Here is a 125,316-nt window from a genome sequence, read left to right on the forward strand (position 1 = left end):
GGGCGTTATATCGTACTTAACAGACTTCGAAATGTCATTATTTGTCAAATAATGTACCAGTAGGACATTAAAGTAAATAATAAAAACAATAAATATAATGAATACTAAATACTTATTTGTTTGTGAAAAATCTATTTCTTTGTGGCTTTTTTGTAATTAATTATTCTAATGGGGAAATAAGCCACAATTTACTTGAAAAAATAATTTTATTAAGGTTTCTACTTCCACATCGGATGTCGTTGTCAAAATACAAAATGTTCATTATTATTATTTTATTTATTAAATATTATTTATTATTTATTTAAATATTATTTAATATTTATTTTTTTATTATTATTATTTATGCATATTATTACCTGTAAATAATATTTCTTCTGATTGTTAATTGTAAAGGATAGAAAAATTACCTTTTATTTTATTTTCTTTTAGAATCAGCTGAGAGAAGTGGTCTACAAAAAACCAGAAAGGAAACGGAATATGTGGCTACGAAAAGCAAAAGAAAGGTTTACAAAGCAAATGTGACACATTTTTTTATAATATTTAGGAATGTCAGCAAATTACATTAAAAAATGTATGTAAAGATTTTTTGCAATAAAAATGTTTATATTTATCAAGGATGTATTATTTGGTATGGCCATATATCGTCAGTGATGTGACAGTACCTCCTATCTGTTTTTTTCAAGAGATTTGTAAGATAGACTAAAAACTTGTTTCGGCCACCTCCTGTTTTCATATATTTTTTGACTTGTTTTGCAGTAAATTCAACTATCTATTTACTACAAAAAAAGTCAGAATACGTACGAAACCAGAAAGTGACCTTAAAAAATGTTTTTCGTCTCCTGCAAACCTCATGAAAAAACATATAGGAGGTATTGTCACATTACTGACGATATATTTCAGTGAATGTCTAAAAAATATACTGTGAATGTTCAAAGAACGTTCGTAGACATTCATGGAATGTTCTAACAAGACATTCAGTCTAAAAATATACTGTGAATGTCCAAAGAACATTCATGGAATGTTCCAACAAGACATTCAGTCTAAAAAATAGACTGTGAATGTCCAAAGAACATTCGTAGACATTCATGGAATGTTCTAACAGAACATTCTAAGAATATTTAAAATGCTGACACAGCACTTTCCTGGTACTTTCCAGGGACATTCGTGTGCATTTGGGGACATTCCAGGAATGTTTTCAATGTCCTGTGTGTACATTCTAGGAACATTCATGGAATGTTTTGTGTTATTAGGGAGCCTAGGTCAAATTTATAACCTTTAGTACCATCCTTGGATTATAAGCTTTCATTTGACACCTCATTTGTCATTTTACCTGGTCAAAGAATACCTAACTACCTGGTATGGTGGTAGCTATGTATTCTTTGACCTGGTATAATAACGGAGGAGTTATATTCTCGGACCGACGGACAGACAGCCTCGGTCAAATATCTCACCTTTAGTACCATCCTTGGATTATAAGCTTTCATTTGATACCTCATTTGTAATTCTACCTGGTATAATGATGGAGGAGTTATATTCGCGGTCCGACGGACAGACAGCCTACGTCAAATATCTCACCTTTAGTACCATCCTTGGATTATAAGCTTTCATTTGACACCTCCGGACCGACGGATAGACAGACTACGTTAAATATCTCACCTTTAGTAACATCCTTGGATTATAAGCTTTCATTTGACACCTCATTTGTAATTCTACCTGGTATGATGACGGAGGAGATATATTCGCGGTCCGACGGACAGACAGCCTACGTCAAATATCTCACCTTTAGTACCATCCTTGGATTATAAGCTTTCATTTGACACCTCATTTGTCATTCTAGCTGGTATATTGACGGAGTAGTTGTGATTACAGACGGACGTGGATAATTCAAAGTTTTCACATTTTTTTTTAATTGGGTGAAAACAATAAAGTTAAAATTAACAAACATCAAATAAAAATACTGAAACAATAAACAATGCCGCCCTAAAACAATTCAGTCCTGTAAAGCTCCTATAATGTCCAAAACAAAGAAAAATATCGTTATAAAACTAATAAAAATTATATAGATTACAATTTCAAACAAAATTCTGAAACAATAGATAATGCCGTCCTAAAATAATTAAGTCTTGCAAAGAAAATAAAGAACTATCAAGTCGATTTTTAAAACTGTTAATACTAGTTGCCGATATGGTGTCTTCATCTAAGTTATTCCAGATATTAAATATTCTGTATGATAAAAAGAACAAGTGTATACCTATAAATATCTGGACCACGAGATTAAATTTGGAAGAGACAATCAAACAACAGAGTTGAATTGGAAGCTTATGGAAAACAGAGAAGTCTAGATGAGGTACTCCCATGTGCTCGAAAAGGAAAGTCTTTGATCAATGTTTACTCCCAGTTTTAACGTATGGAGCACAAGCATTGACCCTTTATTAGTTCATGGTTTTTGCTCCAAATTTTAAGGAACCGCTTGGATTGATATGAAATTTGGCATACACATAGGTAACATGTCAAATAAGAAAAGTGATATTGTGCCGATGTGTGTTTTTACCCTGGGGGTGAGTTTCACCCTTCTCGGGGGTGAAAAAATATACGTTCAAAATAAGTCTGGAAATGGATTAACTGACCAATTCTAATACCACCTTTGGATATATAGTATTGTAGCGTGATTAGTGTAATTACTTCTAATTACAATAAAACTAGCGGTTCGTAATTTATATACGACTTTATTTTTTATTTATACAAGTTTACTTTACAAACTTTAGCTTAAGACTAACTCTATTTACAAATATGTCCTATTTATATATGCGATACAGATATTCCAGAAATATCTATATATCTCCAGCTATGTCCATGTGACCGCTTGCACGTCATTTCGCTGAATCGGCGTATCTCGAAACATCGATAGTGTTCTGTCTGTCCGGAGACGGGAGCTGGTATACGAGGGTAGGTCAATAATTATTTTGTTACACTGCTCCCCTCTTAAGATCTGAGCGTCCCGATCAGCAACTCTAGATGGCCCAGGATGGCGGAATCTACAGGATTCTCCAGCTCTGCATACACCCCTAGAAAAGAAGTAACAGTCTACTGTCTTTGAAGGGTATGACATCTTCGGGTTCATGCAACACACAGTAATCCGTACGCCAGTTTCTCTGAAGATCACTTCCAGCATGCTTCTCACAATCTTCCAATCCAGATTTTCTACTGCATGGCCAATTTTTGGTAAAGCCAAATCTTTGATGTCATAATTACAGACCATTTTCTTCAAATTAGTTAGAGCACGCCATATGTTCTCGTAGCTTGGCGTGTCCGTATAAGACTTCCTGGTCACTATATACAGCAAAGATCGGGGACCATCTTCCAATCGCAATACTCTTCCAATTTTAGGTTGTTGATTCCTTAACTCGTCCAGGCGGCCGAACTTTCTATTGAATACGGACGAGATTCCTTTAGTCATCTCGAGGTCTTGTGCAACACAGTGGGCTAGAGAGACGTTTTCTGGAACACCAAACAGATCTTGCTGAACTTCTGTGGTCACGCCGAATCTAGCACTCTTTCTTTCTGCGTAATTTGACATAAATTGATTAAAACTTGGCTGTGCGACATCTTTCATCTCCTGTTGGAGGACTCGTGCTTCTTCTGTTTCATTTGAGCCAGCATATGGTGCAAGACGATTTATGTGAATAACTTTTGGTTTACCGTTTGGCAACTTCTTAATTCTATATATTACGTCATTTATTTTCTTCTTAACTTCATATGGACCTTCCCATTGTCTTTGCAGTTTAGGACATAAGCCTCGACGACGTTGCGGATTATAAAGCCAGACAAGATCACCTACTTCGAAGCTTTCATTCTTGCATCGAGAATCATATTGATCTTTCATTCTGTCACTGGCTATCTGGATGTGTTGTCGGGCAAGTTCATGAATGTTGTTCATTCGTAATTTCAGGCGGTCAACGTAGTCTTCGCCTGCAACATATTCCTCGGAAGGTCTGCAGCCAAACTCTAGGTCGCAGGGCAAACGAACTTCACGACCCAACATCAGGCAGGTTGGTGTTTGACCTGTAGTTTCATTCACGGCCGAGCGGTAGGCCATCAGGAATAAATGAATGTGTTGGTCCCAATCTCGCTGATGTTCAGATACAACTTTGGACAAGTGTTTACCCATCGTTCGGTTCATCCTCTCGACCATCCCATCTGATTGAGGATGCAGGGGTGTTGTTCTGGTCTTATTGGCACCAATCAATTTACAAACGTTTTGGAAAAGAGCTGACTCAAAGTTTCGCCCTTGGTCGGAGTGGATCTCCAAGGGAACACCAAATCGGCTAAAGAATTCTTTAACAAGTACCTCTGCAACGGTAGCAGCTTCTTGATTTGGTAATGCATAGGCCTCAGTCCATTTTGTAAAATAATCCATGGCTACCAGGATGTATTTATTTCCAGCATCGGTTTCTGGAAATGGACCTGCAATGTCGATAGCTACTCTTTCCATAGGACTTCCAACATTGTACTGTCTCATGGGTGCTCTCTTTTTACCAACCGGACCATTACCGGATGCGCACGGTTCACATTTTCGGCACCATCTTCTTACATCATCTTTACAGTTCACCCAATAGAACCGTTCTCGAACCTTTTGCAGAGTCTTCGTAATACCAAAGTGTCCACCTGATGTACCGTCATGCAACTGACGCAATACTTCTGACACTTTACTTTTAGGTACAATTAACTGAAGCTTAGATTCTGTACCATCATCGTTCTCAAAGGTTCTGTACAGAAGATCATCTTTTAGTACCAGGCAATTCCATTGGCTCCAGTAGGCCTTGACTTCTGGACTACATGCACTAATGTTCTGCCAACTAGGTCTCTCACCTTGCCGCATCCAATCCAATACTCTTTTTATACATGGATCATCTTCTTGGGCTTCTTGTAACTGTTGTGGCTGCCATTGCTCATTAACGACGGTGGTTCGTCTCACGGGGCAAAATCGTTCCTCTAATTTGGCACAGTGATTACAATTTGCACTGCATGGTCGTCTCGAAAGGGCATCAGCATTTGAATGAACTCTTCCGGCCCTGTGTTCTATCTCATAATCATATTCTTGAAGTCGTTCTAACCATCTTGCCATCTGGCCCTCTGGATTACGGAATTGTATGAGCCATTTTAGAGCAGCGTGATCTGTTCGAAGAAGGAACTTTCTGCCGTACAAGTATTTATGGAAATGTTCGCAAGCCTTCACTACACCCAGCAGTTCTCTTCTGGTAACGCAATAGTTTCTTTCCGGTTTCGACAGGACTTTGCTGAAATAAGCGATGACTTTTTCCTGTCCGTCCTGGATTTGGGAGAGAACAGCTCCTATAGCACTGTTGCTAGCATCGGTATCCAAAACAAATTTTCCTGCCTGTCCCGGGTAGCTTAATATCGGTGCACTGATCAGAGCCATTTGTAGTTGTTCGAAAGCTTTTTGGCACTCTTCACTCCATGTATATCCTTTGCCCTCCTCCGTCAACCTTGTTAGGGGCTTGGAGATATTGGCAAATCCTTTGACAAATCGTCGGTAATATGTACATAGGCCAAGGAAACTTCTAATTTCATGTTTATCTTTTGGTACTGGCCAATCTTTAATTGCTTCAATCTTTTCGGGATCAGCTGTTACACCATTACTCGATACAATATGTCCCAAATACTTAACTTCTCGTCGAAACATGTGACATTTCTTCGGACTTAACTTCAAGTTCGCTGCCCTCAATCGTTGAAAGACTTCTATTAGATTCTTGGCATGTTCATCAAAGGACCTTCCAACCACAATTACATCATCCAAGTAAACCAGGCATGTTTTCCATGTTAGACCTCTTAAAACTGCCTCCATTAATCTTTCAAATGTGGCAGGGGCATTACATAAACCAAACGGCATAGCCGTAAACTGCCAAAGCCCTGATCCTATCGAAAATGCGGTTTTCTCCCGATCGGCTGGCTCCATGTCTACTTGCCAATATCCACTTTTTAAATCGAGTGTGGAAAACCAACGAGAACCGGAGAGAGTATCCAATGTATCGTCTATTCTGGGCAAAGGATAACTATCTTTTTTTGTTACCGCATTGAGCTGGCGGTAGTCGATACAAAAACGCGTTGAACCATCTTTCTTCTTTACCAGAACTACTGGTGATGTCCATGGACTGTTCGATGGTTCAATTACCCCTTGTTTGTCCATATCCTTGATAATCTCTTCGGCTTCATCTCTTTTCGCAAATGGAAGTCGTCTAGGGCGTTGTCTGATTGGCTGAGCGTCTCCGGTATTTATTTTATGCGTTACTATGCTTGTTTTGCCCTTATCCTTTTTATCAATAGCAAAAACATCTTGATACTCTATCAGCATAGACCTTACTTTTTCCGTTCGTTCATAGTCAAGGTCTTGGCATCTTTCAATGATCATCTCGACAAGGTCTTTTGGATACTTTGACTTTGATGATTTCTCATTGGTATTCATAGAGCAAATTGAAGCCACGGGAACACACTGTCCGATCAAAGCTCCTCTACTTAACTTAATAGCAGTTTCCCTTAAATTCATAACTCTTACAGGGATGACATCTCGAACTTTTACCAAAGTTTTCGCCGTTAGGAACTCGACATTTTCTACATCTTCGACCATCCTTAAACTTCCCTCTCGGCAGTGTCCATCAAGCATGGTCATCAGAATTTTCTCACTATTACCGGGTATGGTTACGTCGCATGTAGTTAGTAAGCGGATGACATCTTCTTTGTCGTCGTGAAAGGGCAACTCTTCACCGTTGATCCTGAGAACTCCATTTTGAACATCCAATATTGCCCCCACTTTTCGTAGTACGTCCATCCCCAATATGAACTCGTCGGAGATCTCGGCAATTAATACTTGATGTTCAACTGTGGTCTGGCCAATGGATACTGACATATTAGCCTCGCCATATGTATTAATTAGCTCACCAGTCGCTGTTCTAAGCTTTACTGTTGCAGGTGATAATTTATTATGGTCTCGTACTACATCTGGACGTGCGATAGTTCTCGTTGCACCTGTATCCACCAAAAATGATCTACATCTATTACTGATACGACCTTCGATGTATAAGTTGTGGATTCCACCGGAGGACGTAAGGTTGACAGTTACTATGGGGGCTCTAGTTCTCGAGGTCGGCAGTTGCCCCTTGGTGTCGACCCGCTCTAGTTTTCCGACGGCTGTACGATCTTCTTACAATTACGACGAATGTGGCCTACGTCTCCACAATTCCAACATCTAGGCTCGCGTCTCTTTGGCATCTGATTACTTAATACTCTCCGTATCATTTCCTCCAGACGTTCATCGTTGTGTTCGTCACTTTCTTCAATGGTTCTTACTCTATGGCCTCGTGAAGTTTGACTAGCCGTTTCGTGTTCCAATGCAATAGCAAGTGCTTCATCTAAAACTTTCGGTCTTGCTAGTCGTAAAGCTTTCTGTAGTTCATTATCTTTCAGCCCATTGACGAAGGTATCTACTGCAATTTCTTCTAAAACGCTGTCTGGCACCTCTGGATAAGCCAACCGCACCACACGAGCCACATCTGCTTCAAATTCTTGCAGATTCTCACTTGCTCGTTGACTTCTACTTCGCAGTTGTGCTTTGTATACTTGTTGTAGATGGGCATCTCCATAGCGTTTTTCTAGACGAGTGAACAAGGTCTGGTAACATTTTTCTTGACCCTTAGGAATTGATCTTAATATATCTGCAGCATCACCTCGCAAAGCAGCAGTCAAGGAAACAGCCTTTTCTTGTTCGGTCCAATGGTTGGCGGTCGCAATAGCTTCGAATTGTCTAAGGTATATGGACCAAGAGGACTTCCCATCGAATGGTGGTAATTTAAATCTCATATGATGCGATGTTTCGTCTCTCGGTGTTTCATCCTTCACTACAAGATCTAAAGCTACTGCATTAACTGATGGTTGTACTTTTGTATCAGTTATCATGCTCTCTAGTTGTTTGATCTTCTCTTCTAGCATTTCTTTATTGTCGTCTACACTTTTCTGTATCTTATCGAATGTTCTGGAAACTTCTTCAAATTTCTCATTGTTCTGTTTACAAACTTCTTCTAGTTTTTCGTTGTTTTGCCTACAGACCTCTTTAATTATTTGAGAAGTCTCATCGAATCTTTTAGCAACATTTTCGAATTTCTCGTCGCTTTTTCTACTAACTTCTTCAAGTTTCTCGTCGCTTCTTCTACTAACTTCTTCAAGTTTCTCGTTGTTCTGTCTAGAAGTTTCGTCGATCTTTTGAGAAACACTTTCAAATTTCTCGTTGCTTATCTTAGAAGTATCATCAATCGTTTCAGAAACAGTTTTTAATTTCGATAAGATTACTTGTTCTGCTGACTGGAAGTGGAACGTCTCTGGGTCATCTCCGTTCTTCGTGAGGACATCCTTGAGTCGTGCTTGTAGGACTATCTTGCACCCACTGCTGTCTAATTCGTACTCTTCTAATTGTTCACGGAGCTGTTTTATGGTCAGTTCTTGTAGCAACATCTTTGGTCGGCACACACGTACTTTTCAAAATGTCTAAGTCTTTCCGAATACCGAACAATCAACGCACTTCAATTATTCCCGACGAATAAAGTTCAAAAGTCTTTCCGAATACCGAACAATTAACGCACTCCGATTATTCCCGACGAATAAAGTTCAAAAGTCTTTTTTTTTCACTTTTCATTTATTTACACTCCACACCGTTAACACCAACTGTAGCGTGATTAGTGTAATTACTTCTAATTACAATAAAACTAGCGGTTCGTAATTTATATACGACTTTATTTTTTATTTATACAAGTTTACTTTACAAACTTTAGCTTAAGACTAACTCTATTTACAAATATGTCCTATTTATATATGCGATACAGATATTCCAGAAATATCTATATATCTCCAGCTATGTCCATGTGACCGCTTGCACGTCATTTCGCTGAATCGGCGTATCTCGAAACATCGATAGTGTTCTGTCTGTCCGGAGACGGGAGCTGGTATACGAGGGTAGGTCAATAATTATTTTGTTACAGTATTTTGTCACGAAATCATTTCTTTTCGAGTTATTTGAGAATAAATAAGTTCATTTTTCAACAAAAAAAAAACGTTTTTAGACGGATTTTTTGCAATGACTCAAAAATGCATTACCCGTATGCGCGCCAATGGTGAATATAAAATTCTTAATTGCGTATGTCAAAAGATGCGCAATAATTACTTACCTCTTAAAACCCACCAAATTCCCCCCGTTCATAGAATCTCTTGTGGTAACATTCCACCAATAATTGAATCAGATGTTCACCGAATGTTCCTTGAATGTCCAGGACATTCAAACATTAATAGAACTTTGATAGTACATTCCTGGCATGTTTTGTGTTGTTAGGGTGTATGTCAAAAGATGCGCAATAATTACTTACCTCTTAAAACCCACCAAATTTCCCCCGTATCTCGGAAACGAAGCATTTGCGGACATAAGTTTATAAAGCAAACTGTCATTTCTTTTCATGCAGAATAACCCCTTAAAGTTTGTCGCACACACACCCTGTATCGATGAAAAACATGGTTAGTTGTTAAAGTACCTAACTTTTTTATTATCTAACATAAGCAAATGAATATAAAAACAATAAGAAAATCTAAGTCTATAGTTTAGTTTTAATTTCTATATTTTATAAATACTAGAATATTTCACAGGGTGTGGTAAAAATTGAGAAAAAACACAGTTTGCTTATTTAAAAAATTAGGAAAACTGTTGTTAATACATTGGGAGATCAACCATATATCCAGTTTGAGAGTGCATCTTTTAGCATGTACTGGAGAGCCAAGTTGACTATACCGTCAATTTACAAAATCCTCAAGGAAAGAATTGTCCTGTAGCTGACTGTATACCATCAATCACAAAAAAATAATGAAAAATCCTTTATGAAAGGTATAACATTTATTGAAATTCCTTTACACCTGGGAACATCACAGAACGTCTTCGATATTTAAAATATCGTCAGTGTTTAGAACCTCGAGCTAACAGTTAAAGGAAGTTGATCTTACTATAAGCGCTGGACTCCACTTGCGATTTGTAGTCGCGGCGACTAAAAAATCGCTGTCGCAGAAAATGTGGCGGGTGCCTCCACTTATTGCGATTTTTAAGTCGCAGAATTACATCAATCTTGCAATGGATAACGTCGAAACTGCTTGTGTTATCGCTCTTTTGCTGCGGGAGAGAAGTAAACGGCGAAAGCATCGTTATTTTATTCATCCGATATTAAATAAAAGATTAAAGGACAGTTTTACATGATATTTAAAGATTTATGTGAACATCCTAAAAAATTTTTTGAATACCTCATGTCAAAAAGTAGTTTTGATGAATTATTGGGTATAGTTGGTCCATCAATAACATATTGACACAAAGTGGAGACAATGACAATATGCATACCACCAAAAGGACGTTTGTCAGTAACTTTGAGGTAAGTAAAAAAAAGTAATAGAGACAATGTAATATTTTTAATTACTAGTTAGATATATCAAATAAATCAGTAACTTTAAGGTTAAGTAAAAAAACTATAAAAAAGACAATATTGTTAATTACTGGTTAGACATATCACATACATCACTATCACTTGCAGAAGACGGTGACAGAACGTTACGTCTAACATTATTGTCATACTGTTGCAATGATTCAGTATTCTGGGATTGCCGATATTTTTTATTTCCGGTATAATGAGCTTGAGAAGCTCCATCATGATGATGTTGAAATGATTGAGGAAAAGCTGGTTGCGGTGGTTGAGTTATATAATTTGCAGCATTCTGCATAACGTTTAAAATTTCAATTTTGGCGTAATGCTTTTGGTCATCATTTAATCGTCCCATCATAGGAACCAACATCAAGGGAAAATGTTTATCTTCATTAATTTCTTCATTTTGTTTTGCTTTTAACATTTCCAGTAGTGATGTTTCATATGATGTAACAGGCTTCTTATTACGCGATCGTCCTACAGGCTTGTCCATTTCTTCAACATTGCTAGGGGTCATATTCGCTGTGTTGTTGGATGTACCAGGAGTCGGATGTTGCTCTTCATCATTTTTATTTTGGGAAATGTTGCTACTAGTCTCTCTACCCTTTATAAAGGGAACCAAAAATAGTAAGTCGTCAAAATGGATATATTTCCGTCTTTTTTGGGCCCTTCCCTGATGTTTTACGTTGAGCTGCCATCTCCCTCTGAAAACAGTCTTTTAAATTCTTCCATTTCCTCTGGACCTCTGCCCCTGAAATATCAATAAAAATAATATTAGCTTCTAAATCTGTGCAATACAGAAGTTAATAATGTTTGTTTTAAATAGGTCAATTTCCTAAATTAATTTTCAACTTTATTTGCAGATACCTTGCAACCTGAAACAGTTTCAACACATTACACTTTGAATAGGGCGGTCTTAACCCGGGGGTGCGAGGCACTCGGGCGCCAAGTCCAAGGGGCGCAATCTGAACACTTGCTAGGCTCAAACTTGCACTTTTTGTCCTTAAAAAAACTACAAATAACAAAAACATACAAACAAGGTTAACAAAAAGCTATCAAGGCTTACTACACCTACGATATAGAAATGAAATATAAAACCCATTTAGATTACTCCGACAATAATTTCAATAAGGTGACGCGTACACTATTTTGACCAATATTGAATGTGGAGTGACAATGAATCACCATCTTCTAAAAATTATCAGTGTATCCGACTCGCCGCGATAAATCGCAGCAATTTATTGTGACGATAAGTTGCTGCGATTTATTGATTCTTTTAAAGCTGTTTAGACGCTGCGATAAACTGTTGCGATTGGTTATAAACTGAAACAACTCGATCGTTACAATAAATTAATGCAATCCGATACCAACTCCAATTCAATTACAATTCCGAAAAATCGCTGCGATTTACCGTTTACACACAATGATAAATTGAAGCAACTCGATTGATATCTATAAATTACTGCGATTTATCGCTGTGTCTAAACAGTGGCGCACCGAGAATTTTCCTCTGGGAGGGGTTGGCTTGGACGCCGAATTATTTTTGGTATTGTTTGTGAAAAACAAGTTACATTTTCCTGTAGGCGAGGATATAAAGCGTTATGAAACCTTTTGCGTTCGATTCGAGAGAGCATTAGGAAAATTCTTGAATGCTCGGCATGAGGTACAAATAAAAATTTCATTGTTGTAAACAGAATAGTTATTTATGAAACAGTTCGAGAAGTATGCTTTTTACGAAAGCACGCGATGTTTAGAGCACGAGCGACAGCGCAGCGAGTGCTATACATCGCGTAAGTTCGCAAAAAGTACTTCACGCACAGTTTCATACAATATTTTATCTACGATAAACAAATAAAAAAACTGTAACTCTTCGTCACTGGAATTCATTTATATTCTACAATTTTTAGAACTTTGACATTTAAAAATTCTAAATTCTTTCAAACCACAAAACTGTCAAAACTTTTGTTGTAATTTATTGCTCATTATGTCATCACCATGACAACGTGAAAGTTAAGAATATTTGATTATATGAAAGTGTGCCAAAAAACAGTGCGAAAAAGTAAATCACATTTAAAATACATTGTTACTTCACGCACACTTCACGCACTGCTATCTATAATGACAGTTTTCACAAACTAAAACTTATACATAATATGACATTTAAAATGTATTTTCCAAAATGCTTCTTAAAGTTTCAAAAAATAAAAATTCACAACTCAGAAAATAATCATGGAAATGAGTTATATTTTTATACTCGGGGGTTTTGAGGTCGCTAAACAGGAGTATGGGTTCGGCGAACCTGTAAGAGGTACCTGGTGCCCGGTATCCCAGTAGAACACGTCGTCTCCTGGAGTTTTATGTAAATTCATTATGAAAATCATTGAAACTTATTCTGAGGTTTTTGAGGTCGCACAACCCGAATATTGCTTCAACGATACTGTACGAGGTACCTGGTGCCTGGTATCTATATTATCTCCTGGAGTTTTGCAATAAATATTGCATGGAAGATGCTGTATGAGTATGAGTTGCCTGGTGCCCGGACTCTAATTCGTCTTCAGGAGTTTTATAGAAATTCGTTATAAAATTCAAAGGTGAGTAACAATAACAGTAAGTTATTGTAGTTCAGAGAGAAAATTGTGAAAAAAATAATAATTCGAAATTTTTTTTTCACTATTAATAATAATTTTTTTAGAGATAGAGATGTCAGAACCTCGAGTATATGATTAAAACTCTTAGTTACCTTAAAAACCCCGGAATAACAAGTTGCAACAAATTTTATTACTAATTTTCGTACAATTCCCAGAGACGACGTAGATACAGGGCACCAGGTATCTCGTACAGCATCTTCGTTGCAATATTTTCAACAACGAATTTCTATAAAGCTTCTAGAGATGACGTAGATTCCTGGCGCCAGGTACATCTTACAGCTTCGCCGACCCTATATTCCTGTTTAGGGACCTCAAAATCCTCCGAATATGAAAATTAAACTCATTCTCATGATTATTTCCAAGTTGTGAATTTTTATTGTGTAAACACTTTGAGATGCACTTTGGAAAATGGATTTTCCGCCAACAAGAATGCAATTCTTATTTGTAATTATTCATGCCAAGTTTTCAAGAATTTTCCTGAAGCTCTCCCGAATCGAATGCAAAAGGTTTCATAACGATCCGTCATACTTTAAAAAAGTTAGAGGTTTAGGCGATTTTAGTGCTTTACTACTATTCTTTATATATCTTTGTTATATGCCCTGGGAGGGGTTTTAACCCCCAAAACCCCCCTGGGTGCGCCACTGTGTCTAAACGCTGCCTAAACAAAATTTTAAAGGTATAACTTCTATTAATATATATTGGACATTGCCATTGCAAAATTAAGTGAAAGATTTGAAATGTTGAGGGAACATAATTATAATTTTTCTTTCATGGAAAGTATATTGAGTTGGAGAAACTCCGAAGAACACTTAAAAAACAACACAATGTTTAAATTTACAAAAAAAAAACTAGCGCTTGGAAACAGATCTGATATAGATTATAAATATCTAATTCCATGAGTTAGAATAATAATTGTTACTGTTACCAATATTTTTTTAAAAATATAGACACAACTCCACTCGATATTTTAAGCTATACATATATCTAAAATAATTTACTCTCCGTTTTCCCAAATATTTCTACATGTCTAAGGATAATATTTAACCTTTCCAGTAACAACAGCTGAAGGAGAAAGGTCTTTTTCTAAACTTAAATTGATCAAAAATAATTGGCTTTAATATAATACCTAGGTTCCAATTTAAGGGTGCGACCAACGAAGTGCTAGATAAAGAAATAATGTTCACACATTTTCTATAAATAATATAAAGAATGATCAAATCGTTTTACTACTACTCATTGACCTTAATTCGTATTTCTAAACAAACCCAAAAGTTCAAAGCCATTTATAGTGGAAGGCATCGACCTCTAATTCCGAATATTCAAATCTAATTATACTTTTGGTGAAAGGTGAAAGTAAGTAGTCATGATTATCAAAAGACAGCTAATTAATCTATTAACCATAGGCGTAGTTAAAACTCAAAGGAACGGATCGATATGAGATTTTTTTTATCTTACAATATTTCGTCTAATTTTTAAGAATTAGAACTGATACAATTGAGAAAACTTTGGTTCTCATTGGAGACAATAAGAAAATTAGTGAATACATAGGTACTATTTTATCACATACCCACACCTTTAATCTTCAATCTTTCCCCCAAAACTTCGAGATATTCACAAGCTCATTGAATACTTTATTTATTGACAATTAATACAATAATCTACGTTCCTGTAATACATTCTTTATCGCATCTGGAGACATTTCCCGTTCCCGACATGTTTCTGGAATTATCCTGTTCAAATAATTAACATCTTGAAACGACCCTTGATGGTAAATTATTATCACTTAAATAAGAAAATAAATCCCGATGGGTTAAATAAGGAGATCCAGCAGGCCAAAATCTAAATATCTGTGAATCATAGTTTGCCATCGGATATGTGTTCAATCAGGGCCGTAACTACGATGATAGGGGCCCCGGGGCAAAGATGATCTGGGGGCCCCTTGCCGGGGGCTCTGGGGGTTTACCCCCCAGCGGAAGGCGGGGTCCGGAAAAATGTTTGATATTTAACCCATTGAAAACGCATTTTAATGAATTCTGTGACTGAAGTTTCTTGAACCTACATATTGCTATTTTAGTTGACCAACAAAAAAAAAATTTGAAATCATATTATTTTTATTCACTTTAAAAAATTTAAAAGAAAAACAACAAAATGAACAGATAGTAAAACAAAATGAGATAATATAATGAAACAATAAAAAGAAAATTTCTTAAAACTTCAACACTGAATGGAAAAATATGAAGATATGAAGGTTTATTTAGAGAAAATGCAGGAAGAGGTAAATCAGATTGCTGAGGAGATACAGAAAATTGAAAAGGTGGAAGAAAAATTCAAGAATGCGGTAAAATTCGATATGGAAAAAGTGGAAGAAAAATTGACGGAGATAGGAAAATGTCAAAAAGGAGGATACCTTCGGGAAGTAATTGTATACAGCTCTAATGAGAGCAGAATCCTATTTGACGAGGATATTAGAAAACGATATCCAGTACCAGGGTTGCCAGATTGGGGTATTTTCCCACAATTTTGTGGTAATTTGAAAGCGAATAGGGGAACTTCTCTAAGCAGAAATGGCTGGGAGATTTTTTGGAGGAAAAATTATGGACGATTTTAAGAGGTCATGGGAAATTAAATTTGCGAATGTACACATAAAACTGTATATTATACTCTCATATAATCCAAGAAGATAGGACCTGTGAATTATTTTTAGGGCCCTCTGTTGATAAGTAGTATAATTTTGGTTTATTGTTGTCTATATTTGACTACTAATTTATTAAAATGCGAATTTATTAAAATGCGACAAAAATTTAATTTGGGTGATTTGAGGGAATTTCAGTTTCTAAGTGGGGGTTTTATAAAATCACATCTGCCAACTCTGTCCGGTACCTTCAGCAGTGACACTCTCGAAGGCGAATACCGTCACTGCTGTTAGATTTATTATGCTGTGGTACTGGTAGGGCTGATTCCAATGTGCTCATTCCATCTTACCCTTACCTTTCTTTTCAATATGTAGTACCATGTGGTTCCGTTAAGACAAAGTAGCTGGGGCCGGGGGTCGCTATTCCGGTTGCATTTTAGTTTTTATTTCACCAGAATAACTAATTTCCTCACTAACAATTTATATCTTTACGAAAGGTCTCAGGGGCCCCAGCTTACCCGGCTCCTCTTCCAATGTCATTTTAGGTTTTATTACGACGAAATAACTAATTTCCTAAGTAATAATTAAAATTTTTATGTTAAGGTCTCGGGAGCCCCAGCTCAGCTCAAAGCGCCCCCAGGCCTCAGGGGCCCATTCTAAGGGTTCTGTTCCACTTGCATTTTAGTCGAAAATACTAATTTCTCCAGTGAAAAATTAAAACTTTATGTTCAATTCTAGGGTGCCCCTGTAAGGTCTTTTTAAAATTGTGTCATTTGAAAAAACACGGTCAAAACAGGGGCACCTGTGGGGCCCCCCTTGGCCGGGGGCCCCGGGGCACTGCCCCGGTTGCCCCAATGGTACCCAGATAGCATGTAAACTTGTGGAAAGTTTGATTCTTCTTTGATTTTTCATTGCTGCGTCAAATATGACGAGGCAAGTTTGTGACAAGTTTGCTGCAATATTGTTATGACAAAGATGATTATTCAAGTTTGTAGCGACTTTGCTTCAAGCTTAGCTTTGCACAGCCCGCTTCGATTCGGTTTTCGTTCGGCGCCCCGACTGATGTCCCGCCCACGACAATGAAAGTGTTGCCACCTGGAGGGAAATTTCTGTGTTTGCGAGAATTTTCAACATACAATCGAAAAAGTTATCTCAAAAGGGAATTTTTGCTCCAGTCCAAATTGCACAATATTTAAAAAAATCAAAATATTTGAAAATAATTCAACATATTCTCGCAGATTTTGTAAATAGGAGCGAATTTTTTCATAAAAGTGAGAATTTTTAAGGTAAGTTGAGGGAAAAAGCTTACTTGATGACTGGCAACACGGGAAAAATAATCTGCTACGCGTACGCGGTGATAGTTTGTTGTTGTGGTTATGTTGATATTTTTCTTCAAGTTTTTTACAACTTAATTTTCCGTATAATTCTCCGAGACTATTACCTTAATTATTATTGCTAAGTTGAAGCCTATTTTCTTCATTGTTAATAGACCAAACTGCATGCTTACTGCATTACAGATTAGTACCTACTCATTTTGCTATGGTCAACTCTGGTGGCATTGATCGAGGTAGAGGTAAGTCTTTTTATGTTTTTTTTTGTAGCTTCTAACTGTACTCACATACTGTTTAAAATAAATTATATATTATAAATTAGATATAATAAACAAATTTTAGGTTTTATTGTAAAATTGTTACTTTAACATCTTTTTACCTCTTTTAATAACATAGATTAATTCTGTTCACACAGCAAGAGTTTTTAACAATTTCTATTTGTTTCAGAGCTGATAGACAAAACCAAGCATCGGAATCTGAAGCTAGGGTGTTTAATGTAAGTTCCCATGAATAATTTTATACAATAGATTGTATTTTAGTCGAGTGATTAATAAATAGTTATATAAAATGGTATTATATTTTTTATTCACATTGTTTTATTAAAATTGTGGCTAGTATCTCAAAACAAACCTTATGCAAAGTTTGTATCAAGTTTGAAAAAACAAACTTCATGCAATTGAACAAAAACAAACCTTCAGAAATTTTGGTATATGAAGTTTGTTTCAAGTTTGAAAAAACCAAACTTCATGCAAGTTTGTCACACACCAACTAGCAAGTTTGATTTAACCTTGCTGCAAGTTTGCAAAGTTGCCATGGCAAATCTGCAGCAAGCTTTCATGTTTGATGTATCAAACTTGTTGCAAGTTTGAAACAAGTTTATATTGTTATCTGGGTAGTTACGGCCCTGTGTTCAATATTTGCTCTAAGAAAAAAAGACTGGAGGCTAAGTGTTTCGGCTCCATAAGTGAGTGTACAGGTAACACACACTGGGCAAAGATTTTCTTTTTCAAGCATATGGGTAAGTCCGATTTTAGTACAATGTCCGATTGTATGTACATAGTTTAATTTACCAAACGCTGCCCAAACTAATCCTATACGACACGCGGGAGCTCACATGTCTGGTTATCTCTACCCAGCCGATGAATTTCATGTCCTATAATTACTTATACGATGCAGTCTACTCAATATCCCTTCCATCAACAGCAATACTACGATTTAGCACCAGATTAGTCATTATCTGCGAATCTCCCATGACTGAGCTTATATCCATTTATGTTTAGGTATAAGTATACTGTGCTCTATAGGTATACTATGCTCCAAATACTACCTGTGACAACCAATTAGACAGAGGTCCCAGTATACTGAAGTCAGAAGTCATAAAAGCAATACAACAAGCCAAAAACAATAAAGCACCTGGACCAGATCAAATCCCTGTTGAGCTACTTAAACTTTTAGATGAGGAAAACATTACCTACTTGACTACTTTCTTAAACAAAATTTACAACGAAGGAAAAATACCAGATGATTGGTTGGAGTTACTGTTTATAACATTACCAAAGAAAAGCAGGCCTACCAAATGCAGCGATTTTATACTAATCAGTTTGAGGAGTCACACACTTAAGATACTTTTACGTATTATACAAAACCGAGTATTCCTTCTGTGCGAAACTAGAATGGGTAATAAGCAATTTGGATTTAGAAATGGTCTAGGAACTAGAGAAGCACTATTTTGTATGCGCGTTCTATTACAAAAAAGTTGTGAATTCCGAAAGAACGTTTATGTTTGTTTCATCGACTTCGAGAAGGCATTCGACCGAGTACAACATGATACACTTTTCGATTTCCTGCAGGCAGCAGCACTTGACCACTACGATATAAGACTGCTGAAATACTTATATTACAATCAAGTAGCCTCTTCACAAATTGGAGACAGTTGTACTGAAAAACATCTTCATTGGAAGCATACTTCCAATGAAGATGTTCTTCAAATGCTGAATTCAGAACGTCTGCTCATAAGCATCATAAAGAGGAGAAAAACAGAATACTTCGGCGGCCGAACTTTCATAATTTATGATCATTAATTTTTATTACAATATTGGGATGTTGCAATATTGAAATTTAATGAATCTTTTATTCTTGAACCTTTTTATGACGCTCCATTGCATAATATTAACCACATTTCTTATTATATGCCCTATTACATGACATGAAAGAATACGAAGTAAGACTTCAATCGCTATTATAATATTTAAAATAGCATTTAACACTCCCCTAACGACGCCTATGCACTTTCTTCTAATGCAAAATATATCAGTGTCCAGTGTTGCCACGGCTACAGGTGTTTCTCCTACATGCATGACTGATGAGCTGAGCGGAATAGTTTCCGGTACCGCTACCGCTGCTACCGGTTTTGTTCAACTTGGTTGAGGTGTTGAGTTGAAGTTGAGTTCCAGGCAGACTTAACATAACAGACATATATTTGTTCTTGTTGAGGCGAAAAACATTGCAAAGAAATTCTGACGTGGACGTGTCGGTCGGGTTGTATTTTTGATTTTTGTAGTGTCATTGGTGTGGTGGTAGCTTGATCCTGTTTTGAAACTCCTGAAGGTGCTGGAAATACATAAAATTGGTAAATATAAACAAAACTATTTATTGACCGGCTGCCGGCATGTCATGTTTTATTATAAAATTTGTTACTGTTTTTTCCACAGGAATGTTTGTGTTTAAATTACGAAAATAGATATTTCAAACTATGTGAAAAACATATTTTTGATTCAATTATAACCATACTTATCAGTGTCTAATTTTCTGGAACTGGAACATTGGGAGTGATAATTATATTAATCAATTATTATAAGATGTCATAGTACACAAAATATAGATTTGCAACAAATATTGAAAACATAAAATAGTAACTTCTGTAAATACTGTTTTTTTTTCTAGATATGCTTCTATATTCCTTTTTTTAATTGTGCTGTTTTGTATTTGCATCTGCTAATTATTTATGAATGATATTGTATAATAAGGAATATCATGTTTGCCCTTCACTTGTACTCTCAGTCCACAGTCTGTGTTGTCTGTACAACAATGACTATAATGAGAACACACAAGTTTAAGAATACATTCCATCCAACTACTTACCCAAGAAAACAAACACAATAAGGGGAAGAGGCCCAACCTAAGATAATTCAATGGGTCCGCTGAATAACTTGTAAGCGCTACATCACTCATTTTTAAGAAATCGAAAAAGAAGTTTTAAAATTATAACAATGGCAAACTTAAACATTTTAAGAGTTAGTAATCCATCCATCCATCCAATGGCACTACAGCCCAAATCGAGCCTTGGCCTCCTTCAATAAGCTTCTCCAATCATTTCAATTGACCGCTGTTCTTTTCCATGAACGCGTTCCCAGAAAGTTCCTGGCATCCTCATCGACTTCGTCTTCCCATCTCTTTTTAGGTCTTCCAACAGGTCTTCTTCCCTGCATTCTTGCATTCAGCAATTTTCTGGGGATTCTACTCTCATGCATGCGGACCACGTGCCCTGCCCACCGTAATCTCTGCAGTTTAGTGTGTTGTGCTAGAGTTGGTTCGCTATATTGCTCGTATATTTCTCTATTATACCTAATTCGCCAGTTGTTATTTTCACTTATTGGGCCCAGTATCCTACGTAATACTTTTCTTTCAAACACATCTAATGCATTGGCAGATTTTTGTGTCACCACCCATGTTTCGCAGCCATAACTTACTATGGGCCTGATTATTGTTTTATATACCCGGAGTTTTGTTTTCCGGTGTACGTCTCGCGATTTGAATATGTGGCCCATCGCAGTGGAAGAGTTAGTAATACAGTTTGTAAATACAAATTACAACCTGTATTACTCACCCTTAAAATGTATAAACTCACCATTATCACAATTTTAAAACTTTTTCTTTGACTTCTCAAAAACGAACAATGTTATTCGGCAGACCCATTCAATTGATTCTTCTTCTTCCTTCTTGTATGTAGGCTTTAAAGCCTGTTTCTTCTTTAATATTAGCCTATTGTTTAATCCTAAATTGTTTAAATTATCGCACCATCATTTTCTTGGTCTGCCAATACTTCTTCGTCCATTTGGTGAGTTATCTCGTGCTATTTATATTATCCTCTGCCATTCTACTAATGTGTTCGTTCCACTCCTGTTTCCGCTTTGTCACCCATCCATTTAAGTCTTCTACATTGCATGCTTTTTCTTATGTTTTCGCTTCTCTCCCTATCCAGCAGACTTTTCCCTGATATTCGTCGAAGTATTTTCATCTCTGTTGTTTCTAGTAGTTGTCTTGTTTGGATGTGTCAGGTCTTGTCTCCACTGTATATGTCAATATAGGTCTAATTGCTGCTTCATAGATTCTTACTTTTGTGTCTTGTCTTAGCTGTTTGTTCTTCCAGATTGTGTCATTAAGAGATCCCGCCGCTTTACTTGCTTTGTAGTTTTGTTGTCGGGTTTAAAGAAAACAATTTCTCTTCTGAATTAAAGATAAGGTTTAAAGAAAAAACAAGTACTTTTGTAGTAAAAAGTAATTGGCCATGAACAAGATGTTAAATAGTTTTCTGATCAACTATTTAAATGTGAAAGTTTAGTTAGGCTGTAATAAGTATTTTGTGATATTAGCTTATTTACTTAGTAAAATGTTTTAAAAATGTGGAACTTATCTAGAAAAGTATCTTCTGATAAATTACTTCAGTTCCTAGTAGGTGACCTTAAATATCATATAACACTTTCAAATGCTATGCTATGTAACAGAAAAGTTCCAATGAAATTGAAAGCCAAATCCCAATTTTTTTTTAAATTGTTATAAGACCAGCTATGAAGTGTGGCACTGAATGTTCTTTTGCTCTGGCTAGTATTTACAAAAATGTTGTTTTCAGTGCAGCTGTTGTTCCTGATGCTGATCTCTACCGATTTAAAAACAAAAATAACTAGTAGGTACTTAATTACTTAGTTCAAGGCTGTCAACTTTTTAAATACCACCTACCAACAATACACAACACTATCTAATTCCTCTTTCTCTTAGAAACTGTTGAAAAAACTTTATAGATTTATCACTATGAACACAAAATATATTTTACACAACTATCTGGTTCCTTAAATGAAAAGCTTAAAGAGAAAGAACAACGAATACATGTGGGAGAAATGCTCCACTCTTTCATGTACCTACATGAAAGAGTGGAGTAACAAAAAAGATTAAGTGTGGAATGAATATATCAGGGCAAGATTGGAGGTGGCACCCTTTAATGCTAAAATGAGTGAGCATAGGTTAAGATGGATAGGGCATTTTCAACATCAAAATGATAATCTCCCAATGTGAAGAATAGCATAAGTCAAAAGTTCCTGGAAGTGATAGGAGACGAAGACTAAGAAGACCTTGTGGGAGACATTTAGATAAGAAGTTGTGAAAGCAATTAATGTTGGTATTACAAAGATAATGTATGACAGTATAATTACATTTCTCTAGCATGTAAATATAGACAGGGGATTACATTAAAAACCTTACAGCATTTAAAGTCGGTCAGCTATTCCCAAGAAATTGTACACTTTTGTTTGTGCCCCGCTGAGTTGGACTTGCAGCAAGTATTTAATAAGAGACAATTGTGGTTTATTATAAATATTCAACACAATAAAAAATTAAAAACAACAGAGAGTGTCAATTATATTCTGACAGTGAGTGTAAGTCTTTTTTGAAACCTTCCTCCATGAAACTTGTCTCAGATTCAGATTCAGATTCGTTTATTCATGTCAATAACACAAGTGTTTAACACATGTCAAATAAAATTACATAAAGATTTGGACGCAATACAAATTAAAAAGATGCACAATACGACTAAGAGTATTAATAACATTAAATACTAACATTAAAATCACATTAAATTTGATTACATTAACAATGGACATTGCTTAAAGTCATAAAATCCTAAAATTTAAATGCAAGAAATTCCTCATTACTATAAAAAACATTTTCTAACAAAATATCTTTAATTGTACTCTTAAATTGATTTAATGGAAGACACTTTAAACTATCTGGAAGTTTGTTGAAAAATTTAATAGCCCAGTATCCTGGCCCAGTTTGACACCTCCTCAATTTCCAGTAGGCTGGCACAAGATGGTGTTTATATCGGGTGTCATGTTGGTGTATGTTCTCATGGGTTTCAGAGTGCGCCCCTCCCCTCTTGATAAACATTAGGTTCTCAAGTATATATAGAGATGGAACAGTGAGAATTCTTAGGGACCTATATGCTTGCCTACAATCATCCCTATACCAAAGACCAGCAAGAACTCTAACTGCCTTACGCTGCCAACCAAAGACTGTCAACATTTTTGCATGGTACACTGTTATTAAGACTTTATGTGAAACATTAGATGCCAGATTCCTGAGTACAAGCAGATTTTTTGCTAGCTTTTTACTTAGACTGTTGATATGTTCACCCCATTGAAGCTTGGGATCTAATAATACACCCAGAAATCTGACACTGCTCATACCATCATTTACATTCTGTGTGTCTCTGAGAGAGAAAACAACTCTGTTGGTTTTTGCTGCATTGAGCAGTAATCGGTTTACGCAAAACCATTCATTGGTCACTGACTGTGCAGACATAGAACCCTCAAGCGACTCCCCAAGTGTATCAGTTGTAAAAGACACTGTGGTGTCATCGGCGAAGAGTGTGTACTTTGCATTTGTGTTAATGCTCGTAAGGTCATTAATATAAAATAGAAAGAGAATGGGTCCCAGAACAGAGCCCTGGGGAACCCCAATATTAACAACACTCTTTCCCGATAACACCCCAGAGACCCTCACAACCTTTGTTCTGTTTTCTAAGTAAGATTGAACTAGTTTTACACTGTAAGGACAGAAGTTGTATTTTTTGAGTTTTTGCAAGAGCATTCCATGATCTACACAGTCAAATGCCTTGCTCAAGTCACAAAACAGAACAGTATTAAACTGCAACCTATGAAAGGAGTCTACAATATGTGAGACCAAGTCCAGTATGCCAAGTACTGTGGATTTGTCCTTTCTAAAACCGAACTGAGAGTCTGAGAAATAGTTATTATTTTCAAAAAATGTGGTTATTTGTACTGCCATAGCTTTTTCAACAATTTTAGAGATTATTGGAAGCAGCGAAACAGGTCTATAGTTTTCTGGATTCTTAACGTCCCCTTTTTTATAAATTGGTGTAACAATTGCTTTTTTAAGGACTGATGGAAATTTATTTTCTTTAAAGCATAGATTTATTAGTTTAGTGAGTGGGCTTATAATAATATTTTTAATCATTTTAATAAGGTTAACATTAAATCCATATATATCATGGCTATTTTTATTCTTTAAGCTGTTTATTATATCCCTCGTTTGATTAAAGGTAATTTCAAGAAATGAAAAGGTGTTTGTATGATTGACATAATTAATTTTATTAATAAAGTCAATATTTAATTTTGGAATGTCTTTAACTATATTAGTGGCAATTTGGGAAAAATAATCATTGAACTGGTTTGGCGTGATCTTGTGATCTTCTAATGAAGACCCTGATTTTCCTCGATATTTGTTTATCATGTTCCACATGGTTTTCTGTGGATTTTTTGAATTTAATATTATTTGGTCATTTGACCTCACTTTGGCTTTCTTAATTTCATTTTTATATTGATTTCTGAATTGTTTAAGTATATGATGGTTATTATCATTTTTATGTTGCCTATATATCATTTTAATAAGGTTAACATTAAATCCATATATATCATGGCTATTTTTATTCTTTAAGCTGTTTATTATATCCCTCGTTTGATTAAAGGTAATTTCAAGAAATGAAAAGGTGTTTGTATGATTGACATAATTAATTTTATTAATAAAGTCAATATTTAATTTTGGAATGTCTTTAACTATATTAGTGGCAATTTGGGAAAAATAATCATTGAACTGGTTTGGCGTGATCTTGTGATCTTCTAATGAAGACCCTGATTTTCCTCGATATTTGTTTATCATGTTCCACATGGTTTTCTGTGGATTTTTTGAATTTAATATTATTTGGTCATTTGACCTCACTTTGGCTTTCTTAATTTCATTTTTATATTGATTTCTGAATTGTTTAAGTATATGATGGTTATTATCATTTTTATGTTGCCTATAAAATTCTTCTAAAATTTTTAGATGTTCCCGCATTGCCTGTAGGTCATTTGTAAACCATGTGATTTTTTCAGATTGGTCTGATCTTACTCTATATTTTTTTTGTGAAAAAGATTCTAAAAAACAACTTTCAAGAATATTCATAAAGTGACAGAATTTTAATTCAACATCAGTGTTATCTTCATAGATAAAATCCCAGTTTACTTCCGATACTTTGTTGAAAAATATGTTCTTACCTTTTTCAGTTATAGGCCTAATAAGCATAGTTGTCTCAGTAAAACCTGTAATCTTTTTTTGAATCTCAAATTTGACAATCTGGCCTTTGTGATCTGAAAAACCAGTCTCAAAAACCTCAGCAGAGTACAGGGGCAATCCAGGATCCATGAAAATGTTATCAAGACACTTATTACCCCTTGTCGATTCATTTATAGTCTTGACTAGGTGAAAACCTTCAAGAACGCCTTGAAGTTTACGGGCACTTGCATTGTCAACAAGAAAGTCCACATTGAAGTCCCCAGCAACAAGGACTTGTTTATTTGGGCTTAATGTGCCTAGAACTCCTTCAAGAGAGTCCAAAAAGATGTCAAACGGGCCAGAGGGGCTATGGTATACTGCTAAAACTAACAAGTTAAAATCTTTTAGACATATACAACAATATTCTATACAAAAATCAATTATAAAAGTGTCATTATTAACAACATTAAAACATATAGTATTTTTGACGAAGATCGCAGAAGATCGCAGTCTCCATGAGTATTTCCTACTTTTTGATTTATTAAGACTTTGGCATGGTCAATAATGGTATATTTCAAGCTAAACTAAGCTTGCATGGATTTGTTTAGCTATAGTTTTTAAATGGTTTTAAAGTATGGTGATGGGTTAGTGCTAAATTGGTGACTACAAATCTGGAATATAGGTGTAATAATAAATGTGTTGGTACTAATGAATATGTGCCTTTTGGGCTTAGTTCGTAAATACCATTTTAATTCACTATACAGGGAGTTTGGTAAAGAATGGGCCATAGCTTAACCGTAATTCCTGAGGTTAAAATAGGTCGATATAAGCTAACTTGCCTTAGTACGAAAGTTGATAATAACCGAAATACAGGGTGTCAAAGTTAAACTTTTATTTTATTTATTCTTAGTACATTCAATTTTTTTTATCCCCCACTCTACATACTTTTTGAATCAAAACCATAGTCTCTTAATATTTTTACTTAAAAAAGGTATACTACATTCATCTCGCTAAACTCAACTGTTTTCGAGATAAACGCATTTTAAGTCTGCGATACAACATAATTTTTTACATAACATCATTGGAGTTGCACCCGAATAATAACTTAAAACCATAATAATTGTGCCAGTGCCAGTTCTCATAATTATGTCATTGCATCGCAAATTCCATTAGAAGAAATTTGAGATACATTTTTGGAAATTTTTATGGTTTTAAGTTATTTTTCGGATGTAACTACTTACAATGATATTATGCAAAAAATTATGTTGCCTCGCAGATTTAAAATGCGTTTATCTCGAAAACGGTTAAGTTTAGCGAGATGAATGTAGTATACTTTTTGTAAGTAAAAATATTAAGAGAATAAAAGTTTTGATTCAAAAAGTATGTGAGTGGGTAAAAAAAAATGAAACATATTAAATGAGCGCTGAAAGGCGTATGTGGCGTCCTCTGGGTAATACATCATTTTTCGTGGCGAATTTAGATTTCTCGTCTCAAAAAACCCTCGCTTACCAAATTTCGTGTTATTATACTATGCCTGTTAGGAAATTTTCAAGAATAAATAAAATAAAAGTTTAACTTTGACACCCTGTATTTCGGTTATTATCAGCTTTCGTACTAAGGTAAGTTAGCTTAAATCGAGATATTTTAATCTCAGGAATCTAAGGTTAAGCTATGGTCCATTCTTTACCAAACACAATGTATATGTTTATTAATTAGATTTATATTTACGAATGGTAAACAGACATCTTTATAAACAATACATTATAAACAATAACAATGACTGATTCATCAACATATGAATATACCAGTAGTGATAATAACTATATACACAATAATAATACAATATTTTTTCTATTTAGGTACTGGTATTTATACAAATTAATATCCAAACACTCACGACTGCCCAATGTTGGTGTATGTTTATATTTAGGTATGGTTATTTATTAGCCACTGTTGACAGTCAACAATCAGTTCAACTCAGGTTAGTGCTATCTGAGTTCGAGGGTTTATATTATAAATTATTTATTGCATTTTTGCAATATTCCCTTGTTTAATAACTAAGGGTGAATTCCCTCAATACCTCCCGGTAACTTCTTTTGGTGTATACCTTAATGATTCTCTTTGATATTAACACTAAATACACGAAGATAGTAGTTAAGACCGCTTTGCCCTTTCAATACTTAATATAATTTGAATTATTTGAAGATAACTTTCATGTTTTATTGTTTTTTTTTTCTAAAATCTGACATTTTAATAATTTTTTCAATAGTGTTAGTATTTTTTCCTCGGCTCGTTTTCTCCGTACTTTAATGGTACTTTTTACCAGGAGCTTTTTCATTTTTGCTTCTATATATGACTTCCTCCGGTTCTTCTATTGTTAACTCTTTTGAGATTTCGATACCTACTTCGTCTGCTTCTTCTTTGTCAACCGTTTCATCTTCTTTGTTTCATTTATATTCCATTGTTTTCTATTATAACAAGAGTTCGGATTTATTCGCTCCGTGCATGACTAACGCGACACCTAGCGTAGTAGGCCCGACATTTTTGGCGACGTTTGACGTTAAACATATGACATATTTGACAATATGTCAAATAAACGTCAAAATAAAAAGAGGATATTTGGAAGTTCTTTGAAGAAAATATCAATTTTGGGTTTTTCTTCACTTTTTCGTTATAGTTTTTTATAGTGTTTTAGAGATCCCAATCCTGAGGTTAACTGTCCGCCATCGGAACTACTTTTTTTCGAGGCCTCGACTTTGGCGCCCTCTACAATATTATTGTACGTGCATAAATGAAAAAAGATATACTTTTTGTATTCTCTAAGAGTTAGATATTAATATGTAAAAAGTTTTATGTTCATTTTTAATAAAGGTTCTGAGAAAAAAATCTTGGAAAAATGCTTATTTGTGGTCTTCTAAAGTCCTAGTACCTTAATAAAATACTTGTTAATTGATAATTAAACCTTGTAACCACTTAAAACTTTATCATTAATAGCTATAACTAAATGCCATTACATACATTTTCGCTCATAAAACTTTAAAACCATGTCTTCGATAACTTTAAATTAATTTGTACATTGAAATTTAACGTTAAGAGGTTTGTTAAACTATCTTGTATAAATCTAAGTACCTAAGTATAGTTAAAATTGTTTTTTTTCCAATTTTTAACGGTAACTAAATAAGGTTTTCTCACAAAATTTGTGCTGGGCGACCTGTTTTCCAGGATTCCACTCTAGGACTCTAGGGACAGTCTTTGCAATACTTGAACTATTTTTTCGGAGTGTGTGACCGATCCAACCTTACTTTCTGGATTTTATTTCATTTTCTGTCCTCTTTTGTTCGGTCAGGTGTAGTAGATCTTCGTTTCACATTCGTAAAGTACACTCTGGGCCAAAATTAACCGGCCACCTTAAAAATGGGTCATTTTTGATGTCTTATATCTCCTAAACCTGTTGTCCGATTTAAGTGATTTTTTTAATATGTTATAGCCTTATTCCTTAACAATATCGTTATAAAAATATTGTTGCTAAACAGGTAAATTTTCATTGTATACCGGGTGTACGAATCAAACTGTGTTTTTTTCAAGGTTTGCATCACCCTGTGGAATATTCTAGCATTTGTAGAATACTGAAATTAAAACCTAACTATAGCCTCATGCTTTCTCAACATTTTGTTGTTTGATTGATTCGCCTATGTTGAATATAAAAAAGTTAGGTGCTTTAACAACTAGACATGTTTTTTTATCAATACAGGGCGTTTTTAAAAGAATTTGGCAAAGTTTAAGGGGTAATTCTGCATGAAAAATAATAGACCAGGGCGCATCTGTAAAAATATTAGTACATTGGGACGTTGAGAGGTGACTCAATTTTTTTTGCAGAAATTGCTTGAAAATAACTCAAATAATAATATTTGAGTTATCCTCCCTCTCAAAAAGGTCCGGAACATTGTTTAAATAATTAAGATGTCAAAAAATGAAGGAAAAATTCGATTTTTTTCTTCGTTTTTTGATTATAACTGTAAAAGTATTCATTTCCGAGAAAAGTTGTACTGACATAAAAGTTGTGTAACTAAATTTCCTACAATATAGAATTGGTTAAAAATTTAAAAAATAGTCGCCTTTGTTGCAAAATAGCAATAATTACGAAAAAACCATACAATAACAAGTATTCGCATTTTACGTTTTTCAACCATTTATGCTACACTTAGGACCTTCATATTTCACCCATAAAAACTTTATGATACAGTAAAACAATACTGTAAATTTCATTAAGATCGGTTTAATAGATTTTGCAAAATAAATTTTGCAATCCAGCTTTCGCAAAAAAATTCATTTTTTCAAAATGTTACAGGATTAAAAATAAAGCAGATAGCAAGTTGAAATTTTTTTGCGTATATAAGTGTACTGTACCTTTCATTTGCAATTTACAAAATTAAAATCGATTAACTACCACGGCGTCAGAATTTTTTTTAAATAATAGTACATTGTTTACCGGGTAGGAAAAGCTTAACATTCCTGGACGACTGTGAAGATTGCTAAGTCGAGGCGCAAGCCGAGACTTAGCAACACAGAGTCCAGGAATGTGGCTTTTCCTACGAGGTAAACATACTATTTTTCCGCAAATCGTTTAAAATTCGACAGATATTGATTGATTTAAAAAAAACGCGATAATTTTATTCCCAAATAAATGGTGCTTTGAAATTCCTAATAAAATTACTTGGGTTACTATGGAAACGTATTGAGGTTGAATTGTCAAACTTGACGCTTATAAATTTAATTGCTGGTCTCGAACGTAAAATGATAAGTGATGATGAAATTTCCATTCCTGGGACTCCTCCAGAGCTGGTTGAGGCAGTGAATACTGCTTCATTAGAATTATTGCCAAAGAAATCAAGAGAAAAGTACGAAAATGCATACAGACGTTTTATGGATTATCGCATGAGTAAAAATATGTCTTATCATTTATGTAGAACACTAACAACTGTACGGAAATATCATTTCCTTACAGTAAGGAAATGACATTTCCTTACAGTAAGGAAGTCCTGACTTTTTCTTCAAGAAATTTTGACAGGAATGTCAAAATTTCCTGGCGATTTGCGGAAAACATTAATTATTGGTGCTACGCGCAGGACAGCGGATAGTTTGCTCTGATGGGGCATTCCAATGACCTTTGATAATGATTGATACATTTTAATTTTTATAACATTTCGATATAAATAAATAAATTTGTTTATTGCAAAATAAAAACACATACTCTAACCTTTGAAATAACACTTTTTTTATCAAAAACTTTCTTTGTTCATATATTTTAACTTAGAAAATAAAAGTTTATTATTTTTAAACATATGCAATTGTTTAAACAATATTTCACAAACAATAATAAAATTAGTTTGATTTTTGTGGAAGTAAAATATTAAAATAAAACAAAATATAGAGTAAGAAAATAATATATTAGATAAAGATTGGAAGAAATTTTGGTGGAAATCAACTTGTGTGAATCGAACACCGCCGTCCTGCGCGTAGCACCAAAAATTAATGTTTATTTAAAAAATTTCCTGACGCCGTGGTAATTAATCGATTTTAATTTTGCAAATTGCAAATGAAAGGTACAGTACACTTCTATAAGCAAAAAAATTCAAATTGCTATCTTCTTTATTTTCAGTCCTGCAACATTAAAAAAAATGAATTTTTTTTGCGAAAGCTGGATTGCAAAATTTATTTTGCAAAATCTATTAAACCGATCTTAATGAAATTTACGGTGTTGTTTTACTACATCATAAAGTTTTTCTGGGTAAAATATGAAGGTCCTAAGTGTAGCATTGAAAAACGTAAAATGCAAATACTTGTTTTTGTATGGTTTTTTTCGCAATTATTGCTATTTTGCAACAAGGGTGACTATTTTTTAAATTTTTAACCATCTCTATATTGTAGGAAATTTAATTACGCAACTTTTATGTCAGTACAACTTTTCTCAGAAATAAATAGTTTTAAAGTTATAATCAAAAAACCAATAAAAAAATCGAGTTTTTCTTTCATATTTTGACATTTTGATTATTTAAATAATGTTCCGGACCATTTTGAGTGGGGGATATCTCAAATATTATTATTTGAGTTATTTTCAAGCAATTTCTGCAAAAAAAATTAAGTCACCTCTCAACGTCCATCTCAAAACAGATGCGCCCTGGACTATAATGACAGTTTGCTTTATAAACTTATGTCCGCAAATGCTTCGTTTCCGAGATAGGGGGTGTTGAAATTTTTCTGACAAACTGACGATTTATTTATTGCTTTAAAACCTGTTGAGATATGCAAATGCAATTTGGTGGGTTTTATGACGTAGTTATTGCATAGTTTTTGACATATAATTAAGAATTTAATATTCACTATTGGCGCGCATACGGGTAATATGAGCCATCATATTACCCGTATGCGCGCCAATGGTGAATATTAAATGCTTAATTGTATGCCAAAAACTGTGCAATAACTACGTATTAAAACCCACCAAATTTCATGTGCATGTCTCAACTGGTTTTAAAGTAATAAATAAATCGTCAGTTTGTCAGAAAAATTTCAACACCCCCTATCTCGGAAACGAAGCATTTGCGGACATAAGTTTATAAAGCAAACTGTCATTATTTTTTCATGCAGAATTACCCCTTAAACTTTACCAAATTTTTTTAAAATTGGCATTGATAAAAAACATGTCTAGTTGTTAAAGCACCTAACTTTTTTATTATCCAACATAAGCTAATCAATCAAACAACAAAATGTTGAGAAAGCATGAGGCTATAGTTAGGTTTTAATTTCAGTATTCTATAAATGCTAGATAGTCCAGGAACTGAAGCTTTTCACCTCGCAATTTTTACAGAATGGATCGATTTGCTTGAAAATTTTAGAACAAGTAGTGGATAGTCTAAGGATTAAAATCTATATGATGCCGAAAGGCGCTTTTACCATGGGGGTGGTTTCCACCCCATCCCGGAGGTGGAAATTTTTTATTATATTTTGACCGCAAAAGTTGATAAAAACATTTATTCTAAGCAAAAAATGAATGAATAAGGCCAATGACTAAAAACACCGCTAACTTACATTATGCTTCAAATTGGATTTCTCCTTTTTTTTCAAAAAAATATATTGATTTTTTAACCGTAACTTTTCTATTTTTATCTTAGAAAGTTTGGCAAAAAAGAATTTTGTAGGTTTTTATAAGGTCTATAAGGTCTATAAGCCTATTAATATTAATTCTTTTTAAAATCCTCAGTCGCAAAAAGAGATGACTTTGAAAGGGTTGGTAAAGGTGGTTTTTGCATGTTATTACAAGTTTTAATTATCAATAGCTCACTCAATTTTTGCTGTAGTAAAAATTTTTGCAAACCAGTTTCTTGAGAATTAAATAAGCTACAATTTCATATTTAAACATTTTTTCGTATCTCTGATGCTAATCTTTCTATTCTGAAGAAAAGGCCATTTTTTTCCAAACTACAAAAATTCGTTCTTCGCTTCTAACTCCATTTTTTTAAAAACTAATCATTGTAAGCCGGTCAAACTTCTAGAACCTATTAATAATATAAAAATAAAAAAGACCAAATAAGGTTAATGACTAATTTTAATTAGGGTGGTGATTAGGACGTTGCTTCGGATCACTTTTTCGCTGAAAAAAGTAGGGACTAACATTCTTTTCAATATATATCACTTAATTTTTGAGATAAAGACTTTGTTTTTATTTCTGGAGGTAGATATTTTAAAATGCTTTAAATTAGTTTGAACAAGTTATCCTCGAAAAATGCATAGTTGTCCCGTCTTTTGACTTCGAAACTACAGTATTTAGCATTTGACGAAGAAGAGCTAACATTTAATAATGTATAGCTCGATTACTATTGGTCTTTAAAAAATTAAAAGAAACGGTTTTGTTTATTGTTTCAAAAGGTACATTTTTGTTAAATAAAGTTGTTTTGATAAAACGAAAACTTTTGGAGTTATTAGCAGAAAACTTATTAACAACATTGATTTTTTCCATATAAAACTAACACTTTCGATAGCGAATAAATCGAAAACTATTAATTTTATCAAAAAATATATAGAACGTTTTTTGCTTAGAATGAATGTTTTTACTAACTTTTGCGGTCAAAATATAATAAAAAATTTCCACCCCTGAGATGGGGTGACAACCACCCCCATGGTAAAAGCGCCTTTCAGCATCATATAGATTTTGATCCTTGGACTATCCACTACTTATTCTCAAATTTGTACTTTGACTTTTGTACTTGTACTTTTTACCATTCTGTAAAAATTGCAAGGTTTTGTCGTATTTTAAGCTTCATTACTTGGACTAAGAATATTCCATAGGGTGATGCAAGCTTTAAGAAAAAAACACAGTTTGATTTGTACACTCTGTATACAATGAAAATTTTTTGCTCAATTAGAAATCCAATGAAATCAATTAATTTGTGGTCATCTGATTAAATACAACCAATAAAACCAACATGATCTGAAAACAGATCCTATGGGCTGTTTTCACTCAATCATGTAGCTATGGATACCTACATTTCGTTTCATTTCGATTTTGACATTTCAAATATTCAATATTTCAAAATGTCACGATTTGGTTGTAATACTGATGAGAATATTAATGAAATTATCGAATCAAATATACCAAAGAATACTGTTTACAGTAAAAAATTTGTATGGAAAGCGTTTATGGACTTTTGCAATGATAGAAAATATGACCCGTGTTGAGCTGCCCCCCCCCCCCACTTGCAAAAATTAAAAATCAAATAGCCCTGATTTATGAGCTATTTATGAGCTCTCATATTCCGCAAACTAAAAATTTTGAGCTCGTTCCACTGAGCAGGAATTTAATACCATAGTGGGGGGGGGGGCTGAGTCAGCCCCCCCCACTACTTAAAAATAGGAATATTGAATCGGTTTTTGCGGCAGAATTACGAGCTATTTATGAGCTCTTGAAATTATATTGTTTCGATTTTTGAGCTCATCCCCTTCACCCCCAAACAACCCTTTAATTGATTTAACTTAAGAGAAAGATGCTGAGAAAACTTAAAATATATCGTATTGCGGATATAATTCCTATAGCTTATATACTCTAAGAATAAACTATTAAATCAAGGGCATTTCGATTATTGAGCTACAACCCCTTCGCAAGAAAACCACCCTATCTTCCCGGCTTAAGAAAAAGTTGTACTTAAAATGCGTTAAACTAATTATTTGGCGACTACATATATCATTTAATAATTTATAAGCTTCCAAATTACGCGCATTTAGATCAGTAAATTCCAATTTATTTTGTATAGTGCAGTCACTGAAGGTAAAAATCAACGATTACCTTCAAGTTCGGTTAACCTTCATGGATTTTCACGAAAATTGGTCAGTTGTTAGAGGATACGTCAAGAAACAAAGGTGACATGGTACCACCTTGCGCCTTTACCCTGAGGGTGGATACCTCCCCTTCTCGGGGGTGAAAATTATTTTATAAAAAATAACTGCACAAATCAATAAAAGAACAAATTAAAAGCAAAATTTATTATATAAAGTTAATAAAATAAGTCAATACTTTTTAAGTTATTAAAGATCAAAGATTTTAATTATTTGTGAAAAAAATGCATGTTTTGAAGAGGTTTTTTGTAAATCACTGAAAAACTGTAAGTTTTTACAAAAAAGTTAATAGTAGTTTAATTCGTATAGCTTATATTCTAAGAATAAACTCTTAAATCACGCACCTTTCGATTATATAGCTACAACCCCTTCGCAAGAAAACGACCCCATTTTCCTGGCTTAAGAGAGAGTTGTTCTTAAAATAATTTAAATTGATTATTTGGCGACTACATATCGTTTAATAATTTATTAGCTTGCAAAATATACGCATCTCAATTATTGAATTGCCATTTTCTTTCTATAGTGCAGTCACTGAAGGTAAAAATCAACTATTACCTTCGATTTCGGTAAATTTCCATTTATTTTCACGAATTGACAATAACAACTTGGGGTTTTAGCCTGGGGTATATGTCACCCCTTCTCGGGAGTGAAAATTACTTTATTAAAAATAACCCCACAAATCGAGAGAGGGACAAATTGTAAGCAAAATTTGTTATATAATGTGATTAAAATAAATCAATACTTTTTGAGTTATTAAAGATCAAATATTTTAATTTTTGGAAAGAAAATGCATGCTTTAGAGCGATTTTTCATAAATGACTCAAAAACTGTAAGTTTTTACAAAAAAGGTTTCATCACTAAAATTGAAGCTAATAAAAAATATAATAAATTGCTTACTTGAAAAACCTTTAATGTTAATTTAAAGTAAGTTATTGGTAATTAAATGTATATTTTTTTCCGAGACTGTTCAAATCTAAGGGTTCAAGCTTAAATAACGGGAAAAAGATGCATTTTATAACACTTAGGTACTAAATACTTGTCAAAGTACTTAGAAATACCCATCAAAAATAAGATCCAGAAAAAATTGATAGTATCAAAATCCGCTCACCAATTTTCGTGAAAATTAATGGAAATTTACCGAAATCGAAGGTCATAGTTGATTTTTACCTTCAGTGACTGCACTATAGAAAGAAAATGGCAATTCAATAATTGAGATGCGTATATTTTGCGAGCTCATAAATTATTAAACAATATATAGTCTACAAATAATTAATTTAAATTATTTTAAGTACAACCCTCTCTTAAGCCGGGAATATGGGATGGTTTTCTTGCGAACGGGTTGTAGTTCAATAATCGAAAGGCGCGTGATTTTAGAGTTTATTCTTAGAATATAAGCTATACGAATTAAACTACTATTAACTTTTTTGTAAAAACTTACAGTTTTTCAGTGATTTACAAAAAACCTCTTCAAAACATGCATTTTTTTCACAAATAATTAAAATCTTTGATCTTTAATAACTTAAAAAGTATTGACTTATTTTATTAACTTTATATAATAAATTTTGTTTTTAATTTGTTCTTTTATTGATTTGTGCAGTTATTTTTTATAAAATAATTTTCACCCCCGAGAAGGGGCGGTATCCACCCTCAGGGTAAAGGCGCAAGGTGGTACCATGTCACCTTTGTTTCTTGACGTATCCTCTAACCACTGACCAATTTTCGTGAAAATCGATGAAGGTTCACCGAAATTGAAGGTAATCGTTGATTTTTACCTTCAGTGACTGCACTATACAAAATAAATTGCAATTTACTGATCTAAATGCGCGTAATTTGGAAGCTTATAAATTATTAAATGATATGTAGTCGCCAAATAATTAGTTTAACGCATTTTAAGTACAACTTTCTCTTAAGCCGGGAAGATAGGGTGGTTTTCTTGCCAAGGGGTTGTAGCTCAATAATCGAAATGCCCTTGATTTAATAGTTTATTCTTAGAGTATATAAGCTATAGGAATTATATCCGCAATACGATATATTTTAAGTTTTCTCAGCATCTTTCTCTTAAGTTAAATCAATTAAAGGGTTGTTTGGGGGTGAAGGGGATGAGCTCAAAAATCGAAACTATATAATTTCAAGAGCTCATAAATAGCTCGTAATTCTGCCGCAAAAACCGATTCAATATTCCTATTTTTAAGTAGTGGGGGGGGGCTGACTCAGCCCCCCCCACTAGGGTATTAAATTCCTGCTCAGTGGAACGAGCTCAAAATTTTTAGTTTGCGGAATATGAGAGCTCATAAATAGCTCATAAATCAGGGCTATTTGTTTTTTAATTTTTGCAAGTGGGGGGGGGGCAGCTCAACACGGGTGAAAATATGAATTAGATGGAAATCGGACGGTGGAAGAATTGGCGTCGATTTTAAAGGATTGGGCTGTGAACATGAGAAGAAAAGATGGTACAGAGTTTAAAGAAGCTACTGTCAAAACCATGTGGAACCTAACAAGTAAGCTTTTACAAGAAAAGTATTATAAGGAAATGAAAGTTATTATTGACCCATTCAAAAGCGTTGTATTTCAACAAGCGCGAGCTGCCCGCGATTCTATACGACGAAAACTACAATTGGATCCCTGTAAAAGGAAACAAAGTTCAGAGCCATTGAGTGCAGTAGAAATAACAAAAATGATAAATTTGTGGAACGAAGACACCCCTGAAGGGCTACAACGGAAATTCTATCACATAACCGCCGTAGAATTAGCTTGGCGAGGTGGGGAAGCTGCTGCTTGTTTGATTGACTTTTTTCGTATTGAAACAAATAACGATGGTTCTGTAACAAATCGAGTACAATATAACCCTGTATTCAGCAAGACTTGCCAAGGTGGTTCAAGAAGGTGTACTGACAGCAAATTTTTAATAGAAAACAACGACAGTAACGTATGTCCTGTCAGATTATTTAAAAAATTGTTATCAAAAAGGGGCCCAAATATTAAAACGGATAGATTATTCCTAAGAACAAATCGTTACTGGAAAACGGAAAATGATCATTGGTATGATAATATACCCATTGGAAAAAATATGATTCAAAATTGGACAAAAACGTCTGCCGAAGCGATTGGCTTGAAAACCAAGGAAAAAAAATTACTAATCACTCCAATAGATCGACCGCGGTCAGTTGGTTGGCCAAAAGTGGTGTTCAAGAGCAAGAGCTTATAAAAATTACGGGGCATAACAATCCCAACTCAATAAAACCGTACTTGAACATTGACGAAGAACATCATAATAAAATTATTAACAGGATGCGTAGTGGAAATACATCTTCATCAGTTATAGAAACTAACATGTCTGGATCTTCATTAAATTTTTCTAATTGTTCCTTTGTTAATTGCACATTTAAATAAATTGTTTCTGCTCTGTATTTTTTTTTTCATAACCAGCAAAAAATTTTCTATCCGAATAACCCTCGAACATTGATAAATGCTCAAAAAATTTTTAACAACTTTCTCAAGCTTGTTGCTTACAGGCAACAGACCTCCGCCTACGGCGTCGGTCTGTTTCCAAGCAACAAGCTTTCGAAATCTGTTATAAAATTTTTTCGAACAATTATCAATGTCCTTGGGTTATTACTACCAGTGGCGGCTTTTCTTTATGTGCTGCTGAGCTGCAGAACTACCAAACAACCATAGCAAATCTTAATTATTAAAGAATAATTAATATAGTTTTATTTCAAATCTGCCATATTATCATATTAAACATCAACTGTTAATAATAATTCACCAACAACGATGATTAATATTATTTTTTTTACGTATTTACTCCTCTAGTGAAACCGTATAATTTTTTTACGTATTTGGTGCTCCAGTGAAGCAATCTTTTTACGTATTTGCTGCTCCAGTGAAGCCGCGTCGATAACAACCGAAACACTGGCAGCGGTAAAATGCATTTATTAGGCAAACGGCGATCTTAGCCGATGTGCTTCGGCAATCGGCTGATTAACGGCCTCGGAAATGTGTTTGCGAGCTGCAATTCACGACAGTTATTCGTGACCGTTGCATCTGTGCCGTGTTTAGAAATTCTTAGGTTACAATTTTGTTTAATTTGTTTTGTTCGAGCGTGTTTAAAACAATGGAGTTTCAATTTAAATTAGGTGTAAATAAATTTCAAAAACTTCACTATCAACAACAGTTGATTATAAAAGAACGTGGCCGTCCTATGCCTGATCTTAATATTGAAGTGTCCGGTAAAAGCCGTGGAAAAACATATACGCGTAAATTTAATAAAGACATGTATCTACGAAATCAGTGGATTTGTGGATGTTCCGAAAAAAATGCTTTTTTCTGTTTTCCGTGTGCATTATTCGGCGCAGATAAAGAGGAAAAATTGTGGCGCGAGACAGGAGTGCGGGATCTAGTGCATTTAAGTGAAAAAATAAAGAAGCATGAAAACACGCAAACTCATATGAACAATGAAATGCGATTTGCATTATTTGGGAAACTTAATATACAGGCCCAACTTGACTCTGCTTATTGGATAAATATACAAAAACACAATGAAGAGGTGACGAAAAACAGGTATGTTTTGTCAAAAATAATTGACTGTATAAAATTCTGTGGGGCTTTTGAGCTCGCCTTACGAGGACACGATGAATCTGAAACATCAGATAACCCTGGAATTTTTCGTGGTTTAGTGAATTTTTCTGCTGAACTTGATAAAACACTTAGTGAACACCTTACAAATGCGACAATTTTCAAAGGTACCTCAAAAACAATACAAAATGATATTTTGGATTGCATGCTAGAAGTATACGCTGAGGAGATTTTAAACGAAATCAATGAAGCCCCATTTTTAGCAGTGATAGCTGATGCGACAACGGATGTTTCTATGAAATTTCAAATGGTCATTGTTTTTCGTTATGTAAAAAACGGTGCTCCAGTTGAAAGGTTTTGGACTTTTTTGCTTCCAGAAAAACATGATGCTGAAACCTTAGCTAACACAATTTTGAATGTTTTAGACCCAATATTAAAGAATAACAAAAATAAGCTCATTGCACAAAGTTATGACGGAGCAGCTGTTATGAGTGGGATACATGGCGGAGTGCAAACAATAATTAAGAGAAAATATGAAACTGCTCATTTTGTGCACTGTTACGCCCATCAATTGAATCTAATAATGTCAAGAGCATGTTCTATTAATTCCCAAGTACGCGTATTTTTTGGAGATTTACATGATATACCTGGATTTTTTAGTCATTCACCTCAAAGAATAGCTGTCTTAAATCAAATAGTTGGAAAAAATATTCCTCGTTCAATCCCTACACGCTGGAATTTCAATATTCGTACAGTAAATGTCGTTTACGAATATAGAGACTTTATTATTGAGTGTATGGAGCAACTAGAAGAAGAGTCAAATGCTATTACTTCCAAGGAAGCAAGAGGACTTAGACGTATTCTGGAAGATCAAAATTTTACTTTCTGGCTGACTGTTTTTCATTATATTATGCCACATGTTGACGTTTTGTACAATAATCTTAAAAAAAAGAACATGGACCCAACCGAAGCACAGAAAGCTATACATGTTTTTGAGCAAAGTATTAACAATGTCCGAAATAAAATAGACCCTATCATACATCAAGCTTCAAATTTAAATGCGGCGCCTAGTGTCCAAAAAAGGAAACGCCCAAATAACAGCCAACAGGATCACCGTATTGCCTGTCTAGAAGTTTGTGATGTTATTATAAACAATGCAAAAGAACGGTTTGCATATACAAATCATCTAGTTGCCGCAACACTTTTATCTTCAGAACATTTCGAAAAATATAATAATAAGTTTCCTGAAAATGAATTGGATTTAACTTGTACAGCTTATAACTTCTTTGATAAAAACCGTTTGCGAACAGAACTGTCAGTTTTGTATTCCAATATCGAGTGTAGAACATTAAAAGGTGCAGTGCCTTTACTAAAATTTATAATTTCTAATAATTTAGAGGACACATTAACAGAAACCAAAAAGTTGATACAAATTCTGGTGACTACGCCAATGACCACAGCAGAAGCTGAACGTAGTTTTTCAACTTTAAAACGGATCAAAACATTTTTAAGAAATTCAATGCGCGAAGACAGATTAACAGCCCTTTCCACACTCTCGATAGAAAAAAAGTTCATCGCTTCAATACCGAACTTTAACGATAAAGTAATCGAAAAGTTTGCGACAAAAAAGGGCCGGCGTATTAATTTCCAATTTAGAAAAATGCAATAAATGTAAGTTAATCAGATTTTTATAGCATGTCGTTATTAGTTACTATTAATTAGTATTAAAGCTAATTTTATTGTTTTTGTTTTCGTATGTTATTCTATTTCTATTATTTTATATTGGCCGTGGTTCATGCAGCACACCCTATAGCAGATGTCACGAGCCGCCACTGATTACTACTGAAAATTTACCTGTTTAGCAACAATATTTTTATAACGATATTGTTAAGGAATAAGGTTATAACATATTTAAAAAATCACTTAAATCGGACAACAGGTTTAGGAGATATAAGACATCAAAAATTACCCATTTTTAAGGTGGCCGGTTAATTTTGGTCCAGAGTGTAGTACATACATGACATTTGACTTAAATATTCGGATCTTTCTCCTTGTAGTGTACTCGCCAGACCTCCAAACAGGGTTGAGCATGCTGAATGCTTGTTGAGCTTTTCGTATTCTTATACGAATATCGTCTTCTGTACCTCCGGTTTGTATTATGACACTTCCAAGTAAAGTTTCCCACATTTTCAATGCGCATATTGTCAGTAGTAAATAGCGTGTTGTTCCTTTCATTTATTCTCATGGACTTGGTTTTACTAATATTAATTTACTAATGAGGGACGGTTTATAAGATGGTTTATTTACCGGCATCAGGATTAGTTATGAGCGAGACTGGTCTTGGTCTTGCGGTCTTGGTCTTGCAGCAAGACCAAGACCGCCTTTTGGTTTGCAAGACCAAGACCAAGACCAGGTATTCAAGACCAAGACCGAACCTTGCAAGACTACGCAAGACCAAGACCAACCTGCAAGACTCTTGCACTTTTTTGCGAATTTGGTTTTTTATTGTTTAACTTTATTTTTTAGTTCAATAATATATACTGACATTGTAATAAACCTTAAACAATATCGAATTTTTAAAATACATAATATTTTGGTTATATTTTTAAGTCGTTTTGATTAAGTCAAACGGTTTGCCTTTTCTCAACCTTCAAAGTGCCCAGAAGGCAAGTTTTCGAACGGCGACAGTTCAAGGACAATTGAAATTACTTGTAAGACAAAAAAATGTAATTATAGATAGGGTAATTTTGATATATACTTTAATCGGTATTAAAGCAGATTAAGGGGAATTGGTTGTAACATTCCTCTTCTAACTTTTCTAGCGTTATCTTATAATTTTACAACAGTAAGTACAGGGTATTTAACGTAAGCAGGCCACTCAAATAACAAAAAAATCAATCGAATGTCAAAAAAAAGGGGAGCACAATCGAACATAAAAAAATGCTCCGTATTAGACTGTCGTATAAGAACACATTTTATGAAAATAATACTGATGACGTCGTTTCTGTAGTACCCAAAAATGACATTTAAAAAACCGTATATGTAGAAACAGAAATAAAATTATTCCTATGACAGTTCAACAGTTTCCAGTATAATACATTTTCCGCCATATTTGTTTCTAATTGGAACCTAAAAGCTAAAAATAATGAAATTTTTTTTGAGTGATACTGGATTCTTCGGAAAATGATTTTCTTTAATTTTTCTATTTTCAGTTATTCTCTATTATGAACAGTTTCACACCCTGTACATACAGCCACCCTGTATATGCAGAATGTTTACTAAGTATATGTCCAAACTTTATAGGTTACACGTTCATATGAACTGAAAATAATTTTTTTTAATGAGAAATCAGTGTTCACGTTCGATACATCATTTTAATAGGAATTTACATCTGGTCAAAATTGAAGGTTTTTTAAATTTTTTCTCCACATAAAAAACACAGTTTTGCTTTTGCCTTGTATGCAAGTATGTATGTATAATCAAATAAAGCGTGTATTTCCTCCAAATAAAATAAAATGTAACTAATAACTTTTTCTTTTTTCTTCTTTTTTTTCTTTTATATCATATGCTATTGAATGTATAAAAAGCAGGTTGTGTCTCAATTCAATTTAAAATTGAAATTTGAAAATAAACCTTTATATTTGAAATATACTTTTTAATGAAATAATTAGGTGAATGTATAATGTTAAAATTGGTATGCGTTTGAAACTACATTCTACATTCTTTTAAAATTTTAAAGCAAAAAATATAGTTTCATTCTTCACATCTTTATTTATTTCAATGTACATTTTATTCGAAATTGTTTGGTTCAAATTATTACTACCAAAAGAATGTGTGTGTACTTTGTACGCACGTAAGAAGTTATACTTCTATTATATGATTTAAACGAAATTAATATACTTTTTATTTATATTTTATTTAAATATTAAACTAATTTATACTTACTACTTCTCAAACATTTTTATTAAAACAGTGCCAAAAATTAAAATAATAAAAGAATAAAACACACACAAACACAATATAAATGCCACAAATGATTTCTGAACATTAATTGTCGGAAATTTTTTTAACTAAATACGTATTTTCTGAAAATAAAATTATATAATAAATATACTTACAATCATAAAATGTATAAAAAGAAAATAAAAAAATAAAAGTTTTTATTGGGATTCGAACCAGCTATCAGCGCGGTTGGTATATTGGGGTTCATTCGCCTTAAACACTTCGCCACGGAGGCAATGTGTCATTGGGTCTATTGAATAAAAAGAAGTATTTGCTTTTACTTACAAGTATTTAAGTCTTTACTTAATACTAATTGAATAAAGTCATTTCTTTAATGCTTTATTCAAATACTATTAAGTAAATACTTAAATGCGAGGAAGTAAAAGCAAAGACTTTTTTTATTCAATAGACCCATTATGTGCGAAGATCGACTAACTAAACGGATTAAGCTTTTGACATTTTTGAATTAAATTAAATTATTTTGATTTTGAATTGAAATGATTTAGAATTGAAAAAATACAACAAAACATAGAGTAAGAAAACAATATATTAGGTGAACATTGATAGAAATTTTGATGGTAATCAAATTATGTAAATAAAAGTATTACATACTATGTATTTTGGTAGGTTTAAATAGGTAGGTACGTATGATACATTTACAATTATTACGTACCTGTTGCTTTTAAAAACTATTTAAATGTCACTACAATTATAAACTTTTTTGTTTTTGTCCTCACAACAATAAAACTAATATATTAGGTATACATTTGTTTACCTTCATATTAAACAATTATTTATTATTGACAGATCATTTCAACACCCAATCAGAGCCTGTATAACGACTAATACCATACTGTCGGTGTGCGCATGCGCGCAGATTAATATAAATTCACCCTCAATCTCAATCGCGCCTAAAGAAGTATAACTTCAAAAAAGCAAGAACAGCAAGACTCGTGCAGCAAGACCAAGAACAAGACCGGCTAGTGCAAGACCAAGACTGCCTTTTAGCTGCAAGACCAAGACCAAGCTTGCAAGAACAAGACCAAGACTAGCCTGGTCTTGGTCTTGTTCTTGTTTTGCTCATCACTAAATCAGGATCGAACTCCTCACATATAGATACTATTTTATCATTAAAAATATCTGTTCCTCAATCTTTAAAATACCATATTATAGAAAGATACTGCTTCATGAACCAAAATATAGTTAATTTTACAAGTTTACCACCCTGTAACTCAGAAACGAGCATTGTATTATTTTTGGCTTCGGAACACACAATAGGGAACTTGCACATTTTTTTATTACACAATATTGTTCTGCTTTGTGTAAAAATAAGATTTCCACAGCAAATATTAGAACGAAAACATGCATTGTTTCGGAATAATTCAAACAAGCTTAGGTATATTTTCCTAAAACTTTTTTTGTTAGTTTATATACATGTTAAAATAAAAAGTTCTACTCGCAGGTGTGGCCGCTAATTGTTTATTAATTGTTTAAACAATAACAATTGTTTTGTATAAATAATTTTAAAAATATCGTTGAATTCATCATTTTACTTTGATCAAATATGTTTCTATTTTGTTTTTGGTTATGCTGAATCCGAATATGGCATTACAATTTGAAAATTCTTATACAGAAGCTCTTATACAGTATGTTTGCGTAGCTAGGAACCACATGGAAAACTTTTTTATTATCAATTTTACGAAAAAAAGTTATTCTTCATAAAATATTCTGGATAGTCAAAAATCTAAAACTCAACCACCAGATATCAAATTTTATCAATTTTATACGAGCGATGTCAAAAATATGAATTTTTTAAAGAGTAAAGTATACCTTTTTATTCCAGAATATCAAGAAATGCTATTATGAAAAGTTGTTTGAAATTAAAAACTATGTCTTAATATACAATTATATTATTCTAACCGAAAAAAAAAATTCAATTTTTTTCTCAAATTACGGATACTCATCATCATTTTATTACAAATTGTAACTGTTTTATTATTAATTTTACGCAAAAAAGTTATTCTCCATAAAATGCTCTACCTGGTCTACAATCTATGATACAACCATCAGATGTCAAACTTTTTCAGTTTTATACGAGGTCAATAAAAAATATGAATTTTTCTTAAGAGTCAAGTGCCTTTATTATTCACAATATTTTAATTAGAAGGATGTAGTTGAACACTGAAACATATTTTTTAATTCCAACCAACTTTCCTTTATAACAATTTTCGATATTGTGAAATATAAAGGTACTTTACTCTCGAGTGAAATTCATATTTTTTGACATACCTACCTCGTATAAAATTAATAAAATTTTATATTTGATGACTGCATCTTATATTATATACGATGCAAAGTATTTTATAAAGAATAACTTTTTTTCGTAAGACTGATAATAAAAAAGTTATCAATATGTTCCCAGTTACGCAGACGGTAATTTTCGGTTTTTGTATTACATTTTTGTTATCTTTCTTAATTTTCTCCAAAAGAAATAGTTTATTTCATTTCTAAAGTAAAATAATTTAGTGCATTTTAAAGACTATATCCTGAGCTTTAAAAAAACACTTAAAAACTGTAATAGATCTGTTGAAAATTGAGTAATACCGTCTTAAAGTGGTGTTAATTCTGTGAAACTATGAAGTTTTCAAAAATTGCATTTTTTGAGACGTCGTCGTATCATTTGAATTAAATTTTGGAGATTTTTTTTGAATAAAGCATCGTTTAGTTAGATGATTAAAAGGTAAGTTGTGCAAAATTGAGAGTTTTATAAGAAAAATTGTATTAGTTACACATTTTTAAATCATTTTTAAACAAAATTCATGTAAGTCTCACTTTCAGCCCACACCGTACTTATGCCCATACATTTTGTTTTTTTATTATAACTCTAAGATAGCCTAATTATTCTGCTTTCATGTTCAATTTGTAAAATTTTATTTGATCGATTAGTTAAAGAATTACCCGTTGTCCTAGGTGAGCGACGGAAAACGACGCGACGCGATGCGATGCGATGCGACCAGTAATTCACGCGACGTGTGGCTTATGTAGCGTCGCATCGCGTCGCTTTCCATCACTCAAACCAGCACAAAGGTGACGATGTCAATTCATTCCTAATCTTAAGTATGGGGAAGTATACGGCAGTTTTGCTGGGAAATTCATATTAAATACTTAGCTTTAAAAAATTTTATAAACGAAGAAGAAAGACAACAAATATCATATATTTAGAGCGAAATAAATTTGGAGAGTTTCATCATTTATATTCGAAATTAATAAATAATCCACGTCGGTTTAAAATATATTGTGGCTTATTACCGTGCACTTTCGATTATATTATTGCAGTTGTTAAACCCAGTACATATTCAACTGTCAATAAGTAATTTTCAAAAACCAATTTCTATTGAGAAGACGCTGTTACTGGCTTTAAAAAGTAAGTTAATGAAAAAACACTGGTACTATACATATTAGTTTTTATTTATTTAATAAACTATTGAGTAGCATAATTTGAATTGAAAAAAGCAACTTGCACTTGACACTGCAAGCTTGACACTGACACTGCGTCGTGTCTCGTCGCGAACAATCGCGAACAAAACAAATTCGCACTTCGTCGCGTCTTGTCGTAGACTGATTAACCTGAAAACCTAGGCCACACACAAATACAACCATTACTTGATATTTTCGCGTCGCGTCGCGTCGCGTCGCGTCGTGTCGCGTTGTCGCGTTTGTCGCTCACCTAGGACAACGGGTAACATTAAAATAACTTAACCATGCGCTTCGCCGTACGCTAGTTTACAGTGCGCCAATGTTTGTGAGAAGGGTGACTTTAGCGTTATAAATAAAAAATTATAGAAGCTACAGATTTAATTTTAGAAAAATCTTTGTAAAGTTTTTTTTGTAAAATTTTCTGAATTTTTCAAAGGCCGTCAGTTTTTTTCAAAAATTTAAATTTTCGGAGTTATTTAAAAAAACATCTAATTTCGTAGTTCATTTGTTTAATAAAAAAATGAAGCACCCACTTCTCGAGTAGAACTTTTTGATATGTTGTTTATTAAACATTTCTTAATGAAATTACAAAAAGTTCTATCTTGTTTGATTTTTTCCGAACTAAAAATCTATATGCACTCCCCTAATTTAAAAATTTATAAAACTGAGATACACCATAAAATAATTATTTTACAAGTAAACGTAATGAGTAAAAGAATATCGAACGTAATGAATTACAAATTATAATGATATAACGTCACGACCAATGAGAGCGCCTTTTTTGCAATGCTGGCTGTTATAATTTGAATTTTCTCTCGATTTTAATCGTCTTTATACATTTATAAAATTTTTCTATATTTTCAAAAACCGAAACAAAAATAAAAACTAGATACGGGTCAAATTATTATAATGTAAAAAATATGTAGGTATATTAGGTCTGGATCCCGCGTATGAAAAAAAAGTTGATTAATAGCAAACTGAAAATTTGTTAATAGCTTAACGGTGTCTAGTCGGACAAACTTTGATATATGGGAACACTGGAACAGGGGAAGTTTTAATTGTGGAACAGGTTAAACATTTGGAACGGTCAGACCTCGAAAACGGCACATGTATTTTGTCGGACAGAACAGACTTAAACTCTCCGAACAGAGATTAAACTCTCATGCAAAAATCAGACTGCTATTTATCACCAAATGGGCGTTTTAATGAGTGGAACATATAGAATATGTCAAATGACAGGAATTATGACAGGTGATAAATAGCAGTCTGATTTTTGTATGAGAGTTTAATCTCTGTTCGGAGAGTTTAAGTCTATTCTGTCGGACAAAATAAATGTGCCGTTTTCGTGGTCTGGCCGTTCCAAATGTTTAACCTGTTCCACAATTAAAACTGTCCCTGTTCCAGTGTTCCCATATATCAAAGTTTATCCGACTAGACACCCTTAAGCTATTAACAAATTTTCAGCTTGCTATTAATCAACTTTTTTTTCATACGCGGGATCCAGACCTATATTATTTTTGCCAATCTAATGAACCACTAGCAAGGGTGTTGACAGTGTCAATATTTATTGTTTTGGTGCAATATTAACGTGCAAATATTTAGAATGGTATTCATTGAAGCAGAGAAGAACAAGTTGAGGAAATTGAGTTTGTAGATAATTTAGCAACTTTAAAATATGGTGATGAGTCGGCTGAAATAATGGCAGATTTGGCACTTTATCGGTCTAAAGAGGGATTTTTTGGAAAACCATACGTAGTGTTGGAAAATTCTCGAGAATGAAAAATCGGAGAATATTCTCGAGAATATTCTCGATATGGAGAATTTTCTGAGAATGAACCCCATGACGCACTTAAGAATATTGTTGAAGATGAAAAATAGGGTTTTAAAAATCATGATATTATATACAAAATTATGAGACGAAACAACAGTGTTCTTTGTATATAAAAAAATACAAAAACAACAGAAAACACAAAATTTCTTTGATAAAAAAATGAAATTTTCTTCTTAACAGCGAATAATCGATGTGGTATGATAAAAGATGAGACCTCAGATTCAGAATCTATTTCTATCATTAGCTCATCCTAGTCATCTACAATCTGCATTTCAATGTACTGATGAGTTGTGGGATTTTGTTTTTCACGAGTGGCCAGCTCAGTCATGGATTGGTCTACGTCTAACAATTTTAAATTGTAAGCAATAAAAGTTACCTTACGAGCCCGTTCAGCAGTGAGTCGGTTTCTTTTAGAGGAGTGGATAAAAAAACCCTAAGTATGTACTGAAACTTCTTTCAGTCGCTGCACTGGATGCATGCTTAATAATATATCAACTACTATTTTAGTTAATTTTGTTCCGAAACATGTACCTCTTCACCATATGATTAAGTCTAGTTTTTCAATTGATTTTACAACGTATGGTTTTCCAAAAAATCCCTCCCTAGACCGATAAAGTGCCAAATCTGCCATTATTTCAGCCGACTCACCACCATATTTTAAAGTTGCTAAATTATCTACAAACTGAGTTTCCTCAGCTTGTGCTTCTCTGCTTAAATGAACACAATTCTAAATATTTACACGTTAACATTGCACCAAATGCTTTATTTAATTACTATTAAGTAAATACTTAAATACGAGGAAGTAAAAGCAAATACTTCTTTTTATTCAATAGACCCAATAAATATTGACACTGTCAACACCCTTGCTAGTGGTTCATGGGATTGGCAGAAACAATATACCTACATATTTTTTAAATTATAATAATTTGATCCGTATCTAGTTTTTATTTTTGTTTCGGTTTTTGAAAATATAGAAAAATTTTGCCGAGAATATTCTAGTTCTCGAGAATATTCTCTTGAGAATATGTATTCTCTTCTAACATCACTAACCATACGTTGTAAAATCAATTGAAAAACTAGACTTAATCATATGGTGAAGAGGTACATGTTTCGGAACAAAATTAACTAAAACAGTAGTTGATATATTATTAAGCATGCTTTCATCCAGTTCAGCGACTGAAAGAAGTTTCAGTACTTATGGTTTTTTCTATCCGCTCCTCTAAAAGAAACCGGCTCACTGCTGAACGGCAACTTTTATTGCTCACAATTTAAAATTGTTAGACGTAGACCAATCCATGACTGAGCTGGCCACTCGTGAAAAACAGAATCATACAACTCATCAGTACATTGAAATGCAGATTGTAGATGACTAGGATGAGCTAATGATAGAAATAGATTCTGAATCTGAAGTCTCATCTTTTATCATACCACATCGATTATTTGCTGTTAAGAACAAAATTTCATTTTTTTATCAAAGAAATTTTGTGTTTTCTGTTGTTTTTGTATTTTTTATATACAAAGAACACTGTTGTTTCGTCTCATAATTTTGTATATAATATCATGATTTTTAAAACCCTATTTTTCATCTTCAACAATATTCTTAAGTGCGTCATGGGGTTCATTCTCAGAAAATTCTCCATATCGAGAATATTCTCGAGAATATTCTCCGATTTTTCATTCTCGAGAATTTTCCAACACTATTAGGGGCCAAACGAAACACAAAACCACGTTTATTTTCTTTGAAATAATATATTTTAAATTATGTTCTGTTGCTATTTATAGCATTTTTTTCGAATTTAAAATTTTATGCAAGCTCCCTATTACAATGGGAAAATTTTTTTACGACTTATCCTGTACATAAATCAACAAGTTGTTTATTGTGATAATGATATTTATTTTTAACAACAGCTGTTTATCTAATAATATATAAATATGAATACTTAATTGGGTTTCTCATTGATGTGAAGGTTATTTTAACTCATTTCTTGGCAAAGACATTTGGAATTAGACTTACGTATAAAGGAGTTATTTTATAGAGCAATTTTATATAAAAAATTTATGTGCTACAAATATTTTTCTTTAATTTCATTCATTTATTTATAGTAAAAGGATGGCCGAAGGAAGATTAGATTTTTTGATATTTGGGGCCACTGGTTTTACTGGTTTACACTGTATTCCCTATGTATACAAATTCGCTAAAGAAAATGGAAGAAATATGGCATGGGGTGTTGCTGGACGTTCAGAGGAAAGACTCAAGGAAGCTCTCGAAAAAATGGGAAAGAAAGTTGGTAAGTTTACTATTTTGTTATGTATAGAAATGTTTTGCATATAATACATTGTTTTTCTAATGTCGCTTTAACCCGGATTGAAACTTGACTTTCTCTAATTTCCGTAGTATGTATTATTATATTTTTTATTTTACTTTTTATATAGGGTGTTTAGGTTTGGTAAAGAATGTGCCATAGCGTAACCTTAGATTCCTGAAGTTAAAATAGGTCGATTTAAGCTAACCTACCTTAGTACGAAAGTTTATAATAACCGAAATAGTCAAAGGTAAACTTATTATTTTATTTATTTTTGAATATTTCCTGACAGACATGGGATAACAACAATGAAATTTGGCAAATGTTGCTTTTTTGTGACGAGAAACCTAAATACCCCACCAAAAATTATTATTACCCAGAGGGCGTCACATACGTGTTTCAGCGCTCATTTAATACGTTCAATTTTTTTATCCCCCACTCTACATAATTTTGTGACCAAAACTTTTATTCCCCTATTATTTTTACTTGAAAAAGTACCACATTCATCTCACTAAACTCAACCGTTTACGAGATAAACGCATTTTAAATCTTACGATGTAAAATTCAATTTTTTGCATTTTATTATATGTAGTTACTAAAAACCATTTGACATATCCTTGTCATATTCGGCAGCAAGGGTAAGTACTGTACACCCTACTAAATTATGTAACACAAACGTTTCTGGTTACTACCAGTGGCGTACGATGGGGGAAAGTGAACGGTTGACCCTTCCCAAATCCTACGCCACTGGCGGAATTGCTATTGTAGTGCAGTCTTTCTCTACTTTACGCTCTATGTAAACAATACAGTCTTCAGTCGTAACGATAAAGTTATTCGTTTTCGAGATATTTGAAGTTAAAAACGAAGGGTCGTAATACATTAATCAAAATAACTGTGCCGTTTCATTTTTAACTTCAGATATCTCGAAAACTAATGACTTTATCGTTACGAATGAAGAGTACATTATTTACATACAATGTATTAAAGAATCTAAAAATTATGCTAAAATAGCAGTTCCGTCAGTGGCGTAGAATTTGGGAAGGGTCAACCATTCACTTTTCCCTGTCGTACGCCTCTGGTAGTAGCCAGAAACGATTATTATCTAACATAATTTAGTAGGGTCTACAGCACCTACACTTTCTGCCAAATTATGACACGGATATGTCAAATAGTTTTAAAGTATTATATTTTTTTAAATAATTTATTTTTTATTTAAAACTTTAAGAACTATTATTTGTACCCGGTACTTTAAAAATATTTGACATATTATCCTTATCATACTTGGCAGAAAGTGGCGTATACCCTACTAAATTATGTAAAATAGTCGTTTCTGGCTACTACCAGAGGCCGACAGGGGAAAGTGAATGTTTGACCCTTCCCAAATTCTACGCCACTGACGGAACTGCTATTTTAGTATAATTTTCAGATTCTTCAATACCTTGTATGTAAATAATGTACTCTTCTTTCGTAACGATAAAGTCATTAGTTTTCGAGATATCTGAAGTTAAAAATGAAACGGCACAGTTATTTTGATTAATGTATTACGCCCCTTCGTTTGTAACTTCAAATATCTCGAAAACTAATGACATTATCGTTACGAATGAAGACTATATTGTTTACATAGAGGGTATTAGAGAATCGAAAAATTCCACTAAAATAGCAATTCCGCCAGTGGCGGTTTGGGAAGGGTCAACCATTCACTTTCCCCCGTCGTACGCCACTGGTAGTAGCCAGAAACGTTTGTGTAACATAATGGTAGGGGAGCAAAGTATGCTAAATTTGCAGTCACTCGAGCGTTATGGGGACTTATTGGGTTGTGATTATTAGGTCCTAAAACCAAGAAAAGTTAAGTAAAATTTTCCCTTTTAGTGGGGACTTTCCATTTTTTATTTTAATTTTCCATTTCCAACAATCGTTTTTTCCGATTATAGCGCCATCTATCCATAATTCGAAAAAATGTCTCGAATAAAATTGCTTATTTTTACGTAAAGAATCCAAATCTGCAATAAAAATTTGGGGGTCCATTTAAGATTTTAAAGTAACCCCCCACCCCACCTCCGTGGAGGGTCGTGTTTGGTACCATTCGATAGATTTTTCAAAAACATTTTGAAAGTGTATTTTGCAGTTTTTCGATCTGATGTTCATTTTGCGAAATATCGCGGGGTTTGTATTTAAAATTTAAAATTTACCCCCACCTCTCTCCGTGGGGGTCATGTTTAGTACCATTCGATAGATTTTTAAAAAATATTGAAGACGTATTTTTTAGTTTTTCGATCTGACGTCCAATTCGCGAAATATTCGCTTTTTCTTTGTGAAACTTTTTGACTTACCCATTTCCTTACTCAAGATTTTTGAAATCAAATCGTCAGATTTTTGAAATATACACTCTTTTGCATGTACTTAACTTACCTTATCTTAATCTGAAAATTTCGAGTATTTTTAAGGATATATTTTTTTTCGAGCCCCCCTTAACGAACTTCCCTGTGTTAAGAGCCAATTTGTAGTAGAGGTACATCTGCAGAGTACCAGGTTTCACCCCATATGATAATCTGATGCGCTCGAGTAACTGCAAAAATCCCCGCTTGGGCTCCCCTACCATAATTTAGTAGGGTGTACAGTACCTACACTTGCTGCCAAATATGACAAGGATATGTCAAATGGTTTTTAGTAACTACAATAAAAAAATTAAATTTTGCATCGTAGATTTAAAATGCGTTTATCTCGAAAACGGTTGAGTTTAGTGAGATGAATGTAATGTACCTTTTTTGAGTAAAAATAATAGAGGAATACAAGTTTTGATCTCAAAATTATGTAGAGTTTGGGATAAAAAAAATTGAACATATTAAACGAGCGCTGAAAGACGTATGTGGCGAATTCTGGGTAATATATAATTTTTGGTGGGGAATTTAGGTTTCTCGTCCCAAAAAACTCCCATTTACCAAATCTCGCGTTGTTATCCCATGTCAGTCATGAAATAATCAAAAATAAATAAAATAAAAGTTTAACTTTGACACCCTGTATTTTGGTTATTATCAACTTTCTACTAAGGCAGGTATGTTAGCTTAAATCGACCTATTTTAATCTCAGGAATCTAAGGATAAGCTATGGCCCATTCTTTACCAAACACCCTGTATATATTTTTTATTTTGTATCGACTTTGGTGCCACTATAGTATGCGATCTACCGTCGCGTTTCTGCTATAGCTTGCAGTCTACCTAGGGATGCGGTGTATAACCTGTATTACAACACATCAAAATGGTCTAGGGCCTAGGGAACAAGAAATGAAAGTTTACTTTCAACAAGCAATACTTTCCTGTTAAAATAAAATTTGTTTATTGTTGGTTGGACAATCTTATCACAATTTACTATATCGGTTGGTGTTTTTGTTGATCTTAATAAAAGGTAAATATTTTGAAGTTTATCTACTCAACTTAAAAATTTAGTACATACACAATAGTACAATTTTTGCTACAAATGTAGTTCGAATTTGTTATTATTGTGGTTTTAACTAAGTTAATATCTAAAGAAATCATCTTGATCGCGAAATACAGCTACAAGCTATTGGTATGATACAGGGTGGTATGAATACTCGCGACGTGGCAGAAGCTGTGCATGCTACCAAAAGTACTGTAGGGCGGTTATGGCAGCGTTTTCAAGAGGCTGGTGTTGTAAGGGAAAGACACATTGATCCAACAAGAACAACACAACCGGTACATGACAGGTTTGTGCTCCTTTAGGAATTAAGGAACCCCAATGTTACTGCTAGCCAGCTAAAAAGTGAGCTTCAAAACATTCATGGCGTTAATGTTTCTGCTCAAATTGTAAGGAATATGTTGCATGAGGCCATGAGGGTAATCTTCACGCTAGACGTCCCATTAGAGTTCCATTATTATCTCGTGGGAATCGCACAAAGAAATTAGAATGGGCCGAGCAACATCAAAGGGCCTAGCCGGGTAAGATGATGAAAACTGCCCCCAACTCGATTCGAATTCCATATAGGTCACCGTTTAGCATATATAGTGAAACTCACTTTCTGAAATTTTTAGCCCCCTAAGTGGTCATGTGACCCACCTAGACCTTAAGTAGGGTTTTTTTAATTTTTGGCGGGAAATTTAGATTTTAGAACGATTTTAAAATTTTAAATGAGTATAAATAATAACTAAGACATTCGTTTTCACGAAAAAAAATATATAACGTGTATTTTTGCATAATGTTTCACCCTGAATTTTTTCAAATTTTTAAAATTGGTGAAACGCACCTTTAAAAATAAAAAACCGCATTTTTTCGTTTTTTTTTTTCGTTTTTTGATATAATTTTATACATATTTTTCAAAAAAGGTAACACCTTTACTAGAATAGGTAAAACACTGAAAAATAATTGGGGTTTGCTTAATAAAAATTTTTTGTAACGCCATCCATTTTCAAGATACAGGGCGTTGAAAAGAACAAAATTTTACAGATTTTTTACGATTTTACCGAAACTACTGGCAACATTGTAATAAAACTTGGCTGGTTTTAAGAGGTAGTTATTGTACATGTTTTGACATACAATTAAGGATTTGATATTCATCATTGGCGCGCATAGGGGTAATGGTCTGAACGTTTCAAAGAAAAAAAGATAGTACGCCACTGACATATTTAATCATTTTTGAATTCCTCGTTCAATTTGCGATAAAAATCTTCTTATTTTTTCATACGACGCGCCGTTTTGCTGCAAAAAATAAAATATCTTAACGCTTCCAAAGTATTCGAATTAGTTTTTATAATGGATGTACGAGTTTATGTAGATGTAGAAACTACTAGAAGTTCGAATACTTTGTAAAGGTTAAGATGTTTTATTTTTTGAATAAAAATGGCGCGTCGTATGAAAAAATAGGAAGATAGATTTTTTATCATAAATTGAACGAGGAATTCAAAAACGATTGTTAATTTGAAATATGTCTGTGGCGTACTATCTTTTTTCTTTAAAAAGTTCAGACCATTACCCCTATGCGCGCCAATGATAAATATAAAGTTCTTAGTTGTATGTATGTCAAAATATGCACAACAACTACCTCTTAAAACTCGCCAAATTTTATTACAATGTTACCAGTAGTTTCGACATAATAGTAAGAAATGTGTAAAATTTTGTTTTCTTCAACGCCCTGTATCTTGACAACGTCCTTTACCTTTTTTGAAAAATATGTATAAAATTGTATCAAAAAACAAAAAAAAAACGAAAAATGCGGTTTTCAATTTTAAAAATTTGAAAAAATTCAGGGTGAAACATTATGCAAAAATACACGTTATATATTTTTTTCGTGAAAACGAATGTCTTAGTTATTTTTTTATACTCATTTAAAATTTTAAAATCGTTCTAAAATTTAAATTTCCCGACAAAAATAAAAAAAAAAATTCGGACAAAACTTTTTAAAGCTTACAACTTTTTTATTTAAAGTTTTTCGCTAGTTCTTGATGCGGCTGAGATAAAAAAATAAAAACATAAAAATCCTACTTAATCTCTAGGTGGGTCACATGACCACTTAGGGGGCTAAAAATTTCAGAAAGTGAGTTTCACTATATATGCTAAACGGTGACCTATATGGAATTCGAATCGAGTTGGGGGCAGTTTTCATCATCTTACCCGGCTAGGCCCTTTGGCAAGAACGAGAATAGGCAAACATTATTTTCAGCGATGAATCCAGGTTTGGTTTACAACCCTATTCGCGAAGATCGAGGGTGTGGCGAACACCTGGCAATGCATCTCGATGTAAACCGTTCAAGAAGTTGACAGATTGATATCAAAGAGAAACTTTGATCGTTTGGGCTGGAGTTTCAGTAAGTTTTCGAACTGATCTCGTTCATATTGAAGGATTTTTAACAGCAAATGAATATCGAGATCATATTCTTGAACCTATATGCTGCACAATTCGAAGAAAATTTTATGCTGCTGCACGACAATGCACGTCCACATGTTGGATTGTCCACATTGTCCGCAAGAATCGTCAGAAATTTTTTAGAGCAGAACAATATTCAGTTATTGCCCTGGCCTATTCAATCTCCTGACTTGAATCCCATCGAGCAAGTTTGGGATATGCTAACTGAATGTGGGGAATACCTTTAAAATTGGTGTTTATTCGAGATTTTTAAAATACACATAGTATTAATGTGTAATGTTTAATGCCTTTACTGCAGTATCTATTAACTTTTCTTCATTTTGTTATAAAAATTAAAAAGGAAAGGTGCAGTTTTTCTCATTTTAACGAAGTAAAACGACGTTGAAAACTGTATTGATATCTGTATTCGTTTTGAAAATATAAAAATGGCTATTTGGTACTACTTTCCTTTTCATCCCTATTTAATAACAATAAATCGAATCTTTTCTGGTTATGTTAAGCATAGCCAGATGCATCTGGATATGTTAAGTTATGCAGGAAGACATGTGAATTTATACTTGGCAGATGATATAGGATGTGAGATACAACAATATAAATTCCTTTTTAGCTCGTCATTGTATTATACACTCCTCCTGTATATCAACAGTTGACTTGAATAATTCTAATTGCTCTATATTTTTAATTCGAAATACTTTCGAAAGGAATGTGCTGTATGCAATCGTTCATTATTACTTATTATGAATTTTCTTTGCTTATTTTGTCTTGTTTGTTGTGATCTTATGTCTTTACCAAAACCATGCAGGCATATGATTTTAAAGAACTCAAACGCTTCAGTCGAACAAAAGTGTTTGTATTCTTTGATTTACCCGTTTACTAAGAAGTAATAGGCGAATTCGTATTAAAAGTCAAGATGCTGATTGAAGGAAGAATTAGTTCGATGCCTGTACGCAGAAGGAGGATACAAAGGGTATACAGCTCATGCTAGCTTTTTTTGGCAAGATACTGTAACAGTAATTAGTTATCTTGCCAATCAGCCACCTTCCGTTATTGACTAAGATGCTAAAATGCACTCAATCTTCTTGTTGTTCTGAAGCTATTTCCTCCAATCTTCCTATTTATGATTAACTATTTATATGGGAAATAAGCCACAATTAAATTGAAAAAAATAATTTTATTAACGTTTCGACGCCCAAATCGGGTGTCCGTGTCTGGGGAACCAGACTCATGAACTGAATAGAAGAATCGTTCTTGGGTGGGCAGCATTTGGAAAACTGAGAGAAACTTTTAAAAGTGAGTTGCCCACATGCCTAAAGAGAAAGGTATTTGATTAGTGCGTCCTCCCAGTCTTGACGTACGGATCAGAAACACTTACCTTAACTAAAGCCTCGGCTACCAAACTAAGAGTCGCTCAGAGAAGAATGGAGCGGTCAATGTTAGGAATAATAAGACAAAATCAAAAACGATGAAATTAGGAGAAGAACAAAGGTGACTGACGTCATCGAAAGGCTAGCCAGGTTGAAGTGGAGATGGGCAGGACACATTGCCAGAATGACAGATGGGCGATGGACAAAAAGGTTATTGGAATGGAGGTCAAGAGAAGACAAGAGAAACGTCGGTCGACCGCCTACAAGATGGACTGACGACTTAAGAAAGCTAAATAAAATCTGGATGAGAGCGGCGCAGGATAGACGTGGTTGGAAACGAGGGGAGAAGGCCTATGTTCAGCAGTGGACATTTAAGGCTGAATGATGATTGTAAGTTTTTATTATTACCTCAAATGCGATTAAAATAATAACAAAGTTCTTTTACCGAGTTTCCGGTACTTTTCGCAACCTCAAATGGCCACTTGGGTGTTACGTAACGTTTAGGTAGGGGGAGGGGTACAGAAAAACGTTACGATGCGTTACATGGGGGGGAGGGGGGTCAAAAATCTTCAAAAATTGCGTTACGTAATACTTGAACGCTCCCTAAGCAAACCATATTACACAAATGTTAGTATTCGAGAACTAAAGTCAGTAATCAAATCTTGTTGTCAAGAGACCTAAGATTTAAAAAAGCAATTTTGTGTCGATTTAAAGTTATCGAGTTTATTTAACTTATTGGTAGCTGTTGAAATTTGTGTAAGTTTAAAAAAGAGGTCACAATGGGGGTGACATAGTGTAAAAATGTCTTAAATAATCTAGGGGGATGTATCATTAAGAAAGCACAAGCTCAAACTTAGGCCACTAATTCCTAAAGACCTCGCAGGCTGCCCGTATCCCTAAGAGTCCAAAAACCAAAACCGTCATAAGATGATGACAGTAGGAGCTGGGGGGTATGAAATGTCTGTGAGGAAATTAGTGAGAAAGGAACATGAACGGGACCCAGAAAGAAAATTAGACTTTTGATTTGGTTTTACTATAGATGAGTGTTATATGTTGGTAATGATAGATTGAATAGGTAGGGTGAGAATCATCATTATGTAGAAATATGGTGGTGGGTTGTATGTAGATGAAAATTTATATAATATGGATGTCTGTGGATGATATACTTTCACCATGTGAACAAGTCAAACCACAGTGATGTTCCCTTGACGGATTACTTTTACAGGGCTTTGACCCTCATATTTTTGTAAAATTATATCTTGGTGGTTAGCATGTAAACTTCACGTGAGTATAACCTACAACTTTTCTTAACCGTAGTCAAAATTTCAAAATCTTTGCATTATTTTACCAGGTTATATTCATTTTAGATAAGCACTGATGATGATTGGTAAACCAATCGAAAACTAGTTATGTGATTGTGATGTAGCCCTTTTTAGGGATTTTAAATATATACCTTTTATAAAGGATTTTACTATTTTTTGTATTAAATACATGGTATACAGCCAACTACAGGAAAACTTTTTCCTTGTGGATTTTTAACTAAAAAATGATACCAAATGGGAGAAAAACAACTTAAAATAATCTGCTATGCAGACGATGCAATACTAATCTCTTAAAGAGGAGATGATTGACAACGTATGCTCCACCAATTTAATATAACCGCCCAAAAATTTAACATGTTAATTTCCCCAAAAAAGACAAAATGCATGGTTAACAGCAAATTCAATAAGATGTAATTTAGAGCTGGAGGGTCACATAATAGAATAAGTGATGGAGTTTAAATATTCTAGCATCACACTATCTAGCTACGGAAAGCTCGAAACAAGTTGAAGATCAACTGAATCGAGCAAACAGAGGCGGAGGTTGCCTGAATGATACAATATGGTGAAATAAAAATATCGGAAAAGAAATGAAAGACAGAATTTACAAAACATTAATCGGGTCAATAATGACATACGCGGCAGAAACACGACCTGAAACAGGAGGACAAAAATATTGCTCTAAACAGCAGAGATGAAAACCCTTCAAAAAATCGATGGTAAGACACTATGGGACAGAGCTAGAAGTACATATATACGACTGAGATGCAAGGTGGAGAACATTAATGACTGGGTAAGAAACAGAAGAGTAGAATTTAAGATTAGGAAGACCACGAAAACGAGGGAAGTACAACCATCTACAACTTATTGGAGGCACGTTGAAAAAATGGTTCCATGACACCTCGTAACGCGACAGTTTGTAACCGGACAAATGGTAACGGACAATTCGTAACAGCGACAGTTCGTAACGCCGACACTTCGTAACGCCGACACTTCGTAACGGCGACAGTTCGTAACTATACAAATTCATAACGGACAATTCGTAACGTCCAAATTGAATTCTTCTGTTTATTTTTGTTAACGTGGAAACTAACTGTTATTACAGTTATAAATGAAATTATCTTTATCAATTTAACGAATCAGTATCAGAATAAACATTTTTAAAATTATAATCTTTCCTTTACAAAATGTTTACTTAAAAAGTTGGGAATGTCTAGAGACGGTTGTCGGCTTAAAGATTTCACAAATTACTTCATTATTCCTTTGCCTAGGTAAATGCAAATTTAAGGAACAATGAGAGGGATAAACTTTTAAAAATATTGTTTAAAGGTTGTATGTATGTATGTAAATATATGTTGTGTTTAAAGACTCTTAATATATTCTGAGACACGAAATATAAAATGTGTTAAACATGTTTATGTCGGTACTGATTCATTAAATTAATAAACATAAAACAGTTAGTTTCCACGTTAACAAAAATAAACAGAATAATTCAATTTGGACGTTACGAATTTGTATAGTTACGATTTGTCGCCGTTACTAAGTGTCGCTGTCGCAATTGCCGGTTACGAATTGTCGTGTTACGAGATGTCTGATCACGTGAAAAAATATAATATAGAGTCATGTCTACACAAAAAGAAGAAGAAAATAAAACCCCGTAATGGAAGGAAAGTGGAAAAATGCCAAGATGTAGATCATTAGTTCAAAGAAATTTTCACGGTATAATACTATTCATCTACAATAACACAGTCTAAAATGAAACTTCGAATGAAAAATACAGATTATACTATTAGTTTTTATATGTATTTATTTTAAACGTTTTCTTTAATTGAAGTAAACACAGCCTTACTCACAATCATTTAATTTACTTCGACGACCGGTTTCGATCTCTACAATATACAGATCATCTTCAGGTCGGCGGCGTTACAAGTGATTAAATGATGCCGTTACATATGCAACCCATTCAACGTTTTCTTTAATTTTTAGATGCCGACCTATCAGAAATATCCATTATTGTAGCTGACGTTAAGGATTATGACTCTTTGGTTAAGATGGCTAAAAGGGCAAAGGTAGTAATTAACTGTTGTGGTCCATTCAGATTCTTTGGATATCCTGTCGTAAAAGCTTGCGTAGAGGCTGGTACTCACTATGTGGATGTATGTGGGGAACCACAGTTTATTGAAACTGTTGAGTTGGAGTATAATGAACTTGCTCGTGAGAAAGGTAAGAACTTGTAATTTTTTTCGTAAAATAGATAAAGATTTCTTGAATATTATTTATTTCCATTTTGGTTTATGGTGATATTTTTATAACATCACAACAACATTCGAAAAAGTATTCGACAGAGCCCGAAATGAAAAACTAATAGAATTATTGAAAAACAAGAGATATAGACAGACAATATTTACGAATTATCATCAATCTGTATTCTAATCAAAAGGACAATATAAAGATAGAACAACAAGAGTGCGAGAATATTGATATAAAGAGAGGAGTAAGACAGGGCTGTGTTCTGTCGCCAATACTGTTTAACGTGTACAGTGAAGCCATATTTCAAGAAGCGATAGCAGAACTAGGTGATGGAATTTCTATAAACGGAAGAATAGTAAATAACATAAGATTCTCTGATGACACCGTTATAATGACAGACACCATGGAATCGTTACAAGAATTGGTAAATATAATTAACGATTATTGCATTAGATATGGACTAAAAATAAACAAGAAAAAACTAAATTTATGATTGTCTCAAAAACACAACATGGAAATAAAAGGTTAATGATAGAGCAAACCTAAATAGAAAAGTAGAGACAGACAAATATCTGGGAACCTGGATTGATGACAAAAATAACCAAAGCAAAGAAATTAAAGTCCGAATTGAAACTGCAAGGCAAGCATTTATAAAAATGAAGACAATGCTTACAAACAAAGACCTTCAGTTGTCTCTCAGATTGAGGGCTCTAAGATGCTACATATTTTCTATATTACTATACGGAATGGAAGCTTGGACATTGAAGAGACACCACATAAGAAAAATAGAAGTGTTCGAAATGTGTTACAGAAGAATATTGAAAATTTAGTGGGTTCAAAGGATTACCAATGTTGAACTGCTACGACGTTTAAATAAGGAGTTAGAAATTATAAACAGTATAAAAACAAGAAAACTGGAATATTTGTATCATATAACCGGAGGAGAAAAATATTAGTTGCTGAGAATTATTATGCAACGAAGGATCCAAGGAATTCATTACACGAATAATTGTGGCTGAATTGCTAATAAACATAATATGTACGTAAATTAGACATGTCACAGGAAAACAGTTTCATACGTTGATATTTTTAGTTTTTCAGATTTAGGAATTAGTACTTCCATTATTTTTTACTGCTGTCTATTATAATATTATCTACAGTCGGAAAAATGAAAGAATACCCATGAATGAACATATAAAACACGCTGTATTTTTCTGTCACCGTGTCACAAAGAAAATTTTCCAGCGCAAGTACATGTAATAATAAATATTACATGTACTTGCGCTGTCCAATTTTTTGTATGACACGGTGACAGGAAAATACAGCGTGTTTTATATGTTCGTTCATGGGTATTCTTTCATTTTTCCTACTGTATTCGTGCTAGATTTTCATAAAGACGAAAGGAACTTAAGAATCGTCGGCCAGACTGCAAGACATCGTATTTTGTACATCATTTTATTTTTTGTATTCAAGTATATGATACAAAGTTTTTTATATGCTTAAGGAAAAAACGTTACATTAGGTAAATTTCTGCTTTTACAGATTTTATAACTAAATTTTCAAATATTTTCATAAAATAGGTTCACGTGACTCTCAGAGACCTTTATTCCGGCTTAAATTAAAGTATTTGACATTATATTCAAGATAAAAGTAAAAAACCTTATTAAATTTTTATATGGACTAACAGAAAATGTTGCAGTATGCATAATTTTCATCGAAAATAAACTTACATTTTAGCCTTGAATATAATTGCGGTGTTTTGCGTCAATTTCACCTTGCTAACGTTAAAATTACAGTATTTCTGATTAACTTTCAATAAGAATGTATTACCAATTATTAACGAATATGAAATAGTTATTTATGAAACAGTTCGTGAAGTATGCTTCACGCACAGTTCATACAATATTCTATCTACGATAAACAAATAAAAAAACTGTAACTCTTCGTCACTGGAATTCATTTCTATTCTACAATTCTTAGAACTTTGACATTTAAAAATTCTAACTTCTTTCAAACCACAAAACTGTCAAAAACTTTTGTTGTACTTTATTGCTCACATGTCATAACCATGACAACGCGAAAGTTAAGTATACTTGATTATATGAAAGTGTGCCAAAAAAACAGTGCGAAAAAGTAAATCCTATTTAAAATACATTGTTTCTTCACGCACACTTTAAATCCTTCACGCACTGCTATCTATAACGCCAGTTTTCACAAACTAAAAACGTATACATAATATGAGATAGAGTAGATAAAATATGTTTTTATTGCACAAAGTTCTGAAATTGCTAAAAAGTGACATATTATATAATTTCATCAAAAAGAGACTACATTAATACGGGGGTAGCCTACGATGAATAGCCTTTTACAATGAACCATTGCAAAAAGTCAGCCACGAAGATCTACACTCCATGACAAAACGACAAGTGTTGAAAAAATACAGAAAAAACGATTAACTCTCCTTATTTAATATGAAATACATGTCACATTCGTATACTTTTAGATACAGAAGAGCCACCGTACTAGACACATAGGAACATTGAGCTATTACAGTCCTGGACCCTTCACTTGTTGCAATGTTTATTTTTATGTCAAGTGACGTTTAGAACGTCAGAAAATGTATAGAAACTGAATATTAACATAGAAAGTTGACAAATAATAGATCAGCTGTATTAAATACAGCTGATTTAATTTTGACGTTTATAGTTGTCATTGTGTTAAAATTGTAAAAACTTTAAAGTATTGTACTATTCTTGGTGTTTGAATAAAATTATTTTAAAACAGAGTAATAATACTATTAACTAATGTATTTTTTGCATAAAAAAACAATATTTATTTTGAATAGTTTCTTGACAGTAACATGACAGGGATGAAAGTCACATCTGAGAACGGACCGGATTAGCCCACAAGCATAGCAATTAGGTATATACCCATGTGTCTAGTACGGTGACTCTTACTGTATATCACTATCTTATACTTTGCTAATTTTGTTGTTTCCAGAACAACATGTAAAAACTTTTGGTTTTAGGTATTTACATCGTAAGTGCATGTGGCTTGGACAGCATCCCCTGCGATCTGGGTTTGTTATACTTGGAAGACAAATTTGATGGCGTTATCAACTCAGCTGTAACTTACATAAGTACCTGGAACGAAGATAAAAATTCGTCCGGTCCTGCTGTCAGTTATGGGACATGGCACAGCCTCGTTTATGGACTTAAACATGCCAAGGAATTGTCGAGTATAAGAAGAAAACTGTACCCTACGAAATTGCCAAATTTTAAACCTAAATTGGAGACTACGTAAGTATAATACACATTATGTATATTTGAGTGTAAAATATTTAGTATGGTTCTTCTCACACCGTTCTTTCAGGGGCCCATTTCTTTTGAGTACATGTAGGAGGTAGCGACAAAAATGTGTATGTGCGTAGGTAGTTATTTCTGAAAGAAATTCGATATATTGTATCATCAAAATACACTGCTCAACAATTGATAAGGATCATAATTATTATTTCAAATATTTTAAAAGTTTGTTGACGTCGTAGTATTTTTTCGTGGGTTATAGTTAGCAAAAATATATATTTTTTGAAATATAAATAATCAAAAGCAAAAATAAAATATTTTAACAAGAAAAACAATTAATTAAAATAAACTAACATACTACATAACTAAATTCTTTTTTTGACCTCCTCCCGAACGAATTAATTTTCTTATTCTATTAGGTATACTCTCAATTAATGCATTCATAAATTTTGATCCAAAGTATGTGCTACTCAGCTTCATTTAACTGTTGAAGCGTATTCACAGGAGTATCTAACACATTTAGTTGTCGTGATCTAGCGGGCTAGACATGTTTTATGCAGTTCATATCTGGTGACCGTGCTGGCCACTCCATTCTGTCAATACCGTGATGCTGTAATCTTTTGTTCACAATTCTTGCACGATGGAGACGGATATTATTACTCTGGGCTAATTAGCAAAATTCATGGAAAAGTTATTTACCAGCAATTTATTGCTGGAATCGAATTATAAGATCCTATATATTAATAATATAGTTATGCAAAGTCCGCAGATAGTGTGCTACTTTTTTTATAAACAAAATGGCGCCGACAAATCGTATTTTTTTCAATTATTTCTCTATAACTCCGAAGATTTTAACTTTACAACAAAAACACTCAAACAAAAATTCACCGCAATTAAATTCTGCATAGAGATAAGTTTTTCACGATTTGCTCCGACGAAAATTTTCCTCGGAAAATGCGGGTTTTCGTAACAAAAACTCTAATTTTCAAATAAAGTTTTAGGTAAGTAATTATTAATCAATAATTAAATAAATTAGTGACATCAAAGCTTTCTTGGTATAGATTGTAATTCCAGAAGCCGGTGAAAATTAAACGAATATTTTAGCAACAATTCAATTGTTAATAAACAATTTACGATCGCAATAATAACCAAAATAATCATGATACATTGATCAAACTTATAAAGATTATAAAGATGAGATGCTTATTTAATATTTTATCGACAAAATATAAATTTTTCTTTTTTTTGCATAATCTTTAAATTTAAAAAAAAATAGTTATAATACGCTGGTCTAATTAGTAAAGTACAAAGATAGATTATTTACCAGCAATTTTATTGCTGGAATCGAATTATAAGATCCTATATATTATTAATATATATATGCAAAGTCCGCATATAGTGTGCTACTTTTTTTATAAAGAAAATGGCGCCGACAAATCGTATTTTTTTCAATTATTGCTCTATAACTCAGACGATTTTAACTTTACACCAAAAACACTCAAATAAAAATTCACCCCAATTTAATTCTACATAGAAGCATGTTTTTTTTCCGATTTGCTCCGACGAAAATTTTCCTCGGAAAATGTGGGTTTTCCCAACAAAATCTCGAATTTTCAAATAAATTTTTTGGGCCAATAATTATTTATTAATAATTATATAGCTTGGTGAAATAAAAGCTTTCTTGGTATAGATTATAAATTCAGAAGCCGGTGAAAATGAAACGAATATTTTAGCAATAATTCAATTGTTAATTAAAAATTTACAGTCGCAATAACAACCAAAATAATCATGAGACATTGATCAAACTTAGAAAGATTATAAAGGTGTGATGCCTATTTAATATTTTGTCGACAAAATATAAATTTTTCATTTTTTTGCATATTATTTAAATGTTTAAAAAAAATTGTTATAAAAAAATTAACATTTCCCAGAAATTGTTTATTATATTCTAATTTTATAAAATACTTAAAATGCGTATTTCATAGGTCTTGAAAATGAATGCTTTAAAAAATTTTTCCAACCATTTGCAAAAAAGTTATGAAACAGCAAAATAAATATACGAAATCTCGGTTGTTTATAATTTGTTTTAATTGTTTCAAAGCTTAAGTCTATGGTACAGTCTAATTACTCACAAAGAATGTCAAAAATTAGTGCAATGGTTATATTTTAATCAAAGATTAAAAATACTTTTTTTTTGTAATTTTTAGCGCAAAAGTAGGCCTGATACAGAGTCGGAGCTAAAATGTTCACTCGAAGCGACTGACACGCAGCATATATTATTTATAAAAGTGTACGTCTCGCGCGGCCGGTCGTCGCTCCGAGTGAAAATTTCAGCTACAGTGCTGTATTATTCTACTTTCGCGCGTGTAAATTACAAAAAAATATATTTATAATCTTTAATTAAAATATAACCATTCATTTTATAATCGATATTTTTTTGTAAATAATTAGCTTGTACATTATACTCACTTCTACGCTTTGAAAGAATTAAAAAAATATATGAACACCGTAGTAATCGTATGTTTACTTTGCTGTTTCATAACTTTTTTGTAAATGGTTGCAAAAAAGTTTTAAAGCATTCATTTTCAAGATATTTGAAATGCGCATTTTAGCTATTTATTAAAATTACAATATAATAAAAACTTTCTGAGAAACGTTAATTTGTTTATAACTATTTTTTTTAACGTTTAAAGATTATGCAAAAAAATAAAAAATTTATATTTTGTCGACAAAATGTTAAAAAGGCATCTTATGTTTATAAGATTTGAAAGTATAAAATATATACAGATGGGTCAAAAACGGAGCTAAACACAGGTTCGGCATTTTTTGTTTCAAACATAAATCATATTGAAAAGTACAGAATCTCAAATTATTGTTCCATTTTTACCGCCGAGTCCTTTGCTATTGAAAAGGCACTAAAATGGTGTGCAACTCAAACATGCACGAATGTGGCAATAATTTCAGACTCAAAATCAGCATTACAAGCTATTAGCGGTCACCCAATAAACCAATTCAGAAATGCCTTAATTTTGAACATTAAAAAATTAATTATGGATCTTAAACAAAATAATGTAACTGTTTCGTTTATTTGGACGAAAGGACATTGCGGAGTCGAAGGTAATGAAATTGCGGATATAGCCGCAAAAAGTAGTCACAGTTGCCACCATATGGACAAAGTATTTAATTTAAAAGATTTGAATAATGCTCTCCAACCTAATATCAGAAGGAAATGGGAAACTGATTACAAAAGAATTGCAAATAAATCTACAAACCCTTATTTCAGAATTCACCCTACACTTCCAAAAGACATTCCTCATTTCACCTTTAATTATAATAGAGCACAAATGTCAGTATTGACTCGTTTAAAATTGAATCATGCTCGCTTTCCATCTCACTTATATAAAATTGGAATACTTAACTCTCCTGTCTGTAGTTGTGACAATGTATCCATTGGTGATCTAAATCATATATTTCTAGAATGTTCTCTGAACTCTCAATCTTCTTCAATTCTGTATCAAGAACTAATTCATCACGAGTGTCCATTGCCACTAAATATTACAGCTCTCCTTTCTTCCCCAGATAAAGCGGTGCTAGATTCCATCATTAATTTTATCAGAAATTCAAAAATAGCGGTATAGTTTAGAAATAGACAATATGAAATCATTTGATGTAATTAAGAATTTACATGTTTTGTGGCAAATAGATTTTGTCTGATGCCAGGATCTCTCACACACACACACACAAGATTTGAAAGTTTGATCAGTGTACCATAATTATTTTGGTTATGATTGCGACCGTAAATTATTAATTAACAATTGAATTGTTGCTAAAATATTCGTTTAATTTGCATCAGCTTCTGGAACTATAATCTAAACCAAGAAGGCTTTTAACTCACCAAATTATTTAAATATTGGTAGATAATTACTTATCTAAAAGTTTATTTGAAAATTAAAGATTTTGTTGGGAAAACCCGCATTTTCCGAGGAAAATTTTCATCGGAGTAGATCGGGAAAAACACATCTCTATGCAGAATTTAATCACGGTGAATTTTTATTTGGGAGTTTTTGTTGTAAAATTAAAATCTTCGGAATTGTAGAGCAATAATTGAAAAAGAACACGATTTTCGTGCTCCATTTTGTTTATAAAAAAAGTAGCACACTATCTGAGGACTTTGCATACCTTTTTTTTTTCTCTCATTCTGGCTTTGGTTTAGAACTAGAACCTTTAGCCACGTAATTGTATAACTTAGCACTAAGTCAGGGGAGTAATGTGTAGTGTGTGTGTGTTGAGTAAGTGTCTTGTTACTTTGCAAAGTCGACGTCATTGTCTTTGCAAAGAGACGCTAATTGTTTCCGAACGTCTGCGGTCCCTCCGGTGAGTACTTTGCATACCTATATTATTAATATATAGGATCTTATAATTCGATTCCAGCAATAAAATTGCTGGTAAATAACTTTTCCCAAAAATGGCCTATTCTCCGATAATCAGCCCAGACTATATCGCCAATAAGAACAAACCTTTCTACGATGGCACCCGCAAATAGTACACTAATTGGTTATATATCTCTAGAACTCTGAGTTGCCATCGTAGCATTTGTCAGAACCAGTAGTCGGTGTGGCCATCAAAACAAATACCACCTCAAACGCAAATAGAGCCTCCCCAAAAAGCAGTTGTAGTCACTCTATAGTGTTCATGATATTACGAAATCTAGACTCATCTGTAAATGAACAGTTTCTCCATTAAAAATGAATAACCATTTTCAATTTCGTTGCAAAACTAAAATACAGCCGCATCATATTCTAGTCCAATCAGAGAGTGCAGCAAGCACCTCTACCGGTTTCGAAGCTTATTAGTGCCTCATCAGGAGGCACATATGCTGCTCTCTCTGATCCAACCAAAACAAACCCCGGCGTGCAATCACGGATTGCAACGAACGAAATGGCATAGATGCCCTAGCGGCAACTGCTAGCAAAATACTAAGTTTTCAATCCAATGGCATATAAAACAACATAATGTTATTCTACATCCCACCAGACTGAAAACAATGGGAACCTTCTCTGGTTACACCTCCGAGGCTTCGACAATTTGCAAGCCATAACGGATGCTGAGACTAAGGAAGATGAGGGAATTTTACAATTTATAATTCACGTCTATCTGCTCAGCGCGGTAAAGTTCCAACGAGAATTTAGTCTTTTTCAGTTTCTCCACTCTTTAATTGTCCAGTTGCCGTGCTCTTCAGCTCATCTTCTTTTTCTTAGGGTGCCTGTCCGTTCCGAACGTTGGCGATCATTCTGGCTATGATGACTTTGTTCATACATGGACTTCAGCCTATAGTCTTCTCAATCCGCGATGTTCCTGGTTAGTACTGGATGAGATGAATGTCTTGCTCTTAAGCCAGTCATATGCAACCTTCTTCTAACGCTTTGATTTGAAATTATTCTTCCAGTAGCGACACGCACTGATCTGTTGATGCGAGAAGCAGTATGCTGGGTTCATTCTAGCAATATTTCGTAAACATCGGTCATCAACAGGATTGGTACTCCGTTGTCGCCCTCCACCATGTACTTATGAGGCTACATCATTTGTGGCATAAATATTTCAAGCTCTTTTCACAACACTTTGTGAAAACCTCAAACGTTGAGCCACTTCACATTGTTGAGCCACTTCAATCTGTTGCATTTGTACAATATCTAAACGTCTTCGAGGCATAGGTTATGACTAAATTAATTAATAAAATTACCCCACTATTTGAAACAACTGAATCCAAACTCTGTTGATACCAGATGAAAATAATTTATAAATATAATAAATTAATTTTATCGGTACTCACCGGAGGGACCGCAGACGTTCGGATACAATTAGCGTCTCTTTGCAAAGTAACAAGACACTTACTCAACACACACACTACACATGGCACTAGGTACCTTACCTAACTACAATAAATCACCGTACCTACCATGCCAATGGCCAGTAGTTGTCGAGGCATTAGCTAGATAAAAAATAATTATTTTATTTCGTTTAAAATTGATTAATATTATTTTAATTGTATTAAATTTTTACAAACTCCAACTATTTCTGGCGTGAAATATTACTTTGATTCTCATCAATTATTGTTGAGCACTGTATATTGTCGTGCGTCAGTTCCTAACCAATCGAATCGCGTCAATTAAAATTGTTGTTTTTTACTTATACCTGTCTTTAACGTTTTTTACTTAATGGAAAAATTAATTTGCAGGTATGTTTTTTTAAACAAGTCATCCAGTGTTTTTTCATTTATCGTCGTACTTCTTGTTTCAATATTTCTGCCAGTAGAAATATGTCTCAATATCCTGCTGTCCATATTATGTCTGGTATTAATCATTTTTTACTTTTTGAATGACTTCCTTTACTATTGGCTTTTGTTTTTTTTTTGTTTTAATTCTTTGTGTTACTATTACTATTATTTATTTTTATTGTTTTATAAGATTTTGAAATATTAAAAAAAAATAGTAAATTCCTTTGTGATAGGTATATTTAAAAATCAATAAAAAGGGTTACATCACAGAACAGAACGTTTTCGGAATACTAAAAATTCCATCATCGGTGTATAATTCCCTAAAATAAGTATAACCTATTTAATTAAGACAATCGTGAATTGAAATTTTGACACGTGAAGGTTGAAAAATTGCAAAATGGATATACTTACAGTAATGTACGGCTGGTTCCAAAAAAAACTGATACAAAAATATCTACCGCTCATGAAGATCGTACGCTTTTGAAGAGATTAGAAGAGAATACTTTTGAAGATGCGAAAACTGCAAGAATTATGTTACAGTTTTCGGGAAGGAAGACAACAACTTGGCGCAGAATTTAAGCATCGCGTCTTAGGTACCGAACTGCAGCAAAAAAACAAGCTTAATATTATTTCTTAATATTATTTCTTAATATGATTTCTTAATATTCTATTTAGACCTTAGGAGGATCGGTACGTATTTTCGGCTGCAATGCTATTCAAATGGGGATTCATTTTTTTCGAATCCTGAGAAAACTAATAAGTATTTTTGAAAAATTTAAACGCAGAATGAAAGATTACGTTATTAACGAGGGCCGAAAGTCCCCTGAGAACTTCTATAATGTTTATTTTAATAAGTTACAGGGGTGAAAAACTAAGAGAAAATTTAGTGTGATTTTTAATTTCAAATATCTCATTCAAAATAAACTTTTTATTTATTCTAAGGGACTTTTGGCCCTCGGTAATAATTTAGTCTTTCATTCTGCGTTTAAATTTTTCAAAAATATGTATTGGTTTTTTCAGGATTCGAAAAAAATGAACACAATGCCGTGGTAATATTTTCCAAATCTATCTTTGTCTTACAACGCACTCAGTACAACCTCAGTTTCCTCAACTTGTTCTTTTCTGCTTAGATCAACACCATTCTAAATATTTGCACGTTAATATAGCACCAAAACAATAAATACTGACGCTGTAAACACTCTAGCTAGTGGTTCATGGGATTGGCAAAAACAATATACATACCTACATATTTTTTAAATTATAATAATTTGATCCGTATCTAGTTTTTATTTTTGTTTCGGTTTTTGAAAATATAGGAAATTTTCGTCGAGAATATTCTCGAGAGAATTTTCTGGCCGAGAATATTCTCTTGAGAATATTCTCTTGAGAATATTCTCTTCTAACATCACTATTTCTGATATTTTTCAGATTTTCCCCTAAGATGCGCCACTTAAAAAAAAACCGAAAAACTGGTTTTTAGAGGTTTTTGTCGATTTACCTATTTTATAGACTTCAGAATACTCTCACCGGCACAAAATTCCACCACTAAAAATGTTTGATTAAGTTTGACAATTTATAACTTTATTATTTGTACTCCGATTTTCAAGATTCTTGCATCAGTTTGTATGTAGGTGCATGCCTTGTATTGATATCGTTTGTCATTATTCGGGTAACAAAAAATTTTTGTTTAGATGGTAATATACGGGGGTGAGTGGAAGTGTTGTATTTTCTCCTAACTTTAAAAAAATCTGGAAAAATTGAAGGGCTGGTTTTGTTTCATACTCCGTTCGTATTATCTCGGAGGTATCCCTAAGTTTTTTGTTTTTTTGACCTATCCGAATAGTTAGATATAACTTAAGGTAAATGAGTCCTTTAGGACATTAAAAAATTGGGCGAAACACCTTTTAACCCCCAAAAATCCATCTTTTTTCAAAACTTGCAAAAACACTAAAAAAAGAAATATGTTTTTTTTTGTTTTAAAGGTATTTTGCACAATGTTTGTGTCCAATGTCCTAAACGACTCAGTTACTTCAAGTTATTTATAAAATGTATATTTATATTTAATATAACCTATAAATTAAACCCTCATTTGATCTATTTTAAAGTCTATAAAATGTAGAAAATCCCACGAAACCCATAAAAACAGTTTTTCGGGATTTTGAAGGTGACGCACCTTAGGAAAAATCTGAAAAAAATGAGATGAAATACACAAAATAAAAAAAAATTAACTTGCAGCAATCTCAAAAAGTTTACGGTTTTTTTTTTGGAAAAAGAAATTGCATTTTTAGGTTATGTACACTCAATCTACGGGTCTATAAAAAATAGACAAGTTTTGTAATGCCTTCTCTTGCTTTAAATTGCACACAAAGAGATGAAATACACAAAATAAAAAAAAAATTAACTTGCAGCCATACCAAAAAGTTTACGTTTTTTTTAAAGAAATTGCATTTTTAGGTTATGTACACTCAATCTACGGGTCTATAAAAAATAGACAAATTTTGTAATGCTCTTGCTTTAAATTGCACACAAAACTCAATACATTTTCTGATATTTTAGAACAAGACCCCACCGTTCAAGTATCGCAAATGGTTGGGCCCTACCATTCCCAGGTGCCGACAAATCAATAATGAAGAGGACTCAACGATATCTGTACGAACACCAGGATAAAAGACCAATACAAGTGGACACGTTCTTTAGGTTATCAAATTTTATACAGACCTTCGTGATGATTATTATGTTTTTCGTTTGGTCATTGTTTGTAAAATTCGACTACGGCAAACAGCTATTATTGGACGTGAGTAATGTATTTGTATTTAGCTTTATCTTATAATTATTTTATTATAAACTTACGTACATAGAAATCGGCCCACTTAAAAATTTGGTCATTTTTGATGTCTCATATTTCCTAAACCTGTTAGCCGATTTAAGTAATTTTTTAAATGTGTTACAGCCTTGTTCTCTAACAATATCGCTGTAATACTATTGTTGCTAAAAAGGTATATTTTCATTGTATACCAGGTGTACGAATCAAACTGTGATTTTTCTCAAAGTTCGCAGCACCCTGTGGAATATTGTAGCATTTATAAAATACTGAAATTAAAACCCAACTATAGCCTCAGGCTCTCTTAACGTTCTGTTTTTTGATTCATTCGTTTATGTTGGATATTAAAAAAGTTAGGTACTTTAACAACTACACATGTTCTTCATCAATACACGGTGTTTCTAAATAAGTGCGACAAACTTTAAGGTACTAGTACACTTTAGAAGACCAAAAATAATAATTTTTTTTCAAAAAAATTTTTTTCAGAACCTTTATTAAAAGTCAACATAAAACTTTTTACATATTATTAATATCTAACTCTTAGAGAGTACAAAAAATATATCTTTTTTCATTTATGCACGTACACTAATATTGTAGAGGGCACAAAAGTCGAGGCCTCGAACAATGATGGCGGACAGTTAATCTCAGGATTGGGATATCTGAAATAAAAAAATCGTATTGCATTTGAAAAAGGAAGGTTTCTTACGTGACAATTTACCACAATTTGACCAAAAAATAAACAATAAATATTTTTTAACCATGAAAAACTAAAGAAAAATGGGCGGTATTTTCACAAAAATTTTTCAAATTTCCGTAAAATTTTTTTTTGTGGAATTTTTCACTAACTGTGGTAAATTGTTACGTTACTAACCTCGCTTTTTCAAATGCAGTACAATTTTTTTATTTCAGAGATCCCAACCCTGAGATTAACTGTCCGCTATCGGAACTACTGTTTTTCGAGGCCTCGACTTTGGCGCCCTCTACAATATTAGTGTATGTGCATAAATGAAAAAAGATATATATTGTGTATTCTCTAAGAGTTAGATATTAATATGTAAAAAGTTTTATGTTCATTTTTAATACAGGTTCTGAGAAAACAAATCTTGAAAAAATGCTTATTTTTGGTCTTCTAAAGTGTACTAGTACCTTAAGGGATAAATCTGCATGAAAAAATAATGACAGTTGGCTTTATAAACGTATGTCCGCAAATGTTTCGTTTCCGTGATACGGGATGTTGAATTTTTTCTTACAAACTGACGATTTATTTTATTGCTTTGAAACTGGTTGAGATATGCCAATGAAATTTGGTCGGTTTTAAGACGTAGTTATTGCACATTTTTAAACATACAATTAAGAATTGAATATTCACTATTAGCGCGCATACGTGTAATATGACCGATCATATTACCCGTATGCACGCTAATGGTGAATATAAAATCCTTCATTTTATATCGAAAAATTCGCAATAACTATCTCTTAAAACCTACCAAATTTCATTTGCATATCTCAACTGATTTTAAAGCAATAAATAAATCGTTATTCTCGGAAACGAAACATTTGCGGACATACGTTTATAAAGCAACTGTCATTATTTTTTCATGCAGAATTGCCCCTTAAAGTTTGTCGCACTTATTTAGAAACACCGTGCATTGATGAAGAACATGTCTAGTTGTTAAAGTACCTAACTTTTTTATTATCCAATATAAACGAATGAATCGAAAAACATATTGTTTAGAAAACCTGAGGCTATAGTTGTTTTTTAATTTCAGTATTTTATAAATGCTAGAATATTCCACAGGGTGATGCGAACTTTGAGAAAATACACAGTTTGATTGGTACACCCGGTATACAATGAAAATTTACTTGCTTAGCAACAATATTATTCCAGTGGTATTTTTAAACAATCAGGCTATAACATGTTCAAAAAATCACTTAAATCGGCCAACAGGTTTAGGAAATGTGAGACATCAAAAATGACCAAATTTTTAAGTGGGCCGATTTCTATGCACGTAAGTTTATATAATTTAACAGTTACGGAAAAGTCAAAAATAAAAATACATATAGATACACTGTTTTTAGGCGTCAAAGCCCTTCTGGTAGGGATCTACGGAGGAGTGTCACCGAGTCGCAAGCCCTTATCCCTTGCAGTACCGCTCCTCCATAGGCCGATCAGACACCAGCTTATTTCAGACTAAGCCGTAGATTCTTTTAGAACTTTAGACTACGACGTTAGACTTTTTATTTTTCTAATCACCGGCGGGGGCTCGAACCTCGATTGGATATCCTCTACACTTATCGATCAAGCGCCCAAAAACAAAAATATCCACAATAAATCTTAAGAATGTGTTCTTCTTCAGCCTGTTCGCATCCACTTCTACACTCCACCCTTCTCTGTTTTGTGCTAGTTGGTGCTAATTTCTTCCCACTTTTGCTTTAATGTCGTCTAGCCATCGTTTTTGTTGTTTGCCTTTACTACGACGGTGTTAGCATGGTCTCCATCAACGTACAATGCTTCTCGTTCATCTTTCGTTGTCTTGTCGTACCACGTATCCTACCCAACTCCATTTCATTTGCGCAAATCTTCCTCCTTCGTTCTGCTATGTACAGCTGGTTCCAAAAAAAACTGATACGACTCTTAAAGCGTATTTTGTAGAAAATTGAGCAGTGTGTTTTGAAGGATAAATACTTATTATTTACATACTCTCACTGTCATTGCCAAATCTTAAAATTTGTCAGATAACTTATTCTGTTCAACCTCAAAAAATGGCTCCACATGCTGGCAAAGAACTAAAATCAAGAATTGTAACGAAATTAGAAGATTGTTGGTCACTATCTGCCGTAGCGAACCATTTTAACGTAAGCATAACAACCGTTTTGAATATTAATAAAAGGTGGAGAGAACAAGAAACTCTCGAAAGAAACAAGGTTTGGGAAGAGCTCTCTGCATAAGACAATTTCATAGTTCCTTTCACGCAGATGGACCGAAGAATACAAGCTGTTATCACTGCTGATGGAGATATTACAAAATATTAATTTTATTGTTACATACCTAAATTTAGTATACTTTTGGTCTTCCAGACCCTCGCTTTCTTTCGAGAGTTTCTTGTTCCCTCCATTTTTTATTAATAGAAAACTGTGGTTCTGCGTTCTGCTTATGTTAAAATGTTTTGCTGCCTCTGATAGTGCCCAGTTATCTTTTAATTTGGTTACAATTCTTGCTTTAATATACATATTGTTGAGTTAAGTCGTTTATTTTATTCCTTAATAATAATAAAAATGACAACAACAACAACCCCATTTTATGTAAAAACTATCATTTATATACTCTTCATAAAATGCAGAAATTCAAAATAATATAAAAATTTAGACCTTAATAATGATTACAATTTATGAATTAACATAATATTAGTGGAGTCACTGAAGGTGGATATGAGCTATTACCTCCGATTTCGTTGAACCTCCATCGATTTGGATGAAAATTGGTGAGTGGTTAGAGGATATCTCAAGGAACAAAGGTGACATGGTGCCAACTTGCGCTTTTATCCTGAGGGTGGATGCCACCCCTTCTCGGGGGTGAAAATTATTTTATTAAAAATAACTCCATAATTCGATAGAGGGACTAACTCTAAGCAAAATTTGTTATATAAAGTTATTGAAATTAATCATAACTTTTTGAGTTATTAAAGATTAAAGATTTTAATTTTTCCTGAGAAAAATGCATGTTTTTAACCGATTTTTTATAAATAATTCAAAACCTATAAGTTTTTACAAAAAGTTATTATTACCAAAATTGAAGATAATAAAAAATGAAAAAAATCCTTACTAGAAAAACTTTTTAGTGTTAACTAAAAGTGAGTTATAGGTAATTGAATGTATATTTCTTTCGGCGACTACCCAAATCTAAGTATTCAAGCTTAAATAACGGGAAAACAATGCATTTTATAACACAAACTTATTAAACATTTGTCAAAGTATTTAAAAATATCTATCAGATGAGCCCACGAACAAGTTGATAGCATTAAAATTTATGCTCCGAAAATTTTTCAAAAGTTATCTTTTAAAAATGTTTCCAAAAAATGTTATTGTTTTTTTTTTTAAATAACTCCGTTAATTTTGAGACATGAGATTCGCCTAAAAACCATTTGAAAGCTAAAACTAAGGGCTTCTAAACCACGTTGAATTTAATTTTTTAAACCCCTTACTTTTTTAAAAATAAAAGGTTAAATTGCCCGGTTACATGGTTCTCTCAGGCAAAATTTAACCTTAAAACGTTTCTATCTCGGTTATTTTATACCCTACAGAAATAGTAAAACAGGTAAAATATTTGATACAGAAAAACTAAAATTTGATTATATATCATTTTTTTCGTATATTGAGTATTTTTTGAGTTATTATTAAAAGAAAATGAAAATGACGATAATCTGAAAAATTCTGATTTTTTTAAATTATATCTTTTTTTTTCAAAAATATGCATTCTAAACCGGTAAAAATTGTTGAAATCATTACTTACGCTATTATAAAGAAACTCGTCTAAGGATTTCTATAAATTTTAATTTTTGTGGAAATGGCGATGTTTTATTTTTCACTTTTTCCAAAAAAAAATCCAAAGGGTTCTCTTATTTTCATCATAACTTGCTTAATTTTGATGCTATTAACGTCTTATGGAGCTCATTTGATAGGTATTCCGAAGTACTTTGTTAAGTGTTTAATAGGTATATTTTATAAAATGCATCGTTTTCCCGTTATTTAAGCTTGAATACTTAGATTTGCGTACTCGTCGAAAAAAATATACCTTCAATTACCCATAACTTACTTTGAATTAACATTAGTGTAGTTCTTTAAATGAGAAATGTATTCAACTTTTTATTATCTTTAATTTTGGTAATAATAACTTTTTTGTAAAAGCTTATAGTTTTTGAGTTATACGTGAAAAACAGCTTTAAAACATGCATTTTTTTACGAAAAAATAAAATCTTTGATCTTTAATAACTCAAAAAGTATTGATTTATATTAATAACTTTATATAACAAATTTTGCTTAGAATTTGTCCCTCTATCGATTTATGGTATTATTTTTAATGAAATAATTTTCACCCCCGAGAAGGGGTGGCATCCACCCCCAGGGCAATTAGTGATGTTGAAAAAGTAACTATTCGTTACAAAGTACTCGGTACTTACGAATACCGAAAGTAACGATTACTATACAGAGAGGCAAATCGTTACTTTGATTACTCTTGATTAATCTGATTAATTCGTTACTTCGTACCAATCGTATCAGAGCGAGTACCTATTACTTACCTACCTACAATCGGTTGATATCGGAATCGGGCCGGTACTTCACGAGTATCTACCATAACAATAAAATGGAGGTCAGAATAGATGGACAACTTACAGAATCTATAGATATAGGCAGCGGAATAAGACAGGGAGACTCATTGAGTTGTATGCTCTTCATTTTAATCATGGATGAATGTTTATGTACTTTTGGATGCATTTTATACTGCAATTATGCATTTCCACCTATTTTTCTGTTGAAAACTTTTTCCTGTTTCACTATTTCCCTAAAAATCATTTATTTTTTCCTAAATGCCTTGGTCTATGTGTATTTTATTGTTATTATCCGAAAATCTAAAATAATATCTGCCCGGGCCAAAAAATTAGTAGAATTTATAAAAAAATTCATTTTTAAATATTAATTAGTCTGGACAATTTTATGTCGGACACCCCTTGTTTTAAATAATTTTTAACATAATAGATTACATATCGTTTAATTTCTATCCATTAAATAGATCGGTGAAGGTCGTTGTTATATCGGATCTTATACGAAATACTGAGAAATGCGATTCTCGATATGATTACCGGTACTCAAATATAAAAGTAACAAAAGTAATCAAAGTAACCAATACTGTAAATGATTACTTTATACAAAAGTAACGATTTGTAACGATTACTCGAAAGTAACTATAATCAACATCACTAAGGGCAATAGCGCAAGTTGGCATCATGTCACCTTTGTTCCTTGAGGTATCCTCTAACTACTCACCAATTTTCATAAAAATCGATGGAGGTTCAACGAAATCGGAGGTGAAAACCTTCATTGACTGCACTATATGTAATCAGTTGTTTGTTTATTTTAACTGACTTTGACAGTCTGTCATAATAAATATAATATAATGCCAGACCAATCAAATACACTGCTCAAAATAATCAAATCTTACTAAGAGTCGTAATATCAGTTTTTTTAGGAACCAGCTGTACCTCATCATTTCGTATAAATAATAATATGTTCTCTCAGAGATCCTAAAAGAGCTCGTAACAAGGCATTCGGTTTCTTCTAGTTATCTCTGCCGTTCAATTCTATTTGCCTAGTTTGCTCGTGTATCTAGTTTTATATTTTATACTCTACGACACTTTCGATCTCGCTTCCATGTAAGTCTATTGTGATGTTTTGATTTTTCATCACTTTTGTTTTATTTAAATTCAATTTTAAACCTCTTTTTGCAGATCCTAGTTTAAGACGCTTTAGAATGTATGAGTAGTTCCTCTGTATTGTTGCTTATGAGTACTATGTCCTCGAAAAATCTTAGATGACTTAAAAATCTGCCATCGATTTTAATTCCGCGTTTTTTCAATTTACCTTTGGAACAAATCTTCTAATACGAGTGTATTAGAAGATTTTCTCCAAATCTTCTGTAACAATTTTGGAGAGATAGTGTCTTCCTGTTTAACTCCTTTTTCAGTTCTTATTTTGCATTTTGTTAGACCTTCTGCTACGTTTATTTGCATGGTTGCATTGTCATATATTGTCATTCATCTTTTATTGTCATTCTTTCAAGTTCATTCCTTTCAGAGTTTTATGGAATCGATTGAATTGTAATCCACAAATGCCAAATGAGAAGGTTCATGGTATTCGTTCGGTGTTTTGTGGTACTATAACCTTTGCAAAATTTCACTTGTTCAACAGGCTGGTAACTATCGAACATTTTATAGTCTGTTGGTAATTATTTTGGTAAGCAGTTTGTATGTATGTACTGCCACAAAGGATTAGTAGTGCCAAATTAAGAATTTCGAGCTTTTTCCAACTGCTATCATAAAAAACTTTTTTTAGTATCCTCACATATTTACGTTCGGAATGTTCAGAAAAGACGTCACACCGTCAGAAGAGACGATCGACTCAAGCTGGTTCAAGATAACTTTCCAAGTCATAGGATGGAAAGAAAAACTAGCCAATAAGGACGATCAGTACGATACTCCTCCAAATAAAATTGTCACTGCGTACATTAAAGGAAAAAATCCAGCATACGGTACTACTTGCGCTTGCGTCGTTGGAGCTGCTCTCATGATACTTACCGAGAAAGATAAATTACCACCCAGGTAAGCATTCGTAACAATATTTGACTAATTTTTTTTTAATATCTCAGTATTGCAAATGTTTTTGGTTTATTGAACGAACAAAACAGTTTCCTTTTGTCTTATTTTCGTTTTCATGCTCTTTATTTTAGTTTCTCCCTACCTGCAAATCCTTGGTTTTGATTTCTATATCTGTGTAAGTTTCTTTGTTACAATTTTTGAAGTTATACTTCTTTACGATCGAGAGTGAAATTTTATAATGCCCGGCGCATGCGCACACAGACAGTATGTAGTTCGTTGCTAATCTTTCAAGATATGTATGTATCAGCGCTGTCAGCGCAAATAAGTCATTAAAAGGATATATTAGTGTTTTTAGTAAATGTATTATTTATTATAATTTTTGTGTCTTTGGCTTTGTCTTCCTCGGGAATAAGATATTTTATAATAATAGTAAGTATATTTAAAGTATTTTTGTATACTTCACTTGGTCCTTTAAATTTGTCAATATGTATGAGAAATCTTGTAACCTGTCAAAGCAAAGGGGATATAGCTCAGTGGTCAAGCGTGTGACCGGAGATCGAGAGGTCCCGGGTCCAAATCCGGGACGATTCATATTCTTTTTTTTTTAATTTTTCGTGTAGTTTTAATAAAAATTTTTAAAAGTGGTAGGTAAGAAAGTTAGTTTCTAATAGAAAAAATATTTAAATAAAATACAAATAACCTGTTAAGTATATTTATTTCTTTGAAATTATATAATAGTATAACTTCTTACGTGCGTACAAAGTACACACACATTCTTTTTTATAATTTTTTTTACATCTTTTATTCTTTTTTTTTCTTCTGTTTCCTTTCCTTTTTTTCTTTGTTGGTGTATCCTTTAGCCCTTTTCCTTTATTTTTCTTATGTTTCCTTCTTTCTTTCTTTATTATTTTCCTTTATCTATTACTTATCTTGACTTTCTGCCTTACTTTTTTCATTTTTTTTTGTCTCTCTCCCTCTTTACGTCCGGTTTTCCCCTTGTCTATAACTCAGTTAACTGCTTCTCCATTTTCATTTTCTCTATAATTTTCTCTTCTCTTCCTTCCTGTGGATAAATAATATATGTATATACATTCGAGGGCGGGTCAATAAGTCTGTGATTTTTGAATTTCCTGCTTCTTATTGAAATGGCAACATTGCTCCTGTGAACAGGTAACTCTGACTTGACTCCGGACTAAATTTGAACAAGCTGCAGCTGAGTCCTTTAGTTTGTGTTTGGCAGCCGTTGATAGCGGACTGCCGCGCGTTTTTTGAGAAGAAACTGGAAAATGTGAATTTCGTGTGCTCCTTAAGAATTAGTTTTTGCGAAAAGAAAAATCATCACTAAAACCAAGGCTAAGCTTGATTATTTCATTCATAGGAGATTCTGACCAATAGAAAGCTACAGAAATAAAAATTACAGTGATAATTTTTGATACTATCCCGTCGTCAAGCATTACGTCAGATGCCCTTCGTTACTACCAAAAATGAACATTATCATGAAAACTGTCAAAGTGTCACTCGGGAAACAAATCGATAATTTTAGAGCTCTCGTGCAATTACTACTGATAATATTATAGGAACTCTGCACCATCCATTTCCATGGTAAAGAAGTGGTTTACTGAATTAAGTATGAAGATGCCGAATGTTCTGGGCGCCCAGTTGAAGTCTCTACATCCGAAACAATTGAAAAAATTCAAAATATGATTCTAGCATTGATTGATAAATATACAAAGTATATTGTATATTTATCAATCAACGGTTTTAGCAGATCGGAGATTGAAAGTAGGAGAGATTGTGGAAGCGATAGTCATCTCACGTGGCTCAGTGGTGACAAGGGATTAAAAATTGGAGAAACGTTGGACTAAGTGTATAGAACCCAAAGGAGACTATGTTGAAAACAAATTTATTATATTACATATTTTAATTTACAATCTGCTTCATTGAAGCTATAAGTAAATAGTTTGAATGTTAAATACATGAGGGAGAAGCTATTTCTACATTTGTGGCAACCCTCCTGTCAATTTTTTTACATTAGATCATAATATATTGTTATATTTCTATTTGATATGAAAATTAAATTTTGATAATTATAAACAGAATTCAATTTAATATAAAATATTTTCAATTTTCTCAACCACGGGCATATAAATTTAAAACAACCTGTATACAACAAATTGTTATATGTAATTTTAAGAAGTGATTAGAATAAGCGTACGAAACTCGGAACAATGTGCTTAGAATAAACAAAGTGAATGACGCGTACCATTATCGTTTCTTCGCGGAAGGTCGATCATTAGCCTATGCTAAATAAAACTCAGTGAAATAGATGATAGTTCATTATCGTTTTTCGCGGAAGGTTTCGATCATTAGCCTATGCTAAATAAGACTCATTTGAAAGAGAGAATAGGTCATTAAAATTTGTAAATAGTTAGAAAGTATTTTAGAATGGGAATTAAATATTTTCTTTTGAAATCCATTAAGCATATTTAGACAGATTAAAAATTGGTTTTGAGGAATATTACGAATGAGAGTTGGTGGTGGAAGATTGATTTGTGAATTTGGAAGGGATATTTAGAAGGTAGGGGAATGAATGACGAAGAGAGTGCAGAATGTTTTGAGCTGTCGAGAAGTGAAGTCGAGTAGTAGACGGTAGTGTTCGAGGAGTGAGAAAGCCGGTGTAGTTCCGTGAGTGTGGAGTATCTATCGTGGAACGAGAAGTAGGCCAGGTCGAGAGTAAAAGAACCTCCTTGAGCCCAGAGTGTCCCGGTAGCTGATAGCAGTTTCGAAAAAGGTAGAACACAGCATCACGACAAAAGCAGGAACGAGAGCTATTCGAGCTAGTTTTTCAAAGGAGAACATCACTGGAAGCCAGGACGAGGTTTGATCGCAGCCAAGGATAGCAGGAAAGGGTCTTGTGTGAGGACATTTTCAGTTCACCAGGAAAAGGTCAGTCTCATTTGTTTGGACATGAATGTATGGGTTTTTCGTATTAAATTCCATATAAAAAATTGAATAACATAATCAATAATATCAGAAAAGCTTCATCAAACTTAAATAGAGTTGTTCCTAATAACTCCTAATAGTTAAATGTTAATAAAAACTTTCAATTGAAAACCAAAAGGAAATAAGATTCCCATTAGTAAATGTTATGTTTAAGAATAATAAGAAATAGCAAATATTAAGCATTGATTGCCTTTTAAATAAAATAAAAAATATTTTGATTATAATTGTAACCCATATGTGTATTTTTTTTTACTCTTTTCTTTTCTATCCCGATTAGGAACCATTAAGAAATATTTAGAAGCCACGGAAGTAAGTAATTAATTTATAATTCGCCCTGAGATTGAAAACATATTGATATGTGATCTGGTTAATTAATTAGATTAGTATTAATACATTGATTAAATTAAGTAACATATAAGAATATTATCTCATATCAATAATCAAGATCACATCAACTGTCGTCCAACGTGGAAAGCATTGAAAAATATTTCTAGTGGCAAATTTGAAGGATAGAAAGAGTAAAGCCGGTATTTGAAAATTTATATGCCTGTGGTAAAAAGTGAGATACTTACATTGGATAACATAAAATTTTAGATCTCTTTAGGTACAAATTTTGCATAACTGATTTAATATTTTAATTTTACGATATTTACATTTGATATATTTATTGACAATTTATAATATTTGGGTGAGAAAAAGTCGTTTTGGGTAACATACTATTAAAATTTCACATTTGGCGGGGATAGTACTTCTTGAAAACAAATGTCTGTGACAAGAAGCCAAAGCAAAGACAACAAAAAACAAAAAGAACATTCAGATCAAGAGGAAAATTCAGACCAAGAAGATATCTTAAACACAACAATCATGGAAACAGGAAAAAAAGAATTGTCAGAATTAGAAAAGATATTACAACTTATGCAACTCCAGTCACAAAAAATGGATGAAGCAAAACGAACAATGGATAAAAATCAGGAAGAAACATCAAAGAAAATGGATGAAACACAACAAAAATTGGATCAAAAAATGGATGAAACATCAAAGAAAATGGATAAAGTGGATAAAAAAATGGATGAAACACAACAAAAAATGGATGAAACACAACAAAAAATGGATGAAACACAACAAAAATTGGATCAAAAAATGGATGAGACACAACAAAAAATGAAACAAGCAATAGAAGAGAACAACAAGAAAATGGAGGAACGCATAGAAAAGTATGAAGTGAAAATTAAAGATCACATGCAACAACAAGAGACAGAGATTAAAGAAATCAAAAGCAAAATAAATGAGATAACGAATTGCCAGAAAAAAGAAATGGAAAGTTTGGAAAACAAGTTGCAAAACGCTATTCAAGCAGACATAGAAGAAGTGGAAAGAAAGATTGCAGAAATCAATACTCAACAAAATGTCGGAGAAAGAAGAGAAATGGTTATACATAGCACAGATGACGTGAAGATAAGGTTTGGCGGGGATGTAAGAAGATTACACCCAGTGCCGTTCATAAATAGCCTGAAAAAGAAAATACAACACATCGGAAATTTCGATACAGCAAAAGAAACTATCAGAAACCATCTCAAATATGAAGCAAGCCTATGGTTCGATAGTAAAGAAGAAGAATTCGGCAATTGGCAACAATTTGAACAAAAATTTTTGAATTATTTCTGGGGAAAGGTCCAACAATTGGAAATTAACAAGGAATTGCAAAATGGGAAATACAATGATAGGATGGGTGTATCAGAAAGTACATATGCTTTGCAAATTTACAATAATGCAAAACATTTACAATATAATTACTCATCGGAACAATTAGTCGAACTGATTGTAAGACATTTCGAGGAAACGCTGGAAGACCATATCACATTGCAAAATTACAAAGACAAAGATAGTTTATGCCAATTCCTACAAATAAGAGAATCACGTCTAAGAGAAAGAAAATCAAGAAGGTCGCGAGAAGATTACAGGCCCCGAGAAACACAAGATTACAGAGATAGAAATCAAAATAGGAGGGACTATACAAGACGAGATTTTAATCCCAGAAGGGAAAACGAAAATAGAGACAACGGAAGAGGAAATTATGAACAAAGAAATAGGCAATGGAATGAGGACAGAAATCGAGAATACCAGAATAGAAACACCACACGCTCAAATCAAGAAAACAGAAATAATGGTAGACAAAATGAACAGGGATATCGAGAAAACCGAAACAGATCCGACAGACCAAGAGAAAATAGAAGAGAAGTAAATAATACCCAGACAGATGAATATGACGGAGAGAGACATTATGACGAAAATATAAACAACGATGAGCAACCGGCGTCTTTTCACGACGGCGCTCACTAAAAACCAAAAATCAAACAGGAATCTTTTGTCACCCCAAGGAGTTTATTAAATTGGCAGGAAACAACGAAAAGAAAAATGGAGTTAATTTAAAATTTGTGGATGGATTTATCAACGAGAAACCAATTAAAATTATGATAGACACTGGATCTGAAATAACATTGGTCAACAGAAAACTAATAGAAGAAGTTAACTTAACAAATTTAATTTATAAAATACCTAGGGTAAATTTAGTGGGCGCAAACAAACGGACATTGGCAACTATAAATGAAGGCATACGAGTAATGGTACGACTGGGCAAGAATATGTATGCACTACAATGTGTAATAATGCCAAACATGTCACATGACATGATAGTAGGAGTGGACGAATTGGCAGAAAAACATGTAGTGATAGATTTTAAAAATAATACGATGAAACTAACAGAAGAAAAAGAAAAAGAACAGGACAAGGAACATGAGAAACAAAATACGGACGAATCAGGTAAAGAACAAACAGTGGAAATGAATTTGGCAGCGAAGCAAGGACAAAGAAGAAAAAGGAGAAAAGGTCAGAAAAAGATAAAAGAAAATGAAACCTGTGGCTCCTCAAAAGAAGAGTTGAGCCCAGAAGAAGAAAATTTGAGAGTATCAGAAACAAAGGAAACCTGGGATTCCTCAAAAGAAGAGACGGGCTCAGGAGAAGAAGAAATAAAGCTAAAAAATGAAAGTGAAAAGAATATGATTGAAACAGTGGTATTTGAAGAGGAGGTATATGCAAACGAGGATGCAGAATGCACGGTAAACATGTGTGAAGAATCTGAGAAAAAAGACAGAAAATTGATATGTGGAGAAGGGAAAGAAAAAGAATTGCGGTTGATGTTAAGAAACTACGAAAATTTGATCAATGAGGAAAACAGAGTGGCTAAAAAGTACGAACATTCATTTGAGGTGAAAAACTTGGGAAATTTTCGATCAAAGACTTACCCGATTCCATACAAGTATCGACAAGAGGTGAAAGAAGAAATAAATAAAATGTTGGAAGATCAAATCATCGAAAGATGTGATTCACCGTATGTTAACCCGATTGTGATAGTAAAGAAAAGCAGTGGAGAATTGAGATTATGTTTAGATGCCAGGAATATCAACCAGCACACTGTATCACAATATGAATCACCTCTAAACATCGAGGCCATTTTTGGAAGAATCACCGGGTCACACATATTTTCGAAAATTGACTTAAAACACAGTTTTTGGTTGATACCGTTAGCTGAAAAGTGTAGAAACTACACCGCTTTTTCTATTGATGGTATTGTCTACCGGTTTAAGGTAGTGCCGTTTGGATTGCAGAGTGCTTGTGCTGCACTCGTCCGAGCTCTACATACCATTTTGAATCGCCACGAAGATTTCATAGTTCATTATATCGATGATTTATTAATTTTTTCACAAGATACTCAGAGTCATCTGAAACACATAGAAATAATTCTGGAAGAATTGGACACAGCGGGATTGAAATTAAACATTGAAAAATGTCAATTTTTTCAAAAAGAAGTCATTTATTTGGGTTTTCAATTGGACACCAAAACAGTAAGATTATCCGAAGACAGAGTCAAGCTCATAGATGAATACCCAAGACCAACGAATTTGAAAACATTGAGAGGTTTTCTTGGCACGATTAATTATTTTAAAAAACTGATTCCCGATTTGAGCCAAAAGGAAATCCCTCTGATAAAGTTGCTTAAAAAAGGAATAAAATGGAATTGGAAAGACGAACAGGAGGAAGCTTTCGAAACATTAAAACGAGAATTCGCAAAAGGAACGAAAATATACCACCCCATTTACAATTTACCTTTTATACTCCGAACTGATGCGTCCATACAAAAATTTGCAGGAGTTCTGTCTCAAATACAAAACGACCAAGAAGTGCCGATATGTTTTATATCGCGAGTGACTAAAACACATGAGAGAAAATATAGTGTTACAGAATTGGAGTTTGCCAGTGTACTATATTGCGTAAACAAATTGAGGTTTTACTTATTGGGAGCAAAATTCACAATCGAAACAGACCATGCAGCTTTAGTACATATCATGAAGAATAGATTAGTAAATAATAGAATACATAGAGGTATTCTATTATTACAGGAGTATGATTTTGAGTTCCGATATATAAAAGGAAAAGACAACATAATAGCCGACGCTCTAACACGGGATGAGGACACGGGAAAAAAGGAAACAATTACTCTACAGGTGGGACTAAATAGATTAATACAAGAAGAAGGGATATATTCGTTAAATGAGATAAGGACAAACCAAGAAGACCTAGAGGAAAGAGAGAAAAGAAGAGCGGAAGTAGAAAATGACATATATTTTAAGAGAATAGACGGAAAGGAACTATATTTAGTGACACAGACATTGGCCGAAAAGATAATAAAGAAATTACATGAGGACAATGGGCATATCGGTAGCAGAAAAGTTTGGCTCGTTTTTAGGGAAAATTACATCAGCCGACAGGATTACCGCATTGCAAAGGAAATTACCCAGAAGTGCGATGTATGTCAAAAATATAAGAGTCGGAATTTCAAAAACGAAAATGTTGCCAAAAATATTGAAGCCCGAAACAAACTAGACATTGTAGCAATAGATATGTTAAGCGATCTAATTATGACCACTAAAAGGAACAAACATATTCTGGTAATGGTGGATGTGTTTTCAAAATACGTAAAATTATATAGTTGCCGCACCACAAAGGGGGAGGAAATATTAAGAAAAATCGACAATTTTATAGCCATAGTAGGAACACCAAAAAAGATCCTACTGGACAATGCAACGTATTTCCGAAATGATCGTTTCAAGGGACAACTTCGAGAACGAGGAATAGAGACAAATTTTGTCAGCATCAGGCATCCACAGAGTAATCCTTCGGAACGATTCATACAGGAAGTGACGAAATTTCTTCGCATTGCAACAGATGGTCAACATCGCCACTGGGACAGGAAAATGGCGGAAATAGAAAGGTATCTAAATACAATTCCGAGCACAGTAACAAAAGAGACCCCAGAATACATCATGAAGGGTGTATTGCCGATAAGGCCATGGGAAGACCAAGAGCCAAAAGAATATCAACAGGTGATTGAAACCGTACAGAGAAGATTACGGCGAAGCAACGAAAAATATATCCAAAGACAGGAACAAAATAGAAAAAGAAGACCAGTGACTTTCCAAAAGGGTGAAAAAGTACTCGTGAGGGCATTACGAGTATCAAATCTTCCTGGGGGCATTTGCGCAAAGTTGATGCCTGTTTTCGAAGGCCCGTACATCGTGAATAATGAAAATGGGATAAATAGTTATGAGTTGAGGCACAGGAACTCGGAAAAGATCCGAGGAATTTATAATATTCACGATGTATACAAATATCACGAATAAAAGACAGAATTACATGAAGTAGATAGTAAGTTAGGATATAAGACGTAGATTAAAGTAAGGAAATATACAGGGAGTTGGTTTTGCCTCGAGAAAATTTATTTAAAAATGCAGATAAATTTTATCGAATACAAGGCGGGGATTTGTTATATTTCTATTTGATATGAAAATTAAATTTTGATAATTATAAACAGAATTCAATTTAATATAAAATATTTTCAATTTTCTCAACCACGGGCATATAAATTTAAAACAACCTGTATACAACAAATTGTTATATGTAATTTTAAGAAGTGATTAGAATAAGCGTACGAAACTCGGAACAATGTGCTTAGAATAAACAAAGTGAATGACGCGTACCATTATCGTTTCTTCGCGGAAGGTCGATCATTAGCCTATGCTAAATAAAACTCAGTGAAATAGATGATAGTTCATTATCGTTTTTCGCGGAAGGTTTCGATCATTAGCCTATGCTAAATAAGACTCATTTGAAAGAGAGAATAGGTCATTAAAATTTGTAAATAGTTAGAAAGTATTTTAGAATGGGAATTAAATATTTTCTTTTGAAATCCATTAAGCATATTTAGAAAGATTAAAAATTGGTTTTGAGGAATATTACGAATGAGAGTTGGTGGTGGAAGATTGATTTGTGAATTTGGAAGGGATATTTAGAAGGTAGGGGAATGAATGACGAAGAGAGTGCAGAATGTTTTGAGCTGTCGAGAAGTGAAGTCGAGTAGTAGACGGTAGTGTTCGAGGAGTGAGAAAGCCGGTGTAGTTCCGTGAGTGTGGAGTATCTATCGTGGAACGAGAAGTAGGCCAGGTCGAGAGTAAAAGAACCTCCTTGAGCCCAGAGTGTCCCGGTAGCTGATAGCAGTTTCGAAAAAGGTAGAACACAGCATCACGACAAAAGCAGGAACGAGAGCTATTCGAGCTAGTTTTTCAAAGGAGAACATCACTGGAAGCCAGGACGAGGTTTGATCGCAGCCAAGGATAGCAGGAAAGGGTCTTGTGTGAGGACATTTTCAGTTCACCAGGAAAAGGTCAGTCTCATTTGTTTGGACATGAATGTATGGGTTTTTCGTATTAAATTCCATATAAAAAATTGAATAAAATAATCAATAATATCAGAAAAGCTTCATCAAACTTAAATAGAGTTGTTCCTAATAACTCCTAATAGTTAAATGTTAATAAAAACTTTCAATTGAAAACCAAAAGGAAATAAGATTCCCATTAGTAAATGTTATGTTTAAGAATAATAAGAAATAGCAAATATTAAGCATTGATTGCCTTTTAAATAAAATAAAAAATATTTTGATTATAATTGTAACCCATATGTGTATTTTTTTTACTCTTTTCTTTTCTATCCCGATTAGGAACCATTAAGAAATATTTAGAAGCCACGGAAGTAAGTAATTAATTTATAATTCGCCCTGAGATTGAAAACATATTGATATGTGATCTGGTTAATTAATTAGATTAGTATTAATACATTGATTAAATTAAGTAACATATAAGAATATTATCTCATATCAATAATCAAGATCACATCAATATTTTATTTATTAAATCTGTTGCTCATAGTTTCTTCAGTCGTCTTGCGAATTCGGGATGAGCGTTTAGTAGTCTTGCTTCATCATTTGGATGACTGCTCAGTCCATCAAGGTAGCTCTTTGTGATCCTTTGAATTTCTTCCTCCACCAAAGGTGTAGCTGAGTCCTTGTGTAGGGTTTTATTGCTTTGAATAGAACATACCAGGGCGCGTTGAATATCATTCTCAATATTTTTGATTGGACTCTTTGTATTATCTTGATACTTGATGGCTTTGAGCAAACCAGAGTTGAACACCATCGGCCCAAATTAGTTTTATCATAGATTTATACAGGAGCAGTTTATTTTCAATATTAAGTTTTGATTTTCGACCAATAAGCCAGCTCATTTGTCGTATTCTGATGTTGATATGGGTTTTCTTGGCTTGAATGTGCGGCTTCCATGTTAATCTTTTGTCAAGGGTTAGTCCCAAATATTTGACTTGTATCCTGACTGGTAATTGTGTATTGTTTAATTGTGTTACTGTTTAAGAATACGTTTGTATAAGAGTTCAGTATGCCAGTCCAGTTGTGGAGTGTCTCTCTCCAAAACCAAACTGGTGTGTGGGTATTTCTACATCTAAGTCTATCAAGTAGTAGTCTTTCGAAGATCTTAGACATTCATGCCTATTCTGTAACTCATTTCGATGATAGAAGTAAAATCGAATAGAAGTGGCCAAGTCGAATAGAAATAGTCCAAATCGGTATTCCATAACTACTTCGGAATCTCTACAATCGTAATAGTGAATAGAAATCACTTCGACAGCATTTACCCTGTCGAGATGAGATTTCGATTATCGGAATTGTGCTTGACGCAAGCGCATTTTGTTTTGTTTTGACGTTTGTATTTTTATACCTACTAAAGATAGTTGATTACTACTTATTTATAGTATTTGTACCTTTTTTTAACTGCTTAATATTTAGTCTGTGGTGTTATTTGTATATAAAATTATATATTTAATTTAGACATGTACAAGTATGAATTGAACCTAACCTTATTTATTTGCTATTTGGCTTGGCATCCGAAAGTGTCCGAAATCTGAATGTTTGCCAGCCGCAGTGTTGCCATAATATTTTCGCTTATTCCTTATACAATTTCAATCAATGGTATAATGTACAAGAATAGCATACGCATACGATAGACTTCGTATGCGTTGACTGATAAATATATTATACCAGTATAATACTTGTATATTTATCAATCAACGCTCATAGTCTGAACAAATTATAGAAAAGAAGCCATTTTTGGAAAAAGTTGTTTAGCAGTTATTTCGGCTGGAATCAAATCTTAAAGATTGCATATTATTAGTTATACATATCGATTTTAAATAATTTATTAATAATAATTAATAACATCAATCTAAATAATTATCTTTAATTTAAAAGCATTTATACGTCTTATCTTCATTTAGCTTTTTTATATCAATTTATCTTCTTTTTTATAACAATTTTAATTAACTTTGATTTAAAACCATTTATCCTCTTTTGAGCTTTGTGTTGTATCCAGTATTTATATTAATATTTTATTATTTTTAAATGTAACTTTATGTAATGTGATAGCATGAAAAAATTGAGGATATGGCAACGGTGTCATATCTCAAAGTTTAGATCCAGCAACAAGCAGTTCACGGAACACTCATTTCGCTTGTCAATGCGGGGTTGCTACCACCTCTTGACCGTGTGGAATAGAGGTTACCGATTTCGATTACGATGTGAGTTACAGAATGCCAATCCAAACACAAAAATGACGCGATAGATATCAAACATTCCGATTTCGGGTAATTACGATTCGACTTGGTCATTTCTATTCGATTTGTTAAAAGTTACAGAATAGGGCTGATTGTCGGCAACAAGCTGATTGGTCGATAGGATGATGTTTTATTTGGAGGTTTATCCGGTTTGTGAATCATTATTATTTGCGCAAACCATGTGATTGGGAAATATGTCAGTCTGAATGCACTATTGTATATTGTAGTTAACTTGACCAATGTTCTTACGAATATGTCTCAGTATTACTCCTGTTATTAGGCCAAATCCAGGTACTTTGTGGTTATTGCATTTTTCTATTTCTAGTTGCACTCCTAATGGACTGAATGGTGTTATTGGGGGCGTTGAATGGGGGTATGTTGAAAAATAAAATAACAACTTTTTATATAAAAACCTGTGTTTCATTCAAAAAGTCAAGGACTTATTGACCCACCTTCGTAGATATACGTGATTCCAGAGCAAATTTTTGCAAAAATTACTTAAACTTTTTTCGTTTTTAGTGGAGGTGTATACACTCCTGGAGTGGCCTTTAGAAAGACCTCATTGATGGAGCTCCTCTTCAAAAATGACGTGTCGTTTGAGATTGTGAGCGAAAAAGTGTTGTAAATCATATGTACTCAATATATTTAATGCATATATTAGCTTGAAATAAATATTTAATGTTAACCATGATCTGTTTTTACGTAATATTTTGTGACCTAGTTTACATATTAACTTATAGTTGCAATCAAGTTATTGCAGTAAACCTTAATATGCAGCTAATTACAAATTTATTTTTGTTTGAGTATTGTGGTTAAGCTTCCGGCACAGGTAGAAAGTAAGAAATGTTAAAGAAAAATTATTGGAAGAAAATCCTTTGTAAAAGGTATAAAAACTTTTATTAAAATCACTTTAAGGGCTACATCACAACAAAACGCTTTTGATTTTCTTACAAAATCATCATCAGTGTAATATTAAACCTAAAAATAAGTATAACCGTTTTAATGAATACAAAGTTGATATTTGTTGATGTTAATCTTTTGTACATTTAATTATTATACCTGCTCTTATGTATGTTTACCTCTTGAAACTTAAAGTCACCACTCAAATACAAATGACTTTGTAATATGATTGAGATTAAGGTTTTCTGCAACAACTTGATGGCGACTGTAGTTCAACTTAAGTTGAGATATAAGTAAAGTCAATTAAATCATGGCATAGGTGGTTCCATGACATCTCGTAACGCGACAGTTCATAACCGGACAGTTGGTAATGGACAATTCATAATAGTGACAGTTCGTAACGGCGACAGTTCGTAACTATACAAATTCGTAACGGACAGTTCGTAACCTCCAAATTGAATTATTCTGTTTATTGTTGTTAACGTGGAAACTAACTGTTACTACAGTTATAAATGAAATTATGTTTATCAATTTAACGAATCAGTATCAGGATAAACATTTTAAGGCATTTCATATTTCTTGTTTCAGAATATAATAAAAGTAGTTAAACCAAGTACCTATTAAAGTATTACAAGCCATCCCTCTATCAACTATAACCGTTGATTGAATGCCCCAAAGCTATTACCAATCACAAGGTTTATTATAATAACAGGTAATTATAATCTTTCCTTTACAAAATGTTTATTTAAAAAGTTTGGAATGTCTAAAGACGGTTGTAAGATTAGAGATTTCAGGAATTAAGTACTTGATTGTTCCTTTGTCTAGGTATATGCAAATTTAAGGAACAATAAGAGTGATAAAATTTTAAAAATAGTGTTAAAAGTTTCTATGTATTTAAATATATTTGTTTGTGTTTAAAGACTTTTAATAGATATTCTGAAACACGAAATATAAAAAGTGTTAAACATGTTTATCCGTACTGATTCGTTAAATTGATAAACATAATTTCAATTATAACTGTAATAACAGTTAGTTTCCAAAATTAACAAAAATAAACATAATAATTCAATTTGGACGTTACGAATTGTCCGTCACGAATTTGTATAGTTACGAACTGTCGTCGTTACCAAGTGTCGCCGTTACGAACTGTCGCTGTTACGAATTGTCCGTTACCAACTGTCCGGTTACGAACTGTCGCGTTACGAGGTGTCTGTCACGGGCATAGGTACATATATTTTTATATAATAAGCATTTAGACATTCTACTAGTTTAATGGGTTTGTTAATGACAGTATAGAGTACTACTAACATAACAGGTCGTGGAAGCTATGCATTTATGAGTTTACTTAATAGTTTTGTTTCCACGATCTCTGCTTTCTTGGCCATACCTTTAAACATTAATATTAATAAACATATTATGTATTTTTTTATATTATACTTGTATACCTTAATTTATTTTAGTGTAAGTGTACTTATAGGTGGCTAGTGACTAGAAAATAATTATTTTTCTCACAATGAATGAATTAACAGTATTTAAATCTTAATTAATATTGAGATTTAAGAAAAATAACACTTTTCTTAACATAAATTGATATTTATAATGTTTAATTTATGTTGTTTTAACTAATTGGTTAGTAGTAATAAAACATGTATTTCTGTGTTTCTATTTTTTTTTGTTCTTCCTGATAAACAGAGAAATAATGTGGAAAATATTGGAAAGCTATAATATACCAAAAAAGATGATAAATGTCATAAAATCTATATATATGGAAGTAGAAGGCCAAGTACAAATAAATAGAGAAAGATCAGGCACTTGGGATAAGGGAATTAAACTAGGAGATGGACTAAGCCCCCTCTTATTTATAATAGACATGGATACTTTTTTCAAAAATACCAAAGATCAAACAAGAAACATTCAATACATAGTAGGATGTAAAAACTTAAATGCAATAAAGATCAACTCTCTTCTATACGCTGACGATATAGTTTTAATCACAGACACAGTAGAGAAAATGCAGAAACTAATAGATATTTGGCAAAAAGAGATACAGAAATTAAAAATGAAAATGAATCTCAACAAAACAAAACTTATGATAATAAATGAAGTTGAGAAAAGCGAAAGGAATACTAATACAGGGTGTCTGCGTAACTTGGAACCATATGGGAAACTTTTTTAATATCAATTTTACGAAAAAAGTTATTCTTCATAAAGTGCTCTGCATAGTCTAAAACCTAAGATGCAATCATCAGGTATCAAATTCTATCAATAATATACGAGGTATGTCCAAAAATATGAATTTTGCTCAAGAGTAAAGTGCCTTTATATTGGACAATATTGAAAATTGTTATTAAGAAAAGTTGTTTATAATTAAAAATCATGTTGTAATATGCATTTACATTCTTCTAATTGAAAAAAAAAATTTTGAAAATTTTCCTCAAATTACGGATACCCAACATAAATTTTATTTAAGATAACTCCGTTATTATCAATTTTGCGAAAAAAGTTATTCTTTATAAAAATGTCTGAATAGTCAAAAAACTAAGACGCAATCATAAGATATCAATTGTTTTCCAATTCTATACGAGGTATGTCAAAAATATGAATTTCGCTAAAAAGTAAAATACCTTTATAGTTTACAATAATTTAAATAGAAGGATGCTATTGCATATTGAAACATAGTTTTTAATTCTGAACAACTTTTTGTAATAACAAATTTCATTATTGTGAAAAATAAAGGTACTTTACTCTTCAGCGAAATTCATATTTTTTGACATACCTCGTATAAAATTGACAAAATTTAATATCTTATAATTTTATTTTGGTTACGAGACTATGCAAAACTTTTTATAAAGAATAACTTTTTTTTCGTAAAATTAATAATAACGGAGCTATCATAAATAAAAATGATGTTGGGTGTCTGTGATTTGAGGAAAATTTTCAAAAAAAAAAATTTTAATTAGGAGAGTGCAAATGCAGATTATACATAATTTTGAATTACAAACAACTTTTCTCAATGACAATTTTCGATATTGTGAAATATAAAGGCACTTTACTCTTGAGAGAAATTCATATTTTTTGACATACCTCGTATACCATTGATAAAATGTTATATCTGATGATTGCTTCTTAGGTTTTAGACTATGCAGAGCATTTTATAAGGAAAAACTTTTTTTCGTAAAATTGATATTAAAAAAGTTTTCCATATGGTTCCAAGTTACGCAGACACACTGTATAATAGCATTGTTTATATAGGGATAGTTGGTCAGCCCAATAGGAAAATTTGTTTGATTCAAATTGAGACAGTCACCACAATTTCTGTCAGGGTCGCAACGTCAAAATGCATAGACATTAAGTTGGATACGATCCTATTCATAACACCCCAACTCGCATACATATTAAGAAAAATAAATGTGTATGGAAGAATATATTTAGAAATTGAATTAATGATGTCATGCTATTATATTATAATGTATAGTAGCATGACATCATTAATTCAATTTCTAAATATACTCTTCTATATATTTATTTTTCTTAATATGCATGCGAGTTGGGGTGTTATGAATAGGATCGTATCCAACTTGGTGTCTATGCATTTTGACGTTGCGACCCTGACAGAAATTGTGGGGACATCTGGTGACTGTCTCAATTTGAATCAAACATATTTACCTATTGGGCTGACCAACTATCTCCCTATATAAACAATGATAATAGTAAGGGAACAAGTAATAGAACACGTATCTGCTTTTGAATATTTGGGAAATATAATAACAGATGATGGGAAAACGGACATGGCAATAACTAAATAAACTGAAGAAGGCAACTAACGTGTATTACTCTTTAAATAATAAAATTTTTGAAAAGTCAGAAATAAACAACAAAACTAAACTCAGAGTATATGATAGTAAATTCGATAATGACATATGGGGCGGAAACATGGATTGTGCAAAAGAAACATGAATCAATGATAAACGCGACCGAGATGAAATACATGAGAAGAATAGCCGGTGTTACGAAGTTTGATAGATTCAGAAATGAAGATAAAAGAAGAGAGCTGGAACAAGAACCGATAATGAGGCAGATCGAAAACAAACAATTAAGCTGGTTTGGACACATACAACGAATGGAGCAAAAAAGACTTACAAAAAAGGTACATGAAGCCAAAATGGGAAAGAAAAAAAAAAGGGAAGGCCGAGGAAGACATGGATGGACCAGATCCAGGATATAGGTGAAAGGAGACACATGAGTATGAGGGATATGAAGAACCTGGCCACCAATAGAAGCGATTGGAAGAAATGGATAAAAGGCGGAACCCGACATCCGACGCCCTGAAGGGCACTAAGGATTATGAGAAAGAAGAAGAAGATTAATATTGAAATTTAAGAAAAATAACACTTTTCTTAATTGTTCTTTAAACCTTGCCTGGCCATGTTCACCTTCTATATTAATAAATTGATATTTATAATGTTTAATTTATGTTCCTTTAACTAATTGGTTAGTAGTAATAAAACATGTATTTCTGTGTTACTATTTTTTTTTGTTCTTCTTTCTTTATTGTGGGCGAATTGCCTGTTTAAACTTTATCCACCTGCTTCAACGTTCAGATTGTTGCCCCACTTTTTTTGAGGTCGGCCTATATTTCTCCGTCCATTAATGATTTATTTCGAGCGATTCTTTTCATTCTTCTTTTCTTCGATTCTGCTAATATGTTTAGTCCGCTCTTTTTTCCTATTTAGCAATCAACTATTAAAATCGTCTACCTCACATGTATTTATTATGTTTTCACTTTTTCCCTTTCCTAGAAGAGTCTTTCCAGCTATGCCACGAAGTAAAGTATATGCCAGAGATATAGTGAAACACTTTAAGACCCTTTTTGTTTATACTTTCCGGTTTAAACAAAAAATACATACCCAACCTAAAGGCCATACCAAACTAACACACAGCTTCCTAATGACATCTGATGTTCGGCCTAACTGTCAAACATGCCAGTGCTACCTAACGGTCAAACACATTCTTACCGAATGTCATAAATTCAGTACAGTAAAGGCCGCGTCCCACCATCAAATAATTTGATCAAACTGGTTTGAGCAAACTGAAAGTGACAGTTAGTGACGTCACATCCTGAGTGCTCATTGTGGATAATGAAACATTTTAATTTTAAATAAAGTACAAACAAGTTAGACAACTCAATACAAAAAATTTGATCAAACTAGACTGATAGTGAGAGCACAGATTTTTAGAATTAAAAAAAAAAACTGCAATTGTGACGTCACTTTGACGTACTTCCGGAGTTTGCTCAAACTGTTTGATCAAATTATTTGATGGTGAGACGCGGCCTTAAGACGACAGCTAGAACTCAAACCGCACCTACGTGAAATACTCAGTGACTCCAACCAGATAGACAAAGTTCTTCAGTTTTTTAAAACAGTATCGCTGTATCATAAACTCTAAAACATTTTTATATGATATTATTGTGACAACCTATTAATGCTACTATATTAGGAGAACTTATTAATTCTATTATACCTCTGTAATATTGTTTGTATTCGCCCCCGTGCGAGTGGCCATAGTTGCCGAGCACGTAAATGTATATTAAAAAAAAAACAAAAAAGAAACCCTTTTTGTTCACACCGTTCGTATATGGCATTTTAGGTTTGAGTCGGAAAGCAGTTCTTTACTAGAGTGTAGGTTTGGATTTTAAAAATTTTAAACTATACATTTATTTTAGATTTAACTATGTTTTTATAAAGTTCTTTCAGTATCAATAATTCTAAGAAGAACAAGAGTAGTTACAACGGCTATTCCACATCAGCTTTCAATGCAAGTATGCGGTAAGAGGGAGGGTCCCTGTAAGGTTAAGTGTTAATATCAAATGGCCAAAATTAATTTTAGCACATACGATATGTCCGGCTTTAACGGTATACACCTAAGTAAAAAATAAATATTTTTAATTTTTTTTTATAATGGATTTCTACGGCTGTCGCCGCCTCTCCATACCCAGCTTCCAATTTTTTCTATCGTAACACATATCTTCATCTAATTGCCTCCTGAATATTGTCCTTCCATCTTCTTTGTGGTCGTCCTCTTTTTATTCTCTCCGGTGGGACCCACTCTAATATTTTTCTCGGCCAGCGAGTCTCATTCATTCTTTTAACGTGACCGAACCATGTCAGCTGTCTCTTTTCAATATCGTCTATTATAATTTTTTCCACCTTCATATGTTCTCTAATTGTTTCATTTCTTACATGTTCTAATCTCGAAACCTGACAACTTCTCCTCAAAAAGTCCATTTCTGTACTAAGTAGCTTCTTTTTATTTCTTGCACTTATGTCCCAAACTTCTGCACCGTAGATTGTAGCGCTCTTCATTATACTTTCATATATTCTTCTCTTTGTTTCCTTCCTGATATTTTTGTCCCATAAAATTGAATTGAGGGATCTAGTGATGCTTCTACCTTTATTGATCCTATGTTGTATTTCATCTTCACTATTTCCTCGTTTGCTAGGTATAACTCCCAAATATTTGCATTGTTTCACACCAACAATATGTCCTTGTTTCAATGGTAGGTTTTCAATGTCTTCGTTTCCTACTATGAAGTATTCTGAAGTATATTTTTAATTACATACAGTCGGAAAAATGAAAGATTACCCATGAACGATCACATCAATCACTTATTTTGTATTTGTTGACATTTTCTATAAAAAACGTTTGTTATTTTATAGAAAAAGACAGCAAATACAAAACAAGTGATTGATATGATCGTTCATGGGTAATCTTTCATTTTTCCGATTGTATTTAATTTTACAAATAAAAGGCAGATATCGAGTACAGTTATTTATTAAATCTTGCCCTCCCAGATCATTAGAGCAACAATTAAAATAATTGTTCTGCGGCTACATTATCGGCTATATTTGGAGATAAAATGATCTATTTTAATCTGTTTGTCATCTGTCCAGTGTGTGTTATTTAGGTATATTATTTTTAAGTAAATGTTTATGACATTCCGGGATGTGCTGGATATCTTCATTTTTTAACGAAATACCCCTGATGATGCTCTGAGAGCGAAAGTACTCAAGATTTAACAAATGCTCGATATCTGCCCTTGTATTTTTAAAATAAATTCATATATTCGAACATTCAACCATATCTAATTGTACATATTTAATTATCAGAAAAAATCAGCCGTCGAACTATAGCTTATAGTCGAACTACCAAAACCCACAAATCTCACCGGGCCACTATATTTTTTACTTACACTATACCTTCATTTCTGTTTTTCTAAGCAATTTGTTTGGCATTCAAGCATTCTTTTGGTTTTTGTTGTTTTTGGTCTAGTTTCTGCGGTGTATCTCATTATAGGCCTTCTAGTAGTTCTGTATATTCTCAATGAAAATATTTTTAATATGCCATTGCGTATTGTGTAGATAGCCAGCTATTTTTGTTGCTCTTGTTGTTTGTTCTCTTACTTCTGCTCACCATAGCATGATAGTTCTAGGCATAAGTATTTAAACTTCATCATCTCTTGCTGGATAATCGATCCATTCACCTCAAGTTTATCCATTGTTGAGTCCATTCATCTTAACAAGTGTCTTTGTTGTATACATTTTGTTTACAGAATGATACCATGTTCAACGATTTGACTGTGATTCAGCAACCAGCGCCGCCTCATCTGCATAATATAATATTTTAATCTTCTTATTTCCCATCCTATATCCTCTCATTTTGCGAACTTCACTACTTCATCTTCATCATCAACAGCTATTCCATCCATCATCGGATTTAAGCTTCCCTTAGATGTGTCCATTCATTTCCGTTTGCTGTTTTTTGCATCCATTCGTGGCCAGCCATTCGCTTGATGTCATCAGTCCATCTTGTTTGAGGTCTGCCTCTACTTCTCTTACTTACCCTTGGTCACAATTCAAGAATTCGCTTTGCCCAACCGTTAACTTCCATTCTTCCTATGCGTCCTGCCCAGTCCCATTTTAACATGACAATATTTCTGTTCCTTTAGATCATCATCTTACCTTGCGATCACTGAGCTTAATGTTAAACATTCTCCATTCCATAGCTCTGAGTCATTTGAAGTTTGTGGACTACGCTATTGTTAAAAGACCTTGTTTCAGTTCCATATGTAAGAACCGACAACACGTACTGATCGAAGGTTTTGGCTTTTAGTAGAAGTATTTGGTAAGTTTGATTTAAATACTGTTTGTAAAGGACCAAATGCTGCCCATGCTAAAAAACATTTAACTATTCAAATCAGTCTTTAGGTTAAGCTTTGACAGTTCGATTTTTAGTGCTGGGATAAATAAAGATAAATAGTTAGGCTTTTAAAGTTTCTGCATTTCGGGCCGTTAACAAAAGATCTAATACAGAGTAAAATATGCTGGCTTAGATTCTTCGTGAGTGTTAAATTAGTAAAAGGTGTACCCCATCTCCTTAAACATTAAATTCTTAGATGTAAACAATAAATCTGAAAATTCACGTGGAACCACTCTCTGGTAACATCCTTAATCTCTGCCTTTTACAATTTATAAGGCAAGGAGACGACGAATAAAGAAGACGAAAGGGACTCTACAATATGCAGTCACATTCCGTCTATTCGTCTAGGAAAAATACAAACGAAATTTGATTCCGTGTACTCAAAATATGAGGAAGATGAAAAATTAAAGGCAGCTTGGTTTCATTTCAGATTTATTGTTTACATCTGGGACTTCTCATTTTTTTAATAGATGTCGCTACAGCGTCCGATACGCGAATTATTTTTATAATTCTGCATAAATAGTCAGCTTGGTTTCTTTTCGATTGAGAGGTGTTCATGTAACGCCACTGAAGAGGTCTGGAAAAACCGAAACAGACGTATGGGATGGTGAATCATATCTGACCTATATATCTATATCATGTAACCTAAATGAAACATAAGCTGCCTTTAATTTTTTATTTTTCTCATATTTTGCGTACATGGAATCAACTTTCGTTGGAATTTTTCCTAGACGAATAGATGGAATGTGACTGCATATTGTAGAGTCCCTTTCACCTTCTTTGGTCGTCTTATAAATTGTAAAAGGCAGAGATTAAGGATGTTACCAAAAAGTGGTTCTAGTGTTTCTGAGACTTCTCATTTCTATAAAATTCTTGCTGTAAAATATCTTGATAATCTATTATTATATTTTTGTATATGTTTATATTGAGTACACACCTGCTTTAATAATATTAAATCTCTGATGGAGACCGTCTTTAAAGCGTGTTAAACGTGCCTATTGTGTAAATAGTAGCAGGTATTTTTGGTTAGAAAAAACAGGCAAAAAAATGTAAAATTAAAACAAGCACTGCATGTTTTTTTTTTCAATAGAATATATTTAGTACAATATAAATAATAAAGTATAACATAGTTACTGATAATAATTCTTAAAATAAAACTGACACCCTTTTGTCTATATTATAAGCTCTACGGTGTCTGCTACGAGGATTTTCTTGTGGCACAGTTCAAATTCTGCAATAATTACTAGGTGAGGCATCCATAAGGGCAGCGTTAAGGTATTTTTAAGATTTAAATGTAAAATTTTGTGTTTTTATTGTGAACGTTGGTATTGGAGGTGATGTTGTTTTCAATTTGATCTAGTAAATTAGTCATATTTACTTCTGCTTTAGTATCTATCAATACAGGCTGTTAATTCATCGTTTAAGGCGACAATTCGTATTTTATCGCTTGGTTTGTACCCATCCTTCTTTTTACATCGTTGAATGTATTTTACACCCCTCATGTATTTCGCAAAGTTTCTTTATCATTCCGAAGACTACCACGTACATAGTTTTCACAGCATAACTGGAATCTGCATTGGTGTACATTAAATTTTTTATTGCGCACTGGTTTATAATATGCAAAGACCAAGGGTGCGTAGACATTAAAAAAATAAAATGTACAGCACAACACGTCTGAACACTAAGAGTGCCTAGAACAGAATGAGTATCGCTATTCAGGATTGTCTGTTTTAAAGCCTAAAGGTTTTGTGTCAATTAATGTTTCATCACTATGTACTGTCTTTCGTTTCTTATAGCTCATCCTAAAAGTTTTTGAAGCCCTCTTCTTTGTCACAATGTCTTTGGTCTGTGTCTCCCGATCGATCTGATCACAGTACAAAGTAACTTTTTGTGAAGGGTCGTCAATGATACTACTCATAGTTTGACCATTTAGCACTTGGCTGTTCTCGTAGTTTAATGTGAAACCTTTAATTTTAGTTACTTCTTTGCCTTTATGGGTTTTGTAGTAGTAACTCTTGGGACCAGTTGATCGCCAATCAATAATATAATCATCAGTGCCTAACTCATCACTCCAATCACCTAACATATCTCCCGTTTTAACAGTATTTTTGCCATCATCAATGTACACAATTGAGTCAGTGTCGAAGTAGGCGACAGCTTCTCCTAGTTTGTCAATCATCTCGTATAACCTGAGACGGGCATTTGACGTCGTAAAAATTGCGATAAATATGTTTGTAGAGGTAGGATCTTCCACAAATTCATCTTTGGAATCGTAAGAGACTTGTGCAATATTATCATTAATAAATATGACATTAGAAATGTTTATTTTGTCATCTAACAATTTCTCATACCATTTTTTTGGATCTGTAATATATTCTGTCTGTTTTAAATTTTGTCTTTGTCCAAATTTACCCCATAGACTGTTCAGACATATTTTAGCTACTGCTCTTCTACCAGGGTTAATAGATATTTTAGTCAGATCTAAGTCTATATCCATTTGATCTTTTACTTCCCGTGCATATTCCTCGTTTGAGACATATGTATGAGGGCTACTTTCTAATTTTATTTTTATAAAGTCATTAACATAGCCTTTAAATAGGTCGGTGGATGTTTTTTCAAAATTCCATACCTCATGAATTTTTATAATTTTGTATCCCTTTTCTAGGGCTTTATTAATTTCTAGCGTAGTCCATGTGCCTGTTAAGACTCTTTCTGAGTCGTTATGATTGCACTCTTTCGAATCTTCCACTTTCGAATCCACTACACATTGATGACATAGAGGAAACATTAGTTTGTCAGTTTTGATAGGCAAAACCGGATGATATAAGTCGTAGGGTGGTAATATTTGGCAATGTACTAGACCAAACCAAGTAGGGTCGTATGATTCAGGTGCATATATTTTAACAGGGTGTCCTACTGGGTAGCTGTCGTAATACTGTACTGTAGGATACAATGATACAATATCTATATATCTGAGTTTTTTATCTGTTACTTTTAATTTAATGGCATTTGTTCGACCTCCAAAAAAGGCATCACGAGGTTTTAAAGATTCAACAACTTGAGGGTCTGGAGCATTTTTAAATTCTTTTGATTTTAGCCACTCACATTCCCAAATTTCTACTAGGTTATACCCGGCTTCTTTTATCTGATTGACTCGTCGAACAGTTCTTTCGTACAAGTCACTCATTGTCTCCTTATTAGCGCGGTTAATCGTATCGGGCGCATAACACTCTGGATGACCATGCCAGAAACAGCCGTTATACTGGTACACCGTATTTGTGTTGGGATCATATCCATCTACTTTTGCTCCACATATTGTAACCTCGCCGCCTATCAAAGCATGTTGAATGTTGGGAAATTGATTAAGCCACTTGATCGATGCCTCACTGTACATTTCTTTAAGATCTTGTTTCACCACTCCAAGCGTGCCTGTTTGTAAATATTTGGCTCGATAAATAGCCATACATACACCGGCTATAGTCAGATATTGGAAGGGGTCTATGTTAGCTATACCCATAAACTCCCTGCGAAATTCTAAACAGCCACGTCTTAAAATATCTACATCTGAGTCACAGTAAGCGTGTAACTCTTTGCTAAAATCAAATTCGTCGTTTTTATGCTCTTCGTGCCATTTTAGAAACTCATTTCTTTGTTTTGGTTTCATGGTATTTGGTCCGTAATATTCAGTCGCTGGTAAAGACCCTTTATAACCTTGGTTTTCAGGTGTATTAAAAAAGTGTGGGAAATACCCTTTTTTCAATTCGCGAAGACCAAATGTTTTCGGGAAATCAGCTAAAGGTCCGGCAATAAAATTTGAACTGTCAATAATTTTTAGTTTAATATCGGATACCTCTAAAAGCATCAGTTTTGATCCGTTATAAATTGTGTCTGGTTTTATTGTGTTTTCTACACAGTATTTCAAGATAAAATATGAATCGTATGATTTACTATTATGGGCGATCGCTGTATAACCCCTGTGTTTTTCGGATATTAACCATCTGCAAAACTCTTCGTTATCTTTAAAATCAAATTTATTACCCTCAAAATCATGTGCTATGATCAAATTTGGTATATGTATTTCCGTATCTTGCATTGTCTCGTAATCAAAAAATATGTATTTTTCGTTGTAAGTACATCGCGGTATAGAGTCGTCAGAGAGTCCGTTGCAGAGACATGGTTCATTGCATATTGTTTGTGATTTAGTGTTGTATTGACAACCTTTATTAACAGTTATGGTTTTCTTATTACATAAACAGGATACGGTACAAAATCCTCCTTTGGCGGGTTTTTTGACCATGTAGCACTGATGGGTAGCTATTTCTACAAACGTTTTACAGTTTTTGCACACAGAGTAGCCACACTCATGACGATGTTCTCTTTTACAAGTTTTATTACAACTTGGACATTTAAAAACTTCTTTACAAACTTCTGTGTGGTTATCAAAGCATTCTGTATTAAAACAGAAACGATTACAAGCTTCGCAAAGAACTTTGTTTTTAGTTGACAAGTCATGCTCAGCTTGTTTACAAATCGTGCATAGTGGTGTTTTCTTGCACTTATGTTTATTTTTACCGTCGTAGGATGTATCGCACTTTTCGCAATAAAAATGCTTTCCATATAAGCCAGTTAAACTATTAATCACGTCAAAATGATTTTTGTTTTTATACAAATAAATTTTGGTTGTTTTTTCAGTGCCCTGGTAGATGATATTATTGAAATTTTCTGCACAAATTATCTTGATCTGTACATTTAATAGTTCTTCGGCTTGCTTAAAATCCTCTAGGTTAAAGCCTTCCTCGTAGCTACCTCCTAAAAGGTGACACAGTTTTTTCGCCAAAATTGATTGTAATCGTCGGCCCTTTCGTATATTGGTCACATCATTATCTGTTAGTTCATGCTCTAAAATTTCATGAGTGTGGTATGTAAGAGCAGTTACAATTGCTCTTGCACCACATAAAGAGTCGTTGTTTTTAATTTGCGTAATACTTCTTTTCGTCTGGCGATCCTCAGCCAAATTGATCATTTTATGTCTACCACATCCTCGGGGTATCTTAAAAATCTGTACGTCGAATACCGTCTCCTCCAGTTTAACAGACTCGTTGGAAGTTAAAATATTTGCTACATGTTGTAATAAATATTCAACGTTTGTATCCGTTTTAGTTTCCGTTGAGATAGGATGCTTGAAGTTATCATTACGAGCTATTATACGTATTTTGTCCCCTGTTTGAAAATTGGCTTCATTTTTGGATTCCCTTATGCCCTTTTCTAATATAGTAGGTAAATATTTAGGATCACTTAATAAATCAATAGGTAGCGTTTTACAACACAGTTGAAAACTATGTAAATAAACATCAAATTTAGGAATATACCGCTTGCCCTTAGAGATTACTGACAAATCTTGATCCACCATAATAGAAATCCAAATTTCACCTGTAAAAGATTATAACATTTAAGAATAGAATTAATTTTCCAAAAGTAAAAGTGAAAAGTCAAAAAATAAGTTGGTTAACTGGAACCTATAGGTAACTGGGCCCTATACCTACTTATAATTTCATAATCCGACATTTTATACTTCCCGCGCAATACAACGTGACAGCTATCACCCCAAAGCGTCCGTTGCATCTAGTTCTTAAGCTATTGCTGTAAGAACCGTTAAAATTTGAAGTGAAAATATTTTTGGTGGAGCAATAACAACGTTAGGTACTGACGACGCACAGTGTGTCGATGAGCCTAGCTAGGTGGACAAAAGTCATATTCAAAATTAAAAGAATTATTATTTGAATATTGTAAACATTACCTCAAAACATGCTACTCTAATATTTGTTTATGTCTAACACATCGCATCGTTGAGTAATAGAACCCAAAAGTACGCATTCTCATTGTAATAGAATAAATCAGTTGAATTCGGTACATCATTTCAATCACATGAAATGAATGTTTTCCTTAATTTTTAAAGGTCAATGGTTGAAGATGGCTAGTGGTTATGCTGGTAAGTACTTATTTTTTCTAATCCAATAAATCTGTCTAATAATCAAACAATATTAAAAAAAGTTTTTCTGATGAACGTAGGAAATTTTCTTCGTTTTGAAACTTTGGAAGGGTGGCAATTACTTGTACCCTTTTGCACCCGAGCTAAATTTTCAATATATCATAGCTGCCCCTTTCCCATTAATAATAATACTTATTATAACCTGCACACGCTTGCACATCATTCTTTTTTTAGTAATAGCGTCCAAAGGTACGTATTTTTATTGTAATAGAATAAATCAGTTGAGTTCCGTTCATCACTTTTTCACACGACATTTAAGTTTTCCTTAATTTATACAGATTATTCGTTGAAGACGGATAATATTTGTGCTCTTTTATTTAATATAATATATGTATCTGATAAACAAACAGTATTACAAAAAATTAGGGCACTCGGGGGAGTGCCGACAGAAGTGAAAACTTCTTACGAAGCAAGCCCCTAAGGGGCTTCTAAGGGCCCTAAGGGGCTAAGAAAGCTTCGGGTACACACTCTACCCCTCCTCCAACCATTATAACTTCGGTCGCACAAAGAGAAGTGATATACCCACATTATATACCCATTGGGTGCATCCTATACTATTTATAAATATATATACATACACATAATACATAAACGTACAGAATTTATTTCGGAGAAGCGATGACGGTCACGAATTCAATGATTTTTCCCCATCCAGAAAGTGTACAAAATCGCTACAGAAGTTTTCACTTCAAAAATACTTTAAACTCTAATCACTTATAATGATTGAAGTAGAGACCGTGTGGCCCCTTGTGCGCCTGCTTCGCAAGCTCCTTCGGGTACACACTCTATCCCTCCTCCAACTATTATAACTTCGTCTGAACTTATACATACGCAATTCAACCTATAGTATATAAATTAGGTACTAATATCTCGCCGTAGCGATGACGGTTGCGAATTCAATGCTTTTTCTCAATCCAAAAAGAAGTTCTATACCTATATTATACACGCGTTGCGTGCGTCCTATACTATTTATATGTACATACACCTAATATGTAGGTACCACAAACGCGAAAATTTCAAACCAATAAGCCTGTTGCCACATCCGTACTGAATGCATGCCAAAATAATTACTAACAGGCTATCAAATAAATTCGATAGTTACCAGCCTGTTGACATAGTACCATAGAACACCTACAGACAATAACTACACTTATCGAAAAGTGCAACGAATACAATGAACCTCTTCGTTTGGTATTTGTGGATTACAATAAGGCATTCGATTCCATAGAACTCTGGGGCGTATTAGAAGGAATGAATAACGCAAGGATTGATTCTAGATATAGAATACTCCTCAAATACATATAGGACAATGCAACTATGCAAATAAATGTATCAGAAGGTCTAACAACAAGCAAAATAAGAACGGAGAGAGAAGTTGGACAGAAGACGAAAACAAATAAAACAACAGTGATGACAAATCAATATATCACAATCAACTTAGATGGAAGTGATATCGAAAGTGTCGAAAAGTATACCTAGGTCACACGATCAAACTAGACAAACAGAATCAAACGGCAGAAATAACTAGAAGAATCCGAATGACTTGGGCAGTAGTAACAAGACTCAGTGATGTGTTGAAATCTAAAGTGTATTCAACAGTTGTATTCTACCAATTATGACGTATAGAATGGAGACGATGACACTTACAGAGGTATCAGCTAATAGATTGAAAACGACACAGATCTCTGAGGGAACTTATACAAAATTAGGACGTGCGAAGCAGGGCGAAAGTGGAATATGTAATTGGAAGAATTGAAATGCAAATGAAACGGACCTGGGTAGGACACGTGGCACGACAAAACATCGAAACGTGGACGAGAAACATTGTACATTTGAGACCACGCGAGCACAGTTGTAGTAGAGGAATACCACAAAAACGATGGCTAGACGACATCAAAGCAAAAATGGATAGAAACTGGCACCAAATAATACAAAACAGAGAAGAATGGAGAACTCATGGGGAGGCCTTTGTCCTGGAGTGGATACAAACAGGCTGAAGAAGAAGATAATATATATATATATATATATATATATATATATATATATATATATGCATACAAAATTGATTTCGACTAAACGATGACGATCGCGAAATCAATTCTTTATTCATCTATTATATATTAGATCGCTTCAATCTATTATATACGCGTTGCGTGCTTTCTACACTATTTATATATACATACACATAATAATATATGTACACGTACCAAATTTATTTGCCGAAGCGATGACAGTCGCAATGACGGTCGCGAATTCAAATGATTTTTTCCCATCTAAAAAGTGCACAACGTCCTTAAAGAAGTTTTCACTTCAATAATATTACTATTATTATACGTACATTATAATAATACAAAATGTATCTCGTCGAAGCGATTACGGTCGCGATGACAGTCGCGAAATCAATCCTTTCTCCCCATCCTAAAATAGATTTTACATTTATTTTAAATTTAAATACTTCTACACAATTTATATATTATACATACACATAATAAATATACGTACAAAATTTATTTCGCCGAAGAGATGACGGTCGCGAAGACCGTCGCCAAAAAAATCCTTTTTCCCCATCCAAAAATAGGTATTACATTTATTTTAAATTTAAATATTTCGATACAATTTATATATTCATACACATAATATACATACATACAAAATTTATTTCGCCGAAGAGATGACGGTCGCGATGACGGCCGCCAAATAAATCCTTTTTTCCCATCCAAAAATAGGTTTTACATTTATTTTAAATTTAAATATTTCGATACAATTTATATATTCATACACATAATATACATACGTACACAATTTATTTCGCCGAAGAGATGACGGTCGCGATGACGGTCGCCAAATAAATCCTTTTTCCCCATCCAAAAATAGGTTTTACATTTAATTAAGTTCTGAAATAGTTTTGAAAATGGTTATTCATTTTTGTTTTACATTTAGTTGAAATTTAAATGCTTTTATAGAATCTATATATGTATACACACATATTGTATATACGTACAAAATTTATTTAGCCGAAGAACAATTGCCAACGCTTTCGTATATCGAAGCCATCTTTTTTCCAACCATCGGAACTGACAATAATCAGTGTCTTTAGTTATTAGTAACATGCAACCTTTAAATAATGATAAGAAATCAAAGAAGTCCGTTTGTGACATTTCCGTAACTGTGAATTTAACGCTGCTTGAACGTACAAGTTGTATCCAGTAATCATCATTATCATCATGCAACTTCTTCTGTCCACTGCTGGACTTTGGTCTCCATTTTTCGCCACTCTTCACCGTTCTGTGCGTATTGTTACCAGTTCTTGGATATTCGTTTAATGTCGTCCATCCAGGGTGTTGATGGTCGTCCTCTGTTCCGTTTGTCTTCTCTTGGGCGCCAGTCAATTAGTTTGCTGGTCCATCTTGAGTCTTTAAGTCTCGCTACGTGACCTGCCCAATTTCATTTCAGCTTGGCTATACTTTCGACATCAGTAATACCGTTGATTGAAATACCAATACATCAATCAACGGTAAAACCTGTTCTTTTCCTTAGGTATTGGTACCTTATTTTGTCTTTTCTTGTCACGCCGATAATCGATCTTTCCATGCACCATTGTGCCACTCGCATTTTTAGTGTTGTTGTGTTTGTGAGCGTGAGAGTTTCTGCTCCGTATGTCATAATAGGAAGAACACACTGATCAAATGTCTTCCCTATCCACTAATAAGGGTGAAATATATGAATGTCAGTTTTCTTTTTTTTTATTCTGAATTATACTGTTACATATCTACTTCCAAATGAGTGTGGCCTGGTACCAAAAGCGTATGATCTATCAGCTAGCTTAATATTAGATAAGGATCTATGCAAGGCCCATGTAAACATGGTAGATACACTAGAGTTACAGTTTTGCCCCCCACATGTGTCTGAATAATAAATTACATGTTCTGTCTTAGGTGGTACGATCGTTTGCGGGTTTTGTACAGACAAGATGCTATCTGATTTGCCGCTCTACCTGCAAGAGATTCATACTACATGTAACAAACAGCTTTACGTGTACTGTTATCATGAACCATCAAATTAAACGTCCACAGCTGTATCTTATAACATGCAACCGATCATTTTAGATCTGAGTTGGTAAGAACCATTATAGGTCGAAAGTGTATGTCCTTAAATATGGAACAGTGTTGGCAGTTTCTGTATCTCTGATTTTTTCATCATACGCTTGATCAGCTTCTATTTGGTGGGACTTGTGATCTGAAGAGAGTTTCTCATTCTGGTCATTTGTACAAATTTCTAATTGCAGAATAAATTTATTGCAGGTACAACATGTACCAAGTTTTGGATTTTTAAATCCAAGGTTAAGCTTTTTAAATTTCTATGAATAAATTTGGATAGGATATGAGTCTCTTTGACTACAATAACATTACATTAAATGTACAGTAACAAGCATATCTACATTTATTAAAATAAAAAATATCACTTCACTTCCTCTAAAAGTGTTTTTGTTGAGAGTTCTATACATAGTTTCCCTTGCTATTAAAAATTTCATTTTTAAGTCGTTACTTTCAAACAGAATATTAGTCCAGGGTAATAAGGTTTTTCCCATGACACTCGAGCAGCCAGGGTACGGAAGCGTTTTTTTGACAGGTAATACCTATAAGAGCAAATTGTAAATATTTCCTGCGTAGGATCTGGCGGCCATTTTTATTTATAAACAATTAAGTGCCAAACAATGGCATTTTTCCCTTTTTTTTTCAAATCAATGGAAAACAGTGAAACTTATGGTTTTCTTTAGTTATTCATGAGATTATGGAAAAATCTTTAAAATGACGTATTACAAAGTTCGATATACTCATTTATTGTTAATATAATTGCGAAAGAAGGTCGGAATTGCAAAAAAAATTAATTTCGCAATATCTATTGAAAACATTAGTGTACATCTTTGACATTTTTGTCATATAAGGCTTCTTTGGTGCTTAATATGTGATAAAAATTTCAAAGCGATTCATTCAATTGTTTAAATTTTATTCAATTTGTTTATCCCAGAGAGCATTTTTTTGCAATAACATAAGTCAGAAAAAAATGACGTTAGAACCATTCCACAGGTGTCAAATGAAAGAGCATGAGCTATATTTTCAATTTGGTTTAAAAAAAGCGAATAAAAAATGTATTTGTTAGTAATAAATAATTATGCAAAAGTATCATAAATCTTTCCTTATAAACTTTTATTTTGTTATATAAGAAATTATATATATTTATTACAATTTTTTATCAATTATGATATAAATAACATTACTTGGTAGTTGTGCACTTAAAACAGGGTAAAAAAGTTAATTGTTTTGGAAAAAGTTATCCAAAAAGTTTATGAGGAAAGATTTACGATACTTTTGCATAATTATTTATTACTAATAAATGCATTTTTATTTGCTTTTTTTAAACCAAGTTGAAAATATAGCTCATGCTCTTCTATTTGACACCTGTGGAATGGTTCTAACGTCATTTTTTCTGACTTACGTTATTGCAAAAAAAATGCTCTCTGAGATAAACAATTCGAATAAAATTTAAACAATGAAATGAATCGCTTTGAAATTTTTATCACATATTAAGCACCAATGAACCCTCATTTCACAAAAATGTCAAACCTGTACACTAATTTTTACAACAGTTATTGCGAAAATAATTTTTTTTGTAATTCCGACCTTTTTTCGCAATTATATTAACAATAAATGAGTATATCAAACTTTGTAATATATCATTTTAAAGCTTTTTCCATAATCTCAAAGATATTTATAATAAAAACCTCATAAGTTTCACCGTTTTCCATTGATTTGAAAAAAAAGGAAAATGTCTTTTTTTGACAGTTAATTGTTTATAAATAAAAATGGCCGCCAGATCCTACGCAGGAAATAGTTACAATTTGTTCCTATAGGTATTACTTGTCGAAAAAACGCTTCAGTACCCTGGCTGCTGAAGTGTCACGAACAGGGTATATTTTTGTCTTATTACCCTGGCCTATATCTAAATAGGTATACAGTTGAGTCCGGGAATCTTTACCCGTGCGTCATCATTTAAAGCATACGAAATAAATCGATGATAAGTCGGAAATTGAAATTTACCAAACGCAACAGCAAGTCACTTACTGTCACTTGCTGTTGAGTTTAGTAAATTTCAATTTCCGACTTATCATCGACTTATTTCGAATGCTTTAAATGATGACGGACGGGTAAAGATTCCCGGACTCAACTGTAGGTATTGATTTTGTGTATCTATGGACCTATTTAGCTTTTAATGAATATTTTCATGAAATGTGCTTACTACACATTATTATACACTGTATATTATTAACCAAAACATTGAAAAAAATAAGAAACGTAAGAAACACAATGTAATCAATTCCCAAATTATATAAAATAAATTATTTAAACATATTTCTTTTTTCATGACTCCGTCATGCGTCAATTTTAGTGAGCATTTCACTTATAACTGGATAAATCTACAAGTACCTAATCAGTTAAGTCAAATGTTTTGTTTAGGCACACGCCGATCTAAACCAGATAAAAGGACTTGATTGGTTGAGTTCATCTCTAAAATGAATAAAATTGTAAGTATGAAAAAGATCACTATTTCATATGGAACCACAGGTATACCATTTGACTTGTCTGTTTTATTCCAGCGGTAGATAATTATTTTTTTTAAATGATTTTAATAAATAGAAAAAATTTCTCAAAAATTGACTTGTCTGTTTTTGTCCGCCGACCACACATTTATGTATACATATACATAATATATATACGTACGAAATTTAGTTCGGCAAAGTGATGACGGTCGCAAACACAATACTTTTTCCCTATCTAAAAAGTGCAAAACGTCCCTAAAAAAGTTTTCACTTCACAAATTTATTTCGTCGAAGCAATGACGGTCGCTAATTCAATACTTTTTCCCCATCTTAAAAGTGCGCAACCTCCCTACAGAAGTTTTCACTTCAAAAATGTATTTCGTCGAAGCAATGACGGTCGCGATGACGGTCGCTAATTCCATACTTTTTCCCCCATCTAAAAAGTGCACAACGTTTCTACAGAAGTTTTCACTTCAAAAATTTATTTCGCCGAAGCGATGACGCTCGCTAATTCAATACTTTTTCCCCATTTAAAAAGGGCAAAACGTCCCTAAGAAAGTTTTCACTTCAAAACATTATTTCGTCGAAGTAATGACGGTCGCGATGACGGTCAATAATTCAATACTTCTTCCCCATCTAAAAGATGCACAACGTCCCTAAAGAAGTGTTCATTCCAAAAATTAGTTCGTCGAAACAATGATGGTCGCTAATTCAATACTTTTTCCCCATCGAAAAAGTGTAAAACGTCCATAAAACAGTTTTCTCCTATCTCACTTCGGAAAGAATTATACACCTACAAAAAACGAGGGAATGTCACCGAAGTTATTATTCCACTGGCTCTCCAAAGCGAAATTTTTAAACAACACGACGTGTTCTGAGGGACTAGAAACCTCATATTATTTTAGTGATGACAACTTCGGTATGGTTCTGACTAATATTCGTTCTATAAGAAATAAAACTGATGAATTATTTTTGTTTCTGGAGGAATTAGGATTTCCCCCGATAGTTGCGGTTACAGAGCACTGGCACAGAACAGGAAACAAGTTGTTCTGTGGCACTGGCACTTGTTCCTTATTCTGTGGCACTGGCTTGAAGTCAGCGAGCCTCTTTTTGTAGAAAAATATACCACAATTGCCAGGTATGATCGGCCAATGGAGGCACCCTAATTCTTTCTAGAAATAATGATTTTTCTGTGGTAACAAAATATGACTTTTTGTTAAGTGAATCCTTCTTTGAGTTTTCCTTAGTTTATAATAAAAATCTTAATCTTTACATTATTTGCATTTATAGATCACCTGACTACCGTGGAACTATTTTTTCAGAACCTGCTAAATTTGTTAGATGACCTGCCTCATAAAAGCAGAAAAATTCTATGCGGTGATTTTAACATTAATTATGTTGCTGCTTGTGCTACCCAAGTGTCCCTGGCCAACATATTTGAATCGTATGGTCTCTCAATGCACGTTAATTCTCCTACAAGGATTACAAAAACTGCATCTACCATAATCGATTATATTGTCTCCGATTTCTCACCCCTTGATGTCTGCTCTAGTTATTAATGCGGGACTATCTGATCATGAAGCAGTGTATACGAAGTTTAACATCTTCAGCAAACCCTCCTCAAAAACCCGACGTTTAGGTAGGATTTTCTCCACCCAGAATTTTCGTAAATTCCAAAATTTATGCTTAACTTCTGAGTGGCACTTTCCTTCTATAGGCGTGGACTATAATTTCAGTGTTTTTCTAGATAAGCTTCTCCGCATCTTCAATAAGGCATTTCCTTTAATCCCTATTAAGCCAAAACATCGGAAGCCTTGGGTTACGAAAGGTATTCGCATATCAGCCAAGAATATGCGTTCACTACTATACATCAAGAAATTTAATCAAATGAAATAGAGAATGTGGAGAAATCAAGAAATTTACTACCAATGTTTCTGTCAATGAATATATCACGAAGTACAGGACAACATATCTAAAACTTGTCAAATCAGCTAAAAAAGACTTTTATCAAAATCGCCTGGGAAGCTCTAAAAGTGTTGCAAAAGAAACTTGGTCTATAATAAACGATCTTCGAAATAAAACTCACACAGCTCAATCATTTTCCCTTCCAAATCCTGAAAGTCTAAACGACTACTTCGTTAATGTTGGTAAAAATATAACATCAACTATTTTGCCGCAACAAGATCCCATTTCCTATCTCCCTAACTCAAGAAAGGTCTCGAATTCATTTTTTTAAAGACCAGTCGATAACTCTGAACTGATCCAAACAATCAATAGTATTAAAAGCAAGTCATCTTGTAGTACTGATGGACTATCTATAAAAATTTTCTCTAATCTCACAGAAAATGTGTTGGAAATTCTCGTCTCTCTAATTAGTGATTCCTTCGAAAAAGGTAAATTTCCAGAGTGCCTAAAGACAGCCATTATTATTCCTCTTCGTAAGGATGGTGAAAAATCTGATGCCTGCAACTATAGACCTATTGCCTTACTACCGGTACTCTCCAAAATTATTGAGAGATTCATTAAAACTCGACTTATGTCCTTTATCGTTGATAACAACATTTATCACAAAATCAGTTCGGCTTTTTAACAAATAATTGTACCACTGATGCCATGTTTTCTGTACTACATGAGGTTTACCAAGCATTAAACAATAATCTTTATACTGCCACTATTTTCTGCGACTATGCCAAAGCTTTTGATTGTGTAAATCACGACATCTTGATTACAAAACTAAAATTCTATGGAATTCGAGGTATTTCTTTAAATTGGTTCCAATCCTACTTGAATAATAGGAAACAACTAGTTAGAGCAAATGATACTGACTCTAGTCTCAAAAACATTGTATGTGGAGTACCACAAGGTTCAGTATTGGGTCCTCTTCTGTTCCTTATCTTTATAAATGACATCACTAATTTAAAAATCGATGGGAAAATTTTTCTTTTTGCTGATGATACCAGTATCACTTGGAGCAACTCAACTATTGCATCTCTTCATGAACTTATAACTTCGGATCTACTGACGATACAGACCTGGTCTGACTCTAATTTACTCTCTTTTAACGTAAATAAAACAGTAGCATTATCCTATAAAGGAGCTCTTCAACCTTTGCCTCTTAATAACAGCCAGATCAGTACCGTTGATTCTGTAAAATTTCTTGGTATTTTTTTAGACAGCAACCTCAAATGGTCCCTTCATATCGATTCGTTAAGTAAGAAACTCGCCCCAGCTTGCTATGCAATAAGATCTGTCTCAAGGGAACTCAATGTAGCATCTTCTAAAATAACATATTTTTCGTTGTTCGAGTCTCATCTTCGATATGGTCTTCCTTTTTGGGGTTCTAGTACAGCTGCTCAATTTGATGCTATTTTTAAATTGCAAAAAAGAGCAATAAGATACCTGTTTGGCCTCAGAAGATCTACACATTGTAGAAGTTACTTTAGAGATCACGGAATTTTAACACTTCCATCTTTATATATTCTAGAAATGGTTTGTTTAATTCGTAAATACCTTCATGTCTTTCCAGCAAGGCCCAATCATCTTTACTCCACCAGAAATTCAATCTCTGACATTTATTTACCGATTCCATCCACTGAGTTAGCAAATAAATCTATATTATATTCCGCAAAGAAACTGTACAACCATCTCCCGTTACAACTTAAATCTGCAACATCTTTCCCAAAGTTCCGTAAAATGACAAAAGCCTATCTATCTAAAAGACCATACTATTCAATAGAAGAATTATTTCTTAATGAATAACTAAGAAAATTAGGTTTTATACGCAGTAGCATAAACTTGTTCCTTATGTATTTTATTTTATTTGTTGTAAGTTGTAAGTATGTTCAATTTGCAATTTATATAAATTTTGCAATAAATTGTTTTTGATTGGCTTTTATATCTTATATTATACTGTACATATATTGACGATTTATTTAATTTTAGTAAATAATTGTAGTTGTTATCGATATTATGTTTTCTTTTGGCTGTATGTAAGCTTTATCCATAAAATTGTAAAAAATTTCAGTGACAATAAAGCATATTTCTATTCTATTCTATTCTATTCTATTCTATTCACTTCAAAAATTAGTTCGTCGAAGCAATGACGGTCGCGATGACGGATTAGTATCCAATACTTTTTCCCCATCTAAAAAGGGCACAACGTCCCCAAAGAAGTTTTCACTTCAAAAATTTATTTTCGTCGAAGCAATGATGGTCGCTAATTCAATACTTTTTCCCCATTTAAAAAGGGCAAAACGTCCCTAAGAAAGTTTTCATTTCAAAATATTATTTCGTCGAAGCAATGAAGGTCGCTAATTCAATACTTTTTCCCCATCTAAAAAGTGCACAACCTTCCTAAAAAAATTTTCACTTTAAAAATGTATTTCGTCGAAGCAATGACGGTCGGGATGACGGTCTACATATTTAAATACTTCTACACAATTTATACACACATACATTATATTATATGTATCCATACGTACAATATTTATTTCGCCAAAGCGATTACGGTCGCGAATTCAATGCTTTTACCCCATCAAAAAAGTGCACAACGTCCCTAAAGAAGTTTTCACTTCAAAAATTCTCGGTTAGCTCAGAAAAGCATTTTTGTTAATAATCGATTATTGCAGTTGATTTATAAAGATCTAAGTCGTGTATGGATTAAACCTTATCAATTTTCTTATCAGATTGGTCTTGTGCATACATGATAATTTAAAGTGTTGTAAAATTAGGTTACAGTTAACCAACTTCAATTAAAAAAATTGAAATCTAAAAAAAAGTATATTCAAGACAAAATCAAAAATTTTTCAAATATTTGGGAAACTCAAAAATGACAAGTAGGTATATTGAAGGCAAATCTTAAAAATTAAAAACTCAATAAAGTGTTTTAGACGCAAATTCCAAAATATTAATAAGAATTTTAAAAACTACTCACAGGAAAATTTTCGAACAGTTTCCAAAATTGTGCAGAATTACTCCAAATTGTTTCAATAGACAAACTGATAAATAATGATTATATCACTAGGTCAATGTCGATTTGTTTGCCTTGTGTTGGTCTTGTATGGATTGGATTCGATCGGTATTGTTTTAGGTGTCTATTACCTCTTCAGAACTTGGTATGTTTTGTTGGATGGTGGCACTGGGGTGGCTATGGATCACTGGTGGTATCGTTGTTTGATGGACTGGATTTTGCATTTGCTACTCCTTTTATAGCCTCTAGCGATGGTCACGTGATCAGATAGAAAAGGCGGGAAAAATATTGCTTCAGAAAAATGGTTTATTATCGATTTATATTAAATGTAGTTATCAGTTACAATTAAAAAAAATAGTTAGTAGGGGAGATTGGGGCATACAGTACCACCGGGGCATATAGAAACAGTGCCAGATATGAAATGATTAATATTAATTTATTTCGTGCTGCATTTGTTACCGGAGGTTGACAACAGTAAACCGTGCTTCAGTACAAAGTCAGTAGACTAAGAGAATACAAAGTATCAATTTTATAAGATAATTTGATAATTTAAGGTAACTTTTCTAATATTTACTAAACTAAAGATATTTTATTACAAAATACAGTATGCAAAAGCCAGCTGCTCTTAAATGTGTGAACGTGCATATCGCTCACCCTAATTTCACGCATTTATCAAACTTGCTGAGTGTATTATCATTTCAGATGCGGAATTACAAGAAAAAAAGGCTTCGTCCAAATGGAACAAAGCTACAGCAAATGAGGCTACCATGGCTTTTCAGAATGGCATGAGCTTGAGAGCTGCAGCTCAAGATTTCAAAAACTTGCTTGATACGAGTCTTAAAATTAGTAAGGGATGACAACGGTTCTATTCAGGGGCCCTCCTAGGCCAGTTATAAGGCTGTTTTTAGCGAAGAAAAAAGAAATTCTCAAAATCTACTCAGGAATATTCAGTTCTGCTAATCTTGGACGGCCATAATAGTCACAGACAGCTGGAAGCTGTTTTAAATACTAGAGAAAATAGCATTATGCACTCTTTTAACATTTCCTCTACACTACAGTCGTCGAATGCAGCCGTTGCATCATTTTTTGGGGCATTAAAACTTCCTAAGCTTTTTAAAAGGTAACAACTGTTGAAATGGGCACTAAAAGATTTGAAAGAAAGTGGCATATTTCTGGTCTAAGAGCTAGCAACGTTTTCGAGAAATCATTTTAAGACGGCTAGCTCTTTCATATATTGTTCACTATGCTTCCTCAAACACCGTACCGGCCATCTGGCTGCTGATAAAGGTTGCGTTCATTACTGCGCAGCACACATGTACAGGTAAACACAAAATCAGGGTGATTGATTAGTGTGAAAAAGCTTAGTAGATCCGCTACAGTAATAGATAGCAATAAAAGTTAATAACAAAAATTGTAGCTAACTTTGCGCTTCACATTACAAAATTAGTTAGAATGTTACAGGGTGTTCGATAACATAGTGGCAGACCAAACTTTTGTTTTTTTAAATGGAACACCCCATATATTATTTTATATTCGAAATCTTCTTAACTTCCCCATCGCAAAAATATAAAGGTTTGTTATGTTATACAGGGTATTTACAAAGTTATAACCAATGTTCTATGAAAATCGTAATAAGTTCAGCTCCCTGTATAAATAAAAATAAGCACAACAGCAATGGTTTATTGGTGCCATATTTTTTTTGATTGTCAAAATTTATAAAAATGGTTGATATTGCTAATTTTCTTTATATCGAATACAGGGTGAGTCAAAACGCAAGTACATTATTTTCACAGTAATTTTAAATAGAACACCCTAATTAATAACTTGCTCTGAAAAATGAAAATATCTCGAAAACTGATAAATTTAGGTATAGGGAATATTATACAAAAATTAAAGTACGGTAATGATATTTTTCGATAGTAGTATAAAATACAGGGTGTTCCATTTAAAATTTCTGAGAAAAGAATTTACTTGCGTTTTGACTCACCCTGTATTCGATATAAGGAAAATTAGCAATATCAACAATTCTTAAAAATTTTCACAATCAACAAAAAAATATGGCACCAATATACCATCGCTGTTGTGCTTTTTTTATTTATACAGGGAGCTGAACTTGTTACCATTTTCTTAAAAAATTGGTTATAACTTTGTAAAAGCCCTATATAACATAACAAACCTTTATATTTTTTGATGGGGAAGTTAATAGGAGGATTTAGAATATAAAATAAAATATTGGGTGTTCCATTTAAAAAATCATAAGTTTGGTCTGCCACTATGTTATCGAACACCCTGTAACAATCTAACTAATTTCGTAATATGAAGCTGAAAGTTGGCCACAATTTTTATTATTAACTTTTATTGCTATCTATTACTATAGCGGATCTACTGAGCTTTATCACACTCACCAATCACCCTCTATATTGAATTTAAATTATTTTAGGACGAAAAATTATTTGTCATTACTTTTTAAACCACAGAAATGTCTGGCAATTACAGTTCATATTTCTAATAATGTTTAAAAAGTAATGACAAAAAAATTTTTCGTCTTACAATAATTTTAAATTTGATTAAATATGTTACCTGTATAAGTTTGCTGCGCAGTAATGAACGCACCTGTATCAGTAGCCAGATGGCCGGTACGGTGTTCGAGGAAGCATAGGGAACAATATATGAAAGAATCAGCCGTCTTAAAATGATTTTTTTTCCGACGTTGCTTTGGTTCATTCCGTATAACAGAGATATATTCGGCGAAACTGACTTTCTGCCTTCAATAATATTTGATACTTCTTCCGAAACTTGCATCTCGGAAGATTGGTCCACGTCAGCATTGCACCAATCTGAAATGCTCTCCTAGACCTGCCACTCCAAATCAGCAATTGTCTGCAACTTCAACCGGCAGATCTGATAATTATTTTCCTCAACCTGCACCAGTAAACATGGCTGATGCAGATATCAATGCTAGTTCTTTCACAGACATACCTCAACTGCTGTCTCCAAAACCCAGCCAACATAAGAAAAAGCACAAAACCAATAATAAAAAGGAGATATCGAAAATTTTGACAAGCACCCCAAATAAAGATGATCTTAAGAAACAAAAGGAAATTAGGAAAATTAGAGGCAAGATAACAAAATCAAGACCCCGCAAAGAATTGCAGAAGTAGGTTAAAAATTTGGAAGTTTGTGCCAAAGAAAATACAGCCAGTGAAGGATAGCAGTGGCAGTAGTGAAGATTCAGATTCGGAATATATCTACTAAAAAACAGCCAGTGAAGGATAGCAGTGGCAGTAGTGAAGATTCAGATTCTGAATATATCTACTGAAATGAACCTTATAGTCGGAGCAAGAAGGAAGAGGGCTGGATAAAGTGTCAGCAATGCAATAAATGGGCACATGATGCATGTTCTGTTACGGAAGAAGACGAAGATATGTTTATATGCGAAATAAAAATGTACACCATTTTTATTCAGTTGCAATGCAAAGGCAAAACAATCTTATTTTTCACTTAGAATAGGGAGTGCAGTCCAGCACTCTGAATCGACGATTTTCGACTCTTAGTGGAGTCATCATCGGAGAGGCCTAGGCCTGCTGCTCTCTATTCGAAGTGACTAACCATGAAAGCTTATCCCCACATTGCAACTGGCGTGTATGGATTAGGTGATTAGCGTCATCTGGCAATTGAAAGGTAAAGTTTTCAATCCTAATAGCAACATTAATAATATTGAAAAATATTAAAAATATTACTAAAAGATTTTTAAATTGAAAACTTATTGGTCCATTTCCCTGGTAACACTTCCATGGCTTCTAAAATGTGCAAGCCGGATGGATGCTGCAGTAAAGACAAAAGGAACGAATTCTCAACGTTGCAATTCACAACCCCCGTCTGCAGCTTGGTAAAGTTCCAACGGAAAATGGACCTAGTTACTCTAAAGGAGTAATACTAATATAAAATAAAAATGTATACCATTTTTATTCAGTTGCAATGCGAAGGCAAAACAATCTTATTTTTCACTTAGAATAGGGAGCGCAGTCCAGACGTGAATGGATTAAGTGATTAGCGTCATCTGGCAATTGAAAGGTAAAGTTTTCAATCCTAATAGCAACATTAATAATATTAAAAAATATTAAAAATATTACTAAAATATTTTTAAATTGAAAACTTATTGGTCCATTTCCCTGGTGACACCTCCAAGGCTTCTAAAATTTGACCATGAAATTGATTCTGAAATGGACCAATAAGTTTTCAATTTAAAAATCTTTTAGTCATGTTTTTAATATTTTTCAATATTATTAATGTTGCTATTAGGATTGAAAACTTTACCTTTCAATTGCCAGATGACGCTAGTCACCTAATCCATACAGGTCAGTTGCAATGTGGGGATAAGCTTTCATGGTTGTTCACTTCTAGTAGAGAGCAGCAGGCCTAGGCCTCTCCGATGATGACTCCAATAAGAGTCGAAAATCGTCGATTCAGAGTGCTGTACTGCGCTCCGTATTCTAAGTGAAAAATAAGATTGTTTTGCCTTCGCATTGCAACTGAATAAAAATGGTATACATTTTTAATTTATATTAGTATTACTCCTTTAGAGTAACTAGGTCAATTTTCCGTTGGAACTTTACCAAGCTGCAGACGGGGGTTGTGAATTGCAACGTTTAGAATTCCTTCCTTTTGTCTTTACTGCAGCATCCATTTGGCTTGAAAATTTTAGAAGCCTTGGAAGTGTCACCAGGGACCAGTAAGTTTTCAATTTAAAAATCTTTAAGTAATGTTTTTAATATTTTTCAATATTATTAATGTTGCTATTAG

At 33.3% G+C, this 125,316-nt stretch overlaps 2 protein-coding genes and 1 long non-coding RNA gene across 4 annotated transcripts in view; 2 read left to right on the top strand and 1 right to left on the bottom strand.

Annotated features, from left to right (window-relative positions):
- The window catches only part of LOC126879095 (uncharacterized), a 2,449-nt gene extending 1,839 nt beyond the window's left edge, over positions 1–610 (top strand). The window contains exon 3 of the long non-coding RNA XR_007695970.1: positions 430–610. This is a non-coding gene — a long non-coding RNA (uncharacterized LOC126879095). The remainder of the gene's footprint in view (positions 1–429) is intronic.
- Positions 611–19,456: 18,846 nt separating this feature from the next.
- LOC114327600 (saccharopine dehydrogenase-like oxidoreductase) lies at positions 19,457–96,299 on the top strand. Of its 2 annotated transcripts, XR_007695971.1 has the most exons (8): positions 19,457–19,757; positions 50,889–51,073; positions 61,633–61,869; positions 64,925–65,195; positions 74,029–74,266; positions 81,401–81,666; positions 94,258–94,832; positions 94,873–96,299. XR_007695971.1 is itself a non-coding variant. In XM_028276268.2 (7 exons), the coding sequence occupies exons 2-7, from the start codon at positions 50,896–50,898 to the stop codon at positions 94,361–94,363; spliced, it is 1,296 nt and encodes a 431-aa protein (XP_028132069.2). In that variant the 5' UTR covers positions 19,457–19,757; positions 50,889–50,895; the 3' UTR covers positions 94,364–96,299. The 2 variants fall into 2 exon arrangements, 1 of the variants encoding a protein (XP_028132069.2); XM_028276268.2 differs by having other exon boundaries at positions 94,258–96,299.
- Positions 96,300–104,335: 8,036 nt separating this feature from the next.
- Positions 104,336–120,770, bottom strand: LOC114327599 (uncharacterized). Its single transcript, XM_028276267.2, has 2 exons — positions 120,478–120,770; positions 104,336–108,327 (listed from the first exon to the last, which is right to left on the bottom strand). The coding sequence occupies exon 2, from the start codon at positions 108,305–108,307 to the stop codon at positions 104,609–104,611; it is 3,699 nt and encodes a 1,232-aa protein (XP_028132068.1). The 5' UTR covers positions 108,308–108,327; positions 120,478–120,770; the 3' UTR covers positions 104,336–104,608.
- Between the last annotated feature and the right edge of the window lie 4,546 nt (positions 120,771–125,316).

The sequence above is a fragment of the Diabrotica virgifera genome, chromosome 1 (genome assembly GCF_917563875.1).
Source record: "Diabrotica virgifera virgifera chromosome 1, PGI_DIABVI_V3a".
Lineage (NCBI taxonomy): Eukaryota > Metazoa > Arthropoda > Insecta > Coleoptera > Chrysomelidae > Diabrotica > Diabrotica virgifera.

What these genes read in the sequence shown, in the direction of transcription:
- LOC114327600 (XM_028276268.2), top strand. Translation starts at nt 50,896, where the DNA reads ATGGCCGAAGGAAGATTAGATTTTTTGATATTTGGGGCCACTGGTTTT. An exon ending in AAAAATGGGAAAGAAAGTTG is followed by an intron (nt 51,074 to 61,632) that starts GTAAGTTTACTA and finishes TTTAATTTTTAG; the next exon opens with ATGCCGACCTATCAGAAATA. An exon ending in GCAAACAGCTATTATTGGAC is followed by an intron (nt 74,267 to 81,400) that starts GTGAGTAATGTA and finishes AACTTTTTTTAG; the next exon opens with TATCCTCACATATTTACGTT.
- LOC114327599 (XM_028276267.2), bottom strand. Translation starts at nt 108,307, where the DNA reads ATGGTGGATCAAGATTTGTCAGTAATCTCTAAGGGCAAGCGGTATATT.